Genomic DNA, 144,179 nt, shown 5'->3' with positions numbered 1-144,179 from the left:
CACGTTATGGTCCTTGAATGTTCCGAGGCAGTTTACTTGTGTGAATAGAAGTCCCGGAACTCATGAATATTGTGCTTAGTACAGTGCTAAGATGCTTCAGCTGCTGCATGCTTCAGATGCTTCTTGAGACCAAGAGCCATAGCATGAAAAGAGGACAAGCTTCTTCTAGGGCACTGATAAAATAGCTAAAGTATAAAATGTTTAGAGCTGGAGGGAATTTTTAGGATTTCTCCAGGTCTTATTCCTCTGTTTCAGTGGTTCTCAGCCTTAATGAAAAGTATGGGGGAATTTTAAAAACTCTGGGGGACTGAGTCCTACCCACAAAGATTCTCATGTAATTGACCTGGGGTGTAGCCTGGATATCAAGATTTCAAGTATCTTGTCCTAGATTGCGGATTCCAGAGCGCTGATTTTTGCGGATGGTGAAACTGGCTTCCAGAGAAGTCACACATCTTGTTCATGTTATATGGTGGGTGGACACGAACAAAGGCCTCAGCCCCCTGGCATCTGTTATAACATCCTATTCATAGCATATGAGTAGTACTAGTCATTTTTGCCTCAAACAGACACCCTCTCCGTTGAAGAGTGAGGAGCAGGCCCCAGTTCAGCAGGGTACAGCTAAGCCTGCTCACCTTTCAATTTTAGGACAAGTTATTAGAAAGCAGCTTTCATCATTCTGCTTCTCAAATAGTAATATTTTATGTGGAAAAGTAGTATCACTTTGCTCATTGACGTTTTAGTAAAGGGAGTAATCTTACTTTTTAAGACATTTACTCCTCCCGTGGGACTTAATAAAAGTAACTAAATTTCAAATGAAAACAAAATGCAGTCTGTAACCTTTTAAATTTATGACTGAATTGGCCTTTGTTTGTAAAGGATGTTTATCGGCAACCTTAGGATACAATGTAGAAGGCAGATTGTTGTGGTCTCTGCCCTAGGTGAGGGGGACCAGCATTGCACACCCACCAAATGCTTCTCCAAACCTCCTAAAACTTGACTGAGTGGTATTTTTACTGATGCCACTCTTGTAGGTCCGTCATTAGAACCATCAGGTGGATAGCAAGTAGGGGAAGCATGCTCTGAAACAGTTTATCTGTTTCTGGGTGACAGAATTTGGTAATTCTATGCTTAGTTTTTTGAGGAGCCATCAAACTGTTCTTCATAACAGCTGCACCAATTTTACATTTCTGTAAGCAGTGCGTGAGTGTTCTAATTTCTACACAGTTTCACCAACATTTTATTTTCTGCTTTAAAAAAAACCCAAGAATTATTCTAATGGGTGCAAAGTGGTGTTTCGTTGTGGTTTTGATATACATTTTCCCAGTGACTAGTGATGTTGAACATCTTTTGATATACTTATTGGCCATTTGTATATCTTCCTTGGAGAAATGTGTATTTAAGTACTTTGCCCACTTTTATTTTTTCAATGTGAAATATTTAATTTAAAGATTTTGACACTACAATATATAAAATAGCTATTATAAATGTACACAGTGTATTCTATAGCTGCCAAGTTTGCCTTTTCTTTTTTTTTTTTTAAAGGAAACCGTAAGTTACACTGTGGTTAAGACTTGTATCTTCACCCCTTGAAAAAGCCCACATTCTATCACAGTGATGTGTGGTCAGACTTCATAGCCCCAACTTTTAACACTTGAATCAAAAGTTATAACCAGTTTTACTGCAGAAGGACCTTGTACATGTTTATCATTCTAGTACCATAATAGCTACCCAACAACTCATTAACATACAGAAACATGCATCATGAGAAGCAGGAAACATCACCCATCCCTTCTGCATATCAGCAACTTGTCACTCCTGAGAAACAGTGCTCACGTCACTAAAGTCTGTGAACAAGCTCTTGTTGCATTCATCCTGAGTGAAAGATGGAATGACTTAAATACAAATGCAACATACTATAGATAATTTCTTACCAAAAGGAGCCACAAGCTAAGCCAAAGTATGTTACAGAATTCACTACAAGACACCATAAAAACTGTTTTCACTTAAAGCTCTCCCCCTACCCCAACCCCATCCATCTAAAGAGCCAACTGGATGTCTTTGGACATGATGGTGACTCTCTTAGTGAGAATGGCACACAGATCAGTATATTCCAACAAACCAAACAGTTACACTTCACTAGCCTCCTGCAGTGCACCAGTTGTTTTTACCCACTTTTAAATTGAATTATTTTGTTTTTAAGTTGTATATTTGGACTTCTTACGTGCCAAGCTCATGGTATTCAGAAAGAGGATTCCAAGAGACCAAGGTAGAAGCTGCAAGACTTATGACTTAGCTTCAGAAGGCCTAGGACTTTACTTCTACTCTATTTCATAGATCAGGTAGGCCAGCAAGGTCAGCCCAGATTCCAGGGGAGGGCTAGCAAAAATGTGTGACCATCTTTAATCCAATAGAGACAGTATTAAAATGAACTAAAAGAACTCAATTGTTTGAGTAGCTATAACAATAGTAACGAATGCTGCTACAACTTTGGATTAATATGACTTCTTTTCTCCTGAGGTCTTGAAGTGCTGTCACCCATAAAAATCTTCACCATGGGAGTTTTATACATTTTAGAGATCTTTAATTATGATAAAGAGCACAGTTACTTGCTTTTTAAAATCATTTAGCCAATCCGCTTTATAATGATGGGATGAGGCAGGGGACTTGGGTTTCAGTTTTGGCTCTCTTGTTAACTGGCTGACCAGCCTCTCTTGGGGGATGTCCTCTGACTTCTCTTCTAGCTTGAACAAAGTATTGTTTTTAAGAAGGAAGATGAATTGATCAAGAATTAGGATATAGAAAATGTCTAAGTACAAGGCAATTTGTTGCCTAGAAGTATTCCCATGTGTCATTTACTCACTGGGACAGAGAAATAACTTCAGCTTAATGACCATTATTATAATAAGATTAAAAACAGCATCAGCAAACACACAAACACAGTTATGATAGGAGCTGAAGAGGGCCTGAAGAAAAGTCTTGGAGTTTTGAGGCAGAAGGGCAAGAAGATAAGACATAGAGAAGTTCACATCTCAGCCAGATGCAAAGGAACGAGGAATATGGTTTTCTGGATCAAAGTCTTAGTCAAAGAGTTGTGTATAGCAATAGATCTGCAAACAGTGGCTAAATCCATAATACAAAATATACAGCAAAGGGGAGTGGTGGGGTGAGGAGAAAAGGCACTGAGCATTTGTAGTGTGTGTCTTTTATATGCCAAATGCAGGGCTGGTTGTTTTATATGAGACTCACTGGGCTTCCCTGGGAGCTCAGCTGGTAAAAAAACCCACCTGCAGGAGACCCCCGTTTGATTCCTAGGTCAGGAAGATCCCCCGGAGAAGGGATAGGCTATGTACTGCAGCATTCTTGGGCTTCCCTGGTGGCTCAGATGGTAAAGAATCTGCCTGCAATGTGGGACACCTGGGTTCAACCCCTGGGTTGGGAAGATCCCCTGGAGGAGGGCATGGCAACCCACTCCAGTATTCTTGCCTGGAGAATCCCCATGGACTGAGCAGCCTGGTGGGCTACAGTCCATGGGGTCACAAAGAGTTGGACACAACTGAGTGGTTAAACAGCATTTTTCAAAAATAATTTTATTGAAATATAGTTGATTTACAATGTGTTTAATTTCTGCTGTACAGCAAAGTGACTGAGTCTTATATTCTTTTCCCATATTCTTTTCCATTGTGGTTTATCACAAGATACGGAATATAGTTCCCTGTGCTATTCAGTAGGACCTAGTTGTTTATCCATCCCACATATAATAGCTTATCTGCTAATCCCAAACTCTCAGTCCTTCCCTTCCCTCTCTACTCTCACCCTTGGCAACCACAAGGGTGGTTCTCTATGTCTGTGAGTCAGTTTCTGCTTTGTAGATAAGTTCATTTGTGTTGTATTTTAAATTCCACATAGAAGTGATATCATATGGTATTTGTCTTTCTCTTTCTGACTTACTTTGCTTAACATGATAATCTTTAGGTCCATCCATGTTGCTACAAATGGCATTATTTCATTCTTTGTAATGGGTATAGACTATATTTATTTGATTTTCATAGGCAAACATGTAAGTAAGCATCACTTTCTCCTACTTCCTGTTTTACAAATGAGGAAACTGATGCTCCGCATTCTGCATGTGGTTCCATAGCCTGGGAGATACCAAAGCTCATGTTTTTCTTGCATCAAGCTGCCTGCAATAAGCCAAGACACCATATTTACAGGAGAACACTGTTTAGAAAAAATTCTTATTGGTAGAGACAGTCCTCTCAATCTTAGAACATAATCACCATCAGTTTGATAGGTCCTCTTTGAAAATGAAGACAATATGTCCTCTCAAGCTTGATTTGGAGGGTCACTCACTATTTCTGATTACTTGCAAAATTCTTTACTATCATCTGATTACTTCATATAGAGAAAAATGATTCCTAATAGAAGAGATAATTTTAGTAATTTAAGTAAATTAGCTCTTTAAAAAGTATGCAATTTATGGGTGGGTCTCAAGTACACTTGTATTGAGTCTAGAGAAGGTAAGTATCCTGTTCTTCCCAGTGCAGAAAGGACCCCTACTTTATATAACCGCAGGATCTCAGGCTCATAGGTTTTTTTTTTTCCCCCATAATTGAGATTTTTATTGGTTGTTTTGAGGATCAGTACACAGACATTTCAATTTGTACACAATTCTTCACATACATACTAAAAATCTAAAAAATCATGTAGTTGTGATTCTTCTCTTAACAGTTATTCCAGTGACTTTCTAGCTTAAAATTTGGAGGTGAAATTTCCTTAACAGGGTATCAAGTACCAATATCTTCAAATATTGATATGCTGTTACATCATAAGTCCCACTGATTCACAATTTAGTATCATATACACTACATACTCAAGCTGCAATCATTCACAGCACATCAACAAGGTTACTAGGAAAACTAGACTACCAGGACCAGATGTTATAGAGTGCACAAAATTCTAGCCAGGAGAACCAAGATCAAGGAGTGAGTGGTTTGCTGTAGGAAATAATTCTACCAAAACAATACGGAAAGAGAAGTAATTTAAAGTGTTCCAAAAAAAATATATGAAGTGTTCAAAACATTAAACGTGCAACTGACTCCAAATTGCCATTTAGTATGCTTTGTGTTATAGGATATAAAAGCTACCCCCCATCTATGGAATGTTAAGCTGACAGCCAAGACAATCAAAGCCTCTCATATTCAATATCCCACTATTTTCTGGTTGTACCAAAAAATAAACAACCAGCAAATGATTTCACCTCTTTAAAAAAGGCATTTTACACTTAAAAAATGGGAGGAGGTGGGATTCCCTCCTTTTTTAAAATGTTTCTAGAGCTACTAAAACACTTGCATTTACAAAATAATTGATAAAAATATTCCTCTGATTGTACAAGAAGGGACCCCTGACAGGACTGGGTGTGTGATATTAATCAGAATTAGCTTCTTTCACTTCTGCTTCATCAGAGGCTGGGCTCTCCTTATTTTTAGTCTCTTCATTTCCTGCAAGTGGGTCTTCTTATAGTCTCTTGGTTGGACACTGCCACCTGTTTTCCTTTTGCTTCTCTTTTCCCTTCTGTCTGAACTTTTTTGCCTGAAGATTGATCTTTTCCCGCTCTTTTTCTTGGTTTTGTCTTCACTTAAAAAAAAATTAATCAATTTATTTTAATTGGAGGCTGCTTATTTTACTGGAATTCCAGTTGAGCTATTTCAAATCCTAAAAGATGGTGCTGTGAAAGTGCTGCACTCAATATGTCAGCAAATTTGGAAAACTCAGCAGTGGCCACAGGACTGGAAAAGGTCAGTTTTCATTTTAATCCCAAAGAAAGGCAATGCCAAAGAAGGTTCAAACTACCGCACAATTGCACTCATCTCACACGCTAGCAAAGTAATGCTCAAAATTCTCCAAGCCAAAATTCTTCTTCAGCAATACGTGAACTGTGAACTTCCAGATGTTCAAGCTGGTTTTAGAAAAGGCAGAGGAACCAGAGATCAAATTGCCAACATTCGCTGGATCATCGAAAAAGCAAGAGAGTTCCAGAAAAACATCTATTTCTGCTTTATTGACTATGCCAAAGCCTTTGACTGTGTGGATCACAATAAACTGTGGAAAATTCTGAAGGAGATGGGAATACCAGACCACCTGACCTGCTTCTTGAGAAATTTGTATGCAGGTCAGGAAACAACAGTTAGAACTGGACATGGAAGGACAGACTGGTTCCAAATAGGAAAAGGAGTACGTCAAGGCTGTGTATTGTCACCCTGCTTATTTAACTTATATGCAGAGTACATCATGAGAAACGCTGGGCTGGAAGAAGCACAAGCTGGAATCAAGATTGCCAGGAGAAATATCAATAACCTCACATATGCAGATGACACCACCGTTATGGCAGAAAGTGAAGAAGAACTAAAGAGCCTCTTGATGAAAGTGAAAGAGGAGAGTGAATAAGTTGGCTTAAAACTCAACATTCAGGAAACGAAGATCATGGCATCTGGACCCATCACTTCATGGCAAATAGATGGGGAAATAGTGCAAACAGTGGCTGATTTTATTTTTGGGGGCTCCAAAATCACTGCAGATGGTGATTGCAGCCATGAAATTAAAAGACGCTTACTCCTTGGAAGGAAAGTTATGACCAACCTAGATAGCATATTAAAAAGCAGAGATATTACTTTGTCAACAAAGGTCCATCTAGTCAAGGCTATGGCTTTTCCAGTGGTCATGTATGGATGTGAGAGTTGGACTATAAAGAGGGCTGAGCACAGAAGAATTGATGCTTTTGAACTGTGGTATTGGAGAAGACTCTTGAGACTCCCTTGGACTGCAAGGAGATCCAGCCAGTCCATTCTGAAGGAGATCAGCCCTGGGATTTCTTTGGAAGGAATGATGCTAAAGCTGAAACTCCAGTACTTTGGCCACATCATGTGAAGTGTTGACTCATTGGAAAAGACTCTGATGCTGGGAGGGATTGGGGGCAAGAGGAGAAGGGGATGACAGAGGATGAGATGGCTGGATGGCATCACTGACTCGATGGACGTGAGTCTGAGTGAACTCCGGGAGTTGGTGATGGACAGGGAGGCCTGACATGCTACGGTTCATGGGGTCGCAAAGAGTCGGACAGGACTGATTGATCTGATCTAATCTGATCTGATCTGATTGTATGTTTAGATTCCTATCAGAATATGTGAAGAAATTTATATTTAATTTGATTTCATTCCAGCCTTTTATGTATTCTTAACTTATTTTGGGTTTATAGGGCCTGACATTTTCAATTCAGTAGTAGTAATATGGAAATTAAAGCTTTAGGTAGTATTTGTTCCATAGGGAATCTAAAGTCAGCATTTGGTAGGGTGGATGTGGGCTAACCTATTAGTATAATAACTTCATTTTGTTGTGTAATCTCTGGGAGTAAGCACTCATTTGAGAAAATAAACTGTCAGTTCAAATCATCTCCTCCTTCCCTTCACCCATTGTTTGTCCTTATTGATTATTTCTTATGTTATATATAGTATTGGTTAAAATTTATAAGAATCTCATTATATGAAGAAATAAAGACAATACACACAAGAACTAAACATCCCAGGCCCTCACTTGACAACAAGGCATATTTTTCAGCTCATACAACAAAAGTAAGACGGATTTTTGTATGGCTTCAGGATCTGTTGGCATTTTCTCTTTGTAAATCACACTTATATCTCAGTCTTATTTTGTTCTGCTCATGAAAACATTTTAGACAAGTTTGCAATCATTACATGTTTCATAAAACTGAAACAGGAACTTGGCATTTCTTTGAAATATTTCATTTTTTGAGACTTTCCTGGCTGTTTCCCAAATCTAAGTTGGATTTTTAATATCCCGTTACGAGGACTGACTAGCTCACCCTGGTGAGGTGAAAACAGACAGTAGGACATCAGGGTCCCAGTCCTATTTCAATAGGAATTTGGGGTGACTGCCCAAGATTTCCATGTCTCAGTTTCCTCATCCATAAAATGCTTTGTAGAGGTGCTCAGTGTTTATTGAATGAATGAATGCATGAATAGTTAACACTTACCAAATGCTCACCACAGGCTAGACACTTTATATGCATCATCACATTGAAGCTCTATGAAATAGATGCTGTTATTAACTCTCATAGAGGATAAAGGAGTATAATTAACTTGTCCAAAGTCACACAGCTAGCAACGTATGAAATTCGAATCCTGGCCACCTAAACCTAATACGTGTATTCTTAAACATGCTAAGTCTGAATCTTCACCTAGCTCCAGGGGCAGAAAATCAGTTAAAGGCAACTAACATCCCTCGCAGGAGGAGAAGGGAACGACAGAGGATGAGATGGCTGGATGGCATCACTGACTCGATGGACGTGAGTCTGAGTGAACTCCGGGAGTTGGTGATGGACAGGGAGGCCTGGCATGCTACGGTTCATGGGGTCGCAAAGAGTCGGACACGACTGAGCGACTGAACTGAACTCAACTGAATATCCCTCCAGCTATCCTTTGCCTGGTATTCCTGCCTGTGCTGTGTTGTGTTACACCACTGAAGAAGAATTTGGCAGGGCTGGAATCTCTCACCATGTGGTGTCAGTGATTTTGGGTGCAGGAAAATTCCTTTACCTTTTGTGTCTTGGAGACTGCATAATTAAGATCTTTCTAAACTAAAGAGACAGAGTAATTGACCTCAAAATAGGTACTGCCCTTTGATCCCTCTGGGAGTAAGCAGGGGTTAAGCAGGAGCTAAGTAATACTGCCATCTCATTCAGAAATCTCCGTGTAACACTCTCAAAAAGAAATTTGACACTGGCATAACAAATGGCCAATGGATGCTTCAGACACAGATGGTGGTGGAAATTTGGAGGAAGAGGCCTTCTCCTTTATCAAAGCCGCAGAATATCCTAATTACTATTTAGAAAGCGTATACATGGACATTGAGATTGAGTTTATATGACTCTGAAAACCTTCATTTCATTTTGAAAACAGTGCTACAGAGTGACCTGGCTATGTGGAGTTTGAGAGTAGATCTTTGCTCTTCCTTACGGTTTAGAAATACACTCCTTGTTTTGGAGTTTTATTGAAATATAATTTATAAAGTGAACACATTCTGGGCTATAAACTGAATATTTTACCAAGCTGAAGTTAAGAGTGACTCCAGTTACATTGTGGGTGTCAAGGGTGTGCGGAGGCAGAGCTAACCCCATACGTCTTGAACAAAATTGGAGACGCTGCTGCGCATGTGAAAGTTCAAGGGGAACTTACAACCTATTCAGTCAGGCATGAGAAACAGATATCACAACCGAATAAATTAAAAAATTTTCTTTTTGTTTTGGCTGCATTGCAAGGCATTCAGAATCTTAGTTCCCCAACCAGGGATCAAACCCCTGCCCCCTTGCAGGGGAAGCATAGAGCCCTAACCACTGGACCTCCAGGGAAGTCCACAGCCAAACAAGTTTATACCTTCCTGAATATGTTTTTAAAATATATTTTAAAAATGGCAGTTTGGCTCAGAGGAAGAGAACAGAGAGGCTACCCCAATGCACCAGGAGGAGAGAGAGGCACATAGTAGAGGAGAGAATTGCAAAGAAAACGGAAGAAATATGATCTTTGTTTCCTTAACCAGAATCACACATCTAAAGAGATTAATGATTCATAAGCTCTCAAAAGTACCTATCAAAACAAAGACATTTAAAATGCCCCCCCCTCTACAAAAACCAAAACCAAAAACAAAACCCCCAAAACTATCAAGACTGTGATACAAGCCAGTAGGCAGCAAAATACTCTGTTAATTTTGGAAGCCTACCATATGTCAATGGAACACAGCCGAATGCTGTTTTAATGACTCTCTTAGCATATCCTGCGGTGTTTGAGTATTGGATGACACAGTATCTTTCTGGTGTAATTGTGCATTTCCTTGCTTCCTTTCCTTTGTGTCTGTCAAAATAGAAATATTCTAATGTTATGCATATAAATACAAAAATTTTAATAGTTAATAATGGAACAATTTAGCCTGCTCCAAATATTTTAAAAACTCAAAGCAAAGGATACATAAAATATTTAAAAATTTTTCCATAGGAATCTCTAAAAACAGTTTTCTGTGTTAACAATTTATCTTCTAAATTGGATTCAGGGAGTGAGGTTTTAAGGTGGTTATTCATACCATGCACAATATATAATTATTAAAATGATGTAAAATATAGACGTAACTAGCTCTGAAGAAATGAGTTAAATTATGTAAGAAAAAAAAAAGCCCTGGTAAATGGCATTAAATTGTTAACTTATAAAATTAAGTACCATAAATGTTCAGTGTATATTTATGATATCTTAGCACAATAACTTATATTTACAGAGGGTACTTTTCCTTGTAGAAAATATCTGAAGAGTTGCACTTTAATCATTTAAAATAATTGCATAGGTATTTAAAATTTTGTGTTTATGGAATCAAAATATATTAAGAAAATATCTGAATGTTTGATTATACGTAATTTATTAGGAAAAACTAAAAATAAGATGAAGTTTCTTAGCATACTTTAAGGCAATATTAATACCAATGAACTCAAGAATGAGGACAGAGGTCTTACTCATAACGTGATGTAGGTTAAGATTTCTTCCCTTTTCTCCACACGTCCTCATATTTCCACATTAAACTAAGAGGAAATTCCTTTTTAAAAGAAATTGAGGATAATGAAATATTATGATTAATTTAATATTCTGAATAATAAAGACATTGCCACATACATGAAACTTTTAATCCTGGATCATACGTTTCAAGGAAATAATACGATGACTTTAATAGTGAGACTAAGTCAAGCAGTACATAATTGTAATGCTTTGTGCTTCAGAAGGCACTTTCATCCTGCAGAGTCATAGGATCATCTATAGGAACATGAATTATTGCCTATGACTACAAAGAATTCTGGTTATTTGGGTCTGGCTAAATGGGAGCTTATGGTATTTTTCTCAGTTCTCTTTTAGACTTCATATAAATAGAACCTTAAGCGAAATGTTTTTTAGAACTTCTCTTAATAGTCTTTTTACAGTACAATAGAGTATTTATGTTAGATGTTTTCTTCAAAACTACAAGTCACAAGAGACTTGCAGTAACTTATGACCTATTTGTTAATTTACTTCTGATTTAATATACTATATTATTAACTAATATTATAATACAAAATATAATATATGTTACATATATTAAGCCAGAAGTAAAAGTTTCTATCAGGAAAATTAATGTAAAATTATGTTTATAATATACATGACTGCATAGTGCCTCCAATTTAAGAAGTAAGTTTAATTGGGAGATAAGTGAGGTATTATATCATTTCAAACTTTTCAATTTTTGAAATTATGTACATATATTACTGTTTCCAAAAAAAGAAAACAAAATAATTAATATTTTTTAGGCCAGAATGGGGGCAATAATATTCTATTATTTAATATAGGTAAAGTGGATTTTTTGCCTTTAAAAACCTTTTTTTGTTTGTTTTTTGGAGTATAGTTGTTTACAATGTTGTGTTCAGGTGTACAGCAAAGCGAATCAGTTATACAGATACTTGTATACTCTCTTCCTAAAATTCCTCTCCCATATAGGTCATTTCAGAGTACTGAGCAGAGTTCCCTGTGCTATACAGGAGGTCCTTATTATCTATTTTACAAATAGTAGTGTGTATATGGCAATCCCAAGCTCCCGATTTATCCCTCACTACTTTTTCCCTTTGGTAACCATAGGTTTGTTTTCTACCATCTGTGACTCTATTTCTGTTTCATAAAAAAGTTTATTTGTACCTAAAATGGCTTATTTTTAAAAATTTTTATTGGAGTATAGTTGCTTTACAATGTTATGTTATTTTATGTTGTACAGCAAAGTTAATCAGCTATATACACACACACACACACACACACACACACACACACACACATACCCTCTTTATTTTAAAAGTAGCTTGCAGAATTAGAATTAGAATTTCACTCAGTTCTATCTCATTGCTTTTTTCTGGAATTACTGCTTGACACTCAGTTACTAAGTATGGTTATTTCTTGAAAAAGTAGCAAAAATCATTCATTTAATGATAACATTGTGACAAAGATTAGAGAACCCTGGATAAGTCCTTTAATACTTGAAAAAACATGTATCATGTTTTTAAAAAGCATGATTGTGTTGAGTTTAGAAAAATGTACTTAGAGACCAGTTTCACACCAGTTCTTTCAAAGAGAGTTGACGTTTCCCATATTGGAATATGTAGAAAACAGGTGGATGGCTGCACGGAAGTTTATTTTCCCAGTTGACCTAATAAAACCACATTTATCCACTTATGTTTTATTCAAAGGAAGACATAGGACGTGTACATTATTGTTGATATAACTTAGGGGAGTTTAGGACAAAAGGCAGAACCTAATAATCTGGTGTTTTGTGGAATTATGAAGGCAAAATAATATTAAATACTTGATTTTTGTGCCAGAAGTTGAGATTTGGAAACTAGTGACATCTCTTCAATTTTTTAAATTGATCACCAGGCAACCTAAGTAATGGCAGTCACGTAATTCTCATTTGGTTATGTCTCCAAATTTATTAGTGGTTTTAATAAAAATATTTTATGGACTCCACTAATGAGATGACTTTGTAAGATAACTTTCTATCCACCTAGAGAATTTTGCTTACTTCCAAATGTTTAGCTGAGTATATATCATAGCTGCTGCTGCTGCTGCTGCTAAGTCGCTTCAGTCGTGTCCGACTCTGTGCGACCCCACAGACGGCAGCCCACCAGGCTCCCCCGTCCCTGGGATTCTCCAGGCAAGAACACCGGAGTGGGTTGCCATTTCCTTCTCCAATGCATGAAAGTGAAAAGTGAAAGTGAAGTTGCTAGGTCTTGTCCCACTCTTAGCGACCCCATGGACTGCAGCCCACCAGGCCCCTCCATCCATGGGATTTTCCAGGCAAGAGTACTGCAGTAGGGTGCCATTGCCTTCTCCATATATCATAACAATAGTTCATTTTTACTGACTGAATACCATGTGCAAAACATTTTATGTGAATTTTCCCATTTAATCCTCACAAAATCCTTATAATGTTGGCATTATTTTTATTTATACTTTACCAATAATGAAACTGAGACTCAGAGAAGCTAAAATATTTGTCCAAGAACCTGTTCATAAATGTCAGAAGTGGTATTAATTCAACTCTGAGTCTAAAATCTGAGCTCTTCCTATTATGCTGTCATCAGACTCCAGACCTTAAGTTCATAACAAAATACATACATCATATTTTGTGAAAGACACATAAATTTATGAAAGATTAAACACCTCTAAGTGCTTTGACAAATTCTCTTTTCTTCATTGCACTATCAGGTGGGTCACCTATTTCTTTTGAGGGTTGGTTTTGTTCCTGTACGTCACTAATTGAGTTTTACGATCTATTGTTTCTTTTATATTTTTCTGGTTTTTCCAGACTAGATTCTAATCTGTACTGTGATGTTCCAGGTCTTTAACAGTGACTTACAAAAGAAGGTATTTTACATTTTTAGTTTCTTGCTGACTTTGCGGGGAGTCATTTTCTTTACATCATTATATAAGATCCCCAATTTCATCCTTATATCCTTACATAGTAAGGAACCAAATGTTAAGAAATGGCTCTATCTATAAGACACTACTCATTTAAAAAGAACGAAAATTTGAGTTTGTTTTCACAAGAAAATAACCAGTAACACAGAGAAACTGTGATGAAGAAAGTAAATAGAGATAATTAAACATCGACTAAGGTTTATGTCATCATCCCTGGGTACTTTCCCTTTAATTTCGACTCCATTATTTTCACTTATTCATCTGCTGCTCTGTCACTTTTTACAGTTTCATACATTCCTCTTTTGTCATTTCAACTACTTTACATTTTCACTGGAACAGAACCCCGTCTTCTAGTTTTTTGTTTTTGTTTTTTAGATTATGATCCTGAAGATCCTGGTATCATGACTAAATTAGCACTCAGTAAATGCCTACTAAAAGAATAATTAATCATTTATGTGTGAAGGGAAAAATTAACTCCATTAATTCAGAAATAAGCTTTACTTGTGAGTCAAAGAAATAAGATGGAATAAAATACCTTTTTATAATTCTAAAATCCCAGTGTACTTAAAAAAAACACGTGCCTCCTTAAGAGCAAACACCAAAGGATTAATTTATCAGCCCACTTAGCAATTTTTATAGAAAAATCATGAAGAAAAAAATGTTTATTAAATTTTATTAAGGTGAAGTCTTCTGCTACAAGGTGTGAATGTATCACAACTCTCTCTTATAGGTTCTTAAGATGGAAATGGTACGACCATGGAAACTTTATAGTATTTGGGCATAGGAGCATCCCACTTGCCCTGAGGAATAGCTAGAGTTTCGGCCTGTGGGAGCGTTACCCAGGCTACTAGTCCTTCATTAGCAACCCAAGAACTTTGGTTTTACTACATGGTTTGTCTTTCTGTGTTAGATGTGTTTGTGATCATTTGCCAACTATTATAGGTGCGTATTTCTTGAATCTGGTCAATCTGGACTAAACCTTTTTCCATGAGAGGAAGTGAAGGTATAGAAAGAATGAGTGACTTGCCCAGAGCATTTTTCTATTCAGATTCGATTTTTTCCCCTTCTTGGAGCCTGGTTTTGGGGTATGAGATAAAAACCAGGTGAAACTAGCAATAAAACTTACCTCTAAAGATCCCAGAAAAGATGCCTGGATTCTATTGGTAGTGTTTAATTTATAATTTTTTGTTTTGGTTGATAAGTGAAGTAAGGATTCATGCAAAGGGCCCAGGATATTCCTGACTCCTCCAGCTGCCCCCTCCCACCCCACCAAAGTACTTGCTGGATTTCCTGAAGCTGGGACAGCAATTGAACCCATAAAATGAAGTTCATTAATGAAAACTAATTGAAAATTAATTCACCACAACTCCAGGGAAGAGCTTGCATTTAAAATGTTGTGTTGTTAGCGAGCAAGTCTCTAATCATCAGAGCATGGCAAAATGCTTCAGAATGACATATAGGTTAATGAGGTGGTGAAGCATCGGAAGAACAAAGTCTTGTAATATTAAAATAGCCACCAGGCTTGAAATGACTGCCATGCCCCTCCCTCTGGCTTCCCTTCGTGCTTCATTCCACCTTCTTGTTTCATTGTCATTGGGCAGAGCAGACCCCATGTTGCTATCCCTTCCCCCAACAAGTCTTTCCTTGAGATGAAATTCCATAATAATCTCCAAGTTTTGGTTACTAAATATGAATTTGTATATGCCACTTTACTCTGCAAATCCTGAGGAATACACTTTTTCATTTTTTAAATATTTATTATGGAAGATTTCAAACCTATAGAAGAGAAGAAAATGAAAATACTTCATCTGACTCTAATAGTTATCTACCATGTATCCATTTAAAAATATATTTTAGTAAACTTGAAAGAGCAAATATTTAGATTTATAGTATTTTCTTTCTCACAAAATAGATATTGCGTTGTAATAGGCTTACTTTTCTTCTCTCTTTCTCATTCATCTAACAAATATTCATTAATTATGTGCAAGATGAAACTAAGAAAGATTGGACAGTTATTCTTTAGAAATTCCACCCATCTATCTTCTAAAAAATCATCTAGGATCCTCTTGAAGCATCTTTACATGCAAATAGTTTCTAACCTTATATTTATATTTATGGATTTTTTTTTCTCTGTTAGGTCTCAATTCTCATTAACATTTTATCATCTTTTGGGCACTCCAAGTGGGATTGTTGTCCATGAAAATACCTACATATGTATTTTCATTTTGCTCTTAACACAATTCATAGTTATACTGGTATTAAAAATATTGGTAAACTGGTATGTGAAAGAATCTGATGAATCACTGCCTTTCCTCTCTATAGTATTATTTTATTACTTTTGAAAATGATAAATTAAGGGAAGAATTTTGAAGATAAATCCTTTCTCTCCATTTGGTTGTTACTAGAGTCAATTTATATTTCCTTTATCGTTATTTCTTTCAGCAAATCTCATCTCCCAACTTGTCCAGAATTTATTATTCAAGTATTCTAGCTTCAATCTCAATCCAAAGAAGATAATAAATACAATCTCTTTGTTATATCTCTTAGAAATTTTTTAAGAAAGCTATTCAAAACTATCCAACTATTCTGGAATTCTTTCAAGGGATGGCGTTTACATGTACTTTCACAGTAGGGCACAGCCCTCTTAAAATTCCTTCTTCACATCCTCCTGTATATGAGCTTAATTTTTCATTTCTTATTATTTCAGAACAATTCTGCTTTGGTATCTTCTTTTTAGGATTTCTTTTTATTTTTGTATTTCCTCCCATATTATATCATTCTGATTTTTCCAACTAAAGGATTTAGACAAACATATATTTGTGATATGGCTGTACTGTTATAATGTTTTGAAATAGGAACATTTTAAGTGGCGAAAAGGAAACTAGACAGTAAAAAGTTAACCAGCCTATGAAAACACCTAGCACTGCCCCAGGTGGCCTAAGAGATTGGTATTGGGCTCTGTGATTTTGTTATTTATTTAATTGTGAAGAAAAAGTCTTGTGTAATTCAGTTTTTAAAAGAAGGTTTGATATAAAGCTAGCATCCACAAGCTTATTAGTACTAGAGCCAGTTTCAGTGGGAAAATGGAGACACGAACAAGACACAGATTATCTCAATTTGAATATGTCAATTTAATATATTTGGTCAGGTATTTTCCTCCTTTGACTGAATTTCTTCTGCGTTTTATAGTTATTGATTCAAAGGAGCATTACATAGTCTCTTTTGGGTTCCTTCCTTGCTCTGCTATGCGAATATACTATGCTTAGGAAGAAACAATGTGATGAGTTAACAAGAATCCTGGAACACGAAAAGAAGTAGACTATGTAACTGAAGGGATCCATTACAAGAGAGGAGCCCAAGACTGGACGCAAGAAGCAGCACATAAAGTTGTCTTCTCCTTCACAGAAATCCGAGCTTACCTACCCCACGTGTACTAAATGAAACACATGCTCACAACATTCCTTGAATTTCTGCACTAGTCTTTAGTTGCTAAAAGTCATACCCATTTTCTGTCAAGTTCTTTGGCAGTGGCCAATGAGGAGAATTTTAGGATATGAGCAAAGTTTTTGAATGACAGTATCAAAGAAAGCTTGAGTGTTTTCCTTTATTAACAACCAGTCAATTATCTCTAATTTTCCTTAGATAACTTCCAGTGGAACTTATAGCTCAGACTTGATCTTGTAAAAAAATTTTTAACTGTAAAAAACAAAATAAAAAACAGCAAAAAAAGAATCCTTGGCTTAATTTGAGTTTGAGCATTTCAAAGCTGGTATTTGCAAACTCAGAAAAAAGAGCTTTTCATTAATCCATGATTTTGGAAACAGTTACTCTAACCCACAACCACATACAAATACAAAAATCCTAATGGGACTATTTTCTTACTAAGCCTGTAACAGTTTACATTCACCTAATGGCCTGGGGTTATGAGCAAACTACTCAATTAGAGAATTTAGGCTGGTTGCCCACATATTTTAGAGCAAATTATCCTTTCACAAATGCAGAACCCCTATATAAAACGCCTAACCAGTACTTCCTGTAAAAAAATACTATTCCCTAAATTCCCACCTTGAACCTACTAAGAATTTCCCTTTTTGCTAGGGCAAAGATTTTATGGAAATATTTGTTTTTATATCACATACCTTACTGTCGGTCTTCCTGTGGGCTTGTGTTTTTGACCTTAAAGCAGTTAAGAATTTATAATCAAAACACTTCTAAATAAGATATTTCTTTTCTAAGTACTTTTGCTGAGTACTTAAGCTAAGAACCTTAAGTTGGAAGGTGTAGAATCCTGCCAATTCTTTGATAACAGATCTTCTGCTTGGGGGGTTAAATGAATTTCATGGTTATCCTTAACACTTACTATTTCTTCTTAGGCTTCTTTCATTTAAAAGCGGGTCGATGCTTCCAATCTATAAACACCTATTAAAAGTTCTCCACCCTTTTATACTTGGCTGCTGGTCTTAATTGTCTGCAGATGGGTGGATCACTGCATTTTTATTTCAAAGGTAGAGATTTGCAAAATGTAAACGAGCCTATTAAAAGTTCTAAATCAAGTCTCTCAACATCCATTAAAGGGATCCATGTGTAAATGGGGATAGAACTCAGTTTGAAAGTGTCTTTTTGTAACAAATGTTTTCACCCACATCTAAGAAAGAGTGCCCATCACCACCAGTGCGTTCCACATGTATTCAATACAAATAGTGCATCACTAGAGGGGTATTTAAAAATTTCCTGCAAAATTTGGAACTAAGGAAAATATGTCTGCAAAACATTTTTCCCTTTTATAATAGTTGGTAGATAAGAGATGCCATATAACTTATTCTACATTATAAGTTTTCACTGGGTTGAAAAGAAGCAAAAATATTTTTTACATTTTATTCAACAAAATAAAAAATCAATACCATATAGACCTATAGTCTTAAGAAATATTTTATTGCCCTTACTATGAAATCTCAAAATGTGACTATTTTCAGTTCACCTACTAAATTATTATTTCCCATCCTGGTAAAATTCCTTTTTAAAAATTGAACTTCGGTTCGCAGTGTTGCTTGTGACTGAGAACTGAAACCCGAGCTAGTTGTTCTTGGCACTGTGGTGTTCTGGCTTATCTTGCCTAAGGGACTGACAGTTTATCTCAGATTCTACGGTTTCTTCCATCCTTCTTTCACTAGCATTTCCCCTTAGTCTTGCTTTTCATTAGCCCACCCTGATGGCCAGCCACTTCTAATCTATAAATTAAACAAAACGAAAACACAAAAGTATGCTTCTTTTATCTCTGGAAATCAAACCCATCACAAATGCAATTTAGCTGGAGTTCTTTAGGTCCAAAACAAGATATCACAAGTAGCACAAAATGTTGCTAGAAAGCCTGCACTTAAAAACCAGCCTGAGATACTAACCTTGCAATGGAGGATGTAATGAAATTGCTTTGGACTACTTTATTAACTTTGGCTTTGAGCCCTACAATCTGTACCCAGTAGTCAAATCAGAGTTTGAACATCTGACAACTATATTTCCTTCATCCTTTCTCTAAATGCAAGACACAGTTTATTTAATTTTAGAAGAATGGTATTTTTCCAGTTGTAATATTCAGATTACAGTGACAATATTTCAGAGACAGTCCAATCTTTAAAACTCCATTTTCTTTTCTTATTCAATTGTTCTGTGTTACAAAAAGGGAAGCAGAAGTTGGGTATCTAAATAGAAACAAAAAGACAATTTAAGTTTTTCTCCTTCAGCTCGCAAACATACATTTACAAGCTCTCAACAAAATTTTACTTTTAAAAGCCATTTTAATATTTGTTATCTTTTTCTGAGTAAAATAAGCTGATGCTTTTACATGTGGATCTTATTATGTGAAAAGCTGTCTAAGTCTGCTATTGAACATAATCGTATGAATTACGAACTGTGACTTTATTTCTTTTATAATCTTTGTAGTTCTTGCCATTACTTTTACATGTCTATGTCTGGCATTATGTAGCTTTGAAACTATGCCAAAAATATTTATTGTCGTATATCTGGCATTCTCATACTATGTGAGTTTGGTTTCCAAGCTAGGTAAAACTTACTAGCAGATACAGTTTGGCATTTGTTTGAAAAAAATCATATGTAATTTAGTCCTGCTGCCCACCCCCAATACAACCTTTGCACTCTTCAAACATGTATGGAGTTGAAATTCCAAAGTTTGAGCTGTCTCTTTTCACAATTTTGAAAATTCTTCAGTTTTAAAGTATATAACATGGAGCAAAATAATGACAACAAAAGAAAACAGAAAATAAAAGAACAAATTTAACTGCAAACCAGGACAAGTATTTTGAAATACTTGTACGGATGATCTCTGTAAAATATTTCTCTAGTATGAAAATCCTAGGAAGCTAGGGAAGAGTCTGAATGATACAGTGCAGTGTTGGTACTTTGTTACATGAACTAACAATAGTGATAAAAAGCAAAATAGTGATAAAAAAGTTCCTTTAGTACTCTCTTTGTAGCTTGACTAATAAAATTCTTTAAAGAAGTATAGTCAGTTCCAGCTTAGGCCCAGCATACTGCTCATGTAGTTTATTCTCATATATCTTCATATACATAAATAGACTATTAGCTTTATTTAAGATGTTTTTAAGGTGTTAAAGCATACTTTCTAGAAGAAAGTAGTCATGACTCATACAAATACAAAGACCTATCAAATACTTAATGCAGTGATTAATGAAGGAAACTGTATAATGTTACATGCAATTCAAAGAAGAATTCAAAGAACCATATACATGTGGGCAATATGGAAAGCTAAAATATATTTGCAAATGATGCAAAACTGATCTATGCATAGGGCAATAATCAATGGCATTCTGTTGTATATAACTTATTTGCATTTCTAAGGACAAGAATCATTTGCATTATCCATTTTCTATAATTTATAGAGTAATGTATGAGAATTCTTATACCAGGTACTTTAGATGGTAAAGACTCTATTATTTGAAATTTAATATAAATTATTTTTATTTATATATTTATTAATTGCTTTGGATCAACAAAAAATTTTTTTGAGTACCTATTATGTGTTAGGCATTGTATTTGATGCTAGAGATACAACAATGATCAAAAGTAGCCCTCGCGGATCTATAGTTTAATGTGGAGATAGATATTAATCAAATAAGCACAATAATAGATATACAATTTTAACTATGAGTAAAACACAGAGTCTTAGAAGAGTCTGCAGGGCTCTGACAGGGTAGAACTTGTAGAATTTTACTTTTTTTGGTATATGAAAATTTATTACTATTGTGCTTTCATCATCAAAATTTATGATCTTGGTCTTTCCTTCTTGCCTTTGTATAAAACCAAAAGAGAGATATTGGCTACTTTGACAATTGGCTACTTAAAGCAGACTCCAGGAATGTCACCAACAGCATGACCTTTGTGACCAAATCCAGCAACCAGAACTTCATCATTTTCCTCAATAAAATTCAAGCAACCATCATTGGGTACAAAAGCAGTGATTTTTTGCCATTCTTGATTCGCTGAACCCTGACACACTTCCTGATGGCAGAATTTGGCTGTTTGGCTTCAACTCCTACTTTTTCCAGCACACTTCCCTTGGTGTGAGAAATGCCGCCCAAAGTGTTGGCCTTCAGGGCAATGCCCAAGTGGGCTTTCTTGTACTGTGTATCATGCCATTTCTGGTCTTGTCGGTGGCTACGGAGCTTCCCGGCAGTAGGAAGACCGCGACACTTGCCCATCCTGCTGGCGCCATGGGCCTGAGCGAAAGAGAATTTTACTTTAAGTAACATCTGTATTTCCTGATTTTTGTATTTATCAAAGGTGATGCTTTAACTTAGAAATCTATTTTTAAAAATTTTATCTTGCTGGGTTAATTACTCATACAAAACCTATTAATTCTGCAATACACAAGTCTAATATTTACATATTTTAGTATTATTATAAAACTACTGTGTAACATAAACTTCTGTGTTAATTTATTAATTAGGATCATAGAAGAGAATCATAGATGGTAACAATTAGTAAAGTCAAAACTAAATCAGCTAATCTTTTGCCAGTTGCTTCTTCTGCAGTCCTTCTTCCTCCTCACACCCAACACCCCCCACCCCCTTTTCCATATAGTTCAGCAATCATTACCCTTATTCAAAACAATGACAGGCAATATATTTGGCCCCCCAAAAGAAGTCAGTGCTTTAGAATCCATGACATTCTGTATTTGGAAAGACTCTTAAGTATCTGAGGGTTACCCAGTGCTGAAGTGTCACTGAGCACTTCTGTTGTCCATTCTAGTAATTTTATTCCCTTTATCTTCGAAGATCCACTTAGAAGATTGCTTTTATGAAGTTCAATTTGATAATACACAAGATACAGATTCATTCACTTTTTGAACAGATTGTAGATATCCACATCACAAAAGCTAAATTTATATATATGAATGTGCCCCTAGCAACAGAGATACACATTTTAGTTTTTCTTTTTTCCCATAGTAATAGTGGTAGCTGCGAGTTAAGTCATTCCCTACTTTTCCAGATACTCCTTTTTTTTAAATTTTATTTTATTTTTAAACTTTACATAATTGTATTAGTTTTGCCAAATATCAAAATGAATCCACCACAGGTATACATGTGTTGGTCTTATATGGGAAGCCACTGAAAATGACCCAGTACCTTTAGCCCTTTACCTAGTGTCTTAGATCAGGCTTCCTAGAAGCAGACCATCAGATGAGGATTCATGTGCAAGTGATTCATTAAGAAAATACTCCTGGGGGAAACCAAGAAGGGGATGTGGAAAGCAGGACAGGAAAGAGAAGACATACAAGCAAGGATGAATCTCAGGCCAACTCCGATAGAGAGTAGGTTCAGCCTGTGATTTGCAGGGGAATCTGGAATGTAAGTTAAACCTCAGGATTGTCCTAATAGCAGAGGGTAAGGGGGCTGGTCTTTCATACTGTGGCACACATCAGTGCCCCCTGGGTGAGGTAGAGTAGGGGGGAAGTAAATTCCTAAGACTTTCCAGTGTTCCTAGGACATCTTCTGAAAAACAGTCCAGTGTTCGAGTTTGAAAGCAGAAAAACATAAACAGGTAAAACAGGATCTGAGGCTATTGGGGAGAAACATCGGCAGTGCTTGCAACACCCTGTCTGGGCACTCCCCCCAAACCCATTCTCCTTTACTTCATGAGCACATAGTTAGCGGGTCTCCCTTGCCAAGCATGGCCCTGTAACTGTGTTCTCTTCAATGGAACAGAGTGCAAGTGATATGTGCCACTTCTGGGCCTAGGATAGCTTCACCCATACTATCTTTCTCCTCTCTGCTGGCTGCAACTCTGGGTGATCCAGCTTATACTATAAGAATAATGACAATGACCTAAGGTTTGGTGATGCAATATGATGGAAGGGCTGGAGTCCCTGGAAGACTTCTTAATGATCCAGAGCAGTCAGGGTGGACTGTTAGGGGAGAAACAAACCTCTTCTTCAAACCACTGAATTATTGTTGGGTCTTTATCACTGCGAGGGCTTCTCTGGTGGCTCAGTGGTAAAGAATCTGCCAATGCAGGAGTTGCGTGTTCAATCCCTGGGTTGGGAAGATCCCCTAGAAAAGGAAATGGCAACCTACTCTAGCATGCTTGCGAAGTCACACGGACAGAGGAGCCTGGCGGGCTATAGTCCATGGCGTCACGAAAGCATCAGACAGGACTTGGTGACTAAACAACAACAACAACAACAACTCATCACAGCAGCCTAGCTATTTTCTAATTAATACAAGATGCTTTATTCTTATAGTAACATTATATTATAGATTCATTTTAATTGCTTATTCTTGGTTTCTTCTGTTAATATATATTATATGAGAGCAAGAGCTTTATCTCTCTTTTTCTTGCTGTCATAAAATACTCAATAAGTATTTATTTAGTGAATAATCAAAAGCATAGTTACCTTGTCCTATAATTATTAAAAATTTTAAAACTACATTATAATTATAGAATCTTCTATAAAACTAAATTCAGAGTGATATAAAAGAAATGAAAAGAGTTTAAGGAAAAGTAATCGAAATGTTTAATGAGATAAAATAGTGATATGGAGATACACATACTGATATATTAAAAATGGATGGCAGATATATCGTGTAAACTTGAAAAAACAAGGCTGAAGGGCACCTTGATAACTGTCTTTGCGTATTGGAAAGGTGATTATAAAGAGGTTGCTGACCAACTGTTTTCCATGTCTGCAGAGGAAAAACTTCAGGAAAGAGCTTAAACTGACCTGACAGTAATAGTGATTAAACATTAGAAAAGGCTCCAGAGTAATATTGTAGAATCTCTGTCCCTGGTGAATTTTAAGGACAAACCATCTGTCTTAGACATTTCAGGCAGAGCCTTGCAGGAAGAGAGAGGTCTGGATTAAATGACTCCTTGAGCCGGCTCCCTTTCAATTCCAGGAGTCTGTGCCACTATACAAGGTATCAGGGGATCTGGCAGTGACATATTTCACTCCAGTGACCAGCCAGATTGATTAACTGGCATCTCTTATCTGTAGCTTGAGAGAACTATTTCTCTGGCTGGGGATGATGGGGTGGGTCGAAAGTAGAGAATAAGAAAACAAATTTTCCCTTCCCTTAAAAAGATATGAAAAAGTATAGTTTGCACCTACAACTCTAAGATACTAAGTGATTTCCATACTATCAATTCAAACTAGAAGAGTTCTAAGATTTTTATACCTTTTAAGTGCTAGATTTTATTTAAAAAGATTAACTTCTACAATGATTGAAAGATAATGGTTTACTACTATATATAAAATAGATAACTAATAAGGACCTACTGTATAGCACAGGGAACTCTACTCAGTACTCTGTAGTAACCTATATGGGAAAGGAATCTAAAAAAGAGTGGATATATGTATAACTGATTCACTTTGCTGTATAACAGAAACTAAGACAGCATTATAAATCAACTACATTCTAATGAAAAGTTTTAAAAATTAAAAAAGATAGTGGTTTAATACCAACAGTGAAATGACATAGAATAGAGAAAAATGTTACTATTGACATTCCATTATATTTATTTACATTGTTTTGCAACATTAGCAACAATGTAAAAATGCTATTTATGATATTGCATTGAATTTAAACTGTACTTATGTCACTCATCAATAATAATGTTAGAAGTTCCCTAAAGACAAGCTTTCATTAGAAGAGGGAATTCCTAAGTCTCAGAAGTTGACTTTTTTATTACTGAATAATATCACGGCTACAAAAGCAATTCAATAATCTTAGTGAAATTTCACATTTTTGCTACAATCCAAAGATATACTTTTGAATTCTTCCAGAAAAGGTGGGAAACCCCTTTAAATTCTAAGGTGTTTTAGTGTTTGTTTATTTATTTGTTTCTATGTATTTATTCATTTATTTTAATGGTAGCTGTTGTAAAGTTACAACTCAGTAGGAGTCTTTTCTTCATTAAAAGTAAAAAATCTAGTCATATTTGGAAAGAAATATTGACTGCTCTTAATGTAATGAGTTTTGAAAGTAAATGTTGCTCTTAAATACATAAAGTGATAATCTGCTGCTGCTGCTAAGTCGCTTCAGACGTGTCCGACTCTGTGCGACCCCATAGACGGCAGCCCACCAGGCTCCCCATCCCTGGGATTCTCCGGGCAAGAACACTGGAGTGGGTCGCCATTTCCTTACCTCCCTCATAATTAGAAAACTACAAAATTACAATGAGAAACCATTTTAAAAAATTTAAGTATATTTGACTTACAGTGTTATGAGATACCATTTTTATCACACACTGTGTTGGCCAGGGTTGGGGAGAAAGACATTTCTGGTGGGAATGTAACTTAGTACAACCTCGATGGAGGATAATTTGGCAATATCTATTGAAAGTATAGTTGTCTAGACCCTTTAGCCCAGCAGTTCTACTTCTAAATATTCTTTCTTACAGATGTACATGACATAGAAAGAAATGGCGCATATAAACGATTATGGGCTTTTTTGTATTGCTTGTAACTGTTAAAAGATCAGAAGCAACCTAAATATTGATGATGAAGAATGCTACATCCTTTTAATTGAATATAACACAGTTATTAAAAAGACTGCCATTCTTAAGATATATGCTTAATAGTGTATAGGATGAACTAATCTATGTGCCAAAAAAAAAAAAAGAGTGAGTGAAATATATCCATATATTCACAAAAGATATCTGAACTGGCAATAGTGTTTGTTTCTAGGGAAGGGACCTGTAAGTGCTGAGAACAGGATAGGAGACAATTTTCACCTTATGCCCTTTTGCAACTTTTTTTTTTTAATTTTATTTTATTTTTAAACTTTACAATATTGTATTAGTTTTGCCAAATATTGAAGTGAATCCGCCACAGGTATACCTGTGTTCCCCATCCTGAACCCTCCTCCCTCCTCCCTCCCCATACCCTCCCTCTGGGTCGTCCCAGTGTACCAGCCCCAAGCATCCAGTATCATGCATCTTTTAATTTTGTATCATATGTGTGTGCTACCTATTCAAAAAATAAACAAAATTATTAAAAAAGAAAAATATTGTGAATAATTCATTTATTCTGAGTTTGAGGATTTGTTTACATTAACACAGAATTATCTTTAATTTCAAAGTGTAGAATTATGGCAATATCAAACTTTTTTAGACTCTGCTTGTACTTTCTATGTGGGCTATATTTATGGGTTATAATTACTATTTATAATATGAAAACCCACTTTGAAACAGTTTTAATATATTGCCATATATAAAGACCAACATTATTCATTTTGCCTTCATCCTTAAAGTATGAGGTCCTTGAAGCCAAGGATCTTGTACTCTTTCACCTAGAAAGATAAAACAGGACAAAATTACTTTGTAAAAAATTATTATTTTAATTATAAAAGTAAGATATGCCAGGCATATTTCAAATTTGGTGGTTATTTTAAAACTGACCTAAGCAAGGGCCGATTTACACGTTCACCCACAGTGTATGACAGTACACATCACAGAACTTATCTCAGGTAGACTATTTGACACGTTTCACTCCATCACCTCAGCACGCGCGTGCGAGCTCGGTCGCTTCAGTCTGCGACCCCATGGACCACTGCCTGCCAGGTTCCTCTGTTCATGGAATTCTCTAGGCAAGGATATTGGAGTGGGCTGTCATGCCCTTCTCCAATCACCTCAGAGAAATAAGGACAAATAAATAAATTTGGCTAAATAATTTAGATGGAAAATAAGAACAACTTACTGGTATAAAATAGAATTCCTAAAGGAAGCATAAGATCTCTGAAATACTCTGAAATGAGCCATTTTGCAAAAGGTTGAGAGTGAAATTTAAATAGCTTCAGTGTAGGAAAAAAATGGAGTAGATAATTCTAGAGTGAATTTATCTCTAATAGAAATTGATTTCCAAAACAGTAACCTACTTTTCAATAACACAAACGATATTTCTAGGATAAAAAAAAGATAATTTGCTCATAATTTGTTATGGAGGGTCAAAGTTTAATGCCAGAGAAATTAGTACTGGAGGTGTTGAAAGATGGCATGTGCAAAAACAGCTGAATATAAAAACAATAATTTAAATTTGCTATGAATTGTTATAAAAAAGTAATATTCTAAATTCTTTCATCAAGATTTGATCACCACTACCAATGCTAATCATATTGGAGCCTAAGGCATAGGAATAATATACAATATTTATTCCATTAAATTTTTTTTGACATTTTATTAATTACAGATTTTTTTTTTTGCATTGATCTTAACAAGTATAAAGTTTGTGTTGATTACTGAGTTTTTTGACACCTCCCTATAGTTTGGACTTGATGCAAATGCCTCATTCACTTCATCTAGTTCTTTTGATCACTCAAATAATAAAATAGTGTTAAAAGAAGAGAAAAAAATAATTTAAAGCCTCTCTTATGTACCATTTCCTCAATGTTCCCAATATTCTATGGAGAGATATTAAAATGAGAAAAAATAGAATTGATGAAATCCTAAATTTAAAAAATTTTTACAAGTGAGCAAGATATGTATATTTTCTCCATATTTTATATATGAAGAAATTGAGGCTCAAAGATGTTAGTACTTTGCTTTGGGCATACAAAAAAACATGTGGCTCAGCTAAGATTGAAACCGTTTTTCTGTCATTTACCAGAGCCCGAATTCTTTCCAATACACTGAGTTCTTTCTCAGGGAATTATTGACATTTGAATTAAGCCTCAAAAGAAGAGTAGGGATTTGCTAGGAGTAGAAAAAGAGACAAGACATTGCAGGCAGTTGGGGAAATTGTGGAGAAAGCCTGGAAGTAATGTCCAGAGGCAGATTTACCAAGAAACTAAGGAGGTTGATATGTCAAGACTCCTTGGAATAAAATGTTAATAAAGCTTCTTGATAGGAACTTTAGTGATGGTGCTCTCAAAATTACATATTTTTGCAAAATTTTCCCAAGTAAGATATTTTAACTCCAACCAGTGAAGATTGCAGTGTCTTTCCTTCTGACTTTCCTCCATTCAGTTCGGTTAAGCTGCTCAGTCGTGTTCGACTCTTTGCAACTCCATGGACTGCCAGCATGCCGGGCTTCCCTGTCCATCACCAACTCCCTGAGCTTGCTCAAATTCATGTCCACTGAGTCAGTGATGGCTTCCAGCCATCTCATCCTATGTCATCCCCCTTTCCTCCTGCCTTCAATCCTTCCTAGCATCCAGGTCTTTTCTAATGAGTCAGCCCTTCATATCAGGTGGCCAAAGTATTGGAGCTTCAGCTTCAGCATCAGTCCTTCCAATGAGTATTCAGGATTGATTTCCTTTAGGGTTGACTGGCTGGATCTCCTTGAAGTGCAACAGACTCTCAAGAGTCTTCTCCAACACCACAGTTCAAAAGCATCAATTCTTTGGCACTCAGCATTCTTTAAGGTCCAACTCTCCCATCTATACATAACTATTGGAGAAACCAGAGCTTTGACTAGATAGACTTTTGTCAGTAAAGTAATGTCTCTGCTTTTTAGTATGCTGTCTAGGTTGGTCATAACTTTTCTTCCAAGGAACAAGTGTCTTTTAATTTCATGGCTGCAGTCACCATCTGCAGTGATTTTGGAGGCCCCCCCCCAAATAAAGTCTGTCACTGTTTCCATTGTTTCCCCGTCTGTTTGCCACAAAATGATCAGACAGGATGCCATGATCTTCATTTGTTGAATGTTGAGTTTTAAGCCAACTTTTTCACTCTTCTCTTTCACTTTCATCAAGACGCTCTTTAGTTTCTCTTTGTTTTCTGCCTAAGGGTCGTGTTATCTGTATATCTGAGGTTATTGATATTTCCCTCTGCTATCTTGATTCCAGCTTGTGCTTCGTCCAGTCCAGCATTTCACATGATGTACTTTGTGTATAAGTTAAATAAGCAAGGTGACAATATTCAGCCTTGACATACTCCTTTCCCAATATGGAACTAGTTCGTTGTTCCATGTCCTGTTCTAACTGTTGCTTCTTGACTTGCATACAGGTTGCTAAGGAGGCAGGTCAGGTGGTCTGGTATTCCCATCTCTTAAAAATTTTTCCACAGTTTTTTTGTGATCCACATAGTCAAAGAATTTAGGGTAGTCAGTGAAGCTGAAGTAGATGTTTTTCTGGAATTCTCTTGCTTTTTCTATGATCCATTGGATGTTGGCAATTTGATCTTTGGTTCCTCTGCCTTTCCTAAATCCAGCTTGAACATCTGGAACTTCACAGTTCACATACTGTTGAAGCCTGGCTTGGAGAATTTTGAGCATTACTTTGCTAACGTGTGAGATGACTGCAGTTGTCTGGTACTTTGAACATTCTTTGGCATTGCCTTGCTTTGGGATAGGATTGGAATGAAAACTGACTTTTTCCAGTCCTGTGGCCACTGCTGAGTTTTCCAAGTTTGCTGGCATATTGAGAGCAGCACTTTAACAGCATCATCTTTTAGGATTTGAAATAGTCCAATTGGAATTCCATCACCTCCACTAACTTTGTTCATGGTGATGCTTTCTAAGGCCCACCTGACTTCCCAGGATGTCTGGCCCTAGGTGAGTGATCACACCATCGTGGTTATCTGGGTCATGATGATTTTTTTTGTATAGTTCTTCTGTGTTTTCTGTTTGTGGGATATATTTACATGTTTCACAGCCACTCCTGTGCTTATTGCTAACCATCTCAGGATAAGAATAACCTCTCAGCATACTTCAGTTGCCCTTTCTGCCAACTCACTTGACCTGGTGATACGAAGGTGCAAAGGCCAGGGGCTTCTGCCAGATGAATGGTATCTGGATGATGGGAATGGCTTGTTAGTGGAGGAGAAACAAGGTTTGAAATGTATGGACTAGAAGACAGTTTGTGGAAAATTCTTTCAATCATCAGATGAGTAAAATTATGAGTTGAAAGTTGAATTTTCATTAAGAAAGTGTCCTTTTTAGAAGCCAAAAATTTAAACTGAAGACTCACAAAAGCGTCAAAATACCAAAAGATTTCTTATTATCTTGGAATACATGCTAAAAATGCCAAAATCATAAAGAAAAGGATGGATTCATTAGAGGCAAGAAAATATAGTGACAGTGGAAGAGATAAAGATTATGAGACTCAGGGCACTCCCAAAGAGGAAATGAAAAATCTGGAGAAACAGAAAATAATCAAGCAAAATACAGTTTGTATAGTCAGCAAATGTTGGCAGCAGCTTCATGTTTATGACTTTATTGACTTTAATAAGAACTGTGGTTTTTTTTATTATGGCCCTATCGCTAAAATGTAATAATGTCACTCAGTATTTTAATTAAAGACAAATTCTCCTTCAAAATTGTGAGTCCAATAATATTTATATAGAATCAAACAGAACATAAAATGAGCAAGAGAGATGTTTCTCAAAAAGATATTTTGAAAAAAGTTCTAAAGAGTCACACTCTTATGAGATTCTGGCTAGTTTATCCCAAGGCAAAAAGAGATGATAAATATTGTTTCATTTGTAAATTATTTTCAACAAGACAGACATTACTTACACTGGATGGTTTTTCAGACTAAATGAATTTATTGATAGCCCTCAAAAGCTGTGACTATTCTATGGAGCACAAGACAACTATCTTTTCTTAGATTACCCATAAATCAAAAACCAGCTGAGTAAGAACATTCCAAATTATTTTGAAGTGCTGAAACAGAAGTAGTTGAGGTTATTGCATTTTTAAGGGGACTTTCAGAGGTCATGATGAAATATAATCATTCATATAACAGAAATTTAATGGGAATCCTAGAAATAACTATTAAATTTAATTCATCTTTGCATGAGAACTTGGAAAAATGCCCAAAATTGGGGGGGGGGGGTGGGGAGTAACAGTTTATGAAGAATGAAAAGAAGTAATGGGAAAATATATAATAGAAGGGTTAACAGATAAATAAACCAGAAACCAAATGTTACTCCATTTTTGTAGATTCTGGGCCGGATGTGTCTGACACTGATTAGTTGGCCATTGTTGTGCTCTACTGCTGTGATTGAAAATTCTATATATGGTTTTGACATTTTTCACCAACTGAAAACCAGCCTTTGGCTTTATTCAACAATGTGAAATAACTTTTGGAAATAGTAACCTGTGGTTGAAAACATTCATGGAGTATTGTCCGTCTAGACATAGGTGAGGAAAAGGGCTCCCAGCACTCTTTAAAGATATTAATAAGTATGCAGGATGTATACCACGTGCAGTTTATTCCTTTAATCTATAAGAGAAAAAGCTGCTTCCACAGTTGTTAACCATGTTGGCATTTTACAACAGCCATTTTCATTTCAGTTTCCTCTCATAAATGGAGTATTTTACATAAACATATCAACTTGGATTTAAAAAAAAGTCTAAGGGTAATACAATGGGTTATCCACTGTAAAGTTGCTCAAGCTTTGCAACACGGGTCAAGGAAATTTTATAGGCCCTAAAATACTTTTTTCAAAGATTTGGAAGGAAACCCCCACTACAAAAGTAAACCAAAAAGTTTATTCAAAAAATTGACACCCAGCAAATACATCACTATAACTGTAATGTAGAAAGACACTTTAAAATGTTTCTATATGATATTTAAGAAATTGCAGTCACTATCTTTGAATTATATAAAGGGGACCATCTTTCTTCATCCTTAAATCTATTTATAAAAAACTGAGAAAAAATTCAGATAAAAATTAATGGAATATGAAACAAAAGTGGAAAAGGTAAGCAATTAAGCCAATAGAAATTATTCTGACATCAAGAAGTATTTGTAACAACAACAAAAAAGATTTGAAATCATCACCAAAGGCAGGAATTAACCAATGGAAGAGATATATTTCAAATAGAACTGATGAATAGGCTTTTGTATAGTTTGATCATGCACTTAATGAGAGGAAAGAATCATGTGAACACAATAGAAAAGGATTTATAACTCTTTGATTTGACACAGAATGATTACATTGCAAAAAGTAATATAAAACTCGTAATATGCTACTGCAACAAAGACATCAAGAATGAGTAATAACTGTTATTGATTCAAAGACTATTTTTAATTAATTACTGCACAAAGAAACGTGAAAACTCTGACATTTTATGGTGTCTAGATGAAAAAAACTAGCAATCTGGTAGCACTTTTCCCACACTTGATAGCCATTCTTAAAATTTACATATTAACAGAAAGCTGAAATGTTTTCCTAAACAATCAATAATGCAAACCATTTAAATCAACAAAAGACTGGATTATCTTTCCACTCTTTATAGAAAATGATATTATAAAATTATTGTCACATAAAGAGTCAATGAGAAACTAGCAGGCTGAACTGATGTGGTCAAATTATAAGCCTACTAAAGCCTATCTTTCTGCTGATTACATCTAAAAACACTAGATGAAATGCAAAAAAGCAGCTCTATTAGAACTTTGGAAAGTCAAGAAAAGCAGGCAGATTGGGGAAAGAAGTCAAAACCTGGGGAAGTGAGCTGTATGGCAGTGAATTTCCCATATTTTTGCCTTTTTCTTGCTCATGGTCTTAAGTGTAGGCTCCTGGTACAGCTGGCACATCAGTACTATAGACAGCTAAAACTCAGAGAAATCCTATCTTTCTGTCCATAAGACCAGAAAAGGGGATCCCTGTGGGCCAGAGAGTATGGGGGTAGCACTCTTTTCTCTCTCTTATTTTACTTCCTTTTTCGTTTGTGTCTTACAGAGGGCTGACCTATAGTGGAGTTGAAGCAGTGGGTTTCCTGTCTTTCTGTCCAGAAGAGTTGAGAAAGGGGAGCTGAGGGCCAGAGAAGGTAGGGAGCATTTCCATTTTTTAAAAACCTTTCTCCCCGCCCCCCAATGCCTTGCCCAGTGGGTCGCCCCAGTTGCGGGAAACTGGCAGCAAAATGGACATCTAGAAATCCAAGAGAAATCCCACCTTTCTGGCCAGAAGATCAGGAAACAAGGCTTCAGAGGGCTGGAGAATGGGAGGGAAATCCTGGAAGGGAGAAACTTAGGGAAGATGATTCCCCCAAATCTGTGATAAACCAGCATAATGCCAGCCGACATCACTGAATTGCACACGTTTGGGTGAGATGTATTATTACTCACAATACATCTGACACCAAATACGTGGTTTTCTTCCTTTCAAATGAACCAATTTTCCCACTCTCTGGACATCAACTGAGTGTCCTACGATTCAATTCAATTCTGACACTAATCATCAGAAATTAGCATCAGATGCACAGGGTTAAGGGCTAGGTCCCGGAAGACTGGACTTCCACAATGACTCAGTGGTGAAGAAGCTGCCTGCAATGTAAGAGCCATGGGAAATGTGGGTTTGGAGGACAGCATGGCAACCCACTCCAGTATTCTTGCCTGGAGACTCCCATAGAGAGAGGAGCCTGGCAGGCTACAGTCCATAGGGTCACAAGGAGCTGAACACAAGTGAAGCAACTTAGCATGCATGCACACCTGGATGATTGCCCTCCCTTCAGACCAGTCACAAAACAATTGGGTCCCCAGGATACCCATGCTTCTATCTGACAGCTACAAATCAGGGTTCCTATAACCTCCCTCCCTCAGGTTTAATAATTTGCTCAATCAACTCGTAGAACTAAGGAAAATATTTCACTCACTTGTACTAGTTTATTTCTGCTTTATGGCAGAAAGTGAAGAGGAACTAAAGAGCCTCTGGATGAAAGTGAAAGAGGAGAGTGAAAAAGCTGGCTTAAAATTCAACATTCAAAAAGCAAAGATCATGGCATCCGGTCCCATCACTTCATGGCAAATAGATGGGAAAACAGTGGAAACAGTGACAGGCTTTATTTTCTTGGGCTTCAAATCACTGCAGATGGTGACTGCAGCCATGAAATTAAAAGATACTTGCTCCTTGGAAGAAAGGATATGACAAACCTAGACAGCATATTAAAAAGCAGAGACATTGCTTTGCCAACAAAGTTCTGTATAGTCAAAGCTATGGTTTTCCAGTAGTCATGTATGGATAGGAGAGTTGGACCATAAAAAAGGCTGAGTGCCAAAGAATTGATGCTTTTGAACTGTGGTTTTGGAGAAGACTCTTGAGTCTGCAAGGAGTCTCCAAGGACTCTTGGACTGCAAGGAGATCCAGCCAGTCAATCCTAAAGGAAATCAATCCTGAATACTCATTGCAAGGACTGATGCTGAAGCTGAAACTACAATACTTTGGCCACCTGATGTGAAGGGTTGACTCATCAGAAAAGACTGATGCTGGGAAGGACTGAAGGCAGGAGGAGAAGGGGATGACAGAAGATGAGATGGCTGGATGCCATCACTGACTCAATGGACATGAGTTTGAGCAAGCTCCTGGAGATGGTGAAGGACAGGGAAACCTGGCGTGCTGCAGTCCATGGAGTCTCAAAAGAGTCGGACGTGACTGAATGACTGAACAACAACAACTGGTTTATTAGAAAGGGATAGCCAAATGAGAGAAATGCATATAAGGCAAGGTATGGGGAAGGTGGGTGGTTTGGAGCTCCCACACCCTCTCCAGGTGTGCCCTCTTCCTAGTACCTCAACATGTTTACCAATCTGGAAGATCTCTCAACTCATAGGTTAGAGATTTTTATGAAGGTTTCATTATGTAAGCATGATTGATTAAACCTTGGCCATTGGTGATTAATTCAATCTCCAGCCATTATCCCTTCCCTGGAAGTCAGGAGATGGGTCTGAAAGTTCTAAGCTTCTAATCAAGGTTTGTCTTTCTGGTGATCTGCTCCCATTCTGAAATTATCTAGAGCCCCTCAGCCAAGAATCAGCTCATCAACATATCAAATGCATTCTTATTATATACGAGATTCCAAGGTTTTAGGAGTTCTATGACAAGAACCTGGAACAAAGCCCAAATGTATATTTTATATTTTACCATAGTGGGACCATATATTTACCATGTATTTACCAAGTTATATAGCTAAGTCTTTGTAAATGGATCTACAAATCTCAAATCTCACACTAACTTTTAAGTGGTACATGAGAAAATAGAAAATAGCCTACAAATAAATTAAAAAAATTAATCAATCAATCAAAAGACCCCCCCCCCAAACTAATATTGGGACCATGACCTACAGACAGTGAAGACAGAAGAAGAGATGAAACTTGTGTTCTTGAATGTAAATATGTTGATTGTATGCTACCTAGAGTTGGTCAAACTGTGAAATTTGAGGGTTCAGCGCTCTAGACTTCTGACACCAATGTATATTCACATTCAATAATTCACTCAAAGCATTCAGAACTCATTGACGATTATTATGCCTGTGGTTACAGCTTATTATAGGATTCAAGATTTGAAAATCAATATCATTAATCATATTGACTCACTAAAGAAGAAAAACTATGTGATCATCTCAATAGATGCAGAAAAAGCATTTGACAAAATTCAATATTCAATCATACATTGAATATCAAACTATATTATCCCATCTATAACATTTGTATATATAAATAAAATTCCATACAAAAATGGAATTCCTACAAAAAATAAAGGATTGATTTGATTGGTAAACCTCTGAAATTAGGCAACTGGAAATCCTAACTATATAAACATTCAACAGCATGATAAATACTTTCTGCAAACGAAGAAGGGACTTCCTTAATATAATAAAAAGATTTACAAAATACTTACATCTAATATACTAAAATTGAAAGACTGAATGTTTCCCCTTAAGATTAGGAACAAAGCAAGGATGTCTGCTTTCACTACTTCTATTCAATATTGTACCATAGTACAAGAAAGCAAGAGAAACAAATGAAAAAAGCAGATTAGAAAGGAAGAAAAAAAAAACTCTGTCAAAACTGTGTGATTCTTCTACATGGAAAATACCAAGAAATTTATAAAAACCTCCTAGTACTAATAAACCATTTTAGAGAAGTCACAGGATAAAAGGTCAAAATATAAAAATCTTTTATTTCTACATATTGCCAACAAACATTTGGGAATCAAATTTTAAAACACAGTATCATTTAAAATAGAACCAAAGCCATAAAATACTTAGATATAAATCTAACAAAAATATGCAGGACATGTATGCTGAAAACTATAAAATAATGGTGAAAGAAATCAAAGAATATCCAAATAGAAAGAAATACTCTGTCTTTGGATTGGAAGACTCAGTATTGTTAATATGCCACTTTTCCTCAAGCTATTCTATGTATTCAATGCAATCCCAATAAAAACCAGAGCAAAGTTTTTCCTAGAAATTGATACATTTACTTAAAACTTCATATAGAACTAGGATAGCCAAAACGATTTTTAAAAAGAGCAAAGTTGGAGGACTCACACCACCTCATTTGTTTACTGTAAAGGTATGTGAAACAAGTGAAAGTATTAGTTGCTCAATGTGCTGGACTCTTTGGGACCCCATGGACTTTAGCCCGCCAGGCTCCTCTGTCCATGGAATTCTCCAGGCAAGAATACTGGAGTGGTAGCCATTCCCTTCTCCGGGAGATCTTTCCGAGGCAGGGATCAAACCCAGGTCTCCAGCATTGCAGGCAGATTCTTTACCACCAAGCCACTGTAAAGGTATAGTAAACTCATTAATAAAAAGACAAATAATGCCATTTAAAAATGGCAAATGTTTTGAACAGATAATTTCCTGAGTATGACCTATTTGGATAATAAACAGAAAACTATAGAGCTGCTGTATCTACAAAGGTAGCACAGGGAGGTGGTTTGTGCTCTGCATACACTACACAGTCGCCTTTATCTTGGAGAGAAATATTGGGTCTGATATTAGTATTGCCATAGCATTCGGACTTTTCTAGAACATATGTATATGTTAAGAAAACTAGTGCTTTTGAATATATAGTCTAACATGAAGTTTCTTGTGCATTATAGCTCAAAAATATTAATAAGTTTTGAAGTTGTTCACAATTCAGCTGCACATAGAGTTGTATGGACTTTTATTTATATATACAAATGTTACAGATGGAATAATATGGTTTGAGCAAGAAGTCTGGTTTAGTGTCTACTGTTTGGGAAATTTAGCTCTTAACCTTTCTAAGAAATGAATTGTATAGTTAGGATTTCCAGTTGTCTGTTTTCAGAGTTCTGCCAAGCAAATCAATCCTACATTTTTTTCTCATGTATTTGCTCATGCCTCACAGCAGCAAGTCTTTTCTTCTATTTTTATCTTCAGTTTTTTCTCCTTCCTCATTTCTTAGAACTTTGGCTTTAATTTCTCACATCTTTTATTCTTCCTTCAAGCTTTTTTTTTTCAAATCCCTGGCATGTCCCAATTCTCTGTTTTTATAAGACATGTTTTTTTTTTTCTTAAATATATCTAGTCTCCCATTGGTGATCACTTGTAAATCATCATGACTCAGTATTTATCCTGTTAGCTACCACCTACACGTGTTTTACTAAGCTCAAGGCAGAAAATTTGTCTTCCATATTTTATGCTTTGTAAAACCCCATGTACTCTTATGACTCCTATTAAAAATAAATCTCAGTGTGAATTAGCTAAAGCTATATCTTCCTTGTTTTATGTGTAAGCTTTACATGCATACAAGAGAAGACTCAAGTTTCACCAGATCCCTGATTTGCCATGTGTACCCTCATTTTTCAGGAAGCATTAGAATGCCATCTTTTTTGGACTTAGTGGACAGAAAGCCAATAATTTATTTTACCTTAGTTTATATATATTTTCCAGAACAAGCAAAGTTTTTTTTTTTTTTTTTTCTTTTCAAGAAGGAAATGTTCCTTTTACAATAATTAGTTTAGACTTACATGGAATTATCTACATGCCAGGATACTTTGTATTCTAATTTTAAATTATGCCTTTCAGACACATTTGGTCTCTGGAATTATGCATTACTTATGATAATAGGAATCTTTAGCGTTAGACTTGATGTCAATATTTATTTTCAGTTATTTCACAGCGATCTAGACTTTCTGTTGCCTCTCTTTTATTGAAACACAGGAAGCACATTTAGTGCTCATTTGCTTCTGGAGTGTGGGCTGGACTCATCTGAACGTAATATGAGCAAACACGCTGAGGAGCTGTGGTGCTCCTTTTGTGGCACCCTAAGCGCTTGGCTTTTGGTGCCGTGCTTTCCCTGACTTGCCGTCCCTTTCCTCCCAAGTACTGTCTATCTATCAAACATAGCTTCAGAGGCAGGTGTAAATACAGGTGCATTTTTAGTCTGAATTCTAAATGGTGAAGCAATCTCAGCTGCAGGTCTTGAGTAGTGTGACCTCTGTGGTTATCGTCCTACTTCAAGTGAAGGCTAACTTGATAAGCCACCAAGATTTCTGCTCAATAAGAAAGGTGCATATTAATTTTCTTTTGCTGCTGTAACACATTACCACAATGTTAGCATCTTGAAATAATACTCATTTATTATCTCACAGTTCTGTAGGTCAGGAATCCAGGCACGCTGCAGCTATTGTGCAGTAACAGCATGTGGTTAGCCTGGTGCAGGGCCCAGGCATGGCAGTATCTGCCACCTGTGTCCACCAAGGATGCACAGAACAGCCTCAGGCTAGTTTTAGAGTGGAGCCTGCTCACCTCCTGGTCCACACATGGGCCCTCCAACCCAAACACACCCTTCAAGGTGTAGTCCCTGGAGCCTGGATTCTCTGCTGCTGCTGCTGCTGCTAAGTCACTTCAGTTGTGTTCGACTCTGTGCGACCCCATAGACGGCAGCCCACTAGGCTCCCCCGTCCCTGGGATTCTCCAGGCAAGAACACTGGAGTGGGTAGCCATTTCCTTCTCCAACGCAGGAAAGTGAAAAGTGACAGTGAAGTGGCTCAGTCGTGTCCGACTCTTAGCGACCCCATGGACTGCAGCCTTCCAGGCTCCTCCGTCCATGGGATTTTCCAGGCAAGAGTACTGGAGTGGGATGCCATTGCCTTCTCCACTGGATTCTCTAGAGCTCAGAGTACCTCTTTTACATCTGCAGAAGTCCTTCATAGCAGTACCTAGACTATCGTTTTATTGATTGATCAGGGGATGGGAATCTCAGAGGGCCATCTTTAGAATTCTACCTACTATAAAGGTATGAAATTCATGTGATGAAAATGAAAAAATTTTTTGGAAAACACATGAGAATACCTGAACAAATGTGGAGTCATACCATAAGCCAGAAAGGGGAGGCTCATGTTGAAGGATATTATTCTCCCTGAAATTAATACCCACAATTAAAGAAATGTGAATAAAAACCTACAGCCACATGGATGAATCTTAAAGACGTAACTTTGGGTAAAAGAAATAAAGACATGAAAAAAAAATTTATGATTCAATTTACATTGAGTTAAAAACCAGGCATGAAATATACTGTTTGAGTAATTAAGCAATAAAACTATAAAGAAAAGCAAGGAAGTCAATATTTTAATAATCATGATAGTGTTTGTTAACTCTAGGTGCTTGGGGGTTATAAAGGAAGGGGCACTTTGGGGCCTTTGAGGTGTTGGTAACATTCTACTTTTTGACTCAGTGTGGGTTACATGAGTGTTTTGGGTTATAGTCTTTAAGTAGTATACATCTGTTTGCTATATTACCCATTAAAAAAATAATTCTAATCTCTTTCCCCCCCTTACTTTCTGATTCTTCCTCTACATCTACAGTGCTTCATAGAGAAAAAGAGATGTTACAGTGAGACTACACAGAGAACAAGCAATTCAGTCTTTAAAAAACAAGATGCTTACAATGTAAGTTCTTGAGAATTTGTTGAGAGTGAAACATAGCATTCGAACCTATTTCCCTCTTAACCCTGGCCAGATTAGCTAAAAGAAACCTCTGAATTGGTAGGAGTATATGGAGCATAACACCCATAACACCTTCCCCAGTGAGGGAAGGACAGGGTTTGATGCGAGTGGTAGAAAAAGAGAGCACTGGAGTAGGCTGAGCACCATTTCAGTGGACAGGACAGGAGGCCTGGGCTAGGAGCCAGGGAAGCTGTTACAGCAGCCTGTCAGGGCTGCCTGCTGCCTACATTTGCATCATTCAACAAAGGACACCAGCTTTCCTCTAAACTGCCTGATGGAGCACGTAGGACAGTTCTGTAAAGGATGGAGGGTGAAATCTTGGACTACCTGGTACTGCATCATCTTCCTTTCTCCCATCCTTCCATCCCTAGAGGGATGTGCTTTTAATAAGCACTTAGGGTAACTCTCATGCAGGTGGCTGCTGGCACTGGAGTACCACTTTCCAGAGAAACTCCCTGAGAGGAAGACTCACTGGTGGCACTTGTTAAAATTCAAAATTTGATGCCTCATACTAGAGAACTTTTTTTTTTAAATGAAGGCCCCAGGTAATTTGAAAGGAAAACAGCTTTAGAGACTTTTACTTTTTGTTTTACCACAATACTTATATTTGCATTTTGAAAAAATAAGTACTTTGTGGAAAAGAACATATTACAAACCCGAACACTTTTTCTCTAACTCAGACTTCTCAGTGCTGCAGACCCATAGATCTGTTTATGTGACATCTCTCCTTGCAGTCATGAAAATATCTGAGACTCAGCCTGTTGAAATCAATTGAAATCACCATCTCCCCCCAAATCTGACTCTTTCAGTGTTCTCCACACCTCAGTGAACATTGCTTTCCATCTACTGTGCCTGCCAGATATCCTGTCATGACTCCTTCCTCTCCTTCAATCCCCATTCGTTCCTCTACTTTACCTAAATCCATTCTCTAGACCTATTTCACCTCCTAAATTGTTCCATTTCCCCCACTTTTCTCCATCTCCTTGTGCCCATCCCAATCCACTTGAACTACTTTGGTCCAAGACTGACCTTGTTCATATCTCCACACTGCAGCGGGAATAATCTTTTCCAAACACGGATCTGATCAGGTTAAATCCCTACCCCATTTTGTTCTCAGTATGGCCAAGCAAGTCCTGCTTAGTCTGGTCTCCCTGCACAGGGCTCTAGTCACAATGACTTCCTTTCAGACCCTTGGGCTTGCACTGTTCATTCCTGACAAAAGGCTGTACATATATTGTTCCCTCTGTTTTCTTTTCTCCTTTCTTCAGTTTCTCATCCTTCAGATCTGTATTCCAGGCGACCTCCTCAAGCATGCCTTACCTAACTTTTCTGACCAGATCAGTGACTGACTCTAAGCTCTCAGAGCACCCATCTCTTGCAACTTTCATTTATCTATCTAAATAAACGTGGCTCGCTTATTTGTTGAATTAGATCTTTACAAATTCCTTTGCCTAGAACAGTTTGTTTCCTTGCTCATCGTCTCTTTGCTTTTCACTTCCTTAGTATCTATTGCAGGACAATTTTTAGTATTAGTATTTACAGCTAAAACACACCTCTGGCTGTTCTTGCCTTAGCATTTTCCGATCTTTTGAACATTTGCCTCTACCACAACACTTATTTACCTTATATTGTGTTTTTTTTTTTGTTGTTGTTGTTTTCTCAAAGGTTTCTCTCTCTAGTGTCAGTGGCTTTGCTGTTGCTGCTGCTAAGTCGCTTCAGTTGTGTCCGACTCTGTGCGACCCTATAGACAGCAGCCCACCAGGCTCCCCCATCCCTGGAATTCTCCAGGCAAGAGTACTGGAGTGGGGTGCCATTGCCTTCTCCGGTCAGTGGCTTTAGGGCAGCTATTTTACTTATCTCTGTATTCTCAGCACTTAACACATGGTCTTGTCTTCAATAAATATTTGTAATGACTGTTGGAGCCTTAGTTCAGCCATATAGTGCATATGCTGATCTTTCTGCTTCTAATATCTTCTCTCACTTTGCCTACAAACTCTTACCACTTGATACAGAGGAGGCAGTGATATAGAGGAGGATAGCATTACTTTCAACAATATATGTATAATTTTTATTCAGTTCCTTTCTCTTTTCAGTTTCATTTGAAAACTGATAATTACCTTAAAAGGTTATTGGAAAGGTTAAAAAAGTTAATGATCTAATTAGTACTCCTCTGTCTCTGCCTGTCAGGTCAAATTTCTCCTGTTCTATATCAACTACCTAAGGTATTTTGTCTCAGGATTAGGTTTTTGGAATTTCTTGTACCCAGTTAGCTCTTTTGTTTTCCCCCACCTGTTTTTGTCCTCTTTTCAGTAAGTCTTGATGGATCAATTAAAACTAGAAAACAAATCATTAGCAAATAGAAAGTATCTCTTCCTTGTTCTCTTAGAGAGATTGTCCTGAGGTGAGGAGCTGTATTTGCAAAACTGCACAGGCCTTTCATTTATTTATTTTAAATACATACACATATCCAAATTCTTTTCCCATTTAGGTTGTTATATAATATTGAGCAGAGTTCCCTGTGCTATACATAGGTCCTTTTTGGTTATACATTTTAAATATAGCAGTGTGTACATGTCAGTCCCACACTGCCTAACCGTCTCTCCCCACTACCCTTCCCCTGTGGTAACCAAAAGTTCATTCTCTAAGTTGCCTTTTTTTTAAACTTTAAAATAAGAAAGGATGAAAAACAAAATGTTTAAATTTCCATACCAAAATAAGTGAAATGTTTCATTTTCTTTTAGATATGTAATGTGTCTTACCCAGAGCATAAGAAGAAACTTTGGTTTCCTTCCCTTCACATTTACAAATCTGTAACTAAACATTTTAGCAGTTAAGCAACTCTACAGTGAACTATCTGGTAGCTTCCAGTATAATAAATTATTCTTACTAACCAAATACTTTGCTTTCTTTTCATAATTTACCTGTTTGGTTGTCAAAGTTTAAACATAGCATAATACAACGATTATACTCTTTAAAATACCATGGGCACTTAAAATGTGTATATAACTGAACAAAATAGAAATCCCATGAAAAATGTTTGAACACAGGCGTAAATCGTGACAAGAGCTTATGCTGAAGTTTCTCTATGCTTCTCCAACATTACCTTGTGTGATTCAAGTACTATTTGTTATTGAGACTTGTCACTCTCAGTTGACTAGTAAATTTAATGTGCTTTAGCCAACGTTTAAAATCTGAGGCAAATAAAACCTAGGTGATTTATTCGTGGGCCTAGTACCAAGACCTGCCAAGGAAGTGTTCTTAAGCGTTTTAAGATAGAAAACTCAGTTTATGTTGTTAAGCCACCGGTTTGAAAGCAACATCCTCGGGCAGTTGACGTTTACCACATAATGGTGAGGTAAGCGGCCCAGTCATCAAAGGACCCTTTTTGAAGTCCATGAGTCATAAGTCTCAAGCACTCCTGGAGTCCAGGCTGAATTTCGTCACTAGCTTGGTTGGGAACCCGTCTCTCCTAAGCTGTGTAGTTAACTGGCTCCGTTGCCGGCTGGATGACAGCTGATCCCGCACTCTTCAGGGCGGGCTCGTGTCCAGGTGCACCTATCTCCACCGTCAAACCCACTCCTCTCTCTCGCGGCGGTCTAGGGCCATCCAGACCAATTTCGGGGGTTTTCTTTAGCCAGTGAGACTTTGCAGAACAGGTTCCAAAAGAAAAGCAGGAGGCAGAGGAGGAGTAAGAAGTAATTATTGGTAAGAGTCAAAACAAATGACTCTCCACCTGTGAGACGCGACGACGAGCACCCCATTTGGCTGCGGAAGCCACAGGGATGCACAGACCGCCTCCCGCCAACTGTCTACCTCTTCCCCCAACTGCCCACCCTAGTCACGGTCACGTGATGAGGGAGCGGCGCGCGCCGGCCACGGCGCTGATTGGCCGGCGGAGGGAGCGCGGGGTTTGATGGGAAGGAGTTGGCCGGGCCCATATCTCTGTCACTGGCTGGTGCTGTCCGCTCTGGAGGCGGACTGCGGGGTGGTGGCTAAAACTGGCAGAGGTGGACGCCAGCGCCGGGCTTTGCCCGTTTCTACTTGAAGGTAGAGGGTTCAAAATGAGGGTCATTGGGAAGGTTCGGCAGAAGGGAGGCGCGCTGAGCTTTTCCCTGGGAAATACGCTGCCGATTATCTCGCTTGCCTCTCCCAGGCGCCTCCGCCTTATGCCGAGTGGCCTACCAGTTCCGCGGCGGCGGCTAGTCGAGCTCCTGCCCGGCTGGGTGCTGACCTCTTCTCACCGCCTGATCCCCTTGGTTTCCCGGTCCAGTGGCTGGGATGGCTCTGGAGTGTTGGAGACCCCTTTTTGTCCCCGGAGGGGAGTTGGTTCCCCAGCCTTTTTTCAGAGATTCGAGGCGGGGGTGGTGGTGCCGTGGCTGGGTTGAGCGGAGCACCATCCCTTTGGCCCACCTCTCTGTCCGAGCGAAGGGTCAGAAGGTCCTACAGTAAGCCATCGCTCTGCGTGGGTTCTACCCTTGTCATATTTTGCTGAGTTGTGCAGAGGCGCCGCGAGTGGGAGAGATCGGGAGGGACCGAAAACTGTCAGTGTCATACTGCTCGGCCCAGGCTTGTGGGCGTGGATTATGTGCTGCTTAGAGAAGCCTCTCTTCTGCCGTTGTACTTATTTGAGAGATGGTGGGGTGAAGGGAAGGGCGAGATTGCGTGGGTGTCATAGGCCTGGCAGAAGAAGAGCAACTCTAAACCGCATCAATAGTTTTAATTCCTGAATATTGTGTATGGGGATTAAGAGAAAGTTGGGATTGGTGCTCTCAGTTTTGCTGATGGTGCTCTCGCTGTACTAAGTAAAATCTATGACTCACTGAATTTTCCATTTTCCGTTTTTCCCAGTAGGCTTCTGGTTTGTGGTGCCCATTGTCGACTGTTTTCTCCTTTCTCTGTGGCCTGGGTGTCACTGTTGACAAAATTGTCACCACACAAAATTCAACAGCAGTTTGTGTGGTTGTGAGTAAGCTTCGTTTCAGGGATATGTTCAAACTGGCAAGGAATGCTAATTTCTTGTCCTCAGCAGCCCCCGTAGTTTAGTTTTAGGAGAATCAAGTTGATTTTGAACACATTTTTAAACGAGTGATGCATTTACAATTAGAATTTCAGTTTTTCTGTCATCTACTGGGATGAGCCCAATACTGTTAAAAACCTTGGTGTTCATATATTATTAACTTGAAAGAATATAAGGAAGAAATGGCTTACAACAGGTATGATTTGTTATAGAAATCTTTCCAATCAAATAGTCATTTTTTGAGTAGTATTTAGTTTAGAATGACTATTGACTTACCGTGAAGACTAGAACTTAATCATTAAATAATAAAAGTACACTTTTAGAAGTGTACTTCTTTTCAGTAATTTTATTTTTGAGCAATAAATGTGGTTTGGGATATTTCAGAATTGTCCTTTCAGTTAGGATATTTGGAAGTTAGAGTTCTAGAACAAACCCTTTTAATCTCAAGTTGAATAGTCCAGTGTGTTATAGAGGTTTCTATTGATGGTGACTGAATAGTTTTTACTTAAGTTTGGAACTTGATAAAACTAAACTTCCTTTGCTGTTAAAGGCCCTATAGGGTTATTTTAATGGAAGAGTTGTTAGAGTATTTTGCTTTATTTTTTATATTGGAGGAAACGAGAGCAATACACTTTCAGTTTAAAATGCAAACTAATTTTGTTTTCCAATTTTAAAATTATGAAACAGTTTCTTTATAAGAAAGTAGAAAGAAATGTGTTCCATATGAGAAGTACTGCTGTACTACATGTGTTTTCTGGTAATAGTAGTAATAAGTTCTATAGTTTATTATACACTTCATTATTTGTTGAACACTGTGCCAAATAATGTATGATTTCATTTAACTTATGCAACAATTATGTGAAGTGTATTTTCACGGCTAAACAAATGCTGAGCTGAGGCTTAGAGAGTTTAGTTTATCCAAGATCGCATAGCTAGTGTGTGGTTGAGTCATATTTTGAATCCAGACCTTTTTTATTGCCTTATTTCAATATGACTTGAAGTAAGCTGAAAATTTAAGAATAACATGTCTCAAGATTTTAAATTCTGACACCTAAACCTGAGTGTGAATAGCAGTTAGTAGAAAGCATTCGAATAGTATGGTGGGCATTGTTATTTATTGAAAAACACATTAGATGCACCCAGCTCTTATGGTCATGTCAGGTCCCATTATATCAAAGTGGAAGGAGACTCTTTGTACATGTTCATAGAAGAGTTCTTAGAATAGGCCAGTTGAGATTGAACCATCTGTCCACTCAAGGGCAAGCAAATCGATTTATGCTTCAGAAAAAAATGCTAGTAGTTTGATTCTCATGTATTTTCCCTGTGTTGAAAGGAAGCAGAGATGGACTGGAGAAAGGCAACACCCACAGCAGTAAAAAAACAATTTGTGTTGAGAAATTAGGATGTGTCAGACACTGTTGTAAATCCTTTAGAATGCTTTTTAACATTTGAGAGGATTCTTATCTATCACTGTTTTGCAGATGAAGATAATGAGTAACTGAGAGGTTAAGTACTTCATTTGCCCAAGGTTTCATAGTAATGTTAATGTTTCATTAATACCAAAACAATTCTCAAGCAAATAATTGATGTGAAAGTTGGTATTAATTGTAGTATTATGCATATATTTCATATGACATGTATTTTAAAAGTGATATGCAGTAAACAAGTAGAAGTAGTACTGAAGACTTCTTGTACCAGTTCTGCCCCTACCTGGAGGTACATGATTTTGCCACATCATTTAGCTTCTCTTCCGTATAGACTTAAGCATTCAAATTTAATCAAATAAAGGAATTGGGCTACATGATACACTGTACCAATCCTGGATCTTGTGTTTATAACTTTCCACTGCAGTAAGCCCGTTTACCAGATGTTTGAGAATGTCTGAGGTGCTTTTACGTACAAATAATTCAGTGTAATCTACAGAAAGATTTTATTTCTGATTTTGAGTTATTGGAAATAACTTGTTTATTTTTTTGGCCTTTTTTATTGAACTATAGATGATTTACAATATCATATAAATTGCAGGTATGTAACTTAGTGATTTACAATTTTTAAAGATTATTCTCGATTTATAGTTATAAAATGTTGGCTATATTCCCTTGCTGTACAATATATCCTTGTAACTTATTTGTTTTATACATAGTAGTTTGTACTTCTTAATCCCCTACCCCTAACTTGTTGCTTTTTAAAAAATCAAAAGTGAAATACTGTGTCTGGGTCTTCTATTAGTACTTACTGTCTTTGGGAACTTAGTAAATTATTTCACTTCTGTAGCCTCAGTTTCCTCATTTGTAAAACAGATTGATAATAGTATCTAAATGACAAAATTTATGAAAAACATTTGTTTTATGGCTTGCTAGAAGATTGAGTACTAAGCGTTTAAATATTATTGTCATTAATTTCAAATGTTAAAAAATCTAGTTTATGGTAGCTATAAACTTGGAGGCACATCACTCTTTCAAACCAGAATGTGTAGGTCAGTTGTATACAAATCACTGTCCTATACACTATGCATACGTGGGATAATGTATACTTTGAAAGTATACAAGTTAAGTGGTTCATCTGAATCTTCCCTCCCCAGTCACATGTCTTGGTGATTTTTAGCATATATGGTTTTAAGATCTATTTAATGTCTTAGCTTAGAAATTTTTAGTTTTATTCATTAAAGTTCCTGCGTTTCCTACAACCACATTTTAGAAATTTGAATACTGAGTTACTATTGAAAGATTAATAATAATATTTAGATTGCAACTTAAATGTGACTTTATAGCATTGATTACATTTATAAACTGCAGAAATTTTTAGGATAGATGATAGATATTTCTGTCCATAAAAGTCACTTTGTATGTTTTATAATTAGATTTTTTGTTACTTCTGTAACCAAGAAAGTTCAAGGTAGGCATGCCTTATGCTAATTCCAACCTAAAAATAGTATTTCAGAGTGTATGTACTTACTTGGTACTGGCATTATTTTGTGATTACATTTATGGGTTTAAAAAAATGTAAGAATTATGGCCTAACTTTTTTGCATGGAAATGAAGCAGTTTTATATTGGTAGAATATAACTGTAACCTTGTAAAAATATGTAAGTTTGAAAATATAATTCAACTATTTGAATTTAAAAGAATTAAAAATTATATAATTATTGACTGGTAAATTGATTTAGGTTATAATATTGCTGATACATTTTTTAAATGTATGGTAATATTTAATATAGCTTCCCTTGTGGCTTAGTGATAATCTACCAGCAATTCAAGAGACCGCCTGCAACACAGGAGATGCCAGTTTGATCCCTGGGTTGGGAAGATCCTCTGGAGAAGGAAATGGCAACCTACTCCAGTATTCTTGCCTGGAGAATTGCATACATTTGAGACTCATAGAAAAACAACCAAAAGATGGGGATAGGAGATACAACTGCCTGACATGACTCTTTAACTAACTTGAGGGACTCAAACAGAGTTTCAGAGAGAAATGCTTATTTGGGTGTTGACTGGTTCTGGACAGATCAGAAGTCTGAAGATAGAGTTCCTTTGGGTAATGTTTCTTCTGAGTTATTGGACAAATGACTTGATTTCTTTCTACTTAATTTTCTTATCTGTAAAATGGTAGTAATGAAGATTATCCTGTGAAAAGTGATACTACTATTAACTTTAATGTACAGAAAAGAAAATTATGGCTCAGAAACATTAAATGATATGCTCATTGTCACAGGTAGCCTTGTAACCCTTATTTTCTTACTCAGAATCCAGTTGACTTTCTATTATTGTAAAGTGATGTTATTTCTGAACATTGTAGAGCACCCCTAACTCCAAATAACTAGTTTAGTTGGGAGACAGCTAAATGATAGATATGGCTGTATTTAAGAATGTAGAATAAAAGTATAGCAGAACTTTTCTTGTAAGAACAACATAGAGGACCTACTTTAAGGAACAGAAAATTGCAAAGTGGTATAAATATACACTTTTAAAATGCCTTGCCACTTAAAAAGTCCTTCCAGCATTATTTTCACTTTTAAATATGTTCTGCCTTGAAAGAAAGATTTTTTAAAAGGTGGACTATCTGCAAGTCTATCTGAATTAAAATCTCACATAAGTGAAATCCAAGGAAATTAATATTTTATAGTATTTTATTTATTTTATAGTATTGCAACATTTAAATTTTATAGTGAGTATGCTGTATATTTAACTTAAACTTTAAAAATAATTTCTTTATTTCTAGCTGTGAATTCCTTTGGACAACTGATGATATTTATTATTGTGCCCAGTTTTTACAAATGAAAAATGGGTGGATTATTTTCTCGATGGAGGGTAAGTTAGTTTTCTTTACAACAGTTCCTAGTCTAATGTAAAAGTGTCCCATCAAGTTATTTGTAAAGATCTTTGTGGTGTAAACTTGAGTAGTAGTTTAATATTATCCCTAACTCTATTTAATTTTTTTTCTCCTTCTTGTGAATTTGTTTTTTATTTGGACTTTAATGGTTATACTTGCTTTATAGGTGTCTCATGTCTCTGTTTAACAGGATTATTTCACTTTGACTTACGAATTATTTTTATTTCTCTCTTTATACCTTCATGTACAAATGATTATCTTTTATTGTTTTCATAGCACCTAAATTTCAGTCTTACTTAAAAGATAGTTGAAATTATTCTATGCAGTACTTAATGTTTTTATAGGTTGTATCTTTTTGCTTAAAGCTTATCACAAATATTTACTGAAGTGATACTAGATGTACTTTTAGGAATTACTAGGTTAAACACAATTAAAAATAGTTTTATTTTATTGGCTAAGTCTTTAAATTTAGGGTTATAAAATATATTGGTAAATGCTCTTCTTTAAAATAAGGGAAGGTAATGTAGTCTAGGACAAACTGCTTATTTTTTTTACTCCTTTTTACCATAGTAACGGAATCTAGCAGTACTTGATATACAGTTTAGTTTTTGAACTATTGCTGGAACTGCTTTGCTTTGGATTGACGTTTTATTGATACTGTCCACCCCGCCCCCCTTTAAAATCTGATAATTGAATTTATCTGTTCTTCCTTTATCTTTCTTGTTAGGTTGAACCATATGAAATTATCAGTCTTCAACAGTTCTGACTCCATAAACAGCAATTTCATATGGTTTAATCTAATATTAACAATTCCTGTGGGTGCTGCAATGAATTGATTATCATTACCCTGTTAGATGGTTGAGTATGTAATTAGTAATTATTTTTTCAAGTGTTATGTGAGCCATTTTGGATGATTTTTATTCTAGGTGATATAAAAAATGTCTCTGAAAAACAAGCTCTGTTGTAATGAAGTATTCTTAGATGCCCTTTAAAAATCTGATCTTCAGAAAAGTACTTTAGGAATTCAGAATGAAGGTAGCTTATTGATTTTTGACCCCCAGCATCCTAAGTGAACTTATAGCAATAGTAGATCAGAACATCTTTAGTTTTGAATTTTTAAATAGAATTTATAGTTATAATAATTTAATATAATTATTTAGAATTAATAATTTATAATAATAATATAATTCTTTTGAATAATCATATCTAAGAAAAATTCCCTTAAAGGAAAATTTAAACGAATTATCTCTCAATAATTTCTAAGTATGTTTGATTGGGGTTAACGAGAGTAAAAATTGAGCTACAGAGTTGAAAGTACTTTTGGGCCTAAAAATAAGTTAAATAGGAGCATCTTATTTCTTTAGTCTTGTGTAACTTTGTTTATACTTATAATTTTTATTTAAATCTAAATCTCATTTGTAAATAAACAGGAATACATATTGCTTGATAATATTGAAAAAACTTAGTTTTGGATTAAAATGTTCTTTTATGATTAAAAAAGTCAAAGTGTTTCCAAGTTAGTGATAACAAGCTTTAATGCTGTCTCCTATTTCTGTTTATATAACAGACGAAACCTTCAACTGTAGAGGTTCTGGAAAATATAGATAAGGTATGTTCTTTGGCTCTGGGGTGTTATCTAAATATTATTTTAGTATATATTACTTTGGAGACTAGATCTGGTATGGGAATTTAGAGGTGATATACAGTAAGCCTGAGAACGTTCATGGTAAAGTCCAAAGTCTTATCAGTGACTTAAGAACTCTGTGTCAAGTAATAGTGTAAATCAATGTTACACCATCATAGATAAGTAGATTATAAAATAGTCTGAAACTATTTATATCAGCTTGCAAACTTCACAGCTTTTTACAGTTTCTATCATAAAAAATACTTATTCCTTGGGAATATTGAGAATGATGAATAGATTGAGGGAATCTAGTATGGATCACTGTTTCAATTTTTATTAATCCTTTTTATAGTCACTTTTTGTTTGGCCTTATACAAAGAGAGTTACTACTTGTTTGTTTTAACAAATACTGAATATTGATGCCAATTTTATACCTCTTGAGCTTTGCTAGTTTGATAGGTTATCAAATATTATTTTTAAATATCTTCCATAAAAAGATTTGTCAAATCATTATAGGCATTTTAATATATTTTAAACTTCATTTTTAATTGTCTTTTCATATTATGTTCTGTTTCAAATATCAAGGTATTATATTTCATTGAATTTTAAGGGTTGTTTCTCTGTAACTTCTCTATCATGTTAAATTTTTCTTAAACAGTTTACTTTCTTTATGAATTTTTCTCTTCACAGGAAATTCAAGCATTGGAAGAATTTAGGGAAAAAAATCAGAGATTACAAAAATTATGGGTTGGAAGATTAATTCTGTACTCTTCAGTCCTCTATCTATTTACATGTTTAATTGTATACTTATGGTATCTTCCGGATGAACTTACAGCAAGACTTGCCATGACACTCCCATTTTTTGCTTTCCCGTTAATGTAAGTAAAATATTCTTTTTGTTGACTTTTCTTCTTTCTGACTAGATAGTTTTAATATAGTCAGTTTCTTTTTATTATGAAATATAGTACTGTTGCAGATTGAATAAATTTCCTTTTTTTTGCAGTTTGAAAACTGTTTCTTTAAAAAAGTAGAACAGTTGTTCTAAACTTTTATTTACAGTCCAGTGTACTTGAGGAATATGACCCAGTGACATTTGTAATAATGGTTCTATATGGTAATCTTTTTGTGATTCTCTAATAGATGGTCATGCTTCCTAAGAGTATTGGGCATGGAGTGGGCATTTCTGATTGTGGGTAATGGTAAGTGAGGGAATGCTTATAAAACAAAAAGAACAATTGCTCCAGTGATTCTGAATGTATTCCATTCTCCTGCTGTTCCCCTCTTTTTAGTAACTGCTATAAAGCAATTGACTCTTATTATAGAAATATTTTGTAATATAGTACTTTACAGGAGATGAGTCATGATTGAAAATTTTGACAGAAAGTTGAGTGAAAAATTTGTTCAGTCAGCAAATGTTTATAGGTACCAATTGTGTAGATGTTGGATTATTGTGGTGTATGGTACACAAAAACACTACACCTTTGTCCATAGATCTTAGACTGCATACATTAACTTAAGTATAATGAGTATTATGAGAGTGTCAAATGGTCTGGGAGCATTTGACAGGATCCCTAACACAGTCTGGAGTGGAGGTGGGGGTCAGAGAGGTGGAGGTGGGGGTCAGTCCTTTGTTTTCTTTATTACTGCTGCCACAAATTTAGTGATTTAAAGTAATACCATTTATTATATCACAGAAGTAAGTCAGAAGTCCAGGTAGTTTGGACTTTTTGCTTAGGGTCTTACAGGTTTAAATCAGTTATCAGCTGGCCTGGAGTCTCTGGTGGGAAGAATCTGCTTCTAGGCCCAAACGAGGTGTTGCCTGACTTCTGCTCTCTCTGCCTCTGATTTCCTATTTTGCCCTTGATTGGGAGAAACTTCTGCTTAATGGCTTAGCTGGTTATATTAGATCCACCAGGATAATCCACGTTAATCTTCCTATCTTAAAATCAATTGAGTAATAATTATATCTGCAAAGCCCCTTCATCAGTTCAGTTCAGTTCAGCTCAGTCCAGTTCAGTTGCTCAGTCATGTCCGACTCTTTGCGACCCCATGAATCACAGCACGCCAGGCCTCCCTGTCCATCACCAACTCCCAGAGTTCACTCAGACTCACGTCCACTGAGTCAGTGATGCCATCCAGCCATCTCATCCTCTGTCATCCCCTTCTCCTCCTGTGCCCAATCCCTCCCAGCATCAGAGTCTTTTCCAATGAGTCAACTGTTCGCGTGAAGTTGCCAAAGTACTGGAGTTTCAGCTTTAGCATCATTCCTTCCAAAGAAATCCCAGGGCTGATCTCCTTCAGAATGGACTGGTTGGATCTCCTTGCAGTCCAAGGGACTCTCAAGAGTCTTCTCCAACACCACAGTTCAAAAGCATCAATTCTTCGGCGCTCAGCCTTCTTCACAGTCCAACTGTCACATCCATACATGACCACTGGAAAAACCGTAGCCTTGACTAGATGGACCTTTGTTGGCAAAGTAATGTCTCTGCTTTTGAATATGCTGTCTAGGTTGGTCATAGCTTTCCTTCCAAAGAGTAAGCGTCTTTTAATTTCATGGCTGCAGTCACCATCTGCAGTGATTTGGGAGCCCCCCAAAATAAAGTCTGACACTGTTTCCACTGTTTCCCCATCTATTTCCCATGAAGTGATGGGACCGGATGCCATGCTCTTCATTTTCTGAATGTTGAGCTTTAAGCCAACTTTTTCACTCTCCTCTTTCACTTTCATCAAGAGGCTTTTTAGTTCCTCTTCACTTTCTGCCATAAGGGTGATGTCATCTGCATATCTGAGGTTATTGATATTTCTCCCGGCAATCTTGATTCCAGCTTGTGCTTCTTCCAGTCCAGCGTTTCTCATGATGTACTCTGCATAGAAGTTAAATAAGCAGGATGACAATATACAGCCTTGACGTACTCCTTTTCCTATTTGGAACCAGTCTGTTGTTCCATGTCCAGTTCTAACTGTTGCTTCCTGACCTGCATACAGATTTCTCAAGAGGCAGGTCAGGCGGTCTGCCCCTTCATAGCAGTACCTAGATAACTGTTTGTATAACCAGAGAATGGAAATGTTGGAGAGAGAGGGTGGGTATCTTGGAATTCTGCCTACCATAGCCTTCCTGAGGAAGTGATGTTTGAATTTGAGATCTGAAGGTTGAATATGTGTAGCAAGGGTTGTGTGATATGGTAGGTAGTGTAGTAGGCAGAAGGAATGGCATGTGTGAAGACGCCAAGGGAAGATAGAGCATGTAGGTTTAAAGAAGTGAAAGAAAGCTGAAGACTGGATTGTGGAGAAAAATCTGGATAGTTAGGCGAAGGATATTTCTTGTGGGCCTTATAGTCCATGATAAGGATTTTAGCTTTTAATCTAAGAATAGTGGGCAGCCACTGAAGACTTTTAAGAAGTATGACATGATTGTATTGTTATCTTGAAAATACCACTGAGGCTACAGCATGGAGAGTAAATTAGAAGGGAGTAAGAAGGAAGGAATGATGCTAAAGCTGAAACTCCAGTACTTTGGCCACCTCATGCAAAGAGTTGACTCATTGGAAAAGACTGTGATGCTGGAAGGGATTGGGGGCAGGAGGAAAATGGGACGCCAGAGGATAAGATGGCTGGATGGTATCACCGACTCGATGGACATGAGTTTGAGTGAACTCTGGGAGTTGGTGATGGACAGGGAGGCCTGGCGTGCTGCGATTCATGGGGTCGCAAAGAGTCGGACACGACTGAGCCACTGAACTGAACTAAACTGAAGAATGAATCTGGAGCAGCAAGATAAAAGGTTATTGTAGCTGTCCGAGAGAGACATAGTGGTAATTTGCACTTGAATGGTGGTAGCAGCATTGAAGAGGAACAGATGGTCTGAATGAAGTGGATGGGTTGAAGAGATTTAGGAGGTAGAATTGAGGTAATATGGAGAGGTTCTTCGTGATTGGTTGGATATGGGGTTGGGGGTGAATTGCATCAAGGATAAAATTGAAGTTCATAGCTTGGGAAATTTGGCTGATGGTAGTGTCATTCATCTGAATAAGCAACAACATGAGAGCGAGCAGGTAGTTGACCCACTGAGACCGAAATACTTGTGTTCTATCCAGATAGAGCTGCCAAGTAGGATGGTTAAGTATGACTATGAAGTTCAGGAGAGAAATTTGAATAGAAGGTACAAATTTAGGATTTGGAAGTATATAAATATTAGTCAAAGCCATCATTTGTCTATTCAGTAAATATTGAGTACCTGCAGTGTATTAGGTTTGGAGCTAGCCCCCAGCAATAAGATCTTTGTCGTCATGGAGCTTGCATTCTGTTGGGGTTGGACAGACAAAAAATGAGAGACAAGTAAACAAACAAAGTTAATTTAGAGAAAGATAAGTGCAATGAGGGAAATAAACAGGTGATGTGATAGAGAGGAGTAGGATACTTCAGGATGGTCCAGAAGGCCTCTTTTGAGGACCTGGTATTTGAAGTGAGAACTAAAGTATGAGAGAGAACCAGTATGGAAACAGTTGGAGTATGTGGAAGATTATATACACAATGTAGAATAGCATGTATACCCACAGAGAGATATAGGAAAGGATTATCCTCAAAATAATAATGGTAATTTTCTCTAGGCTTTGGAATTTTAAGTAGTCATTTCTTTCCATTTGCTTTTTTGGTGTTATTTGAATTTTTAATATCAATGTATTTTTCAAATTAAAAACACAATTCCAAGAAGATCTTTCCAAAAGAAAATGCACAGGCTGTGAAGTATGAGAGAGTATTACTTAGGCGAGAATCAAAAACATAGGTATATCTGGAATGTGTGAGGAGAGGATGAGCAATGGAGAGGAAGAGCAATACAAGGTGAGCTTGCACAGTCTAGGTCATGGAGATCACAGAGAGGAGTCTGAATTTCATTTTGGGTGAAATGGTAAATGTGTAAAGGTTTTAGTAGAAAATGGCATGGTGATATCTAAGTTAAGATCATGTGTGCTGTCGTAGGGAGATGGAGTAAGAGGAGGACAAGAGTAGAAACCAGGAGATCAGCTCAGAGGCTGTTATAGAAGTTTAATTTAAAAATGAAGGTGGATTGGACTTCCCAGTGACAGTAGAGATGAACAATGATTTGGAAATATTTTGGAAGTGAAACTGAGACAACTTGATGGGAAGAAATGGAAGGTAAGGGAAAAGGAGGAATCAGGGTGATAACAAGTTTTTTGCTTTGACATTTGGTGGGTAGGATCTTTTTCTTTGGGACTTCTATAGTAAACATGTTTGGTTTAGTCTTTAGGAACTCCTGGAGCTGATACAATTTTAACTTTGTGTGTAGGTTAAAGAGCCAAAAATCGAGTGCATGCATATTACAAAATAATTGTTTCTGCCATTTAAAAGTTTTTTCTTCTCTTTTGAAATCTATTGGAATGCTTCTTAACCCCACATGTAGTCACAGATTTCATAACGCTGAGCTTCTTTCCCTTGTTTCCTTCCTATTTTTTTCCCTTTAAATGAAGAGAGAAAAATTTAGAAAGTGAGTAAGTGGAAATATTAGTTGATTTAAGTGTCTTTATATACTTAAACTTCACTTGACATCCATTTCCATATAAAAATTGATTTTCTGCTTATAAAAGATTTTTTATCTAGTTGTAAAAGAACGCCTGGCAGGGAACTCTACTGTGTTAATTCCAGTGCCTATCCATAGATTGTCATCAGCTATTTTGACTCAGAAGACTTTTTTTTTTTTTTCCCAAATAAATCATACACTGTTTTTAAAAGTAAAAAATACTTAGTTTCTTTAAAAATGTTTGTTATTTCTTCCATTTGATCTTTCCACTCTTTGAGTATGGAACTTTGTTATCCTTACTGTGTCCTTTTGCTTGTTCTGCATCAGCTACATCTAGTATTTCTTGGCATGTTACACTTCAGAGCTATTTCTCACTCTCTCATTCACATCTGTGACCTGGTTCTCTGCTGCAGTTTCTATTTCAGTGTGCTCGTCACTTTTGGAAGCATAGCCCAGTTATCCAACAAAGAATAGAATTGTCCTTCTGATTGATGACAGTCAAAAAAGCATGAAATAAAATACAGCAACCTGAGAGTGAATGTGGTAAATAGAAAGAAGACTCACCACAGGACAGTTTCTTTTGAGTGTAATGTGAGCTGTTGCCCAAGCTTACCCCTGGACTTTTTTTCTTTGGAAACTTCTTTTTTTTTTTTTGAGGTTTTTTCCTTTGGAAACTTTTTTTTTGAGGTCTTAACCAGGTTTTGCTTAAAGAAATGGAGGCAGAAGAAGCAATAAAATGCATTGCTTCACTCTCATCACTGTCTACATTGATTGTAAAGTTTAGACATCTACCTAATAACTACAAGAAGTGACTGCTGCCTCTGCATTCCAAGTTTCCCAAATGCTTTTACTGGCAGAGAAGTTATAGATTTTGGACTGAGCATATATTGCCTAATCATAACTATTCCCCAATTATCTTTTATTATAGAATATTTTATTATGTCTTCTTTTTAGGATGTAATATGGAGGGACTTGGTGAGATTCCAATCTATTGTTTTTCTGCTTTTCAGATATGATAATATATTTATATTTCTCTGATCTCTTTAACTGTTACTAAAACTGAAATTAAGGTGAACTGATTTCATAGGAATTATTAAGACTGTGTGCTCCATAGTGAGGGAAGGTTTGGGTTACAGTTAAATTTTTATATTTCTACATTTTGCTGGCTGATACATGCATTACCTTGGGAGCTGGCTCATTTTTTGAGTGAACAACCGTAAAGTTCATCTCTATCCTTATCTAACTCTTTGAGCAACCTTATAAATTTTTATTTCTGGATACCTTATTCTTACTAGTTAAACCTTTCTAGAAATTCCATTCAAAAGATCATTTCAGAGACCAATTAGCATAAAATGTTGACTTCCCCATAGGATTTAACCATGTTTTCTTTCCCTGTATGTGTGTTTTCCTCTTAAAATGAATTTATGAAGGGGAGAATTTAAGCAAAGTAACTGAGGAAGGTGGTTTTGTGCTGTTTGCTATGTTTTCTTAGTTTTCTGCTTGAAAGCTGTTTGAGGATAGAGCTTTGATCTTATACTGATACAATTTTCATGCCTCTTTCCCACTTTATCTTCTCCCAACAGCTTGTGATATATATTTCCTCAATCCATCTAGATAGCTAACAGACATAATTTGTAGCCTTTTGAGGAAAGTTAAAAGTTTGTTTCATGAACTCTAGTAATAAAGTATCGAGTATAATAAAGTTCAGTTCAGTTCAGTCGCTCAGTCGTGACTATTTGCGACCCCATGGACTGCAGTACACCAGGCCTCCCTGTCTATCACAAACTCCCAGAGCTTACTGAAACTCATGTCCATTGAGTTGGTGATGCCATCCAGCCATCTCATCCTCTTTTGTCCCCTTCTCCTCCTGCCCTCAATCTTTCCCAGCATCAGGGTCTTTTCCAATGAATCAGTTCTTCACATCAGGTGGCCAAAGTATTGGAGTTTCAGCTGCAGCATCAGTCTTTCCAATGAATATTCAGGACTGATTTCCTTTAGGATGGACTGGTTGGATCTCCTTGCAGTGAAAGGGACTCTCAAGTTTTCTCCAACACCACAGTTCAAAAGCATCAATTCTTCGGCACTCAGCTTTCATTATAGTCCAACTCTTACATCCATATATGACTACTGGAAAAACCATAGCTTTGACTAGACAGACCTTTGTTGGTAAAGTAATGTCTCTGCTTTTTAATATGCTGTCTAGGTTGGCCATAGCTTTTCTTCCAAGGAGCAAGCGTCTCTTTAATTTCATGGCTGTAGTCACCATCTGCAGTGATTTTGGAGCCCGCAGAAATAAAGTCTGTCAGTGTTTCCATTGTTTCCCCATCTATTTCCCATGAAGTGATGGGACCAGATGCCATGATCTTAGTTTTCTGAATGTTGAGTTTTAAGCCAACTTTTTCACTCTCCTGTTTCACTTTCATCAAGAGGCTCTTTAGTTCTTCTTTGCTTTCTGCCATAAGGGTGGTGTCATCTGCATATCTGAGGTTATTGATATTTCTCCCGGCAGTCTTTATTCCAGCTTGTGCTTCATCCAGTCCAGCATTTCTCATGATGTACTCTGCATAGAAGTTAAATAAGCAGGGTGACCATATATAGCATTGATGTACTCCTTTCCCGATTTGGAACCAGTCTGTTCCATATCCAGCTCTAACTATTGCTTCTTGACCTGCATACAGATTTCTCAGAGGGCAGGTCAGGTGGTCCGGTATTCCCATCTCTTTAAGAATTTTCCACAGTTTGTTATGATCCACACAGTCAAAGGCTTTGGCATAGTCAATATAATAAAGTATCTCTCATCAACTATAGTTGTAAAGAAGAAGGTATCTGAACACCTCTTGATATTTACTCAAGGAGACTACTTAGTTTTTGTAGGTAAGAAAATAATTTTGCAGGCATCCCTTTTATAATATTGATAGCTATTAAAACATAGATATTCACTTGATATAATTTTGTATTTAAAGAATTATGTACTGAGACATAATTAAGAGACAAATCCTATTCTTGGATAGGGAGATTCAGTATTGTAATGAGATTGGTTCTCCCTAAATTAATCTAAAAATGTGTAATCACAATAAAAATACTAAAAATCTTGGTACACTTATTCCATAATTTTTAATGGAAAAGTAAGCAAATAAAAATGTCTTGAAAAATCTAGAAAAGGAGCAGAGGTCTACCAGGCTTCAGATGTATTATAAAATTTCATTAAGTAAAAGTTTGGTCTAAATAGAGACACAGACCAAAGGAAGAGAGACACAAGAATCCAGAAATAAATCTCCAAAGGAATTTTTATTGCATATGGTTTTTATACATGATAAAGATAACATTTCAACTCATTGGGGGAAAATGGTATTGAGTTATATCTCCCTTTCCATTATAAAATAAAATTAAAAAAATAAAGCTTGTATATATGTATGGAATTTAGAAAGATGGTAACAATGACCCGATATATGAGATAACAAAAGAGACACAGATATAAAGAACAGACTTTTGGACTCTGGGAGAAGTCGAGGGTGGGATGATTTGAGGGAATAGCATTGAAACATGTGTGTTACCATATGTGAAGTAGATGACTAGTTCAAGTTCGATGCATGAAGCAGGGCACTCAAATCCAGGGCACTGGGACAACCCTGAGGGATGGGATGGGGAGGGAGGGGGGATACATGTACACCCATGGCTGATTCATGTCAATGTATGGCAAAAATCACCACAATATTGTAATTAGTCTCCAATTAGTTAATTAAAAAAATAATTCTACTCAACATTGTTTAATAAAAAAATTATTTTCTTAAAAAAATAAAGCTTGTTCATTATACCAATATAAATTATTTTTGTTTGAATGTGAAAAAATAACTCTTGCTAAACCCTTTGATGATTAAATAAACTGACAAAATAGTCAACATAGTTATAAATACTGAGATCTGTATTTTTTCACTTTTAGCTTTATATATTGCTAAGTCTCATCTTAAAACATTTCAATAAATTGGATGGGTTTTGTGCAGTTGTTAGAAAGAAAGCACTTAAATTTGGCAAAAAGGACCAAATAAGTAAAAACTCCTTTGTATATGATTATTGCTAAAAAATCATCAGAGATTTATGGAATGTTAATCCTTCAGTAAAAATGAGGAAGGTTTATGTTGTTTGAGTTTTAGACATTCTGCTGCATTTTAACGTTTATCATTTTTAAATTCAGTATAGTAAAAACACTTACTATGAAGGATTTAAAATGTTTACTGAATCTAAGGTGTAGTTCTGTTTTATTGAAACTCCAATTTTTCATGTTAGAGCACCTTTATAAATTTACAGTGCAAGTCACTGATAATATTCAACAGAAATTCATTCTGACTTACTTTTCAAATAACATCAGATTCATTCAGAAAGGAACAACAGAAATAATTTAATGAATATGAGTTAAGGGATTTTAGTATGTCTTAGTATTACTATCTTAGAACTGATTGTGTATATGAACTTAACTGATTTTCTGTACTAGTTTTGTATTCAACCATAATAATTGTCTTATTGTTTCTTTTTAAAATTTTACTTTTTGACCCTTTTTATTTTGTATTAGGGTGTAGCCTACTAACAATATTGTGATAGTTTCAGGTGAACAGTTTCTAATAAATATTTTAGTTGATTCTTTGAGAGTTTACAAGTATGCAATCTTATTATTTGTAAACAGCAATAATTTTACCACCTCCTTTTAGATTTTTTGACTCTTTTCAGAATATTTCCCCCTCTTTCCTAATTTTGTTGGCTAATGCTTGCAGGACAGTGTTAACTTACAGAGAAGATAGTTGTCATCCTTGACTTGTTCTTTGGGAATGCTTCTAATTTCCCCATTGGGCATTATTCTGACTTTTGGTTTGAGACATATATTTTATGTTAAGGAATTTTCTAGCTTTTTGTATTTTGTTTAGCTTTTTTAAAGAAAGATTATTGAATTTTGTTAAATGCTATTTCATCATCTATGGAGATAGCCAGATAATTTTTCATCTTACACCTTTTTATATGATAGATCATATTAAATATTGAATTCAAATGCTAAAATGTTGATTTCTAGGAAAATTTCTACTTTCTTAGTTGCAGTCATTTTGTAAAAAATTAGAAAGCTTTTCTTTCTTTTTAAATGGTCTGTAACAGTTTAAATAGTACTGGCAGTATTTGTCCTTTACAGGTTTAGTAGTATTCCATTTGAAATCTTTTGGGCTTTGTGTTTTTTAATAGCAGCTAGCTCTTAACAACTTTTAAAATTCAATAGTAGTTAATTTTTTAGGCTTTCTCTCTCTTCCAAGGTTACTTTTGTTAATCATTCTGCAGTTTTAAAATATATTTGCAGTGTTGTAATAGTAGTAATCACTGTCTCTAATTGATTTTTAAAATCTTCCTTGTAGCTATGATTGCTGCTTCCTTATTGTTTCTTATTTTGTATATTTGTAATTCTTTTTTGATTGAATTGTTTTTATTAGCTGTTTTATTCCAAAGAACCAGATTAAAAAAATGACTTCTTTTTATTAATTATTTTTTCATGCTTAGGTTTACTTTATTCTTGTTACTCAAAATTAATGCTTTAATATATTTATTTTCATTCTTATTTCTTAACACAATACACGGTGCATATATTTGAGGCCATGGTATTTTCTGACTGTTTTAGTTTTATCCCACAGGACTTAATATGTGGTGATGTGTATTTACTTTGGTTTTTTTAAGACATCATTGCATTTTTTTATAAGTTTTTATAATTTAAGGGTTATTTCTAGATGGCAGGGTGTATTTGTATGTTTGGTTTTTTGGCTTAGTTATTATTGGCAGTTTTTTTTTTTTTACAATAATAAAATATATTTATCAGTTTTCACAATCAATAGTTGAAAAATAAAAGATAGTCATAGTTGCAAGCCATAATGGGAACATGATTAATCTAACAGTATAAAATAATTACATACAATTTGGAAGATCAAGCAGAGTGATGTAAGTGAAAGTGCATACATGCACATGTTTTCATCCACCCAGCCAATCTGTGTCTTTCTGTTGATACATATAATCCATTTACAATTAAGGTAATTATTGATCTGTATGATCCTGTTACCATTTTCTTAATTGTTTTGGATTTATTTTCTGTAGGTCTTTTGCTTCTCTTGCGTTTCCTGCCTAGAGAAGTTCCTTTAGCATTTGTTGTGAAGCTGGTTTGGTGGTGCTGAATTCTCATAACTTTTGCTTGTCTGGAAAGCTTTTGATTTCTCCATCAAATCTAAAGGAGACTCTTGCTGGGTAGAGTATTCTTGGTTGTAGGTTCTTCCCTTTCATTGCTTTAAATATGTTGTGCCATTCCCTTCTGGCTTGTTTCTGTTGAGAAATCAGCTGATAGCCTGATAGGAGTTCCCTTTTATGTTATTTGTCATTTCCCCCTTGTTGCTTTTAATATTTTATCTTTGTCTTTAACTTTTGTCAGTTTGTTTACTGTATGCCTTAATGTGTTCCTGCTTGGGTTTATCCTGCCTGAACTCTGCTTCCTGAACTTGGTTGACTATTTCCTTTCACATGTTAGGGAAGTTTTCAGCTATTATCTCTTTGAATATTTTCTCAGGTCCTTTCTTTCTTTCTTCTCTTTCTGGGATCCCTATAATGTGAATGTTGATGTGTTTAATGTTGTCCCCTAGGACTTCACTGGTTGCTCAGCTGGTAAAGAATCTGCCTGCAATGTGGGAGAGCTGGGTTCGATCCCTGGGTTGGGAAGATCCCCTGGAAGAAAGCAAAGGCTACCCACTCCAGTATTTTGGCCTAGAGAATTCCATGGACATGGAGTCACAAAGAGTTGGACACAGCTGAGTGACTTTCACTTTCAGAGATCTCTTAGGCTGTCTTCATTTCTTTTCATTCTTTTTTCTATATTGTGTTCTGCAACAGTAATTTCCACCATTCTGTCCTCCAGGTCATTTATCTGTTCTTCTGCTTCAGTTATTCTGCTATTGATTCCTTGCAACCCACTCCAGTATTCTTGCCTGGAAAATCCCATGGATGGAGAAGCCTGGCAGGCTACAGTCCATGGGATTGCAAAGAGTCAGACACGACTGAGCGACTTCACTTCTCTTCAATATACTATTCATCTTTGTTTGTTTGCTCTTTAGTTCTTGTAGGTCTTTGGTAAACATTTATTGCATCTTCTCCATTGTTTTCCCACGCTCCTGGATCATTTTCACTGTCATTATTCTGAATTCTTTTTCTGGAAGGTTGCCTATCTCTACTTCATTTAATTGTTTTTCTGGGGTTTTGTCCTTTCATCTAGGATATAACTTTCTGCTTTTTCATCATGGTTAGTTTTCTATAATATGGTTTTTGTTTTAGCTGCTGTGGAACTGTGCTTCTTCCTTCTGCCCTCTGATGGATGAAGCTAAGAGGCTTATGTTAGCTTCCTGATGGGAGGGACTGGCAATGGGAAAAACTGGGTCTTGCTCTGGTGGGCAGGACCTTGCTCAGTAAAGCTTTAATTAAATTATCTACTGAGGAGTGGGGTTGCACTCCCTCCCTGGTAGTTGTTTGGCCTGAGGCGACCCAGCCCTGGTGTCTAGAGAACTTATGCCAAGAAGGACCTTCCTGGCCTGCTGCTGCCAGTGTCCCTGCGGTAAGTTCCTGCCGACCCAGGCCTCCACAGGAGACCCTTCAGCACGAGCAGGTAGTTCAGTCTCCTGTGGGATTTCTGCTCCTTTCTTCTGGGTCTTGGTACATGCAGAATTTTGTTTGTGCTTTTCAAGACTGGAGTCTCTCTTTCTCCCAGTCCAATAGAAGTCCTATAATCAAATCCCACTGGCCTTCAAGGCCAGATTTCTTGGGGATTCCCAGTCCCTTTGTCAGATCCCCAGGCTGTGCAGCCTAACATGGGGTTCAGAACCTTCACAACAGTGGGAAAGCTTCTTTGGTATTACAGTTCCCCAGTCCGTGGGTCACCCACCCAGTGGGTTTGGTTTCATTGATGGAGCTGCTCCACTCCCACTGTCTTGCTGTGGCTTCTTCGTCTTTGGACGTGGGGTATCTGTTTTTTTGGTGAGTTCCAGTGTCCTCCTGTCGATGGTTGTTCAACAGTTAGTTGCTGTTTTGGTGCTTTTGCAGGAGATGAGCACATATGCTTCTACTCCGCCATTTTGAACCAAGACCCTATTTCTAGTTTTAATGTATTTCTTTCAGAGAATGTTGTTTAATAATATTTCTACTTCTTTGATCTTATTGAGACTTTTTGGTGGCATGCTGTTTGGTTACTTGCTGTGTTTCATGAATACCTGAAGATAGTGTTTTTTTCCCACATACACAGAGTTTGATAGTATCAGTGAAAATGACCTTGCTGTGTTATATAGGTCTTCTGTATCCTAGTAACAATGTACTTTTACTTCTTGCTATATTTCCTTTAGTTTTCCTTTATATGAGTGTTGATACTTTTTTATTTGATGAGTAGATATTCCTAAACTGAAAGCACATCCTTTAAAAAATACTTTTTACTTTGAAATAATCACAGATTCATAGAAAATTGGAAAAAACAGATATACAAGCATGTCCTATTTCTCCTTCACCTAGCTTCCCCAGTGGTTACATCTTGCATGACTATAGTTAAATAACACAGCTGGATATCGTTATTGGTTCAATTCATAGAGCCTATTCAGATTTCACTAGTTTTGCATATGCTCATTTGTGTGTATGTATTTTATATTTGTTTAGTTTTATCATATGTGTAGCTTCATATAACTATCCCACAATTTAGATCCAGAATTGTGCAGAGTTCCTTTTTGCTTCCCCTTTATAGTCATAACAGCTCTCTTCCACCTGCCCCATTCCTAACCCCTGCCACCCCAATCTGTTTTCCATCTCTATAATTTTATTTCAAGAATATTATAAAATCGGATCACATACTATGTAACCTTTTGGAATTGGCTTTTTAAACTCCGCATATTCTTGAGATCCATCCAAAATGTTATATTCTTGTGATCCATTCAAAATGTTAAGTATGACAATAATTCCTTTTTATTGCTGAGTAGTATTTCATGGCATTAATGTAGCACAGTTTGTTAGTCATATTCTTATTGAAGGACATTTGGATGTTTTCCAGTTTTTGGCTCTCACAAATGAGACTTCCATGAATATATGTGTACAGGTTTTTGTCTGAATGTAAGTTTTCATTTCTCTGGTGTACATACCTGAGTGTAATGTCAGAGCCACATGTAAATACATGTTTACTTTTATAAGAAATTGCTGAACTTTTTTTCAGAGTGTGTGTGTATTCAGTCGCTCAGTTGTGTCCGACTCTCTGAGACTCCATAGACTGTAGCCTGCCAGGTTCCTCTGTCCATGGAATTCTTCAGGCAAGGATACTGAAGTGAATTGCCATTCCCTTCTCCAGGGGATCTTCCCAACCCAGGGACTGAATCTGGGTTTCCTGCACTGCAGGCAGATTCTTTTCCATCTGAGCCACAGGCTTTTTTTTTTTTTTCAGAGTAGAGGTACCTTTTTACACTCCCACTGTTATGTTTAAGTGGTCTAGTTTCTCTGCATCCTTGCCAGCGTTTACTGTTTTCTAATTTGATCATTCTGATAGGTGTGGATTGATAGATCACTGTGGTTTTAACTTACATTTCCCTGATGGCTGTGATGTTGAACATATTTTCATGAGTTTATTTTCGATTTGTATCATCTTCTCAGTGAAATTTCTATTCATGTTTGCTGTCTGATTTTCTAATTGAATTATTAGTCTTTTTGCTGTTGAGTTTTGAAAGTTCTTTATGTATTTTAGATAGAAGTTTTTTGTTGGATATATGGTTTTAAAATATTTTTTCCCAGTCTGTAGTTTGTCTTTTCATCCTTATAAACGGTTTTTCACAGAGCCAAATTTATTATTTACAATTTTCCTTTTATGGATTGTGCATTCGTTATCAAGAACCCCTCTGTAACAGATTCACACTTAGGGAACGAGCTTATGTTTGACAGGGGGAAGGACGGGGGAAGGGATACCTCAGGAGTTTGGGATGGACATGTACACATTGCTGTGTTTAAAATGGATAACCAACAAAGACCCACTGTATAGCACATGGAACTCTGCTCAGTGTTACGTGGCAGCCTGGATGGTAAGGGTGGATTTGGGGGAGAGTGGATATGTGTATGTGTATGGTAGAGTCCCTTCGCAGTTCACCTGAATGTATCACAATACTGTTAATGGCTATATCTCAATGCAAGATAAAAAGTTAAAAACAAAAAACTGCCCTGTAGCTGTAGGTCTTGAAGAATTTCTTCTTTATTTGCTGTGCTTTTTTCCTTCTAACATTTTACATTTAAGTTCATAATCCATTTTGAGCCTGTTTTTAAATATAAGATGTGAGGTTCCATTGAGATCCTGTCTGTTGCTTTCTTTCTTTGCCTGTGGATGCTCAGTTGCTTCAGCTGTATTTGTTGGAAAGAAACTTCATCCTTTTTAATGCTATAAAATACCTTTTTCTAGTTTGAAGCTTTGTTTGATTGGGGGGGGTAGTCTTGAATTTAATTTTGTGTCATATTATGATCAAACCTTATTTTGTGTGTATTTGCCTACTATATTTTTTGTCCATTGTTTAATTTTCAACCTTCAAAAAACTTAGTTTTAGGTGTCAGTTTACATTATAGGGTTGGTTTTTATTTTATGATCTGGTCTGAAAGTCTTTTTCTTTTGCTCTGGTGAGCTTAGTTCATTTACATTCATTTAAATGAAAGATGTTGGTCTAAGTTTTGAAACATAATTTTCTATTTTGATTTTGGTTTTTATAACTTACAAACAAAATCTATAGGTAGGTGGTATGTTTACTTTACTTTCGTCCAGTTATTTGTAAGAGGTTTATGTGAGAGTATAGAGGCAAGTCTTCCTACATTTTAGGCTATCTATAATTTTCCATATGATCCAGGGTTTAGTATGTTAGTTTGTTCAGCTTTTATTTGTCTCTGGCTAATAAGGTTAGGCAACTGTGTATAAAATTTTTCATAATTCAAACTTCTCTGCCATGCTGCCATAGAAACAGAATATTCTTTGTAAATAGGGCATTTATGAGTGATTTCTCTTTAAGCCCTGACTTTTCTGTTTCACTGTTGGAACCAAACTGGGGAATTTCTGCCTGTAGCATGTGTATCTTGTTCTCACTGTAATAAACATGAGTTCTAACCTTTACACTTTGAGAAGTTTATCTTCCTGTCTTTTAGTGAGATAAGCAGTTTTCCTTCTCTGCTTTTATTCTTTTGAGCCCCAGCATGATCTCTATTGTTTTGGGGAGCCCATTCACATATTTTGAGAGATGAGTTTTAGCTTATCTTAATTTTATCAGAAAATGAATTTGTGTTTTTGTTTCCCTTCTGTTTGGATGATTTCCGAGAAGGGGCAAATGGAGACTATGCCACTATTCTCAAAGTATAGGAGTCAGTAGAAATATCCTTAATATCTTGACAAACAAGTTATTGTATTGTCATAAGTTATGTTTAATTATTGGGAGTGCAACATCTTTATTGGGATAACTAGAACACATATTCCAGAAGTACTTTAGTTCTTTTCCTAAATTTTATTTTAAAGAATTAGCTATTTAAAAGAATTTCATTTAACTTCTCTTTAAAAAATAGCTAACTGTATTATAGTCTGTCTTTTTAAGTCTTAAAGACTTGACAGTTAGAAATGTGTATTGTTTGACAGCTCCTTTTCTCCACCAGTTGTTCTGATAAAAACCAAAAGAAGAATTTGTTGTCCACAAAGGGGTATTAGTAAGTTTTATTATGAAGTAAGGGACTGTATTTTCATTCTTACAACTTTTACACTTTGAAAATTACATATACTTTTACAGATATCTACCATTTAAGAAAATTAATAGATTTCCTACAGAGTTTTAGTCTTTATCTCTGCAGTTCCTTCTCCTGTGTCTTGTTTTCTTCCTCTGTACTTTTTTTTTTTCCCCACCCCCAAATCATCTCTCAGTTTGCTGCTGTTTCAGTGGATTTGCAGTGGGGAAATATTATGGGACTTTTCTACTCTTGTAGAATCTTTGAGGGTTGTGAGTTGTATGTTTAACCTTTTTTTTCATCTCCCTTCCCTGGATAAAGAAGGCCAGTGTCTTTTTTTTTTAGTACTAGGGTAGTTGTCCAAGTACTATGCAGGAATCTGCTGCTGGTTATTTTGGTGTTTTCATATCATAAAAATAAATTGTCATAATACAAAAAACATGTACTAGTTATCTGTTGCTATGTAACAAATTGCCCCAGAACTTTGTAGCTTAACAAATGTTTATTTTCTCTTTCAGTTCTTGAGGGGCAGAATGTGGGAGCAGCTTATTAGCTGGATGGTTCTGGCCCAGGGTCTTTTTTCATATAAAAATTGCAGTTAAGCTATTGGCTGGGGCTACAATCATCATCTCAAGGCTTAACTAAGGCTAGAGAATTTACTTCTGAGCTCACACATGTAGTTGTTGGCAGGACTCAGCTCCTTCCTGGCTGTTTGCCAGAGACCTCTGTTCTCATGAAATGGGCTTTTCTGTAGAGTTCCCTGAAGGTCTTCATGTCATAGCAGCTGGCTTCTCTCAGAGTGAGTAATCCAAGAGAGAAAGATAGCAAGCTGAAGAGGCCTGAGATGGAAACTGTGTATTTTTATAACCTAATCTTGAAGTGACATACTATCACTTCTGTCGTATGCTATTGGTCACACAGACCAACGCTGGTGAGAGAGGGCTACACAAAGTTCAGAGTTGTGAATACCAGGAGACAGAGTTCACTGGTGGTGACCTTGAAGGCTGATTCCAGGAATAGCAATGATGTATTTCAGAGTGAAGAACTAGTTTTCATACTTATTATTTGAATTTACATATAGATACAATGTATTTCTTTTATAAAATGATAATGTTTGTATACTTATTCTGATATGTTCTATGGAGAAAGGAATTTGGTTTATTTACATTGAATTTAAGAGATGACCTGGGCAAGTCTGTGATGAGGATCATTCTTCGATTTTCTTTTAATTCTCTTAATATCATTTGATGTCTTACTAATGTAAAGCCTAAAGAATTACTCACAAAATTTATGAAAGGAGATGTTTAGCTGAATTTACTTGTCAATTATTTATTTGATTGTAATATTTTGTTTTTTCTCAAGATAGCTTATTTGGTAAAGTTCCCTCTAATATTCAATAACAGGGAAGGAGTATCAACTTACATTTGTATAATGCTCTGGATTTGTAAAATGTGTTTTTCCTAATGTATAGAAATAGATAAAGTTTTAGAGTTCATGTTTACCTAGTAAGAAGGAATTTTATAATTTGTTCATAATCTTTTGGAGGATTCATAGATCCGTTTGAGAATGATAAGGGCAACGGTCCCTCCAGAGAAAGGCACTTAGGTGCACAAAGGCAATTTCACAATTTGGAGGGACCATCAGGAGGTCCGTGAATTTTAGATTGAGAATTCCTCCTTTGAAAGCACAGGTAGATTTCTGGTGGCTTCTGAAAGGAGTGCTTTTTTATTTTCAAAATACAAAGGGAAACGTTGTCTCTGACTGTAATTAGAAATGTGTATTTGTTTTCATTTAATGTGGCTTCTAATCCATGTCTCCTAATTATGGTTTTTGTTTCCGATTTTTGCTTCTTCTATAGCATCTGGAGCATAAGAACAGTGCTTATTTTCTTCTTTTCCAAGAGAACAGAAAGAAATAGTAAGTTTAATTTTGAAGTTTTTATAAATACATTTAAAAAACCCATCTTATATGGTGCATTGGTTTGTAATTGAATGACAGGTTATGAAATGGTATACTGAAATGACAGTGGTAAATATTGAGAAGTTGTTCACTTTAAAGCATAAGAAAGTTTATGAATGATAAAACTGGTTCTATTTTTCAGTTGTATTATTTCTGTCTTGTCCATTTAGAATTTTTTTTACTCAATACACAAAATAAGTCATTTCTTTAGGTGAAGAGAAATTATACTGGTTATCTTTATAGAAAATTTATGTTATTAGGGAGTAAAATATAGTTAAACATCTTTTGATTTATTCTATTAGTTGCGTCTATTCCTTTCAGTCTCACAGTAGTGTGGAATGTATTATTACCAAAACACAAAGCATTGTACTTTTTATGCATTGACGGTATAATTATACTAAAAGAATACACATATATATTGACTACCATGTTAACTATTCATCATGATATTCCCAACACACAGAAAAGCAATGTTAGAAAAATTAGAACATTTAAAATGGGATATCTCATCATAGAAGAATTTCTTCATAAAAATAAAAAGTGAAAATGGAACTTCAAAGTAAGTTTCTCAGTGGCTTATTTCTGAAGTAAAGATAGCTATTTACCAGTTGTGAGTTAATTAAATTATGTAATTGCAGCAGATGAAAAACACGTATTTAGGGAAAATCCTTACTTGGCTAGTAGCCTTTTTAGCAAGAACAATTGGTTGAAGAGTTAAGAACACTGGAAGCAACATAGTTCCATCATGTTCATATATTCATATGGATGAATATGTTATATAACATTATGTCCATAATTCCAATATGTTCCTAAACATAGCAACATTTAAAAACAAGACAGATGATTTCAAGTGATTGTCAGTTGGCTCTTTTTTTTCTTTTTTGGCCACACTATTTGGCTTGTGGGATCAGTTCCCTGATCAGAGATTGAACCTGGACCATTGCAGTGAAAGTGCTGAGTCCTAACCACTGGACTGCTAGGAAATTCCCTGTCATTGGTTCTTGATGAGTTGACACATGTTACTGATACAGCAAGAATTAGCCTCTGTAAACAGTCTGTGGAGAACATGCTGGGAGAGAATTTTTTTAAAGAAGTTGAAAAAGCACTAATTTAATACAACCTGAAATGGACTCTGCTGAGATTCATTTACAACTGTTGTGGTAAAAATATGTGTGAAGCAGAAAAAGGCTTAGTGGGTTAATTTACAAAGCTCATGAAACTGTGAGGTGTTTAAATTCCGTGGTTATTTACTTTGTTACTCAACAGCAGGTATCAATACTTGCAGAGCATATTTGAACCTGTCATGGGTTATTGAACTCATATAGTCAGTGGGGAACTTCATGTGCTCTCACAGACTTAATCATCATCAGTTATATGATCTTTTATCAGAAATAGAAGTGGGGGGACTTCCCTGGTAGCCCAGTGGTTAAGAATCTGCCTTGTAATGCAAGGGGTGCAGGTTCAATCCCTAGTTGGGAAACCAAGATCCCATTTGCCACGGAGCAATTAAGCCCATGCACTGCAACTACGAAGCCTGCAAGCCACAACTAGGGAGTCTGTGTGCCGCAAAAAAGGGTCCTCCATGATGCAGTGAAGATCCTGCGTGCCACAACTAAGACCTGACACAGTCAAATAAATAAAAGAAATAGAAGCAGTTGGATGGATTAGTAATAGTAGTAAAGTTTTATTATGATATTTTGAGCTCGACCAGGATCGAAATGTTTCTGAGGCAAACTGCCTTTAATCATTGTGAATGAACTGGGCTTTGGAAATTAGGTCTTGCAGACTTGATAATGGTTCTTAATGAACTCAGCCTAAGATTACAAGGTGAAACAGTCCTCATATGTGAAACCTATAGTGCTATAAAAGTGATTTAGAAAGCAAATAACAATTTAATGACAAAAAGTAATTTTTTAAAAAGTGCTATGAAAAGTTAAGAAGATCTCCATTCCCACACAGATTTGTAGCAGCTATATTATATGAGCTCAAACTGCAGTTCCAGCAGTGTTTTTCACACCTCATGCAAGTACAAAGGAAATTTCCATATTTCAAAATCCATTTAACTGAAAGTGATTAATTTGCAGTGACATAATAAAGACAAATATCAAGAGAAGAATCTAAAGAATTTTATAAATGCCCTTCACACAGTGAATATGCTCAATTAAAATCATGTGGTTATCGATTGATTTAAATATTTAGCAGCACCTATCTATGTGAAAAAATTTTCAAAAATAAAATGTTTGAAATCTCATTACAGATAAACTAACAGATTGACTTTTGCAATCATTTTTGTTGGTAGGGGATACTAATTTTGAATCTCAATTAAGTGAAATGTTATCCCCCCACCTACCTCCTAAAATTTTTCTTTTCATTGGTAGACCTATGTTATGAACAATTGACCACAATTATTATTATATTTGAATTTTGTCATTAAAAGTTTTGTGGGAATTCATTTACTCTTTTGCTTTAAAATTGCCTACTTAATTTTGCCTTTTGGTCCATAAAGCCATTTGCTGTCTGGCCCTTTATAGAAAAAGTTTGCTGATCTCTGCATTAGAGGCTAAATATTTGGCTTGGTCTTATCTAAGTAAGGGCTTCCCTGGTGGCTCAGACCGTAAAGCGTCTGTCTGGAATGCGGGAGACCCAGGTTCAATCCCTGGGTCGGGAAGATCCCCTGGAGAAGAAATGGCAATCCATTCCAGTACTATTGCCTGGAAAATCCCGTGGACAGAGGAGCCTGGTAGGCTACAGTCCATGGGGTTGCAAAGAGTTGGACACGACTGAGCAACTTCACTTTCGACTTCACTTTATCTAAGTAAAGATGATTGTTCTCTTTAAAGATGTCAGTAGTTTTTTTCTCCTTTCAGTAATAAGTCAGCTATAACATTAAAGACTACCTAATACATTTTGGAAAAAATATAGTAAAATCATCTTTTCAGAAGTTTATATTTCTTTGAATTTGTATGTAAATAATATTATTTGAATTGATATTTAGATGTTTGCTACTCCAAAACTTCAATGAAGAGATAATTTTGTAAGTAAATTTAACGAAAAATTAAGAACAATTATTTAAATTCTATTTGGTAAAATTTTTAAAAATTTATTTTTTGGTTGAAGGATAATTGCTTTACAGAATTTTGTTGTTTTCTGTCAAACCTCAACCTAAAGCAGCCATAGCTATACGTATATCCCCTCCCTTTTGAACCTCCCTCCCATCTCCCTCCCCATCCCACCCCTCTAGATTGATACAGAACCCCTGTTTGAGTTTCCTGAGCCATACAGCAAATTCCCATTGGCTATCTATTTTACATATGGTGGTAAAATGTTTAAATCAAGTTTTAAGTCTCTTCTTTCTCCCTGGGATAGTATTCCTATTTATGCTAGTTCAATATTTCTAGAGAAAAACTAGAAACCTAAAATAAATTTGTAAAGCAGATACTGATGTTCATAAATTACATAAATTATATTCTTTGAAATAATTGTTTATGTTCTACCAATGCAACCTAACTAAGCATGCAAATCTTGGAAAAGTTTAATTTTTGAAAAGTAATTAGTATCATCTTCCTTTTCAAGTCCCTCCTCAGGTATAATACTGTAGGTTTGCAAAGGTTTTCTTTTTAGTGCTCATTTTCTTGAGATCAAATAGCTTAATAAAATGTTCTTTCCTTATAAATAAAAAGAACATTTTTATAACCAATGTATAAAAAGAGAATCAGTGAGTGGGATGTTGAAAGGAAGGAGAAATTATAGAAAGTAATGTTTCTGAAAATATTTAAAAATATATATTTTTTTACATTTGGGGAAAGTGTTTTATTCTATGTAAAGTCCATTTTTTCCCAGCTGAGCTTGTAGTATATAATATAGGCAAACATATAAAATATATGTGGGTAAAGATGAGATAACTTCTGTTTGTACACATCAGTGAAAAATCCTAAAATGAGAATGTTTTCTTGCAGTTGCTTAATGTATATCATTTGACGTGATTTTTTTCTTGTATCTTGAGCATCTTAGTATCTGATTTAGTTTTGGTTTAAATCTTGTTTTCTAGATGAAGCATTGGATGATTTAAAATCCCAGAAGAAAAAAATAGTAAGTTAACTTTTATTTAAGTTAATTTGTATAAAGCTAATGAATTAAGGACTGAATAATTAATGTTTATATGCTGTAAGTAATGACTCTCCAAGGAACACGTATGCTTTTAAATAGCAATTTAATGGTGAAGCTAAATTATGAATATTTTTGCTAGTAAATAATGATTGACAGGAAAAAGTAGTTAGGTGGACTTACGAGATTCTCAGAGTCCATGTCAGTTGGAAGCTGAGAAGTTAGTAAATGAATCATTTTGGAGCACTAAATGAGGCAGAGGGGTAAAAAGGTGAATATCTAGATTTATTATTAGGGCCAAAAAAGGACCAAACATCATGTCAGTTCTCAGATTTTTTTTGACATAATAAGGCTGAGAGAGAGGGGAATCAAGAGGATTGGCTATAAAAGAAATTTAACAATGAAAAAAGAAAAATAACCCTAAAGAAAAGGTGGGGGTGGGGAAGAGAATATTTCTTATTTGATTTCTTCCATTGTCGTTCTGTGTCATTGTCCATTCTATCAGCAGTTCTAATTACATGGGCATCTATTGTGGGGCCAGTTAAATGCATCCTTCAGATGGGTTGGAAAGACAAGGACCAAGAGAGAGGAAGGACTTCAGATATTTAGAGGTTGATATTTATTAGTTTTACTAAGTAAATTGAACTTGGTGTTTGACTTGAATTTATATATACTTTTTTCGCATAATTATTTTTGAAATATAAAAATGATAGTTGACAGGAGTATCATGTTATATGGAAACTTATTTAATGATATTTAATCATATGCAAAATCAGTTTAATGTAATTTAGTCTAACGTCCCAGCTGAGCTATTTAAAATCCTAAAACCCAATGCTATTAAAGTGCTGCATTCAATATGCCAGCAAATTTGGAAAACTCAGCAGAGGCCACAGGACTGGAAAAGGTTCATTTTCATTCCAATCCCAACAAGGACAGTGCCAAAGAATGTTCAAACTACCATACAGTTGCTCTTATTTCACATGCTAGCAAGATAATGCTCAAAATCCCTCAGGCTAGACTTCAGCAGTATGTGAACTGAGAACTTGCAGTTGTACAAGCTGGATTTAGAAAAGGCAGAAGAACCAGTGATCAAATTGGCAGCATCCGTTGGATCATAGAGAAAGCAAAGGAATTCTAGAAAAACATCTATTTCTGCTTCATTGACTCTGCTGAAGCCTTTGACTGTGTGGATCACAACAAACTGTGGAAAATTCTTAAAGAGATAGGATTACCAGATCACTTTACCTGCCTCCTGAGAAACCTGTATGCAGGTCAAGAAGTGACAGTTAGAACTGACTGGTTCAGAATTGGGAAAGGAGTATGACAAGGCTGTATATTGTCACCCTCCTTATTTAACTTATATGCAGAGTACACGATGTGAAATGCTGGGCTGGATAAATCAGAAGCTGGAATCAAGATTGCTAGGAGAAATATCAGCAGCATCAGATATGCAGGTGATACCACTCTAATGGCAGAAGTTTAAGAAGAACTAAAGACCGTCTTGATGAGGATGAAAGAGGAGAGTAAAAAAGGTGGCTTGAAACTCAACATTAAAAAAAGTTAAGATCATGGCATCTGGCCGCATCACTTCATGGCAAATAAAAGGGGAGAAAGAGGAAGCAGTAACAAATTTTATATTCTTGAGCTCCAAAATCACTGCGGATGGTGACTTCAGCCATGAAATTAAAAAATACTTGCTCCTTGGAAGAAAAGTGGTGACAAACCTAGATAGCCTGTTAAGGAGCAGAGACATCACTTTGTTGACAAAGGTCAGTGTAGTCAAAGCTATGGTTTTTCCAGTAGTCACGTACTGATGTGAGAGTTGGACCAGAAAGAAGGCTAAACACTGAAGAATTGATGCTTTCAAACTGTTGCTGAAGAAGACCCTTGAGAGTCCCTGCAAGGAGAGCAAACTGCAAGGAGAGCAAACCAGTCAATTCTAAAGGATATCAACCCTAAATATTCATTGAAAGGACTGAGGCTGAAGCCGAAGCTCCAATACTTTGGCCGCCTGATACGAAGAACTGACTTATTGGAAAAGACCCTGATTGAGGGAAAGATTGAAGGCAAAAGGAGAAGAGAGAGGGTGTCAGAGGAGAACATGGTTGGATGACATCACCGGCTCAATGGACATGAATTTGAGCAAACTCAGGTAGATAGTGGATGACAGAGGAGCCTGGTGTCCTATAGTCCATGGAGTGGCAAAGAGTCAGACACTACTTAGCGACTGAACAACAACAACAATGTAATAAGTAACAATTATGGATGAAACTAATAAAAGTTATGAAGGTTAAGGTTAATGTTAAAAATTGTTCTGTGAATTGATAAGAAAAGACAACACTAGTCAAGGGATTTACGTACCTGAAAAATAAAGAAGCTTTAATTTTGAAAGGATTCCTTAATCTTTTTTTGTTTGATGTCTCTCAGTGTTCTGTGAGGTATTTATCAAAATTGCATTGACATTTTTGATGGTCCTAAATTGAGTTGTAAACATATTCCCATTGTATCTTATTATATTTCTGGCATTTTGCATGTTATGGAACAGCCAGAAGTTCAAAATGAGGAAATGCCAACGATTCTCAATAATATAGAAGTTGTGATATGATTGGTTTGCTGATGTGATGAAGAATATCTGATAGTGTTGATGAAAGCCAAGCCCTACTTGTACCAAAATGGAGAAATACTGATTAACATAGAAAAGGCAAAGAGGAAGACAAAAGAAAAAAGGAAAAAAAAAAAGTTCTAAGTGATGAGAAGCTGATTCAATGTCAGTGGAATTACATGACCAGAAAACAGAATCTTAGAGAACACATGATTGGGGAAAAATTATCAGTAGAGGAACAGAACAGACTTAGACAATTCTACGAGAGAGCAAACTAAGCTATTTACTTCTTAAATAACCCTTGATGGAATCGCAAAATAGAAAATGTGCATCTAGGTCTGCCAGTTGGGAAATTCAGTTAAAAGTTCAGTTGTTTTGTATGTATAAATGGTTTATGAGGCATCAGTATTACAGAATAGTTCAGAATGGCATTTCTCTTGCAGTATGATTAGAGAAAAATAAGTTGGCTGCACTCTAAGGGAACACAGTTTACGTTAAATTGATTGTTAGAGGTTACAGTACTGTTGCTATTGGGAACTAGTCCCTTGTCTTTAATGCTCAAGCCCTCACCAGAGCTGCTTTGTTTCAGAAGTACTTTATATTTTGTTTAGAACAATGGGTGTTAAAGGGTGAATTTGTAAGGAGCACAGTGTTAGCTAATGATTGTACTGGTAATGAGAGGAGAAAGAAGGGACATTGCTTTTCAGCAAAAACAAAATGTAACCATATGTTTTACCCTACATTTATAGCTTTAAATATACTGACATGACAAATACCTATTAGTTTAAAACTACTCAACTCTTAACTCTTTCATTAAAAAAATTAATATAAATTGTATTTACTACTTGACATTTTATTGAAGGTGGTTTTCTCAGGGATGCATCTCTTTAATCTAGATAGATCTGTAATGTAATTTGTAATATGTGAAAGTGTAATTTGTAATAGTAAACATGAATTATCAATTGATTAAAAATTACTTAGAAAGGAAAATGAGTAAGAACAATCTTTTAAAACAATGTTTTAAATCTAAGGACTTAATCTAAGTATTTACTTACTAAAATAAAGCTAGGAATTAATCTTTAGTTACCTAAAAACTCTCCCAAGTCTAGATGTGAACATTTTGCCACTCACATATTTTGTGGTCTTTTTTTTTTTTTAACTTTTAGTTTAAAAAAAAAATCACTGTTCAACAGATAATCCGTCTGTATCCATGAGCATTCCATTAAAACAGTTCAAAGTCAAAATCCAGCAAAACATGAGTCAAAATGACCTCTTTAAGTGGCTTCATGAAAATTCTGTGCTTTTTTCTGAGTAGAACAGGTATTTCTGTGTGGTAAGTCCTTCCTGGCATTTCTCAGGCAATTTATATTTTTCCAAGTCCTGAGGAGAATCGTTTGAGAAACTGGGAACATGGGAAGAAGTATTATAATTCTCTGAGAATTAAAACTTAACAATCACTACAAATGTTACTGGTTCAAAAGAATCCACTGCCAATTGAAAGCAGGAGCAAAAGCGGCTGACATGCTGAGCTGTAGGTTAATGTGGACGTTTCAGGTGACAGGACAGAGCACATAGAAGTGGCACAGTCTACTTAGTCTTGCTTTTGTGGCCATGTTACAAGTATGTTATGGGCCTTGTCTCTTATAATAGTGAGTTATTCTTACAAATAAATGTTAGTAAGTTTATTTATTATTTTTTAAGGACTTCTTTTGCTTCCAAAGTTTATTTCATGGAATGTCACTCACAGTATACTGTAGTATACTCTGCACAGAATCCTGTACAAAGTGACATTCCATGAAATAAATTTTGGAAGCAAAAGAAGTCCTTAAATTGACAATTTTAGCATATGATTCTGTGTGGGGCTATTAACCTCACTAGAAGTTTCAAATGTTACATTTTTATATTACCCAGTAATATTTGCTGGCATTTTCCAGTGTTTGAATATTCACTATAGGCTACATATCTTTGTAAATACTTTAACAGAAGAAATACAGAGAGAGAAGTTAGTGTTATTGTGAAATATGCCTATGTGAAATCAAAAAATAATTTAAAATCTGAATTATTAGAAAAAATATTGATTTCAACAGCAAAACTAAAATCAGGATAAGCAGACAATATTTTCTGGTTCAAAATTGGAAAAGAAGTATGTCAAGGCTATATATTGTCACCCTGCTTTTTTAGCTCATATGCAGAGTACATCATGTGAAATGAGGCTGGATGAAGCTCAACCTGGAATCACGATTGCCAGAAGAAATATAAATAACCTCAGATAGGCAGATGACACCCACCCTAATGGCAGAAAGCAAAGAGGAACTGAAGAGCCTCTTGATGAAGGTGACAGAGGAGAGTGAAAAAACTGGCTTAAAACTTGACATTCAAAAAATGAAGATCATGGCAACTGGTCTCATCACTTCATGGCAAATAGATCGGGAAACAATGGAAACAGTGAGAGACTTTATTTTTTGGGGCTCCAAAATCACTGTGGTTGGTGACTGCAGCCATGAAATTAAAAGATGCTTGCTCCTTGAAATATAAGCTATGACATACCTAGAAATGTATTAAAAAGCAGAGACATCAGTTTGCTGACAAAGATGCATATAGTCAAAGGTATGATTTTTCTAGTAGTCATGTATGGGTGTGAGAGTTGTACCATAAAGAAGGATGAATGTGGAAGAATTGACACTTTTGAACTGTGGTGCTGGAGAAGACTCTTTAGAGCTCCTTGGACAGCAAGGAGATCAAATCAGTTAATCCTAAAGGAAATCAACCCGGAATATTCATTGGCAGGACTGATGTTGAAGCTGAAGTTCCAATACTTTGGCCATCTGATGAGAAGAGCCGACTCATTGGAAAGGACCCTGATGCTGGGAAAGATTGAAGGCAGGAGGAGAAGAGGATGACAGAGGATGAGATAGTTGGATGGTGTCACTGATTCAGTGGCCATTAGTTTGAGCAAACTCTGGGAGATGATGAAGGACAGAATCCTGGCATGCTTCAGTCCATGGAGTTGCAAAGAGTTGGACATGCCTGAAAGACTGAACAACAACAGCAAGACATTATTTTATCATTTTAAAAATATGTGTTTAAATGTGAAACATGTACCCTAAAGCTGTGAATTGAAGATGCTTTGGGGCACACTCTTTAATAATTTGACCAAAGTCAATGCAAAACAAAAGACGTCTTTAAAGAAAATGTTATGTGTTTATTTTCTGCTGCACTGAGTCTTCCTTGCTGTGTGTGCGCTTTCTCTAGTTGCAGTGAGCAGGGGCTGCTCTTCATTGTAGTGTGTGGGCTTCTGGTTGCAGTAGCTTCTCTTGTTGTGTAGCGTGGGCTCTTGGGCATGCAGTCTTCAGTAGCTGCAGTTTGTGGGCTTCACTGGTCGTGGTGCTTCGGCTTAGTTGCTCTGTAGCATGTGGGATCGTCCCAGACCAGGGGTCAAACTGGTGTCCCCTGCATTGGCAGGAGGATTCTTAACAAATGGAGCACCAGGGAAGTCCAAAATACATTTTTCTCTTTTAAAAAATTTTATTTTTTAATATATTTTTGGCTGCGTTGGGTCTTTGTTGCTGTGCGGGCTTTTCTCTAGTTATGGCAAGCGGGGGCTGCTCTCTAGTTGCAGTATGCAGGCTTCTCATTGCAGTGGCTTCTCTTGTTATGGAGCATGGGCTGTAAGGCATGTGGGCTCAGTAGATGTGGCTCCTGGGCTCTAGAACACAGCCTCAGTAGTTGTAGTACATGGTCTTAGTTGCTCTGAGGCATGTGGGATCTTCCCGACTCAGGGATTGAATCTGTGTCTCCTGCATTGGTAGATGGATTCTTTACCACTGAGCCACCAGGGAAACCCCAAAAGACATTTTTCTACGTGTGGAATATTCATTAAGAAATAAGCATCAAGAATATTGGATAGGGCAATTAATGCTTTGTGTGTTTTAAAATTTTATTTCAAGAATTATAATTTAAATATTATAGAATTATCTCTCAAAATAAAAAAATTGACATTTTGTGTTAGTGTTCCCTTCTTTTAGTGTTCTCTGATGAAATTCTGTATCAGGTAGAAATAAATTTATATGTTCTCAAAATATATAAGCTTGGCAAAATAATGTTGATTCATAATAAATAAGCAATCTTGTGTTTATTTTTCTCTTTTTTATATTGTTTATTTAAATTTTTGGCTGTGCTGGGTCTTTGTTGCTGCACAGGCTTTTTTCTAGTTGTAGCAAATGGAGGCTACTCTCTACTTGCAGTACACAGGCTTCTCATTGCTGTGGCTTCTCTCGTTGAGGAGCACAGGCTCAGGCTTTAGTATTTGTGGTACATGGGCTCAGTAGTTGCAGCTCCCGGCTCTATAGCACAGGTTCAGTTCTTATGGTGCACGGGCTTAGCTACCCCGTGGCATGTGGAAGCTTCCTGGACCAGGAATCAAACCTGTATCTCCTGCATTGGTAGGTGGATTCTTTACCACAGAGCATCAGGGATGGGGAAACAGTTACAGACTATTCTTTGGGGCTCCAAAATCACTGCAGATGGTAACTGCAGCCACGAAATTAAAAGATGCTTGCTCCTTGGAAGAAAAACTATGACCAACCTAGACAGCATATTAAAAAGCAGAAACATTACTTTGCCAACAAAGGTCAAAGCTATGGTTTTCCCATTGGTCATGTATGAATGTGAGAGTTGGATGATAAAGAAAGCTGAGCACCAAAGAATTGATGCTTTTGAACTGCGGTGTTGGAGAAGACTCTTGAGAGTCCATTGGACAACAAGGAGATCCAACCAGTCCATCCTAAAGGAAATCAGTCCTGAATATTCATTTGAAGACTGATGCTGAAGCTGAAACTCCAATACTTTGGCTACCTGATGTGAAGAGCTGACTCATTTGAAAAGACCCTGATGCTGGGAAAGATTGAAGGCAGGAGGAGAAGGGGACAACAGAGGATGAGATGGTTGCATGGCATCACCGACTTAATGGACATGAGTTTGAGTAAACTCCTGGAGTTGGTGATGGACAGAGAGGCCTGGCGTGCTGCAGTCCATGGGGTCGCACAGAGTCGAACACGACTGAGCAACTGAACTGAACCAGGGACTCCCTCTCTATATTAAATAAAAAACTCTGAAACTTTCAATATAATCATATCACAGGAAAGCAATCCATTCTTTGTTACATCATTCATTATTATTTAAAGTATGTAAAATATTTTGAAGAATACAGAGTAATTTATAATTTTGGGTATTCTGAGAATTCAATTTCTCATTCCTGAATCCTGGTATTAATATGTCGGGACTTGAAAACGTGTTTGAAACCTTGTTTCAGATCCACTCTGAAAAATTGATGTAATCTCTGAAGATTGTGTGTTTTGTGTTAGGTGCTATTGTAGACTCTCCTATATTATTTAAATTGCACAACAGTGTTATGAGAAAATAGTATTATGTCTTCAGCTTTACAAAAGGAGAAACTGGGGCTAACAGATTTGCTTAAAGTCTTTCTATAGCTAATTAAGAATGGAAATGTACTTTGAACCTAGATCTTTTCTCATGCTGTGGTTTCAAGTTTGTATTCTTCCCACTGATCAGATGTCTCTCTATATGAAACAGATTATTTGCTTAAAATGTAGTAGGAATAAATGTGTTAATTAAGCTATTACAAGAAAAAAGATTTTTGATGTGAAGAGCTGACTCATTTGAAAAGATCCTGATGCTGGGAAAGATCGAGGGCAGGAGGAGAAGGGGACAACAGAGGATGAAATGGTTGGATGGCATCACTGACTCGATGGACACGGGTTTGGGTAAACTCTGGGAGTTGGTGATGGACAGGGAGGCCTGGTGTGCTGCAGTTCATGGGGTCGCAAAGAGTCAGACACGACTGAGCGACTGAACTGAAATGCAAAAGAGAATGGATTTGTATTTTTTGCTTTTTAGAATGATTTTAAGATACTTTAATGTACATAGGCATAAGCATGAATATTTGCTGAATGATGTACTAGGAGCGACAATCGTTTGTTAAAGTGGCATTTTAGTTTTTAGTTTTGTGTATTGTTTTAAAGATCACAGTTGTAACTAATCTTCTTTTTAAACCTAGCTGTAGTCTTACTCTAGAATTGTGCTGTGCAAATCAGCCACTAGACCCATGTAAAATTTTGTTATTTGGAGTAGGATAAAGAGGCTTCCTAGGTGGACAAGGCAATGGCACCCCATTCCAGTACTCTTGCCTGGAAAATCCCATGGACGGAGGAGCCTGGTAGGCTACAGTCCATGGGGTCGCTAAGAGTCGGACACGACTGAGCGACTTCACTTTCACTTTTTGCTTTCATGCATTGGGGAAGGAAATGGCAACCCACTCCAGTGTTCTTGCCTGGAGAATCCCAGGGGGAGCCTGGTGGGCTTCTGTCTATGGGGTTGCACAAAGTCGGACACGACTGAAGCGACTTAGCAGCAGCAGTAGCAGCAGGTGGTCCTAGTGGTGAAGAACCCACCTGCCAGTGCAGGAGATGCTGAAGATGCAGGTTCTGTCCCTGGTGAGGAAGAAGATCCCCTGGAGGAGGAAATGGCAACCCACTGCAGTACTCATGCTGGAGAATCCCATGGATAGAGGAGCCTGGCAGGCTGCAGTACAAGGGGTCCCAAAGAATTGGACATGACTGGGTGACTGAGTACAAAGTAGAATAAAAGCTACAGTTGAATTCCTTAGTTGTACAAGCAATATTTTAAGTGATCATTTATCACATATAGTATTGTAGCTATTGTATTGTGTACATATAAACCACTTTCATTATTACATATAATTCTGTTGTTATAACAGTGGTCTGGACTATCAAAACTCAATTTGTAAAGGTCAGGGATTCAGTTCTTTGCTATTTCATGTAGATTATGTTCATTTGGGGATAGATCATGTCTTGCCTTCTGTCCCCATTCCCAGTTTTTCCCCAGCCCTAAAGAAGTAATGTTCGGAGAAGGCAATGGCACCCTACTCCAGTACTTCTGCCTGGAGAATCCCATGGACGGAGGAGCCTGGTAGGCTGCAGTCCATCGGGTTGCTACGGACATGACTGAGCGACTTCATTTTCACTTTTCACTTTCATGCATTGGAGAAGGAAATGGCAACCCACTCCATTGTTCTTGCCTGAAGAATCCCAGGGACAGGGGAGCCTGGTGGGCTGCCGTCTATGGGGTCGCACAGAGTCAGACACAACTGAAGCGACTTAGCATTAGCAAAGAAGTAATGTTACAAACATTTTCTTTACATCAGAAATTTAGATGTGCTTGTTTTAAGACTTTATGATAATTTTGAAATAATTAGAAAAATGTTGTAGTTTCACTAAACCAAGATTAATAATAAATCATTCATCTAAGCACTTTTACTTCTTAAATATTATATTGAGTTTTTAATGAGAAATCTATTAACTACTATTGTGGCAGCATATTTTAGTTATAGTTTAACTTGGTAAATGTGCTCTGCTTTGCATTTTAAAATAAATGTCCTTTGTAATAAACATGACATTTAATGAATCTAAGTGGCTGTCAGTGGTCACTGAAAAGGAAAATTCCTCTTCAAGTTTTGCAAAAGAATTTTCATTCTGTATATTAGCTATCTGTCATAATTATGACTGTCTTGTATTAAAGTAAAACTTTTTCTGATATTGGGCTTTAACTGCTAAAATGATGCTTTACTAGTGATTACTTTTGAAATTAAACCCACATATTAAGCCATAAAGTGACTTGAGTGAATTGTAAATAAAATGCTGTAATAATGAAGTGCTTTAAATATAGTCACTAGTGTGAGCATAGAACTCAGTAAAATTTTTTTACTTAAATTCTTACTGTGTTCTGTTTTTTACCTCTAAAGTTGTTTGAATCTAAGTAAAAAAGGGAGAGCTTCACCTTTTAAAGTCATTTGAGGAAATTCCATGAGAGAGCATGGCTGTTCTCCCAGTTACTGAGTTTTCACTGAATTTGCAGCAAGCTAATTGCTTCTGCTAATAAATAATCTAAAATCGATGCTGACAGCAGCTAATTGGCACAGAGATTTTATTTTGTAAAGCTCTTGGCTAACGACCTTCTTTAAATTAATAGCATTAAGTGCTATGAGGAAATAAATCTGAGGAATTGCCTGTCATTTGCTTGTCATGTCTAATAACTTCCAATAATGATGGCTGATAGATTTTTGCACATTCCATTATTGAAGTTGGTGCATGTAATTATTCTCCTCATTATACGTAAACAATTAGCAATATTTGGTATTTCCTTGTAGTAAAGCTGTTGAATACAAGTAGCATATTAGAGGTCAGAAGCCATTTTAAATTCTGAATTTTATTATTTGAATGTAGGAAGTCTTTCGTGCTATCTGGATGTATTATGTGCTATTTATTTTAAGCCTTGTACTTGAATACTTTTTGAATAGGACTTATAAAAATATGTAGTGTATGAATGTTTTAAAATGTGACAATTTGTGGAAATTTTTGTTTGCAGCTTGAAGAAGTCATGGAAAAAGAAACTTATAAAACAGCTAAATTAATTCTTGAAAGGTTTGATCCAGATTCAAAGAAAGCAAAGGTAAGGCTGTGATATCACCATTTTATTATAAATTGCCCATTATAGTAGGACACTGTAATAACATTACTGTGTTTGATAGGAGTTTGAGCCACCGTCTGCTGGAGCAACTGTAACTCCAAGACCTGGACAAGGTAAATAAACTTTGTAGAAACTGCTGCTGCTGTTGGAAAGATCCCTGTTTACCCAAGTGAGTTCAAAAGTGTGATAGAGGTCTGAAAAAATGTAAAATGCTTTTATATTAATTTGTATTTGGTTATTTGAGATATGACTTAAAGTAGATGGCAGTAAGTTTATTTCATTTTTCATTAAAGATGTTATCTATTGAGATTAAATATATAATTGGTTACAGTCTTTTGAAATTTAAGTGATTTCACCAATATTTTGTAATTCCCCCCCCTTTAAATAAGAGCCTCCTGGAATGTCTGCTATTATGAAAATTCCTACATTTTTCTGATTTATTTTTGAGGAAATTAAATGAAGATTTTTGTCAAATTTGAGTTTCTTCTAAAATAACACTTTTAGTTACGAAGAGGAAAATAATTTAGAAATGAGAAGAATATTGAATTACTGCTATATAATAGCATTAACTCTTTCTTTTTGAGGTTATATTGCCAGATTACTAGTGAAACCATTACTATTATATCATTAAATATTACGCAATTTAAAAAATATTATTGTGATTATATAAAGAATTCCCATGACTAGTGTGTGAAAAGATATTTTTGAGTTTGCACTGGCTTCCCTTTTTGTTCTCGTCTCTAGAATATAATAATACATAGATATACCTCAGAGATATTGCAGGTTTGGTTTCAGACCACCCCAAAAGTAAATATCGTAATAAAGTGAGTCACATGAATTTTTTGGTTTCCTGGTATATATTAAGGTAATGTTTACACCATAATGTAGTCTGTTAAGTGTGCAATAGCAGTATGTCAAGAAAAAAATGTATATCCCTTAATTAAAAAATACTTTGTTGCTAAAAAATGCTAATCATCATCTGATAATGCAGAGTTGCCATAAACCTTCAATTTGTATAGTTTATTTTGTAAAAAAAAGAAAAGAAAAAACGAACTCAGTATACATAAAGCACAATAAAGTGAAACACTGTAAAATGAGGTATGTCTGTAGTTTGTAAGGCTTTTGTTGCAATACAGAATATACTGTATTTAATTTTTACTCTTATAAATCATCAGAATTGGAGCCTGGTTTATAAAGTTAGGGTGGTATTTAGAACTTTGAGAAGTCAGTACTTTTATTAATTTCCACAGTGACCAGGGGTATTAATAAGCCTTAATAGTTTTAGGTGTTCTAATTGGTGGAGGAATGTGGAAAGGATCTCATCTCTGCCATCTTTCATAAGTAGAATTCTGGTTAATAGAAATATTAGCCTGCTCTTTTGATGAATATAGAAGTTTATCAAAAGTTATGTTAAAGTTTAAAGATGATTAAAATAAATTAATCTTAGGGAATTCCCTGGTGGTCCAGTGGTTAGGACTCTGTACTTCCACTGCAGGGGGTATGGGTTCAGTCCCTGGCTGGGGAACTAAGATCCAGCAAGCTGCATGGCATGGCTGAAGAAAAGAAAATTATTTTACAGTGTAACACCTACTTTCATAATCAGTTTAAATATTTTTACAATTTATACTTCTTACTAGAAATTATAAAAAATATTGTGGCCTGCAGGCCAGGTTTCTATACTTTTTACTTATATAACTATTAACTAACTTTACAAAAATACTTTTGAAATAACCTTCATGAATGTATTTTTAAAATGTGATATTTTGCAGAAAGCTGATGCTGTTACTTTAAATCTATTTTCTCTCGTTATAAAAGAACATATGTATGACTTTCTTAAGCATTTATTAATAATTAGGCAGCATTAATTCATTTAAGAATCTGAACTTATCTTTCCTTAGAAACTTTTGAAACTCAAACTTTTTTTCTTATGATGTCATATTGTAACTGTAGAAAAACCGTCTCTGGTCTCTCTGATTTGGATTCCTGAAGCACTACTTTTGGATATTCTTTTAGGGAAAATTAACATTTAGCTATAATACAAATGAATTGTTCACTTAAAAAAAGGTATTAAATAACTCTTATGTGTAGACACCAGGGGGAATAAAGAGATGAATATAGTATGGCTTTTGACCTTAAGAAGCTTATAATCTATTTTTTAAAGTATTTTTTCTGGGGTACACTATTCTAGTATTTGTAACTTTATTCGTAACTTTATTAATATCTGTAGATATTAATTACTATTTGGAATTTTCCCCCCTATTTAAAAAAAATTATAAACTATATCTCAACTTTATTCCCCTTATTGAGAATTACAGTTTTCATGTTACTTTGATCTTGTTACTGTTATTTTGATAGGTGACTTAGTCATACATTTTATTTATGTTTAAGTTCTGTGTTTCTGTGAGTTTAAACTTGTCTTTATTTCTTTGCTTTAAACCATTGTTAGTCCCTCCCTCCCTTCCTTTTTTCCTCCCTCCCTCCCTCCCTGTTAGTCTTTTCTCTTCCCTCCTCCTTTTTTTCGCTTTTGTTTCTTTCACCTATTTCTGAGCTTATATAATAGGAAAGGGGAAAAACTACTAAAGGGTGTTTGTATGTACATTATGTGGCCCTTGAACAGATCTGCTCTCCAAACTGAATCTAATTGGGGTGTCCTTATTTTACTACCTTTCTTTAATGTTTACTAAACCAGAACTTAGATTCATGTATAATAGATAGCTTTCTCTCATTTTTTATTATTAGGTGTAAATGATACATATTATGGGCTTCCCAGGAGGCGCTAGTGGTAAAGAACCTGCATGCCAGTGCAGGAGATGTAAGAGACGTGGGTTCAATTCTTGGGTCGGGAGGATCCCCTGGAGGAGGGCGTGGCAACTCACTGCAGTATTCTTGCCTGGAGAAGCCCATGGATAGAGAAGCCTGGTGGGCTATAGTCCATAGGGTCGAAAAGAGTTGAACATGACTGAAATGACTTAACACAATGTATATTATACTAAGATTTATTATGAAATTTGTGAATAGTATTTTTTGATTTGTTTAGGTTTAGCACTAAAAGGAATATAGTATTTACTGACATAATACTAACCTGACTGCCAGCCTCCTACCCCCTTTTTATCTCTTGTGTTTATTTTTTAAAAAATTACTGAAGTATGGTTGACATACAGTATTGGTTTCAGGTGTACAACATAGTGATTCAACATTTATATGCATTAAAAATGCTCTCCTTGGAAACTATAGCAATCATCTGTCACCGTACAAAGTTATTATCATATTATTGACTATATTCTTCATGCTGTACATTATATTATATCCTCAAAACTTATTATGTGACTGGATGGATGTTTGTACCTTTTAATCTCCTTCACCTATTTTGACCATTTGCCAACTCCCCATTTCTCTGGCAACTACCAGTTTGTTCTCTGTATCTGAGTCTGTTTCTGTTTTGTTTGTTTTGGTTTATAGGTATGACATATAAGTGAAATCATCTGGTTTTTACCTTTCTTTGCCTGACTTACTTCACTTACCAGAATAACCCATAGGTCCATTCATGTTGTTGCATATGGCAAGATTTCATTCTGTTTTATGGCTGAGTAGTAGTCCATTGTATACATAAATGTATACCATATTTTCTTTATCTATCTATGGGTGGACACTTAGTCTGCTTCCATATCTTGCTATTTGACATAATATTGCCATGAACATAGGTGTGCATATATCTTTTCAAATTAGTGTTTTTGTTTTCTTCAAATAGAAACCCAGGAGTGGAATTGCAGGATCGTCTGGTTGTTCTTTTTATTATTTGAGCAACCTTCATATTGTTTTCTATAGTGGCTGCACCAATTTATCCCACCAACATGAGAGGGTTCCTTTTTCTCTTTGGCAATGCTTTTTATTTGTTGTCTTTTTGGTAATAGCCATTTTGACATGTGTGAGGTGATACCTCATCGTGATTTTGATTTGCATTTCCCTGATAGTGACATTAAGCAACTTTTCATGTTTCTGTTGGTCATCTGTGTGTCATCTTTGAAAAAATGTTTCTTCTGTTCCTCTGCCCATTTTTTAGTCAGATTGCTTGGTTTTTTGATATTGAGTCGTGTATATTATTTGTATATTTTGTATATTAGCCCTTTGTTGGATATATCACTTGCAAATATCTTTTCCCAATAAAAAGGTTGCCTTTTTCTTTTGTTGTTGTTTTTCTTTGCTATGCAAAAGTTTTTAGTTTTATAAGTCCTGTTTGTTTATTCTTGCTTTTGTTTCGCTTGGCTGAGGAGATAGATACAAAAAGATATACTGTTGTCAGGATTTATTGCCTATGTTTTCTTACAAGGGTTTTATATTTTTAGTCTTTAATCGATTTTGAGTTTATTTTTGTATATGGTATAAGAAAGTGGTCTAGTTTGATTCTTTTGCGTTTAACTGTCCAATTTTCCCAACACTATTTATTGAAGAGACTTTCACCACTTGATATTTTTGCCTCCTTTGTCGTAGATTAATTGACTCTAATCATGGCTTATTCCTGAGCTTTGTTCCATTCCATTGATCTATGTGACTGCTTTTGTGAGCACTGCACTATTTTGATTAGTATGTGTGCATGCATGCTCAGTCACTTCGTTGTGTCTGGCTCTTTGTGACTCCATGGACTTCAGCCTGTCAGTCTCCTCTGTCCATAGGATTTTCCAGGCAAGAATACTAGAGTGGGTTGCCATTTCCTCCTCTAAGAGATCTTCCCAACCCAGAGACTGAACCCGTGTCTCTTGCATTGGCATGCGTGCTAAGTTGCTTCAATTGTGTCTGAGTGTTTGCTACCTCATGGACTGTAGCCCATCAGGCTCCTCTGTCCATGGGATTCTGCAGGTAGGAATACTGGTGTGGGTTGCCATGCCCTCCTCCAGGGGATCGTCCTGACCCCGGGATCAAACCCATGTCTCTTATGTCTCCTGCATTGGCAGGTGGATTCTTTACCACTAGTGCCGTCTGGGAAGCTCTTTGATTATTATAGCTCTGTAGTATAATTTGAACTCTGGGAGTATGCTAACTCTCTTTGTTCTTCTTTGCCTATTTGGAGTCTTTTGTGGTTCCATATCAATTTTAGGATTATTTTTTCTAGTTTTGTGTAAAATGCCATTGATATTTTGATAGAGATTGCATTGAATTTGTAGATGGGTTTTTGTAGTATAGACATTTTGAGTGTTAATTCTTCCAACCCATGAGCATGGTATATCTTTCCTTTTATTTGTTTCATTATCAATTTTTTTCATTAGTATTTTACAGTTTTTAGAGTACAGGTCTTTCACCTTCTTACTTAAATTTATTCCTAGTTATTTTATTCTTTTTGATGCAGTTATAAATGTGATTGTTTTCTTAATTTTTTTCCTTTCTGATAGTACATTATTAGTGTATAGAAATGAAACAGACTTCCATATATTAAATTTGTATTCTTCAACTTTATTGAATTCATAAGTTGGCTTGAAAGTTTTTTTGTGATGTCTTTAGGGTTTTGTATATTTAATATCATGTTCTCTGCAAATAGTGACAGTTTTATTTCTTCTCTTCCAATTTGGATTCTTTTTCTTGTCTGATGGCTGTGGCTGGGACTTCCAATACATGTTGAGTAAATGTGGTGACAGTGGGTATTTTTGTCTCTTTCCCAATCTTAGAGGAAAAGGTTTCAGCTTTCTCTGCTGAGTCTTAGCTGTGGGTTTGTCATCAGTTCAGTTTAGTCACTCAGTAGTGTCTGACTCTTTGCAACCCCATGGACTGCAGCATGCCAGGCCTCCCTGTCCATCACCAGTTCCTGGAGTTTACTCAAACTCATGTCCATTGAGTCAGTGATGCCATCCAACCATCTCATCCCCTGTCATCCCCTTCTCCTCCCGCCTTCAATCTTTCCCAACATCAGGGTCTTTTCCATTGAGTCAGTTCTTCGCATCAGATGGCCAAAGTATTGGCATTTCAGCTTCAACATCAGTCCTTCCAGTGAATACCAGGACTGATTTCCTTTAGGATTGACTGGTTGGATCTCCTTGCAGCCCAACGGACTCTTAAGAGTCTTCTCCAACATCGCAGTTCAAAAGCATCAATTCTTCAGCACTCAGCTTTCTGTACAGTCCTACTCTCACATCCATACATGACTACTGGAAAAATCAGAGCTTTGACTAGGTGGACCTTTTTTGGCAAAGTAATGTTTCTGCTTTTTAATATGCTGTGTAGTTTGGCATAACTTTTCTTCCAAGGAGCAAGAGTCTTTTAATTTCATGGTTGCAGTCACTATCTGCAGTGATTTTGAAGCCCCCCAAAATTAAGTCATCACTGTTTCCACTATTTCCCCATCTATTTGCCATGAAGTGATGGGACCAGACCATGATGTTAGTTTTCTGAATGTTGAGTTTTAAGCTAACTTTTTCACTCTCCTCTTTCACGTTCATCAAGAGGGTCTTTAGTTCTTCTTCGCTTTCTGGCATAAGAGTGGTGTTATCTGCATATCTGAGGTTTTTGGTATTTCTCCCAGCAGTCTTGATTCCAGCTTATTCTTCATCCAGCCCAGAATTTCTCATGATGTACTCCGCATGTAAGTTAAATAAGCAGAATGTCATATATGGACTTTATTATATTGAGGTATATTTCCACCATACCCATTTTGTTGAGAGTTTTTATCATAAATGGATGTTGGATTTTGTCAAATGCTTTTTCTACATATATTGAGATAATCATGATTTTTATCTTTTTATCTTTTGTCTTGTTAACATGGTGTATAACATTGATTGATTTTTGGATATTGAACCATCCTTGCATCCTTGGGATAAACCCCACTTGATTGTGGTGTATGATCCTTTTAATGTATTCTTCAATTTGGTTTGCTAGTATTTTATTGAAGATTTTTGCATCTTTGTTTATCCAGGAGTATTGGCTTATAATATTTTTATAGTGTTTTTATCTGATTTTGGTATAAGCGTAAAGGAAACACTGTTGGAATGAATTTGGGAGTGATCCTTCTTTTTTTTGGGATAGTTTGAGAAGGATAGGTATTTACTCTTCTTTAAATGTTTGATAGAATTCTCTGTGAAGCCATTTGGTCCTGGACTTTTGTTGGGGTTTTGTTTGATTACCAATTCAATTTCATTATTGATAACTATAGTCTGTTCGTATTTGCTGTTTCTTTATGATTCAGTCTTGGAAGAGTGTATGTTTCTGGGAGTTCATCCATTTCTCCTGCTTTGTGCATTTTGTGGTGGTGGTAGTGGGTTAGTTGCTAAGTTGTGTCTGACTCTCGCAACCCCATGAACTGTAGTTTGCCATGCTCCTCTGTTCATGGGATTTTCCAAGCAAGAATACTGGAGTGGGTTGCCATTTCCTTCTCTAGGGCATATTCCCAACCTAGGGAACGAACCCGGGTCTTCTACATTCCAGGTGGTCTCCTGCATTGCAGATGGAATCTTTACCAACTGAGCCACCAGGGAAGCCTTTGTGCATTTTATTGGCTTATAATTATTCATAGTAATCTTTTATGATTCTTTCTGTGGTGTTTTGGTTGTGTTGATTGTAACTTCTTTTATTATCTGCTTTTATTTATTTGGGTCCTGTCTTTTTTTCTTGATGAGTCTGGCTAAAGTTTTATCAATTTTGTTTATCTTTTCAAAGAATCAGTTTTTAGTTTCACTGATCTTTATTATTTTTTAGTTTCTGTTTCATTTATTTCTGCTCTGATCTTTTTTAGTTTCTTCCTTCTGCTAACTTTGGGGTTTTGTTTATTGTTTTTTTCCCCCAGTTTCTTTAGGTGTAATGTTAAATGGTTTGCTTGAGGTTTTTCTTATTTCTTAAGTAGGCTTGTATCATTGTAAACTTAGCTGTTAGAACTGCTTTTGCTGTGCCCCATAGATTTGATATGTTTATCAAACATATCAAGGTATGTTTATCTCAAGGTATTTTTTAATTTCCCCTTTGATTTCTTTGTTGACCAGTTTGTTGTTTAGTAGCATATTGCTTAGCCTCCGTGTGTTTGTATTTTTCTATTTTTTTCTTGTAATTGTTTTCTAGTCTTATACTGTTGTGGTCAGAAAAGATGCTTGATATAATTTCAGTCTTCTTAATTTATTGGGACTTGTTTTGTGGCCAAGCATGTGATCTTGGAGAATGTTCAATGTGCAATTGAAAAGAATGTATTCTGCTGCTTTTGGATGGAATGCTTAGTGTATTTATATATAAAGTCTTTCTGGTATAATGTGTCATGTAAGACCAATGTTTTAAATTGATTTTTGTCTGGCTATTCTATCTATTGATGTAAATGGGGCATTAAAGTTCCCTATTATTATTGTGTTATTGTCTCTCCTTTTATGTCTGTTAATATTTGCTTTATATTTTTAGATGCTTTTATGTTGGTCACATAGATATTTACAAGCGATATGACTTGTTAGATTCATCCGTTTATCCTTGTGTAATGCCCTTTGTTTCTTGTTACAATTTTTGCTTTAAAGTCTGGTTTTTTCTCATGTATGTCTTGTTGACCCAGCTTTCTTTTTATTTCCATTTGTATGGAATATGTTTTCCTATTCCTCTGCTTTACATCTATAAGTATCTTTAAATTTGAAGTGTCTTGTAGACAGTTTATGTATGGGTCTTGATATTGTAATCCCTTCAGCCATCCATTGTCTTTTGATTACAGTATTTTTGTCCATTTATATATAAGTATTGCCATTTTGTTATTTGTTTCTGGTGTTTTTGTAGTTCTTCTCTGTTTCTTCTTCTCTTGAGATTTTATGGTTGTCTTTAGCATTATGTTTGGATTCTTTTTTTGTTCTGTGTGTGTATTTTGTACTTTTATTTGTTTCTGTATATGTATTATATATTGCTGTCTGTTTTAAGTGATGATCTTGTTTAAGTTCAAATGCTTTCTCAAAGCCCTTCATTTTTAGCCCCCACGTCATATTTTATGTTTTTGATGTCATATTTCACATTTTTAATTTTGTGTATCCCTTAACTACTTATTGTAGATAAGATGATTTTACTACTTTTGCCTTTCATCCTTTCTACTAGCTTTATAAGTGACTGATCCACTTCCTCCACTATATATTTGCCATTACGAGTGAGACTTTTCCTTCATAATTTTCTTATTTCTAGTTTTTTTTTTTCTTTTCCTCCTGAGAAGTGGCTTTAACTTTTCTTGTCAGTTCAGTCACTCAGTCGTGTCTGACTCTTTGCAGTTCCATGGACTGCAGCACGCCAGGCTTCGCTGTCCATCACAAACTCCCAGAGCTTGCTCAAACTCATATCCATTGCGTCGGTGATGCCATCCAACTGTCTCATCCTCTGTCATCCCCTTCTCCTGCTTTCGATCTCCTTCCCAGCTCAGGGTCTTTTCAAATGAGTCAGCTCTTTGCATCAGGTGGCCAAAGTATTGGAGTTTCAGCTTCAGCATCAGTCCTTCCAGTGAATATTCAGGACTGATTTCCATTAGGATAGACTGGTTGGATCTCCTTGCAGTCCAACGGACTCTCAAGAGTCTTATCCAACACCATAGTTCCAAAGTATCAGTTCTCTGGCACTCAACTTTCTTTATTGTCCAACTCTCACATCCATACATGACCACTGGAAAAACCATAGCTTTGACTGGATGGACCTTTGTTGGAAAAGTAATGTCTCTGCTTTTTAATATGCTGTCTAGGTTGGTCATAGCTTTTCTTCCAAGGGGCAAGAGTCTTTTAATTTCATGGCTGCAGTCACCATCTGCAGTGATTTTGGAGCCCAAGTAAATAAAATCTTTCACTGTTTCTCTTGTTTCCCCATCTGCTTGCCATGAAGTGATGAGACCAGATGCTGTGATCTTAGTTTTCTGAATGTTGAGCCAACTTTTCACTCTCCTCTTTCACATTCATCAAGAGACTCTTTAGTTTTTTGCTTTCTACCATAAGAGTAGTGTCATCTGTGTATCTGAGGTTATTGCTATTTCTCCTGGCAATCTTGATTCCAGCTTGTGCTTCATCCAGCCCAGCATTTCGCATGATGTACTCTGCATGTAAGTTAAATAAGCAGGGTGACAGTATACAACCTTGACGTACTCCTTCCCCGATTTGGAACCCGTCTGTTGTTCCATGTCTGGTTCTAACTGGTGCTTCTTGATCTGCATACAGGTTGCTCAGGAGACAGTTCAGGTGGTCTGGTATTCCCATTTCTTTAAGAATTTTCCCCAGTTTGTTGTGTTCCACACAGTCAAAGGCTTTGGCGTAGTCAATAAAGCAGAAGTAGATGTTTTTCTGGAATCCTCTTGCTTTTTCAATGATCCAGTGGATGTTGGGAATTTGATCTCTGGTTCCTCTGCCTTTTCTGAATCCAGCTTGAACATCTGGAAGTTCATGGTTCACGTACTGTTGAATCCTGGCTTGAAGAATTTTGAGCATTACTTTGGTAGTGTGCGAGAGGAGTGCAATTGTGTGGTAAATTGAGCATTCTTTGGCATTGCCTTTCTTTCGGATTGAAACTGACCAAATTCCTTTCACTTCTTTGAGAATGAAAACTGACCTTTTCCAGTCCTATGGCCACTGATGAGTTTTCCAAATTTGCTGGCATATTGAGTGCAACACTTTCACAGCATCATCTTTTATGATTTGAAATAGCTCAACTGGAATTCCATCACCTCCACTAGCTTTGTTGGTAGTGATGATTCCTAAGGCCCACTTGACTTTGCATTCTAGGATATTTGGCTCTAGGTGGATGATCACACCATTCTGGTTACCTGGGTCATGAGGATTTTTTTTTGTATAGTTCTTCTGTGTAATCTGTCACCTCTTCTTAATATCTTCTTTTTCTGTTAGGTCCATACCATTTCTGTCCTCTATTATACCCATCTTTGCATAAAATGTTCCCTTGGTAACTAACTCTAATTTTCTTGAAGAGATCTCTAGTCATTCCCATTCTATTGTTTTCCTCTATTTCTTTGCATTGATCACTGAGGAAGGCTTTCTTACCTTGCCTTGCTATTCTTTGGAACTCTGCCTTCAAATGTGTATATCTTTCCTTTTCTCTTTTGTTTTAGCTTCTCTTCTTTTCTCAGCTACGTTAAGGCCTCCTCAGACAACCATTTTGCCTTTTTGTGTTTCTTTTTCTTGGGGATGGTCTTGATCTCTGCCTCCTGTATAGTGTCACGAACCTCTGTCCATAGTTCTTCAGGGACTCTGTCTATCAGATCTAATCTCTTGAATCTATTTCTTACTTCCAGTGTATAGTTGTAAGGGATTTGATTTAGGTCATACGTGAATAGTATAGTGGTTTTCCCCACTTTCTTTCAGTCTGACTTTTGCAATACCTTCTTGATCTGATCCACAATCAGCTCCTGGTCTCATTTTTGCTGGCCAAATAGAGCTTCTCCATCTTTGGCTGCAAAGAATATAATCAATCTGATTTTGGTATTGACCATCTGGTGATGGTCACGTGTAGAGTCTTCTCTTGTGTTGTTGGAAGAGGGTGTTTGCTAAGACCAGTGTGTTCTCTTGGCAAAACTCTGTTAGCCTTTGCCCTGCTTCATTTTGTACTGCAAAGCCAAATTTGCCCATTACTCCAGGTATCTCTTGTCTTCCTACTTTTGCATTCCAGTCCCCTATAATGAAAAGACATCTTTTTTGGGTGTTAGTTCTAGAAGGTCTTGTAGGTCTTCATAGAACTGTTCAGCTTCAGCTTCTTCAGCATTACTGGTTGGAGCATAGAGTTGGATTACTGTAATATTGAATGGTTTGCCTTGGAAATGAACAGAGATCATTTAGTCATTTTTGAAATTGCACCCAAGGACTGCATTTCGGATTCTTGTTGACTATGAGGGTACTCCATTTCTTCTAAGGGATTCTTGCCCACAGTAGTAGATATAATGGTCATCTGAGTTAAATTCTCCCATTCCAGTCCATTTTAGTTCTCTGATTCATCAAATTTTGATGTTCACTCTTAGCATCTTCTGTTGACCACTTCCAATTTACCTTGATTCATGGACCTAACATTTCAGGTTCCTATGCAATATTGTTCTTTACAGCATTGGACTTTTTTCCATCACCAGGGACATACACAACTGGGTGTTGTTTTCTCTTTGGCTCCGTCTCTTCATTCTTTCTGGTGTTATTCTCCACTCTTCTCCAGTAGCATATTGGGCACGTACCGACTTGGGGAGTTCATCTTTCCGTGTCCTGTCCTTTTCCCTTTTCATACTGCTAATGGTGTTCTCAAGGCAAGAATACTGAAGTGGTTTGCCATTGCCTTCTCTAGTGGACCAACAAAAAGTTGGAGGAGTTCACTACCATCAAACCAGCCTTACAAGAAAAGTTCATACTGTTCATGGGGTTCTCAATACTGTAGTAGTCTTGCCTCAAGAACCCCATGAACAGTATGAACTTTTCTTATAAGGTTGGTTTAATGGTAGTGATCTCCTCCAGCTTTTTGTCGTCTGTAAAACTCTATCTCTCCTTCAATTCTGAATGATAACCTTGCTGGGTAGTTTTCTTGATTGAAGTTTCTTTTTTTCCCTCCATTACTTTGAATATATTGTGCCACTCTTCTGACCTCCCAAGTTTCTGCTGAAGAATTAGCCAATAGTCTTATGGGTAACTAGTTGTTTTTCTCCTCTTGCTTTTAAGATTTTCTCTTTATCTTTTGACATTTTATATATAATGTGTCTTGGTGTGGACCTCATTGGGTTTATTTTCTTTGGGACTGTCTGTTCTTCCAGGACCTGGATATTTGTTTCCTTCCTCACACTGGGGAAGTTTTAGGCCGTTATTTCTTCGAATAACTTCTCTACCCTTTGTCTGTCTCTCTTCTTTCTGGAATTCCTGTAATGTGAATGTTAGTGCACTTACTTGATGTTGTCCCCCAGGTCCCTTACCAGTGGTCCCCAGTGTTTTTGGCCCTTGGGATTGGTGCAGAAGACAGTTTTTTCATGGACTGGGGAGGAGAGGTGGTTTCAGGATGATTCAAACACATTACACTTATTGTACACTTTCTTTCTTTTATTATTACATCAGCTCCACCTCACATCACATTAGATCCCAAAGGTTTGAGACCCCCTGCCTTAAACTATTCTCATTTTTCTGAGTTCTTTATCTTTTTTTCTGTTCAGCATGGGTGGTTTCCACTTCTGTGTCTTTCAGATAACCAGTCTGTTCTTCTGTATCATCTAGTCTCCCATTGATTCCCTCTCGTATGTTTTCCATTTGGGTTATTGTACTTCAGCTCTGATTTTTAAGCATATTTTCTGTCTCTGTGAAGTTCTCATTGGGGTCATCCATTCTTATTCTGAGTTTGGTGAGCATCTTTATAATTATTACCTTCAATTCTTTATCAGATAGTTTATTTCCATTTCATTTAGTCATTTTTCTAAGAGTATCTTGTTCTTTCATTTGGATCATTTTCATTTAGCCTAATTCTCTGTTTGTTTCTTTGTGTTAGGTGGGCCCATTACATTTCTTGATCCTGGAGAAGTGGTCTTATGTAGGAGGTGTCCAGGTGCATGCTTGCTTCTGTCCATCAGAAGATGCTTCAGGGGTGTACCCTTGTGGACTATATGCACCTTTCTATTGTAGGACCAACCGATACGGGTTTGCTCGTATGTGGAGCTGGCCCCTGGGCCCAGGTAGCTGAGATGACCTGCTTCATGTTATTACCAGGGGTACATTGGTGGACAATGCAGCCTCTTCACATCTGGCTCAGAGGCCTGCTGCCATGCAATTTCTGTTAGCACACTGGTAGGTGGGGCAGGCCCCTGGTGTTAATAAGCTCAAGAGAGGATTCCAAAATACCTGCAACTTCTAGTGTCATCAAGGTAATATGAGATCACAAAAGTGGCTGCTGACAGTGTCTCAGTACTCAGGGGGAGTCCCAGCAGAATATTTCTTAAGATCAGCAGACAGGTCTGACCCTGGCGTCTTTCACACTGCTGCCTTGTGCTTAATTTCAGATTGTGTGTGTGTTTTTCCTGCACCTTTAAAGAGCTATGTCTCAGTTTCCTACACCCTTCTGGCTCTCCCAAATGTGAGCCCTGTTGATTTTCAAAGTCAGACATTTTGGGGGCTTATCATGGTACGGGACTCATGGGCTGGGGAGCCCAATGTGCAGATTGGACTCCTCAGTCCTTGGGGAGGACGTCTATAGTTGTGATTTTCCTCCCCATTGTGGGTTGCCACACTGGGGTTGTGGGGTGGGTCCTGAATAGACTGTGTCTCTGCCCCTCCTACCTGCTTTTTTGTGGCTTCTTTATATCTTAGTTATGGGAAATCTTTTCTTTTTGTCTTCTGGTCATTCTCAGAGATGGTTGCTCTCTAAGTAGTTGTAATTTTGGTGTGCCTGTGGGAGGAGGTGAGCTCATGCTTATCCTACTCTGTACTCTTGATATAGGCCCTCTTCCCCCTTTTTAGTAGATTGAATCTTTTTGAACATTTTTAGATTTACAGAAAATTTACAAAGCAATAGCTTTGTAAAGAGTTCCCATATACCTTTGCACTGCCTTCTCCTTATTATTAATGTCTTACATTAATGTAGTACATTTGTTAAAATTGATGGACCAGTAACAAAATTGATGAACCAGTAATTCACTATTATTAACCTAAAGTCCATGGTTTATAATAATTTCCTTAGTTTTTCCCTAATGTTCTTTCTCTGTTACAGGATCTCATCCAGGATCTCACATATATTTAGTTGTTATGTTTATTAGGTTTCATTTGGCTGTGCCAGTTTCTTGGACTTTTCTTTGGTTTTGATAATCTTAACTGTTTGACCCTGACTCTTTTTTAATAAGGAATTTTAATCAGTGAGTACTTAATCTTAGAAAATCAGTATTGTCATTTGATATGAAGTTATTGATTTGGCCAAAAACTTCCATAATATCTTATGGAAATGAACATGTTGGCCAATCCAATATAAATGACAAAAAAATAGGTATATGTGTATATATGTGTGTGTGCTCAGTTGCTCAGCTCTCTGTGGCTCATTGACTGTAACCCACTAGGCTCCTCTGTCCATGAAATTTTCCAGGCAAGAATACTGGAGTGGGTTGCCATTTCCTACTCCAAGGGATCCTCTCAACCCAGGGATTGAACCCATATCTCTTGCATCTCCTGCATTGGCAGGCGGATTCTTTACCACTGTGCCACCTGGGGAGCCCGTGTGTATATATACACATATATGTATTAAGTAGAGTTATATGGTTACTAGATGTGCAGCATTTATTTTAGTTCTATAGAAAAAATGGACTGAGAAATGGAAGAATTTTATATCCTTACTGGATTAAAAAGTAATGAAGTTTGGATTTAGTGAAAAACTGAATTCGCTATAGTGTGGATTCCTGAATAGCTTCTCTAGGATAAATTAATATAGATATTTGGGGCTAGTGAAAAATTTCTTTTTAAAGTTTTAATTGGTATAGGGGAATAAATTTGACCTGTATGTGCTAATCTGATTTTTTGTTGTTGTTGTTTTGTTTTAAAATAAATGTTTAGTGAGTATGTACTGCCAAGCATTGTTTTAGGCCCTGAGTTCATAGTAGTGAACAAAATATAGTAAAAAAAAATCACCTTTTATGCATTTGGTGGGGGTAGACAATTTTATCAATTTATTTGTATAATGTTGGAGGAAAATGATAAAAGGATAATGCATAGGTAGTGTCTTGAGTGAGAATGGGGTTTTAATGTTACATAGGGCTGTCAGGGAATGCCACATTGAGGAGGTAACATTTGATCAAAGTTATGAAAGGGTTTCCCTAGTGGCTCAGATGGTAAAGAATATGCCAGCAATGTGGGAGACCTGGGTTTAATCCCTGGGTCAGGAAGATCCCCTGGAGAAGGAACTGGCAACCCACTCTGGTATTATTGCCTAGAGAATCCCATGGACAGAGAATCCTGGCGGACTGCAGTCCATGGGGTTGCAAAGAGTCAGACATGAATGAGTAGCTAACACACATACACACATGAAAGAGGTGAGGGGATGAGTCATGCAGATACCTGAGGGAAGTTACATTCCAGACAGAGGGATCGTTAAGTGCAAAAATTGAATACAAAGCATGCCTGGATTACTCTAGAAATAGCATGGAGGCCAATATGGCTGGGACTGGGTTGAACAATTGGGACAGTAGTAAGAGAGGCAATAAAAGAGGCAGCAAAGGATCGTGTCATGTGGGATCTTGTAGAATGCAGACCATTGCAAGAACTTCAGTTTTTAGTTTTTAAAAAAGTTTTTTTTTTGTCTTTTGTTTTGAACTGAGGATTGACATGATTTAAATTATATTTTAAAAGAAAGGTGATTATGTTGGGGGTGCAAAGGAAACAAAAGTGGAGTGCAGTTACCTGGGAAAGCATTGATGTGACCTGAACCTTTTAGTATCATAGGAGTGGTTTAAGATTCTGCATATATTTTAAAGTTAGAACCCAAAAGAACTCCTGATGGATTGGGTATGGTTGGGGTCAGAGAGAAGTCAGAGATAACTTCCAGGATTTTGGCCTGAGTAACTGGTAAGGTATTTACTAAGATGGTAAGTAAGTAAGTAAGTAAGTAAGTGTTAGCGCCCAGTTGTGCCCTACTCTTTGCGACCCCATGTACTGCAGCCCACCAGGCTCTTCTGTCCATGAGATTTTCCAGGCAACGATACTGGAGTGGGTTGCCATTTCCTTCTCCAGGGGATCTTCCTGACCCAGGGATCGAACCCAGGTTTCCTGCACTGCAGGCAGATTCTTTACCAACTGAGCTACAAGGGAAGCCCCACTGAGATGGTAGAAGTTACAAAAGAAGCACTCGCAGCACTGTTTATAATAGCCAAGACATGGAAGCAACCTAGATGTCCATCAGCAGATGAATGGATAAGAAAGCTGTGGTACATATACACAATGGAGTATTACTCAGCCATTAAAAAGAATACATTTGAATCAGTTCTAATGAGGTGGATGAAACTGGAGCCTATTATACAGAGTGAAGTAAGCCAGAAGGAAAAACATAAATACAGTATACTAACGCACATATATGGAATTTAGAAAGATGGTAACAATAACCCGGTGTACGAGACAGCAAAAGAGACACTGATGTATAGAACAGTCTTATGGACTCTGTGGGAGAGGGAGAGGGTGGGAAGATTTGGGAGAATGGCAATGAAACATGTAAAATATCATGTAGGAAACGAGTTGCCAGTCCAGGTTTGATGCATGATGCTGGATGCTTGGGGCTGGTGCACTGGGACGGCCCAGAGGGATGGTATGGGGAGGGAGGAGGGAGGAGGGTTCGGGATGGGGAACACATGTATACCTGTGGCGGATTCAATTTGATATTTGGCAAAACTAATACAATTATGTAAAGTTTAAAAATAAAATAAAATCGGAAGAATTAAAAAAAAAAAAGTAGCTAAGTATGGTAAAAAAAAAAAAAAAAAAAAAGAAGCACTTTTTGAATGGGGGTTGAGATGAGGTGATGAAGAACAGGGTTTGATTTTGGATATGTATCTTTGAGATGCCTATTAGACAGGTGTCCAAGTAGGGATTCTAAGGAAGTAGTTGAATATGAGTCTGGCAAACAGAAATTATCTGGATTAGAGGTACAAATTTGGGTGTCATCAGTTTGTGGATTGTATTAAAACCATGAAACTAGATGAAGTTATCAAGGATGTAAATGTGGAGAAAGAAGAGAAAGGACCAAGGCCACCCTTGGGTACTCTAACATTAAGATATTTGGAGTAATGAAGAAGAACCAGAAAAAGAGACTGAGAAATGGTCAGTGAGATAGGAAACCCAAAAGTATGTGGTGTCCTGAACACTTATTGAAGAGTTTCTAGGTAGTGATCATTTGTGATAAATACTGCTGCCAAATAAGTTGAAGATCTAGAATTGGCCATTGATTTTAGCAATTTTGAGGAACTTGATGACCTTGAAAAGAACAGTTTTGGTGGAGGAATGGATTCATTAGAGTAGATTTAAGAAAGTAAGAGAGTAGAGAAGTTGTAAACAATGAGAAGAGACAATTCTTTTGAGTAAAGAGACTTGAAAAACATGGGTAGCTGGAGCATTTTGTATGGATGTATATATGTATGTATGGGTGAACATGATGTGTGGAAGAAATGATAGCATGTTTATGTGCTACTTGGAATGGCCTAGAAGACATAGATGATTGATTTTGGAGAGAGTGCGACGGTTGGTGGAGAACCGTCCATGAGGAGACAAGAAGGAATGGGATTTAGTGTACAAGTGTGGAGTGGGCTCTTGATAGGAGTGTGCTCACTTCATCTGTATTAGGAAGGCAGACAGAGAACTTAGGCAGTTATAGGTAGGTGATTGGAATTGTTTTCTGATTGTGTTTATTTTCTCAATGAGAGTGAGGATGAGGAAGATGTTGAGGGACCTGAAGAGAAGGAATAAAATAATTCTCAGAATGTAGGAATACCAGGGGACATTTATGTCCACTTTAAAGTTAATAGTTACGTATTTAAAGAATAGTTGTCTGAATGTTTTCCAGTTGAGTTTAGCTGTGTGAGTGCAGGCTTGGAGTAGGCAGAGAGTTGATTTTAAGCAGGGTTGGGCTTTAGTGTAATGGATTATCAAAGGGCAAGGAGATGAAGTTGTATGCAAGGAGGTAATTATAGAATCTGAGATGATCATAAAGGAAATGATATAACAGGGGGATGATGGACAGTCAAAAGCTATTGGTAGTATTATTAATAATACAGGGGTTTGCAGTCTTCAGTCTGCAAATCTGGGCCAAGATCTGTTTTCTGTGGTGCTTGAGCTTAGAGTTACACATTTTTAAGTGTTCCAAGGGACTTCCCTGGCCATTGAGTGGTTAAGACTCTGTGCTCCCAATGCAGGGTGCACGGGTTTAATCCCTGGTTGAGGAAAGGAACTAAGATCCCCATGCCATACACCAAAAAAAAAAAAAAAAAAAAGTTCCAGAAAAACCAAAACAAAACACAGAATTAAGAATATGCAACAGAATTCCATATGTTATCTACAAAGTCTTAAATATTCACTATGTGATCTTTTACCTAAAAAAGTTTGCTGACCTCTTTAATAATTAATGGATTATAGATCCCCTTATTCTGGAAGAGATGGGAACACCAGACCACCTGATCTGCTTCCTGAGAAATTTGTATGCAGGTCAGGAGGCAACAGTTAGAACAGGACATGGAACAACAGACTGGTTCCAAATTGGGAAAGGAGAACGTCAAGGCTGTATATTGTCACCCTGCTTATTTAACTTCTATGCAGAGTACATCATGAGAAATGCTGGACTGGATGAAGCACGAGCTGGAATCAAGATTGCCCGGGAGGAATATAAATAACCTCAGATATGCAGATGACACCACCCTTATGGCAGAAAGCGAAGAAGAACTAAAGAGCCTCTTGATGAAAGTGAAAAAGGAGAGTGAAAAAGTTGACTTAAAGCTCAACATTCAGAAAATTAAGATCATGGCATCCGGTTCCATCACTTCATGGCACTTTCATGGGGAAACAGTGGAAATAGTGGCTGACTTTATTTTCTTGGGCTCCAAAATCACTGCAGATTATGACTGCAACCATGAAATTAAAAGACTCTTGCTCCTTGGAAGAAAAGTTATGACCAACCTAGACAGCATATTAAAAAGCAGAGACATCACTATGCCAACAAAGGTCCATCTAGTCAAGGTTCTGGTTTTTCCAGTAGTCATGTATGGATGTGAGAGTTGGACTATAAAGAAAGCTGAGCACTGAATAATTGATGCTTTTGAACTGGTGTTCGAGAAGACTCTTGAGACTCCCTTGGACTGCAAGGAGATCCAACCAGTCAATCCTAAAAAATCAGTCCTGAATATCCATTGGAAGGACTGATGCTGAAGCTGAAACTCCAGTACTTTGGCCACCTGGTGAGAAGAACTGACTCATTTGAAAAGACCCTGATGGTTGGAAAGATTGAAGGTGGGAGGAGAAGGGGACGACAGAGGAGGAGATGGTTGTATGGCATCACTGACTTGATGAGTTTGAGTAAACTCCAGGAGTTGGTGATGGACAGGGAAGCCTGGCGTGCTGCAGTCCATGGGGTCGAAAAGAGTCTGACATGGCTGAGCGACTGAACTGAACTGAACTGAACTGAGATCCCCTTGGAATTAAAAGAGTCATAGAGGAAGGAAGTAGGAAATGTAAGTGTGATTTGAGAGTGGGATGCTTGAACTTGATGGCAAGGTTCTAGAACTAGGTTATGACCGTAACAGTGAATGACTGAAGTAGGAAGGCTGATAAGATTTTTGGAGAATGTCATCTGATAGCTGAAAATAAACCCTTAACAGATCCTCTTATATTTGTTTTAAAAGGAAGGCACTCATACATTCTCTTTTACCTTTGTATATAACCCTGCATCTCTACTAGTTAATAAATAATAACTAGTTAATAAATAAGTTAATAAAAGGAAGGTCAGTCAGAAGTCAAAATCGTGCCACAGCTAAGTTTGAAATCAAAAAGTTTTGAAAAAAAATTGAATGGTTCTGGCAAATGGATTACAACTTATTTAAATAGGTTTTTACAGTTTACTCGTGTTCCATGGCATATATGGAAGATTAAAGTAGAAATCATTAATCTTTTTTGCTTTTGTTAGCAAACCCAATGATATTTCATATTTTGAGGTTTCAGGGGACGTACATTTGATTAACAAAATCTGGGAAGACATAAAATAGCAAATTCACTTTTTTGGGTGTTCTTACATGTTATAGCTGTGCTTTTATTTATTGTATTACAAACCACTCCACAGCTTAGTGGCTTACACAATGGACATGGCTTTGCGTGGACTCCGGGAGTTGGTGATGGACAGGGAGGCCTGGTGTACTGTGGTTCATAGGGTCGCAAAGAGTCGGACACGACTGAGCGACTGGACTGAACTGAAAACAACATTTATTTGTTTTGCTCATGAATTTACAATTTTGACAGAGTTTGGTAGAAATATCTCGTCTCTACCCAACATGGGTTGGAACTACCTGATTGGGGATGGAGGAACTACTACCAGGATGGCTTACTCACATGATCGACAAGTTGGTGCTGGCCATTGGTTCCTCTCCACATGGATCTCTTTAGTGGAGCCACTTGTACTTTCCTAATATGGTGGCTGGATTCTAAGAGCAAGCTGCCCAAGAGACAGAAAGTAGTTTTGAAAACTAGAACCTGTATTCTCTTGGTCAAACAGCAGTAGTACAGATTCAAGGGAGGAGACATAGACATTCTCTTTCTTCCATTTTAATGGAGGCAACTCAAATAATTTTGGACTTTTATTTTAAAAATGCCACATATACCGTAATACAGGTAACAAAGGCATTTCTACCCCTATTCATTTTTCAGTGTTTATCTTAAATGCCACTATTACCACAAAACCTTTCTTCAGCCCATCTTTGAGTTTAATATCCTCCTTCCTGAACCCTCCATAGTACCTTGTTAGTTCCTTTTTTTGTGGCACTTACCTTGAGTTAGTGTAATTTGTAATTTTGTATTATTTTTGCTTGCCACTTTTATACACAACTCTGACTCCCATTCTGAAGTGTCTTACTCATAGTGGTTGCTTAATAAATGTGTTGTTAAAGGAAATAAAAGGAAACTTTTTTTTAAAGAACTCACAAATTTTGTTTGAATGTTATAAAAAATGTGACTAACCAAATGAGACCTTGATGAACTGTAAGGTGCAGGTTGATTAACGTTGAGAGATAAGAGAGAACTAGAAATAAATTATCAAGGTGATGAAGAAAAATAAATGTTTAGATAAATTGAAAGTACATTTTGCTTTATAGTTCTTTAAAAAGCAGAGCAACAAAAAAGTGAACTCAACTAAATGTTGGCATGTCATATGTACTATTAGAAAATAATATTTGAGAATGTTTGAAAAAGAAAGCTTTTTTGTATGGTCTCCTGAAATTAGGCTGAAATTCTCAATGTAGCAGGCAACAAATAGGACATGACTGAGCAACTAACACTTTCACTTTGACTCTGTATGTAAGTTACATAAGCAGCATGACAATATACAGCCTTGACATACTCCTTTCCTGATTTTGAACCAGTCCGTTGTTCCATGTCCAGTTGCTTCTTGACCTGCATAGAAGTTTCTCAGGAGGCAAGTAGGGTGGTCTGGAATTGCCATCTCTTTCAGAATTTTCCAGTTTGCTGTTACCAACACAAAGGCTTTAGCATAGTTAATGAGGCAGAAGTAGATGTTTTTCTGGAATTCCCTTGCTTTCTCTATGATCTAATGGATGTTAGCAATTTGGTCTCTGGTTCTTCTGCCTTTTCTAAATCTAGCCGGTATATCTTAAAGTTCTAAGTTCATGTACTGTTGAACTCTAGCTTGAAGGAATGGCACCCCACTCCAGTACTCTTGCCTGGAGAATCCCATGGACAGAGGAGCCTGGTACGCTGCAGTCCATGGGATCGCTAAGAGTCAGACAGGACTGAGGGACTTCACTTTCACTTTTCACTTTCATGCATTGGAGAAGGAAATGGCAACCCACTCCAGTGTTCTTGCCTGGAGAATCCCAGGGACGGGGAGCCTGGTGGGCTTCCATTTATGGGATCGCACAGAGTCGGACACGACTGAAGCGACTTAGCAGCAGCAGCAGCAGCAGCAGCGTGTGAAAGGAGTGCAATTGTGCAGTAGCTTGAACATTCTTTGGCATTGCCCTTCTTTGGAATTGGAATAAAAACAGGTTGTACAAGCTACCGCACAATTGATGCTTTTGAAGGCGGTGTTGGAGAAGACTCTTTTGAGAGTCCCTTGGACTGCAGGGAGATCAAGCCAGTCAATCCTAAAGGAAGTCAACCCTGAGTATTCATTTGGAAGGACTGATACTGAAGCTGAAGCTCCAGTACTTTGGCCACCTGATGAGAAGAGCTGACTCATTGGAAAGACCCTGACGCTGGGAAAGATTGAAGGCAGGAGGAGAAGGGGATGACAGGATGAAATGGTTGGATGGCATCGCTGACTTAATGGACATGAGTTTGAGCAAACTCCAGGAGATGGTGAAGGATAGGGAAGCCTGGCGTGCTGCAGTCCATGGGATCACAAAGAGTCAGACAGGACTTAGGGACTGAATAACAGCAGCAACAAAGGGGTAATTATGAAAAGATTTTGTGTGCAACATTACAGAGCTTGGGACTTTATTTTAGATGTAACATGGAAAGCCACTGGAGGCTTTGTGTTTTAGAAACAACAGCCTTTTTGTTTTTTTTTTTTTTTTTTGTAACATGGATAATGGATTCCAGAATGCCAGGCTGAACACATGGAGATGAATTAGAATACCAGCTAATATAGGTAAAAGATAAGGGCCTGCACTAGATAGATTATTGCAACAATGTTGGAAGAGATTTAAGAGAGAATTCAGACTTAAGAGTAGATTGACAGGACTTGATGGTGATTAGATTTGAAAAGTGTGGAGTGGAAGGAGGAGTAAAGGTTTTTGGCTTGGGCAGCTGTTTAGATGTTAGTATTTTAAGCAAGATAAGGAACATTAAGAATTGAAGTAGATTTGTGTCAAAGATAATGAATTTGCTTTTGTATCTGTTAAGTGGGAGTTAAATCCAGGTAATAAAAGGTATAGATAATTATTTCAAGTGGAGCTTAGAAAAAAGTTGAATTTATAGATACAGATTAGGAGTCATTGGGAAGTATAAGTGATATTTATTGAAACTATGCAATCAAGTGAAATTTTCTCTCCAGGGAGAGAAAATGGAGTAAGAAAACCTGCAAGAACATTAGCATTTAAGGGTAGATGGAGAAAGAGCATCCCAGGAAAAAAAAAAGATCAGAATTAAAAGTAGAACTAAATGGACATCTAGAAAGTTGAAGCATAAGTAGGGATGATACCCACTGCCATATTCTGTAAAGGGTCAAGTGGATAGAAGAGAAATGAGTCCATTGAATCTGACAGGATATATAACAGAGTGAGGGTATCTGCCATAAAACCTTGGATTTGAATCCTGGCTCCATCTCTTATTATACTGTAAGACTTTTGGGAAGGTACTTGACTTCTGAGCTTTGGTTTCTTTTGAAAACAGGATAGGAGTTTTCACAAAAAGTTGGTCTGAGTACTGTATGAAATTAGTAAACGCAAGTAAAATGCCTCATATAGTTCCTAGCAAATAGTAGGGATTTGATAAAATATATATATAATAACAGAAATCCCATGGACAGAGGAGCCTGGCAGACTGTAGTCAATGGGATCACAAGAGTTGGACACGACTTAGTGACGAAACCATTGCCACCATGTATAATAACAGTAATGGTGATGTTATAAGTTGGTAACCAAAGCAATAGTACTTCTAGTGGTAGGTGATACTTTGGTAGCTAAGGAGGAGGACAAAAACCATACTGCATTGGGTTGAAGAATGAACTGTTAGGAAAGTTTTTCTTCTTTTCTTTTTTCCCTTAAAGCTTTGCCTATATGGGAAGAAAAAGGTTATGGAGTCATTTTTGTTAATAAAAGGCGATTGACATATTGAGAAAACAAATCGGATAGAAAAGTAGGGCAGCAGCCGAATTTAAAGGAGCTTAGTATGAGTAGGTGGAGAAGGCAATGGCACCCTACTCCAGTACTCCTGCCTGGAAAATCCCGTGGATGGAGGAGCCTGGAAGGCTGCAGTCCATGGGGTCGCTGAGGGTCGGACACGACTGAGTGACTTCACTTTCACTTTTCACTTTCGTGCATTGGAGAAGGAAATGGCAACCCACTCCAGTGTTCTTGCCTGGAGAATCCCAGGGAGGAGGGAGCCTGGTGGGCTGTTGTCTAAGGGGTCGCACAGAGTCAGACAAGACTGTAGTGACTTAGCAGCTTAGCAGTATGGTAGGATGTGAAGAAGATGATACAGTGAATGCAGACTTTAGATCATTTAGAAAGTAAAAGGAGGAAATATCAGATGTATGATATTTGTTATTTTATTTAAAGGAATCATATCAATTTAAACAAAAGAGACCTGAATTTCTATAAATTCAAAAATAGAAACTCTCCTGAAAATATATCTCTGTGTTCCACCTAACTGCATCTCATGGTCACATTTATAAAGAACCAAATTCCCCTAAATTTGAGTGTCCACATCTGCATATGCTAATCATTCATAGACTTAAAGACCTTTTTCTGTTCATTGCTAAAATCCTAGTCAATGAAATTTCTTTGTATGACGCTTAGGACTGAACACGATAGTTCAGAAAGCCTTTAAACCAGTATTAGGGAAAATATGAGGATTGTCTTTGCAGTTCTGCCAACACTCTTTTAAAGAAATCTGAAACCCAGCGTGGATAAAAGACTTTTAGTTCACATAAGGAAATGGTGGTATCAGCTAGGATGAAAATATAGGCCCCTAACTGTTGTATGATGTTTTTGCTACTACAGCTTAATACCAAAACAAAGACAAAACCTTCTACCTGTATGTATAAGGAATCATTATTTAAAAATCTGATAAGGGATAATTATTGGTATTATAGAACATTCATCTCAAGAAGTATTTAATAGCAAGCTAGAGTAATAGATTTAAGTTTTATATAATGCATTTAAACAAGTTCACAGATAACTCTAGGAAAACATTTAATTTGCAAACTAATATCTATATTTTGTTTTAATAATTACTTTAGAAATTCTAGATTGCTCAGCTTTAGATTTATTGTACAAGCTGGAACCTTTAAATGTATACCACTTCTAATAGTTATTACTTATTAAGTACTTTTCTTATGCTCTGGCTAAGCTCTTTGTGTTGATTTATCTCATTTATTCTTTATAACAACTGTAAGAGGTAAGTATTCTCATTATGAGGAAACTGAACTGAGAGATGTCATCAACTTGGAAAAGCCTTCCTACACAGCTAATAAACAGGGTGGAGCTAAAATTTACGGAGAAGGCAATGGCACCCCACTCCAGTACTCTTGCCTGGAAAATCCCATGGGCGGAGGGGCCTGGTAGGCTGCAGGCCATGGGGTCGCTAAGAGTCAGAAACAACTGAGTGACTTCACTTTCACTTTTCACTTTCTTGCATTGGAGAAGGAGATGTCAACCCACTCCAGTGTTCTTGCCTGGAGAATCCCAGGGACAGGGGAGCCTGGTGGGCTGCCGTCTGTGGGGTTGCACAGAGTTGGACACTACTGAAGCGACTTAGCAGCAGCAGCAGCTAAAATTTAAATCCAAACAATTTGATTCCAGAATTTATGTTTTTAACAGCTATTCTGTATCATTACTTTAAACTTTGTTTTCTTCCTTTTGTTTATCATAAAATAGTAGTTTTTGATCTCATTTTGATTCTATTTGATTCATTTTGAATTTAAAATTGGGCTTTCCAAGTGGTGCTAGTGGTAAAGAACCTGCCTGCTAATGCAGGAAACATTAAGAGATGCTGGTTCAATCCCTGGTTCAGGAAGATCCCCTGGAGGAGGGCATGGCAACCCACTCCAATATTCTTACCTAGAGAATCCCATGGACAGTGGGGCCTAGCAGGCTACAGTCCATAGGGTCTCAGAGAGTCGGACATGGCTGAAGCGAATGTCCTCATACTTAGTGTGATTTTTATTGAATTATTGATTGGTCATTGATAAGGATATCCTCTAGTCAAGAGGTGACTTTATGGGATAGTCCTTGTACCTAACGAGACTTATGTAGAGTGCTTGGAAAATGTTGTTAGGGGATGGTATTTTACGTTTGAATGTGGGAAATGTTCAATATATCCAATATGACTATTTTGTTGAGTGAGAAAAACTTTTTAAGAGATTTAATAATACAAAGCATTTGTAAATGGCACATAGCTAAAAGTAGATAAATCTTAGCTATTTTTCATTGAGACTACCAGAATATTTTATAGTACTTTACCAAATATAGATTTGGTATTGTATTGCTAGCTGTTTTCAACCATAGTCATTGTAACTCTTTGTTACCTTCTTTTCCTTTGTAAATACTGAAACTGTGTTTTCTCCCTTTCCTGACTCTCTTATATCAGTTTTCCCTTTTGTCTGCCTAGTTTTAGATTTAGAAATAATATGAAGCCAAGTCTCTTTTATGGAATGCTGGATATGGTGTTCCTTTTAGTTATAGACCTTACCTTTCAGTAGCATATGAGTGACGTTAAAAGTGTGCTTTAGTTAGTTTTCGCTGGGTAAATGCACGCTCAGAGGAAACGGTCTCAAATCTTTGTTCAAAAAGTTAAAGACTAAGGTAGTCTAATAAATGTTAAGCATTTATCTGGAATAAAAATACATTTTTGAGTTGAAAGTGAAGTGAAAGTCGCATAGTCGTATCCTACTCTTTGTGATGCCATGGACTGTATCCTGCCCAGCTCCTCTGTCCATGGAATTCTCCAGGCAAGGATACCCTCCTCCAGGGAATTTTCCCGACCCAGGGATGGAAGCTGGGTCTCCTGTATTGCAGGCAGATTCTTTACCAACTGAGCCACTAGGGAAGCCCTTTGGAGTTACGTTTTACCTAAAAATCTGCTAAAGAAATAATTTAAAATGTTGATGCCTTGTTTTTTAAAATAATTCCAGTAATCAGATCCTTATATGATTTCACTGATTTCAGTACCTTTTGTAGAATTTAATGGCTTTCCTAATGTGTAACCATCTTTTAAGAAGTTCCTTGTGAATAAAAGATAATTAAGTGACCAGTTAATTTGCTGGAATTAATTAGGATATAATTAATCTAGGAAATATTCAAAATTTTCTATAAACTGTAAGGAAAATAGCCAAATATAAGGACATATCCATTTATATAGTGATGACATGCTTGTAATTTATTATCGCAGTGGCTAGGTTAGAGACTCGGAGAAGGCAATGGCACCCTACTCCAGTAGTCTTGCCTGGAAAATCCCATGGACCGAGGAGCCTGGTGGGCTTCAGTCCATGGGGTCTCTAAGAGTTGGACATGACTGAGCGACTTCCCTTTCACTTTTCACTTTCACGCATTGGAGAAGGAAATGGCAACCCACTCCAGTGTTCCTGCCTGGGGAATCCCAGGGACGGGGGAGCTTCCATCTGTGGGATCGCACAGAGTCGGACATGACTGTAGTGACTTAGCAGCTTAGCAGCAGGTTAGAGACTAAATTAACAACCAATGGAAAATTTGTTGGTCCCAGTAATTACAGCTAAATGGTGATTTGAAAATACTTAATTGTATGAAAGCACTGTCATCTGAAATCTGTATTCAATAAATGTGATCTGTCAACTTACAGACATTATCTTATTTAATTCTTTTAACAATTCTGAGTTAGGATATTATTATCCTAATTTTGCAAATAAATAGAGGCTTAACAAAGTTAACCCATCTGGGGTCATGGAGCTGTAGCTGGGATTCTAACCAAACCTTTTTGACCGCAGGACCCAGGTTCTTAATAGTTGAAGAGGTTGTAGTAAACTGAAATCTGGTGCTCAAGTTGTGATTGCAATGAGCTGTTTATGAAAATCTTTAACTGTCAAATGGAGTCCAAATCTAAAGTATTTTGCTTCTGAAACGGCATTTTTTACCAATCATGCCAATTAAAATTTATTAATAACTTCTTTAGCTTTAGCTTACCATTTCAGGATTTGTAATAATTTAAGGTGATATGTAGAATTACAAAGTTAGAGGTGCATCTTTATTTGAGATCGTACTGTCAACATTCAAGTAAGATATTGGTGAGAATGGGGAATGACAGGATTGAATTTTATGTTACTGAGTACAGAGGGGAATCATGAAACTTTCTGTAAAGGAACAGATAGTAAGTATAGTGAATGACTTTGAGAGCCATATGGTCTCTAGTGTGTTTACTCAGACTCTTCTAAAACAGCCATAGACAATATGTAAAGAACTGTGTTATTGTGTTTCAGTGAAAAACTACAAAAAGAGGCGGCAGCCTGGATTTGACTCATTTACCAACTTCATGTAATTTCTGCATCAAAAAGATAAAATTTGTTATTCTAATGTATTGTTTGTGCAGAGTGAAAGTTTTCCTCTGTTGAATGTATTGACCAAAAAAAATTTACCCCAAAAGATAGTAGTATAAAGGAGAATAGAAATGGTACCTTTCTTCAGCATTTCTATGACTACTTAGATTAATTACTTCATAAATTACATGACAATTCCATATATACTTATTAGCTCATTTCTTAGCATTACCATTTTTTATCTTGAAAAAACAATTCTGCAGTTTTCACTGATTCTGATAAACTTTATCATAACTTGGGAGGGATTGATTATAAAAAGATATGCATAATTGGGTGATTTTATTTTATTTTATTTGAATTTATTTTGAAAAATAGTATCAGTAGGTACACTTAGATCAAGACTTACGTAAATATATACATGTAGTTGAATTTTAGGTTCAGAAATGGAGTACTCTGTAGTCAGTTTTCAGTGTTACATTGTACAGATTTCTTATTTACAAGCAGTTTGACCTTGTAGATGATTTCTAGTGCTGCAAAGCTTTATTGAATGTAAAAAGTCACTTGTGATATTGACTGATGGTGGTATGCTCAATGTTAAACCTAATAAATACTTTTTATTCTTATTTTCAGAGATTCGTCAGCGAACTGCCGCTCAAAGAAACCTTTCTCCAACACCAGCAGGCTCCAGCCAAGGCCCTCCTCTGCAAATTCCAGTTTCTCCTGGACCACCAAAGGACACTTCAGCCCCTGGTGGACCCCCAGAAAGAACTGTTACTCCAGCCTTATCATCAAATGTGTTACCAAGACGTTTTGGATCCCCTGCTACTTCAGTGCCTGGAATGGGTAAACAGAGCACTTAATGTTATTTACAGTTTATATTGTTTTCTCTGGTTACCAATAAAACGGGCCATTTTCAGACAGTATGGAAATGGCATTTCATTTGGAAATAGCAGAGCAGTTATCTGATTAAGCAGGAGTTCCATATTCAATTAGCCATAACTCTTTACAGCTGGCACCTTGTGATACTGAAACCTATTTCTTGAGCTCATTTAACTGTTATGGCTTCTTTGTTTAAATGGCAATAAAACTTTGTAGTATTCTGTAGTCAACAGTGTAGCGTATCTTTATATTCAGCTTTAGAATGGCTCCAGATTTATATAAAATGAGGATAGAAGAGAACATTTTGGGAATGTATTCATGCTTTTTGCTAAACCCTTCATATATATTTTTAAACTTGACAGATTAACATTTCAGGAAGAATATTCATGTACTGTAGTGTGTAATGCTACTAATGTTAATGTGAGCTTGGTAGATTTTTTCTTTTTTTAAGCCGTAGAGCCTCAATATTTTCTGACAGGTACTTTAACATAAAGTCCTATTGAATTAACATACTGCCTTTACTACTATTTCATCTCTTTGGATTCTCCTTTTTCAGTTTTGTAGATCTCTAGGGGAAGATCCCATTTTAGGAGTGTAATAGATTATATTACCCTGCAGCTTTCTTTTGGAGTATGATTGGGACATGAAAGTCTTCTTCTTCAGCAGATCACATTATTGTATGTAGAGTCCCATGTCAGATTCTTAAATATGATAATAAATTATTTATTTTAGGATATTTAATTTTAATTTAGATTAATTTCATATTTCATGACTAATTACATATAATTTATGACTTTGAGCCTCGTCAGAAGTTGATATTAGATATTCAGGGCATTTACACAGTCTTACTAAAATCAGTAAGCAATCTAAATGTTACTAATACAGTAGATTTTTTCCCCCTCCTTTTTCTTTTTGAAAACAGCATAAGATTTTAGAAAACTAAAAAACTATTAATTTATAAATATATTATGAAAGCTAACTACAAATGAAATGAATACAAATCATAACTTTTAATTGTTGATTATTGAAAAAATACTTTTAAACTTAACATATAATGATGTCACTCAGGGCAATTGTATATTTTGTGAAATTGAGTAAATTGGTTGAAAATTTTTCGTCTTTCAGTTGTTACTGGTTGATTTGAGATACCCATGACTTGTAAAGCTCTTAATTGTTTAATGGAAGAACTAATTTTGTAAGAATGTATTTTGTATATCTATTTTTAAAGAAATTAGAGTTTATCAACTTATACAGAGTAATAAAAACTATATAATAGCACACGTAAGAACAGGGTTTCAGTAGCCTACCATTTCATGATCATGTAAACATAATATATTTTACTAAAGTTTTTAATTAGTTTCTGTGTAAAAGACTTTGTATTTAAGTTGTACATTGCCAAAAATGTGAGTGAGCTAAGTGATTTCTTATAGAGAAGATTAATAATTCATTTTTTCATTATGCCATATTTGTGAAAGAGAATCAATTTAATGTGTATTACCACAGGGCTCCCATATGTTTGAAAATTAATAACCAGCAGGTACTTGATAATTTGCCAAGCTGTGTAAAAATGACCAGTATTCCTACAATGATTGCTCTTGATGTTTGTATTAATTACTGTTACCCGTAACAGCATGAATACAAAGATGTGTTATTTTAAAAGTTATTAATATGCAAGGGAGTTAAGATATTTTTATGAAATCTGTTGTTTTATTTATCCAGATTCCCTTATGGACATTTTCATTTTAAGTAGGTAGAAGTAAAATACTCCAGCAAAAGTTAAGCTGGCTTAAATGCTTTCAGAATTTAATTTGGCGTACTTATTTAAGTTGAAAGTTTGATAATGAGGGATGACACTTAATGTCTGCATTCAAGTTTATTTTTTGATGCTAGTGATTGAATGTTAAGTATGACTGTACTTAACATTAGCCAAAGAAATACCAATAGCCAATGAGATATGAAAAATGCACTTGATTCCTAGTACTGAAAACTTATTTTAGAACCTAATTTCATTTACTAGCTATAATTCTATATCATTCCCCCCTTTTTAAGATGGTAACAGCCTTAAGATTTGTGACTATTTACAATGCAAATCTCTTATCTTTTAGAATAGTAATATCATATTGCTGCCCTAAAGTCATTTTTTAATGCTTTAAAGGTTTTGTCACAGTCATTTTGAAGACCTTTAATCCATGTATTGCAGGGCTTGTTTCAACAAGACCTCATTTTGTTTGGAAGTCTTCTACAAGGTCTCCATGTAAACGTCCATTGCTGCCTATCTTACTTTTATCTGGCCTTGATTTACAAAGGCAAACATCACATCTTGTTTATTTTATTCTCTAACTTTCTTCTCAGTGCCTTCTGTGTAGTCTCTAATTTTAGAATATCTCCTGCAAACAGTTCTGTTTCAGTTTTCAGAGATTGTGGAGTTACAATTCTTAATTTTGAATGTGTAACTTTATTTTTGTTACTGTTTTTATATAATGTAATATTAACTAAATTCTAAGTTATTCCTCTACTCCTGACTCTCCATTCATCATCTCTGATACTGGCTAATTTATTATAGGAATACAATGTATCTCTCCATTTATTTAGATCTTCTCTAGTTTCTCTTAGCAATGTTTTGCAGTGTTCATAGCTTTTGTACCTTTTTTGATTAAATGTACGTCTGATTATTTCATGTTTTTATCCTAGTTTAAATACTTTATTAACTGTTTCCATTGTTCACTGGTAATGTAACAGAAATTGATTTTTGTATAGTGATCTTATATCCTGTAATATTGCTAAAGTCACTGGTTCTTATAACTTTTATATAGATTCCATAATATATCCTAAACAGGCTTCAGATTGTTGGTGACTAAATACAATTCTACTTCTTCCTTTTAAATGTAGATTCCTTTCATTTCTTTTTCTTGCCTTATTACACTAGCTAGAATTTTCAGTGCAGTGTTAAATAGAAGTGGTGAGAGCAGACATCCTTGTCTTATTGCTGATCTTAGGAGGAAAGCATTTACCTTTTTACCATTCAACTCAGTGTAAGCTATAGGTTTTTTTTTTTTTTTAAATAGATAGCCTCTATCAGATTGAGAAATACCCTTCCATTCCTAGTTAGCTGAAGGTTTTTATCAGTAACAGATGATGAATTTTTTCGAATCTTTTTTTTACATCTATTGAGATGCTCTTATAGGGTTTTAGTTTAGTTATATATTTTTTTAATATCACTATTTCATATGGTGAAATACATTGATTTTTTTTTTTTTAACATTGACTTTTTTTTAGACATTAAACCACCGTGCTTTCCTGAAGTAAATTTGACTTGGTCATGATGTTTTAATTTTTATATATAGGGTTCAGTTTATTAAAATTTTATTAGAAATGTGTACATCAATTTTCCTTAAAGATACTGGTCTGTTTTGTTTTTGCTTTTTGTTTTTTTTCTTGTAATTTTGTTTTATCTGTTTTCTTTATTTGTTTTCTTGTAATTTTTTTGGTTTTCTTGTAATTTTTTTGGTCTGGTTTTGGTATAAGAGTATTGCTGGCCTCAGTATGAGAAAGCGTTTTCTTATCTTTAGTTTTATGGACAAGTTTGTATAGAATTGGTATTATTTCTTAGTAATAAATTTAAATGTTACAGGTTGAAGTGGCTAGGCCTGGTGTTTTCTTTGCTGAAGGTTTTTTCTTTTTTTAAAAAAAATTCAACTTTTTTAAAGAAAAAGAAACTACAGACCAATATCCTTATAAATATAGATGCAAAAATTCTTAACAAAATTTTAGCAAGTTGAAGTTTCTGTTTCTTGTTGAGTAAGTTTTGGTAGTTTGGTAGTCTTGAGGAATTTGTTTCTCCTAACTTACAGAATTTATTGGCATAAAGTTATTCATAATATACCCTTATTATTCTATGAATATCTTTACTATCTGGATTTATGTCATTTCTCTCATTGTTAATATTTTATATCTTTCCTTTTTATCCTGATTAGTCTGAGTAGAGCTTTATCAGTTTGGTCTTCTCAAAGAACTAGCTTTTCTCTATTATTCTAGTATATTTTTATTAATTTCCACTCTGATCTTTATTATTTCATTTATTCTGTTTACTTTGGGTTTCATTTGCTCTTTCCTTTTAGGTTCTTAAGGTAGAAACTGAATTCATGGATTTTAGATCTATCCTCGTTTGTAGGTGTTTAGCAGTATAGGTGTTTAGTGTTATAAATTTTCCTCAAAGTATTGTTTTAGTTGCATATCATACATTTGATATGTTGGTTTTTTGTTCTCATTCAGTTAAAAATACTTTCTAATTTCTTTATCTTTAAAGCTTGGATTATTTATATATTACTGAGTCTTCAAATATTTGAGTATTTTCCTGATGTCTTTTTGTTGCTTATTTCTAGTTTAATTCTGTTGTGGTCAGAAAACATACTTTGTATTATTGAATCTTCTTGAATGTATTGAGATTTATGTTTCAGACTATCATTTGTCTTGGTATATGCTTTGTGTTCACTTGGAAAGAATATATGTTTTGTTCCTGCTGGGTAGAATGGCTGTAAATGTTGATTGCATCAAGTTGGTTAAGTAGATAGTATTACATATCATTAATGATTTTTTGTCTGTTTATTCTGTCAGTGCTTGAGAGAATGCTGTTGAAATCTCCAGCTATAATTGTGTATTTATTTCTTTTTGTATTTCTTTTAGTTTTTGCATAATGTGTTTTGAAACTCTGTTATAATGCACATACATCATAGGTTTAGGATTATTATGTCCTCTTGATGAATTGACTCCTTGTCATTATGAAATTACACTTTTATCCCTGTTTATATTCTTTGCTCTAGAATCTACTTTGATTGCTATTAATACAGGTGCTCTAGGTTTCTTTTGAATAGTGTTAGCGTATTTATGTAGTTTTCCCTGTCATTTACCTTTGGTCTGTTTGTGTTTTTATATTTAAAATGGATTTTTTGTAAGCAACATCTGTTGGGTCTTGCTTTTTTATCCGTTCTGACAATCTTTGCCTTATAGTGAGGGTGCTCAGGCCACTTATATTTAATGTAATGATTGGTATGTTTTAGTTTGAGTTTAAATCTTTTATTGTGCTAGTTTTCTATTTGTCCCATTTGTTCTGCTACCTCTCTTGTTTTCTGCCTCTTGTGGGTTGAGTATCTTTTATGATTGCTTTTAATCATTTTTTTTGTTGTTGCCTTGTTAGCTATAGTGCTTTTTTTTTGTTATTTTAGTGGGTACTTTAGACTTTGCAGTATGTATCGTTAATTTATCACAGTTCATCTCAAATGGTATGACACCAGTTCTCATACAGATTAAGAATCAAACTACAGTATACTTAATGTTTCTCTCCCCTTGGCCTTTGTGGTATTGTTTTCATATATTTTACTTATACATGTGTTATAAACCCCACAAGGAATTGCAGATATCCTCCGCATTTTGAAAGTTCACTTTACACCACTTTGCTTTTATGAAAGACCTACATTAGTGCCTGTTTACACTAATTGAAAGAATCGGAAGAAGGTTTCGCTTTTACAAAAAAAGATGAAAAGCGAAAATAGCATTAGTGCCTGTTTACACTAATTGAAAGAATCGGAAGAAGGTTTCGCTTTTACAAAAAAAGATGAAAAGCGAAAATAGCGTTCAGCATTTGTTTTGCAGCGAGCCGTTGTAGAGGCAGCGTGCATCCTGAGCAGCAAGAGTGGCACCACCAAGCTCCTTTCCTGGGAACTACACTCAGCATCTCATCAGCAAGCCGCCATAGCTTTGAACTTTGTCTGTGAGCATCTGTGCTTTGTCTCAATTTATTTTGTGCATCCGTTAGCAAGATGTGTCCCAAGGTAATTGCTTCTTCACTTTATGCCATTTTGGCTTACGAAAGCTTTCATGGGAACTTTTGGATAGCAAGGGAAACCTGTATTACTTTTTCTTTGAGCCATCAATTGTTTTTTAAAGCGGTATAAATAATGTTTTATATATTTACCCACATGGTAACCATTTCAGGTACTCTTTCTTTTGTGTGATCCAGCTTTCTGTCTGGTGTCATTTTCCTTCTACGTGAAGGATTTCTTTTAACATTTCTTGTAGTACAGTTCTGTTAGTGGTGAATTCTTTCAGTTTTGTATGTCTGAAAAAGTCTTCATTTTGCCTTCATTTTTAAAAGATGTCTTCACTAATACAGATAATTTCGCTAATTTGATAGTTTTTCTTTCAGAACTTTAAAGATACTGTTTCATTGTCTTCTCGCTTGCTTATTTTGTAATGAATAGTCTGTCATTCTTATCGTTTCTCTGTACTAATGTATCTTTTTCTGACTGTTTTTAAGATTTTCTGTCACTGGTTTTAAGAAGGTTGATTATGCTGTATCTTGGTGCAAAATTATTTCTTGTGCTTAGGGTTTGTTGATATTCTTGGGTCTGTATGTTTTCGGTTTTCCAGGTTTTGAAAATTTTTGTGCATTATTTTTTTGAGTCAATTTTTTTTCCTCTCCTCTTCTGAACTCCAATTATACATATACTAGATGCTTGAGGTTGTTACATAGCTCACTGATTTGTTCATTTAAAAGTCTTTTTAGTCTTTGTGTTTCACTTTGCATGGCTTCTATTGCTGTCTTCAGATTTACTAATTCTTCTGTAATGTCCAAACTGCTGTTCATTTCATCTGTGAATTTTAAAATCTAAGACATTGTAGATTTCATCTGTAGAGGTTCAATTTGGATCTTTTATAAATTTTTTTCATGTCTCTGCTTAACATATTACAGTTTTTGTCTAGATTCTCAAGCCTAAGGAATATAGTCATAATAAGTGTTTTAATATGTTTGTCTCTTAATGCTATCATCTCCATCATTTCTGGGTCACTTTTGATTGATTCTTCTCATTATAGGTTTTATTTTCTTGCCAATTTGCATGACTAATAATTTTTTATCTAATGTCAGACATTGTAAATTTTGCCTTATTGGGTACAGGATATTTTAAAATTACGGTACAAGGCCTCTCTGAATATTTACCCAGTGACCTGTGAGTTATGAAGTTTTCCATCCTGGCTGGTGGGAACATGTGATATTTTTGGCCCCATGTGAGCACTGGTACCTTTAGTATTTTGGGGGCAGTTCTTTCTTTGTCCTCAGGTAGTTTTTCTCATTTGCATCCTGGGCAGATCTTTGGTGTTCTGGCTCTCGGCATTCTCTCCTCTCTGTTCCCAGTGAATTCAACCTGTCTTGGCCTCTCCAGCGTTCCAGCTTTCTCTCTTCAACTTAGGGAGACTAATGAACTTCACCGGGATTTACTCTGCCTGAATTGCTACCTGGAAAACTCTCCAGGCAATAAATTGGGGCAGTTGTAGGGCTCATCTTATTTACTTTATGTGTTTCAGGGATCTTTATCCTACATTACTTGATATCCAGTGTCTCTAAAACCATTGCATAGTATATTTTACATGGTATTTTAGTTGTTTTAAGTGGGAGATTAAATCTGACTCTGATTACTGTATTATGGTACACAGTGGAAGTCTCCTAGTTTGTTATTGCATAAACTTTTAAGAGTCTGAGCATTTAAAAAATTAATTTGTACAGAACTCAACATAGTTTTATTCCGAAATAGATTATGTTTCTGGTTCTAATATAGCACATAGATAAATATATTTTTGTAGTATAGTGTTTTTAATGAAAATTTGAATACAGAGATGATAGTATCATTTTTATTTTGTTAAAATCATTAAAAAACTCTTAACGAGCATAAGTAGTTCTTGGCAACTGAATTGAAATTTAGATGTATTTTACACATATAAATTTTGTGTATATTTATTTACTAGGTCTTCATCCTCCTGGTCCACCTTTAGCAAGACCCATTCTGCCTCGAGAACGAGGTGCTCTGGATAGAATTGTTGAATATTTAGTTGGTGATGGTCCACAGAACAGGTAATGTTTACTAGGGTGTAGCTAAATGAAAATGAAGAAAGTTTATTGGTCAGAGTGGGTGTGTATGTGTGTGTGTACACACATGTGCTGCTGCTGCTGCTGCTAAGTCACTTCAGTTGTGTCTAACTCTGCGACCCCATAGACGGCAGCCCACCAGGCTCCCCTGTCCCTGGGATTCTCCAGGCAAGAACACTTAAGTGGGTTGCCATTTCCTTCTCCAATGCATGAAAGTGAAAAGTGAAAGTGAAGTCACTCAGTCGGGTCCGACCCTCAGCAACCCCATGGACTGCAGCCTACCAGGCTCCTCTGCCCATGGGATTTTCCAGGCAAGAGTACTGGAGTGGGGTGCCATTGCCTTCTCCAACACACATGTGCACATGCACTAAATGTTCTATGATTTTGTAGTTGTTTCCTGATTTTAGAACATAATGCAGTATTTTATGGCCCTGCAAAAGAGTACATACTCAGTTATTTTTCAGTAGTAGATTATCTAGATAAAGTATTTGGATAAAATATTTTAAAACATATTATATATAACAAAAAAATATTGTAACTGGTATGTTATAACGCTGCTATAACATTATTTTTAGAGAATTTGAATCATTTTGTTGAATCTTTTGAATTTGAAGAGTTTGTAAATAGTGAAAAGTGAAAAGTTGGTAGGTTATAAGAAATGGAGTTTTATAGATGTGAGTACTGGACTTAATGATAGTGAAAATTTTAATAACAGTGAGGACAGTTTCATGTATTTGACACTTAGAGTTCCAAAATGCTTCTCCAGTTATTTTAATTGATCCTTATAATAACTCTAGGATTATAAGGATGATATGAGCAGAACAATTGTCATAGTATAGACTTTTAAGTAATTCTTAGGGTATTTTAAGAATAGATATTTGACAAGGTTATTGGTTAATATTATTGTCTTAATAAAGAGACTAGAATTTAATGTTAATGTGAAAAATTATACGTTCTTCAAAACAGATAGAATGTTGTTTGATAGGGCCAGGTATTTATTAAGTATTTACTCAGAGAACAGAAAGGGTATATAAATAGAAAATGTGGAAGATGTTTAAGTGTAATTGGGATAGCTAAGAAATCATGATATACAGAAATTAACCTTTGGACTGGACTAAACAAAATTAAATTCATTTCTTTACTACAAGACTTCACAGCGGTTTTAAGAATACTCATTTGTGAATCTGTAAGAGGCTTCATCTTTTCCACTCTTTATCTGACCACAGATTTGGGGTCTGTCATCCCCAGGAATATGTGTTAGGAAACATTAAAATTTAAGTGTTCTGTTATCAAATACATTTCTGCTTACTAAGAAAATTTTATTTGACTGCTTCTTAGTTTATTTTTAATTTGATATATAATATTTTAAAATAATTAAAAATTTGACTGTTGTCATAAAGAGTATTGTTTATTGTTTACAAAGTAATATCTATTATGGCACATCTAGCTACAGTAAATGCTATGTAATCTAACTGTGTACTTTATCTGTGATGGCTAAAGTAGCTTCTCCCACTTGTTTTGTCTGCATTTGTAACTACTCTGTTCATTTTTCCTTTTGCTGTAGGTACGCCCTTATATGTCAGCAGTGTTTTTCTCACAATGGCATGGCTTTGAAAGAAGAATTTGAGTACATTGGTAAGAATTATTTGGCAGTTAGATTTTAAATATTTTACTCTTAAATATTTCATTCTGTGCCAATTGCCATGTAATGCCATTTTGTTTTAGGTATTGCTCTGTATATGTTGTTCAGGCATATTATAGAATACACAGCAAAGCAGAAAAGACAACTCAGATTTTTTCTTCATACAGTGTACAACTTCTAGGCTAGCTGTTCTTAAACTTTCACTGTGCATCAGAATTAGCCTGAAGAGCTTTTAAACATTATGATGCCCAGGTTCCACCTACAAATAATCTGCTTTAGTTGATCTGAGGTGGGGCCTAGGCATCAGCATTTTTTTTAAGCTCTTCAGAATATTTTCATGTGCAGCTACTATTTAAAAACATTGAACTAAATTAATCATGCTTCTCAAATATATATAACATGCAACATTTTGGGGGGCAGATGAGTAAAGTTCTGGCTTTTAAGATACCTCATGGTGACTAGAAGTGTAATTTCTGTAATACATTTAGATCATTATTATTGTTTTGCTATTGGTTAACCTGCTATGTAACTTATTATCTTTTCTGCTTTAAATTGGTATTATAATTCTAATAATAATTTTTAAATATGCTTTAAAATAAACTTTGGTTAGAACACCTGCCATAATATTATTATAACCATGTGTAATTTCACAATGAATAAATGGCTTTTGAAAGATTCTTTGTAAAATTAACCTTGAGGGTTACTTGATTAGTCCTTAAAGTTTATTTGGTTTATGGTTTTATTTTTTTTTAATTCTCTACAGCTTTTCGTTGTGCCTACTGTTTTTTCTTGAATCCTGCTAGAAAAACCAGACCCCAGGCTCCAAGACTTCCAGAATTTAGTTTTGAAAAGAGGCAGGCATTGGAAGTCTCAAATACAGTTGGTTCCTTGCCCTCAGAAAGTGTAATTTCATCAGAGAACCAGATCAATGAAGGTATGAATATGTTAATTTAGAAGTTTTGTCTCTTGATAATGTTTGCTTTCAACAATAAAAGCATAATTGTTTTAGACAAGAATGGATCAGATTTTTCAGCATGCATATTATCAGGTATTGCTCTGATATTATGGCCTCCTATGCAGTTGGTTTGATGTGTTTGAGTTTTAAAATATATATTGTGTTAAGCAGGATCTAGAAATAGCTTGGTAAATATTATTTATGGAGTTATCTTTTTAATTAACTGTTGGGAGATTTAACTAGTAATACATGGAATTGCTTTTCAATTTATGTAAATGAAGCAGATTTAAGACAATTATGAAGCCACTACTCATAAGGGTCAGTTTCTTATAATAATTGTAGTTAACGCTGATAAATATAGGTTTGTGCCTTAGCATTTCTATGACTACAAGTTACTCGAAAACAGGAAACTCTGTAGTTGAAAAGTCAGCCTTACATTCTTTGGATGACTATATTGACAGGACTGGTGTTCCTTTGAAACAGACAATTTATCAAGGTCCATAGGATTTAATATTGCTGATTAATGCCTTTGTTGTAAAACAAACTTATTTTAAAGAAATGGAAGTTATCAGGATTCATTGAGTTTTAGAACTTATCTTTCAGTTCTGTTTTAGGAATTCCTGAGGAAGTTTCATGGAAAGATGAGATGGAAGATCTGACTATTAATTGCCAACTATTTCTTGTTATTAATGTTGGGTGAGGAACTATTTGTTAAGCAGCTCTGAATTATGAAGATTGCTAAAGTTATGACACAGTCCCTGATATTTTGGTGCTTCACCCCGTACAGAAAAAAAAATCCACATGGGAAGTTTCGTTCACATAGTTTAAGGTAGCAGTCAGTATTCATTCTTTTAACTTCTAGAAGTTATCATTTACATATATTTGATTTCTTTATAAAATCACTGAGTAGTGGAAAAAGTGCTTTAACTGAGAATAATATACAAGGCAGTGAATTTTCACGTATCTGAAGTTTGGTATGAGAATTTGACTATGTTTGTTTGTTTTTTTAACTTTGAAGAATGAACCTAAAATATGTGTGTTGACTTGGGCTTGGCTTTTGTCTTACTAACAAATATCAAAATGAATTTGAATACAGATAGCCATGACAAAGAGGTCTGTGTACTTGAACGCTGAATCTTTGTATTTGTCTTCTCCATGTCTGCAACGTCAACTCCAAACACAATGTCAGACTTTTATCTTTTGCTTAAGTCATGCTCTGAGCTGCATGCTGTCACAGGCAAATCATCTGCCTTGCCATTGCCGCCTCTTGGAACTGAAAATTAAAGAATTCCAACCTGAAGATGCCTAGAGGAAAAATTGGAGTCCCTGCCATGAGTAACTTTGCTTATGAAAGCTAAAGTGAATATTTGAAAGCCAATAGTTGGGACAAAAAAAGAAAAAACAGCCAGCAAAATAGATATCTTGATAATGAGTCCCATGCTTTTATCTTCTACTAAGGTCAAGATGCAAAGTTAGCAAACCACACCCAGCTATACCTTTCCTTCTCATCTAATCTAGGAGGAGCAATACCCCAGATGTCTCATTTTCTGTCAGAAACCTCCGGAATGAAGTCTAACTGGCTCAAACTCAACCCTAATAAGGTAACGTTAATAGGTGAAGACATTGAGGCAGGGTATGATAGCTCCACAATGCTAGAAACTGAAGCAACAATTCCATTTGGTTAAGATAGTCACTATAGTAGTAACTTCTTCATTCTTCTTTTTGGATTCATCAAAATGGCTATTATGAGCATCGTTTTACTTCTTTGGTTTGTCAGAAGACAAAATTTTTTCCAAGACTCCTGTCTCTCAACACTGTGATATACGGTTATCAATTTCAAGCTGGATTCCATTAGTAAATGGCAGAAAGTATTTCTGATGAAGAGATAAAGCTGCATTTATTTAAACACTGGTGGCGTACCTTTATGATTAAATTGAACTGTGAAGTAAGGAGCATATCATCTCAATCAGCTACTCCCTCTGTTGACAGCCAGAGTGATGAAGGGCTTAGATTGCTGATTTCTACACTTCTGTGTAGAAAAATTACACAAAACTTAGGGTCTGAAAGAAAAACTTTCCTGTTTCAATTTTTATATATTTTTAAAAGTATTGAACCAGCTTCTTGAGATTGTGTTACTGAATTTACAGATGGAACCAAAAGGTAACTTTCTTTCGTCTTAATGTTTTTTCAAAGAATAGTTCATAACCATTTATGTGAATCTAGAATTAATACAAGAAATCCTTTTTTCAATTTATGATGCAAGACTTTAAATTTTATCTTCATTCTACTGGAATATTTTGCATTTAGGGTGAGGCATAAGGCTTTTGAAATTTTTGGACCACTCTTGGAACAACACATGAAACCTTGGAAAGTTTTCATCAAAGAAGGAGCGCTAGAAGAAAGAAATTCTTCCTGTTAACTGCTCATTTGAATTCCTAAAATTTTTTCTAAAACTGTGTACACGGATGTTTTGGTAATAAAACATTAGAGAAAACAAAAAAATTAAAATTGTCACTTTATTCTAAGAGCATGCTAGATATGGTATGTCAAAGTAATGAGCTGGTTTTTAGTTTCTTTGGTTTCTTTTATTGTGAAATGAATAGTACAGTAATATTTGAGTGTCTGCTAAGCCATGTTAAAGTCAGTTTATCAGTTTTTCTTCTTTTTAAAATGTGTTTTTCAAAATAATTGATTCATAGTATTCTTTTTGTTAGATGTGATAATAATTAGAGTACAAGGTTACTACACTATTAATATTCCAGTATAGTGATTTGGAGTTAGCATGTTTAAAAAATGTTAATATTGTTTTTGTTGTTCAGTTATATTTAGTTAGATCTTATGTAATTCTTTTAGTAGAATATAGCTTTATTCACTGGAAATAACTTGCTAGTAATAAAACTCATGGCATCTACTTAGTACTATCAAAAATAGCAAGTACAATTTATATAAGGTGAAATTTATCTTGATAATCCGATTTTTGCTCTTCCCTTTCTTTTGTTTCAACAATAATACTGTTACCATTAGGTTATGTTGAACTAAGGAAAGTTCTGTTTTTAGTTTTGCTTATTAGGTGCTTTAGGAAATTGTACTATTTGATAATGTAGATTTTATTGAATTCTATGTATCAGATCAGAAAAACTTATGTCTTTATTTTTAGCTATGTATAGCTTACTCAAGATGTAAACTTGCCTATATTATGTTTTTTTCATGCTTGTTTTAGACATAGAGATCTTTTAGCCTGTTGGTTTCCTTTTCTGAAACACCTTCATCTAATAGTTTTACATTATTGCTTAATAATGACATTCTAATGACTCTTCTAATGGATTTGTTAACAAATGGTAAATAATTACACAATATCTTTATGTTTAAAATGAGCTATTTTCTCATAGGTGGTTATCATTTATTTGAATTTTATTCATTGAGCCAGTAAGTTGCATTTTGGGATGAAATTTGTGTCTTTGGTCCTTGAATATAAGTTGGCTGTTTTTCTTAAGGCAGAAAAATCTTTAAAAAACTTGAAAATCTGTGAGTTAAAGACAAATTGTCCATTTTAATTTAACAAATTTCCTTTGGGTGAGTTTTATAGTCTGTACATATAGTAGGTTCTGATATGTTAGCAAGGCAAAATTTTTTTAAAGTTATTGTAAAAAGGAGTAAGAAGTAAGAATCTAAATCACCAAAATATTAGGAGTTTTGGAATACATAATATAAATAGACTCATGTATTTTGCTGCAGAAATTATGTGTTTCTTTTGGAGATGTATGAAATTGTTTTGTTAACTATTCTTTAATTTTTTTAGAGAATTATCCTTTCAAGAGCTAGAATAAAAACCTAAATGGACGGTGGTCTTCTTAAATGTTTTTGCATGTTTGTGGTTTATAGGTGAGGCAGTGGCAGTGTTCATTATACAGTTACATTCAGTTTTATGAGGTTGAGCTATCTAGCTGAATTGAAGCTTTACCCAAACAACCAGAAGCCAATTGTTACAGTTTGGTGGGAAAAGCTTTTTTCTCAAGAATATTGGGGTAGGAGAATAGAAGGGGAAGGAGTCAGGTAAGGAACAAATCCCATGGATCATTTTTGTTTTATCACATTGTGATAGATTGTTTTCTTGGCATTACAGATGTCAAAGGTGATTTAAAAATTTTTCCTACAGATGGAATTAGGTCATTCGAGTAACCTTGTATTAATTTTAGTCTTAAACTGGTGCTGCACAGGGAAGAGTAGACCTGTTTAATTAGTGTGAACATGAAATATGGTTTCTCTTTTGGTATTTTATGCCCAAATATTGACATCTACTGTAATGAATTTTATACCACCAACTATTATATATAAACTACAGCTTCACAGAAGAAATTTACTGTTTTCTTCTGTGGCAAATGATACTCTCCCGCAGAAATAAAGTAAGTACTTTTGGAATATATTTAATTATCTTTTTATAAAGTTCTGTGGTTTAGTTATTAAACTGGTATGTAATTAAATTTCTGTTAATCTTGTGCATCTAGTTCACTTGAAGCTTGTAGTGATGACCTCTCACAAAAAGACACTGACATACATACACTGAATATCTATGTTGTTTAGACTAGCTGATATCTGCATTATAGGTATCATGACACGTACCAAATTTTTGTAACATTAACTGCTATTAATATTACTTTTCTACAGATTAACCTGGGGGAAGAAAAGTAGTCATTTAATACGCTTTTTGTTCTCAAACCCTTTTCATCATTTCACCATTTTTTAGTCTTCTGTATATTTTCTGAAATACAATATAGTATTGATGAGCAGGTTTTGTGTATAATGCTATTTTCTAGTTATGAAAATAATTGACTTTTGTAGAATTCACGTGTATATCTTAGAATTCACCTCTATATACGTTAACAAAATTAAGTATTATAATTTTTCTCTTTGTATTAACTGCTTCTTTAAGATTCCAGAATTTTAAAATTTGTATTGTATTTGACTGGCGATGTGTCTATTTCTGAAAATAATTACATCACAAAGCTTTAATATGATAAATCATAAACTTTGATACCTCTCCTGTTTAATACTGAGTTAATCTATCAAAACAGATAACAAACTATGTGGGCCCATGTTCACTGAAGCATGCTTATTGATGAGTTGAGTCCTGAGTTCTGAGCTTTTTGTTTTTTCATTTCGTGTAACTTTATTGGAGGTTTTACTAAATCATAACCACTTGTAAAATTCTTGGCAAGTAAGTATTGCTCTATGGCCAGAGAGTTGTAGAAAACAGTGACTCTTAAAATTCTACCCTGGATAAATTCTTTGAAGGTAGAATTACAAATGGTTATTGACTTCCCTTGTGGCTCAGCTGGTAAAGAATCCACCTGCTATGCGGGAGACCTGGGTTCAATCCCTGGGTTGGGAAGATCCCCTGGAGAAGGGAAGGGTTATCCACTCCAGTATTCTGGCCTGGAAAATTCCATGGACTGTATAGTCCACGGGGTCGCAAAGAGTTGGACATGACTGAGTGACTTTCACTTATTGACTCCTGAAGTGTTCCACTGAACAGTTTGCTTGCCCTTGTAGCAGAAATGGTCTGTACATGTCCATAGAGTTTCATTTCACTTTCTGCTTTTCCTTTGACCACTGGATATAACACAACTTTGTACAACATGACTCGACCTCCTGCTTTTCAACTTTGGATTTTTGTAAGATTCCAAGTGGTGACAGTGCCATTTTATGTTCCTTTTACAATAAAAATAGCATTTTTGTGACATGTGAACATTCCTCATCTTTTTGTGAGCATATGAAGTTTCCATACAGTAAACCTCGTTAACTTAGATGTCCCTAGCTATGCAATTTTGGCTTTTTGTTCTATATATAAAAAGAGAGAAAGAGATTGTGATTAATTCCATAAACTAGAGTCGAAAATATCTTTAAAAATAAGTTAAAAAATTATTTTCAAATCCACCTAGAGTATGTGATATAATTTATATTTATTAAAACTGATATGATAAAACCATGAATTTATAAAACCTCCATGTAAGCATATTTTCTTTAAAAAGTATTAATTTTGTTATCAAAATACTGGCATTTATTATATGCTAAGTTGCTTTGGTTGTATCCGACTCTTTGCAGCTCTATGGTCTATAGCCTGCCTGACTCCTCTGTCCATGGGATTCTCCAGCAAGAATACTGGAGTGGGTTACTATTCTACAAGGAACAAAACTAGAACTTTTTACTAGTGTAAACTGGCCTGTCCTCCAGATTTTTGAATCAGTAGCATTTGTAATATATTATAAGGGATCATCTGTGAGGGTATGAAAATGTCCTTATTTGCTTTGCTGATGTAGTTTAACCATATTTCTCCTAGCAGTAATATTAGTTGCTATTTATTATTACAGAAACAAAACACAGAAACACCTCAAAGTTAGGTGTTTATCTTTGATTTGGAAATTGAGTGGCCCAAAACTCTGCTCCTGTCATTTCCTTCCCTTTCCTATTCTTTAAACTTTGAAGAATTAAAGTTATTATTATTAAATTATTATTAAGAGATATGAGTTTAATGACACTCAAAAGAGAGTTTGAAGGGAGTAAACTTTCAGATTAGGAACCAATGCCTTTACTTGGCCTCTGCTAATGGAGACAGAGGCAAAAGACTCTTCCCTTTCGCTCCCTAGCATTCAAGGTATGTAGCATATTCTGACCCAGAGGTTTAAATCCCAAGGACTTGTCTTGCACAGGGATGAAGAAAGACTTGTCTTGTCTTTGGAAAAGGTGGATCCAGACCCCCACAGTCATGGATAATAGAGATGTAAATCAGTGTGGGAAATCACACCACCTAAACACACATATGCACCCTACAAAGGTACACATTTACTCATTGGTCACAGTGTTGCCTGGACGCAAGAGACACTAGTTCCTTCAGGACACATAATCTGGGAGTTAGTGCATTTGCTGTTTTTCCTGGGCTGTTGTCTTATAATACATAATTCTATTTTAATTTTGATATATTCAGACATTCAGCTTTCAAATCCATCTTTAGGAAAGTTCTTAAGTATTATGATAGTTCATTTATTTTGTGAACGATGGGGCTTTAGGTAAAATTATGTTTATGGGTATGTTTCCCCCAAATTGTTTTTTCCTTCATTCATACCATTTCATATATGGTATGCTCTAGGGATAGGCTTCCAAAGTGGCTCAGTGGTAAAGAATCTGCCTGCCAATGCAGGAGACATGGGTTTGATCCCTGGGTTGGGAATATCCCCTGGAGAAGGGCATGGCAACCCACTCCAGTATTCTTGCTTGGAAGATCCTGTGAACAGAAGAGCCTGGTGAGATCCAGGGATTGCAAAAGAGTCAACGTGACTTAGCAACTGAGTATGCATGCATGATGTACTTAAGTACATTAAAAAGATATATTTTAAGGATAATGTTAGACTATTCTTCTGTTTCTTAGTTTCTTTGCACATGCTTATCTTATTTAGTAGTTATTAACATTGACTATTCCTGAAGTTTTTACTCTTTATCTTTTCAGAATCTTTAGAAGAACAAGATGTTCTAGATAATAGTACAGAACAGACAGATGACAAAATACCAGATACAGAGCAGACAAACCCAGTGATTGAACAAGCATCTGGCATAGAGGAACCAGAGGAGAAACAAGAAGAGACCGAGAATGAAGAAACCTCAATGAATGAAGACAAGTCAGCAGTTCCCAGAGCTAGTGCTGTTCCTAATCCTGAACTAAGTGGAGAATCTTTGACAATGTAGTAAATACTTCCATGTGCCTTCAACTGGATATTTGTAGTCTTGCTGATGTCAGTTATTGCTTTTTTAGGTGGTACTTTCTTTTTTTCCGCCCCCCCAAAGACATGCTTGGTTTCGTTTGAATTTCAAATTGCCTAGCTATTTCAATATGTCAGACTTACGTCTACTGGCTATTAAAATTAAAAGCAAATGGTGTCAGTAAAGTAAAATCCTTTTGAATGTACAGAAACCCACACTGTTCAGACAACGTTTAGGTATTTTTTTCTGTTCTAAAAGTAAACAAATATAATAGAAGTTTTGTTTCCTTCTTGTGACGTGTAAATACATTTGGCATAGGAAGAACTTTGGTTAGGAATAAGTTCTAATGGCATTTGTTTTATTTTTTATTTTATTTTTTTTTTATGTATGGCATTTGTTTTAAGGAATGAAACTCAATTAAGATTTTTAATACTTCATTATTAAAATGGATAGAATTTTAACTCTTGTGATATTTGCCAGGGGGTAAAAATCTATTTAGGCATTTACATTAAGAGGTGTGAAAGTTATTACAGTAATAATATAGGTATTTGTGTGAATTCTCAGTAAGAATGCAGTCAAACAGTCAAGTGCAGTGTTACTTTTGATGTCTCTTATTTTGCAGCTGGGCCAGAGGTACCTGATGTATATAATTAGCTTATGTTTACATATTAACATATAGGAAATATCTCTGCACTTGACTGTACTTGAATTTTGAACATTATTTATATTTGTAAAATAATGCTATTATAAGTGAATTTTGTGCTCGTATGTGTATTTTGTTAAGGAAAATAAAGATGATCTGGAAGCAATTTCTTTTCGTTAAATATCTAGACTTCTTCAGACAATAGCTTGGTAGATGACTTAGCTGCCTGAAAAGTCTTAGTAGGAAGAGCTCACGATTCAGTAAATCTATAAATTATGCTGAGAAAAAATTATGATCTTTTTATTCAAATTTGTTACCTTTCAAGTTCAGAGAATTAGTGACATTTAGAGGTTCTAATCCGAGGTTAGATTTTTCTGATTCAGGAAAACCTTAGGCCATTTGTAGTTTTTAATTTTGAGAGACATAGTTTTGTGAGAATAGGCAGTTAATTACTAGTAGTTCATTGGATTTAATATGTGTATTAAGGACTAACTGGCAATTTTTTCGACCCAGAATAGTAATTCTTGTTATCTTTTCTATTTTCTTTTTATCTATTACTAAGAAAAAACTATCAAGTTATGCCAAAGGAAGGAATATACAGGAATGGTGTATATGGCAAGTATTTCTAAGTTATATATGGTTTGTTAAAAATTAAATAAAATAACCATTTATTATCATTTAAAAATTCATCTTTATGATTTAATACCTTATATCTGATAGGTTTTTTTAAAGGAACCCAAATCTGTTAATAGTCTGAGAGTTTTCAAGATTATAGGATTGGGCTTGAATTCTAGCTCTGCAGTCTTGGGCAAGTCACCTGACCTCACTGAGGTCATGTTTTTTCATCTTTAAAATTGGAAGAATACCTACTTTTTGGAGTATGAGGACAATAAAAAGTAATTAATGTAGTGGGCCTAGCTGACTGTCTGATAGTAGATATTAAGTGGTAGCATTTTATACTCTTGATATCTTTGTGAAATGTGGAAGAGGTCTGAATTCTCCTTCTTGCAGATAAGGAAATGAAAAAACAACATGAAATATAATTTGGCTGGTCAGAATCAAGCCAAAGTTTTCTGTATAGGTTTTCTTTATCTTATACATGTATATAAATGCATAGATTAAGGCAATAGGAACCTGAAACTGTGGCATATAATAATACTACAGAATATAGTCTCCTTTTTCCCTTTTTTGATGAAGCCCATCAGTTTTTTTGGTGTGTGTATTATTGGCCCATAACACTTTAGTAACACTTTGCTGAGTCTTCTTGTTATAAAACATTCAAATTCTGAAAAATGAGTAATCTCAGAGAAATATAATTTAGTGATAGAATTAAGTAGATATCAGAAGTATCTATGGAAGAAGGTTAAAATAGGTGAATTAATGTAACAGGTAACATGCTGTAATCATGTAGTACCTATTAAAATAGAAACGTTTCTTCTGATATTATAATAAACAGTTAATGGTTGAAGAGTGGTATAGTGTCCTATTTCTGATTATTAAGACTAGTATAAATGAGGAAAAGCAAACTAATCAGTGCTGTGAGCTAGAGTAACCTTCGCTTCCCTACTTACTAATGCTCAACAGGTCATCATGTAAACTTCTCACTATGCCCTTAGCATAATCTACAAACATGTCTTGCTTTTCTCTCTGTCTCTCTTCCATCATTATGCTGAAGCCTTAGGGTGTCTTTCAATTCTCTGACTAAGCTAAACCCTTTCCCACCTTAGGTCTCAGTTTAAATGTTCTTTCCTCAGAGAGATGCCCTCCCAAGCTCTGTATCTAAAGCTGGTCTCTGCCTTTTACTCAATCCTGTCATGTTATTATAATCTATGAGTATTTTATCTGTTTATTAGTTTACTGTATTTCTTCAAGACTTAAGAGTCTTTGTGTGCAAGGTTCTGTCTTATTTACCTTTGTATCTCCAGAGCCTGGTACAGTGTTTGACACATTTATTATTTATTAGGTGAATGAATAACTTTGTTGCTAAATTCAGCAAAAACTCAGTTCTTACCTAATTCCATTGACACTCTTGGGTGCTCCCTTTAGTTTGAAACACTTTTTTTCTTTTGGCTTTTGAGTTCTCCCACTATTGTTCTCTTACTCCTCTGCTCCTTTTCTCTCAGTGTCCTCTGCAGGTTTCCCTTCCTCTGCCCATCATTTACATGTTGGTGTTTCACCTTTCTACCTTGTCAGCATTTCTTCACTCTGTGTATTCTCTCTCTAAAGGCTCTCATCAACCCCCATGGACTTAATTACATCTGTCTCTCTCATTCTCAGATCTTCAGCCTTGATCTCTTTCCTTCACTTTAGAGTGATAGATATACCTGCCTACTGGAATGACTGTCTCTCCCAATCAATTTATTAAATAGTGAACACTATTTTCTCCTTCAAAACCTTCAAAAAGTTTCTATGTTTCAGTTTAATTTCTGTGCTTCTCATCTTATCAATAGTGCTACTGTGCAAGCTAGAAACTAGAGTTTGTCCACTCATTCCTTTCCCCTTTTTCTTGTACCTTAACTGTCATTTTCTGTTTCCTAAGCATCTTCCTGTTATATTCTCATTTCTCCATCCCATTAACCTTACATTAATGATAGTAAACATTTGCATTCTTACTATGTACCAAGCAACATGCTAACTGTTGTTTAAGTATTATTTGTGCCTTGGCAACAACCCTGTGAGGATTTTTTTCTCTGGGTTATAGATAGGAAAACATGTATAGAGAGTAAGCAACTGGATAAGTGAAAAATCTGAGACTTGAATGCAGGCAAATAACTTCAGGTGGCTCAGACCATAAAGAATCAGGCTGCAATGCAAGAAATCCAGGTTCAATCCTTGGGTCAGGAAAATTCCCTGGAGAAGAGAATGGCTACCCACTCCAGTATTCTTGTCTGGAGAATCCCATGGATGGAGCAGCCAGGTGGGCTACAGTCCATGGGGTCGCAAAGAGTCAGACACAACTGAGCAATTAACACATACACACACATATGACTTTAGAAGTCTTACTTCTTATTACTGTTGTACTGCCTTCTAATTCAGGCCTCCTTCATCTCAAAACTGTTTCTTAACTGGTTTCCTTGTCTCCAGTCTTGTCCATGGCTATCTATTCTGTCTACTTCAGCCTGAAAGAGTTTTCATAACTGGAAAACAAATCATGTCATACCATTGCTTAAACCCTTTAATTATTCCTCACTGTTCTTAGAATGAGGTCCAAAGTTACCCATACGGCTTACAAAGCCTGTGTAACTTTGCTCCTAGTTTCTTCTGGCGTTTCTCACTACAGCTGCTGCCACTGTTTCTCTGCCCCTGTACCCCCACACTTTCAGTACAGCTATACTGTTATCTCTGTTTGCAAATGCAGTGTTTTTTCCTAATCCCCCGCTCTTCCTCTGCCTGGGACATTTTCCCACTTGCACAGACAGGAGGACACTCAGTTGTTGGATTCAAGTGACATAGTTCCAGTCAGAATCCAAGTTTAGAAATCTTGCTAATTATTAAGCTATGCTCTTTATTTTTGTACTTGGTCTTTCTCACTACCAGGCAAGAATACAGGAGTGGGTAGCCATTCCCTTCTCCAGGGGATCTTCCCAAACCAGGGATCAAATCTGGGTCTCCAGCATTGCAGGCATATTCTTTATTGTCTGAGCCACTGGGGAAGCCCAGTGCATTGGACACACAATCACTATTGTTTGCTGAACATAACTGAATCTGAAGAGCTATCTTTTCATGTAGTGAGGGGAGAGGTTCTAATTATATAATGATTTTCATTAAACATTATATGCTGGGTGCTAGAAATACTAAATGTCTTACATGAAGTCATGGGGAGAGTTAGCGCCTAAGCAAGTCAGAACTCGAATCTCAGCTCTTAATGTAGGATGCTTTATATTAAACCACTGTTTTTATACTGCCAATAATTATTGGTGTTAGAGTTTATGTATTTAAAATATGTAACATGTTTATTTCTATTTCCAGCTGACAGTAACTACTTAACTATCTTAAAACTTCTTTTCTTATTTTTTCCTTTATTTTACCTTATAGTATTACTCTACAATAATGCCTGTTGGACTGCGCTCAAATCAGTTAGTGGAAGGGTCAAAGAATGAGGATAATTTGTGGAATTATAGCAATTTTGAGACAATTATGGATACAGATCTGCTTTAGAAAATTGAAAGAAAATAATGTGGTGTCATTATCTAGTATAACATCAATTCATTGTAAGAATTATAGAAGAGATATACATATAGTTTATGAACTCTTAGAGCTATTAAAATAATAAAAGTATTTACATGAAGACAGACTAAGACAGATGATTGTGAATTGATGATCTGCCAAATCTTACAGTTTGTAATTTGACTTGTTTTAGAATTATTAAAGACCTAAATATATTGACTCTACCAAATTAGTATATTGTCACCCTGGTTATTTAACTTATATGCAGAGTATATCATGTGAAACGCTGGGCTAGATGAACCACAGGCTGGAATCAAGATTTCTGGGAGAAATACCAATAACGTCAAATATGCAGATGACACCAGCCTCATGGCAGAAAATGAAGAGGAACTAAAGAGCCTCTTGATGAAAGTGAAAGAGAGTGAAAAAGCTGGCTTCAAACTCAACATTCAAAAAAGAGATCATGGCATCTGATGATGTCACTTCATGGCAAATAGAGGGGAAAAAATGGAAACTGACAGACTTCATTTTCTTGGGCTCCAAAATCACTGCAGATGGTGACTGCAGCCATGAAATTAAAAGATGCTTGCTCCTTGGAAGAATGGCCAACCTAGACAGCATATTAAAAAGCAGAGACATTACTTTGCCAACAAAGGTCCATCTGGTCCAAAGCTCTGGTTTTTCCAGAAGTCATGTATGGATGGGAGAGTTGCACTATAAAGAAGGAAGGCTGAGTGCCAGAGAGTTGATTTTTTTTTTGAACTGTGGTGTTGGAGAAGACTCATGAGAGTCAGTTGGATTGCAAGGAGATCAAACCAGTAAATTCTAAAGGAAATTGTTCCTGAATATTCATTGGAAGGACTGATGGTGAAGCTGAAACTCCAATACTTTGGCCACCCAATGCAAAGAGCCGCCTCATTGGAAAAGATCCTGATGCTGAGAAAGATTGAAGGCAGGAAGAGAAGGCGATGACAGAGGATGAGATGATTGGATAGCATCACCGACTCGATGGACATGAGTTTGAGCACACTCTGGGAGATAATGAAAGACAGGGAAGCCTGGTGTGCTGCAGTCCATGGGATTGCAGAAAGTTGGACACAACAGAGCGACTGAACACCACCACCAAATTAGTAAAGCAATAAAACAAAGAGTTTTTGTTGTGAACTGCAAACAATAAACTTAGTTTTAAATAGTTCATTGCTAGAGCTTCAGTTTCTGTCTCAGTGAAACCCAGTTGAGATAATCACACAGTAACATGGTCAGAGATAAAGAGGAACAGCTGCTAGAAAAAAGACAGGAACCCTAGTCAGTCCTCCTCATAGTCACTTGGTCAGTTGACTTTATTATGCACACACAGAAAAACAGAAGCAAATGAGACTGGTTAAGTGTGCTGGTGACCTTCTTTAAGGTGATTTATATCCACAGATTCAGGCTCTGAGTTTAGACTGATAAACTTATAGAAAAGTACATTTATTAGAATATAACCATAAGAATACAAATAAAGTGAATTAAAATTATTAATGAGTACAGAATTTTTATCAATCCATAAACTATTTGTATCAGCCTAATTTCTTTCCTCCTTGGAAACTAATCTACATTTTCTACTTTAATACTATTTTAAAATGCCTTTAAAAATTATTTATTAGATAGTAGGTGTCCCCCCAGTTACCTTTATCAGTTTACCTTTGTATGAAACTTATATTGTATTCGATTTCCTATTCTTTTTCCTCCAAAGCTCCTGTTATATGTAGTTTAATTTATACTACTCATGGGTTTTAGGAAAAGAAAATACTATCCACTTTCATACCTCTGTATTACTTGATGTTTTTTAAAACCTAGATTTTCTGTTTTATGCATTTTTCTCTTTTTTAAAAAAATATTTGTGCCTTTTTTTTTTTTTTTTTTTTGGCAGCAAAATTGATAGAATCTGGAAGCACTCTGAGAAGATTAAAAAAAGTTCTCAAAATCTCCCTCATAAATTAGTTTAAGTTCTTATTCCAGGATTATATGAGAACGGGCCAAATTTTCAACTGCCAAAGACGTTTACCAGATCCCTGGCACTTGATTTAGGAAAACTGGGAAAAATTTATTTTTGTGAAAATAAGTATTTCTATCTTAAGTCTGGTTTTGAAGGATGAAGAAAGTGGGGAATTAAATGAACATTTTTTTTTGAATACCTGTTCTTGGTCAGGCCCTGTGCCCTGGATACTTTCATATACATTCTCATATAGTCTCACACAGCCATGTGAGGGGCTGGAATCCTGTCAAGCAGGGATTAAATGAATTCCCCAAGATTACTTAATTTATGGATAGTAAATGGAATTGAAACCTAGGATCTCTAAGTTCTGTCCTTTTCACTACCTATGAGTTTTCTCCTCCTCTGTTGGCTGAAAGAAATAGACTCAGGCTCTTGGGTTTCTCATTTTTGTGATAACTCAATTGTTACTTCTTCAGGGCAGTCTTCTCTTAACCTAACACTTGTCAGACTTTCCACTCTGACGTACCCTCCTCTTGAAATTCTTTCATAATATTATCTTTTGCACCAGACTATGAACTCGTTGAAGTCAAGGCCATATCTGGTTTTGCTTATTATATTCCCAGTGCCTGGTGTATAGAAGAGACAATAAATTATCTGTTGAATAGTAGTATGCATGAACCTACCCATATGCACAATGGGAAATACTACTGTAGTCTTTAGTGCAGATTTTATAGTGTGAAGGAGTTTGCAAATCTCAAATTATTTGAATTATTGAGAAGGGAAAGGGCCAGAAAGTTTGTTCCTCGCAACTTAGGAAAATTTCAACTGATGCTTTTGTCTTTTTTTTTTTCTTTTTTTAATGTCCATTGTCCACATTGCTGTTGGAGTGTTCTAAAACACAAATTTCAAAAATTATTGTCAGGCTCACTTGTGTCTGGCTACCTCCTTGGGTGGCTTGTAAGCATGCCCTTCTTTTCTGGCCTTGTCTCCTACTGTTCTCCCTCGCCTTCTGACCACACTTCTGAGAGATGCCTCGCACTGATCTTCCATGATGCTACTCCTGTCAACTCTCATTTCCTGAAGAGCTAACTCTGTAATCCGAGTGACTTCCTCAACCTCCCTAAGCAGTTACTTGCTTTTTGTTCCTATTGTTCTTTATATACCATGTAGAACTTGTAATCTCCTGACCTCTTGTTTATTGTCTGCCTCCCTCGTTTGATTGTTAACACAGAAAAAAGGCCATGTTGCTCAGTCTTGTATTTCTCACTTTTGCATTCCTCCAACAGAACAGCACAGATTAAAACAAAACTGAAAGCTGGCATGGTGTCAGCTACCTGTCCGTTTAGAGAATGGATTCCTGTGATAGACCTGAGTGGATCAGCACTAGTGGTTGGTATGCTACTTCTATCTGTAACTCCTACAAATACAGGAATTGGGGATACAAAGTGAGAAGGAGTAGCTCAAGATATGAGAAAATGGGAACTGTATGAGCACCTTGAGGATGGGGAGGATTCATTTGTTTTGAATTCTTAATGTCTGAGATAGATGCTTAATAACTGTGAATGAACCAAGCTGAAGATGGCCTAAGAGCTGGTGTGCTGAGGGGCACCACAGGGTCAGAGCTCTTCCTTGATTCACGTGAGTCTGTTATTTGGGTATGATTTCTAAATTGTATCTGTAATTTGGGTTTTTTAGAAAATTTCCATTCTTGAAGATCCCTACTCTCCCCACCCTCGATCCCATATTTTAATTACCTATGGAATGGTGTTTTTAAAAAATCTCATTTTTATGTTTATTTTCTCATTTCTGACCATTTAATGTTGCAACTGACATTAAGTTAGAATTTTCTGGATTAAGCTGCTGGTTTTGGACATTGTATCTGTTGGAGCCCAGACACAAAAACATCTTAAAATTGAGTACTTTTCCTCAAAAAATCATTAAACATGAGGTATACTGTACATGGCAAATGTAATTCAAACTTGCTTAGTGTGTTATAGTTTATGAATTATAGTCAGCTATTTTTTTTCTGAAAATGAGAAAGGCTACTTGTGCCTTAATGTCTATAGCAAGAATTATAAAGGCTTTGCCTACCTGCCAAGAGTTGACGTATTTTATTAAATTATAAGTAGTAGGGTTTAAAAAAAAACCTTTCCTAGGAATAGATGAAATCAAATTTTGGAATGAATTTGTATTCTCAATTATGAGTCTTCATACAGCCAAAGAATACATGACTTTTCAGAATAGGATGTTGTGAATTTTATAAAATGAACTGAGTATTGACTGAAATAAAATTTATACGCTTGAAACATGTTTTGGGTGGATGTTGTAGACTCTTTTCAACATGATTTTTTTCTTTTGGTTTTTAAAGACCTGGATTCTTTTTGATGTTTGTATGATCTTTCTTCAACAGGGCAATCTCCTGTAGTTGGGCTTGATGAAAGTAAATGGTATTTTATTTGTTTAATACAGCCACAGTCCTTACTGAAGAGTGGGGATTTTTCCTTTCCTGCTGCCATTTCCCCCCTACCCCCACCCTCCACCCTGCCACACCTCCTCCCCTCCCCCAACCAGCAAATGCAGGGGCAGCAGCTGTTCAGGTTTTAATAGATTCTGATAAGACCAATTTATCCTAGCAAACAATTGTTAGCAATAGTTTGAAGCAAGCATGAATGTTCAGCACTCCTTTTAGAATAGGATGGCACAAGACTACTAAATTGTGAGTCAGGACAGTAGTGCTGTGAGCTTCGAGTGGGCAGAGGAAAAGGGGAGCAGATGACTTCCCTTCTAAGGAAGAAGCAGAATTCTGGACTGCCTTGTGCAGATGAGTAACAAGAGGTATGTGGCTGACACTTCTGTTTTCAACAGTGCCTCCTCCAGTAGACATGTAAACAATTCAATTTGTGCATTATAGGTTTTATTGCCTTTAAAGTGATTTATGTCCTTATCTCTGCATTATTGCCCACAAGATACTGCCCTCTGTCAGAAGGGCTGTGCTATCTAATTTTTTAGACCTTTGTCTTCATTAGTACAGCAATTTTAGCTTGTGATCATTGTACTAGCCCTCACTGATAAGCTAAGACACTGCAAGATTCATGGTACTGACATCTAACCTTGCCACTGGCTTCTTGACCCTTCTACTTCCGAAACATAGGTTCATTTTTTTTTTTTTTAAACCCAAGGTAGAACTCCATCTATTTTTCACACACATTGTGGGCAGTTTAAAGGTTGGTCAGAATCAAATATTGTGCTTTCAAATTTGATAATGTATGAGTACAGAAGGATGACCTTTGATACATGGTTATACATCAACATGACATGAGCAGTAAATGCAGCAATTACCTTTACCTCATTGAAATGGTACTTTAGTTTTCATCTTCAGAGCAATTACTGCAAAAACAAAAAAATGCATTTAAGTTCTCATAACAGTTGCAAAATAAGTATCTTTGGAAACAGTCCTAATTTATGAACGTATTTTCAATATGAGTTTGGTGTTCATAGGATGAAATATCGTTCACTTATCAAAAGATCTTGACATGATAATGTTAGGCAGGTTTCTGTAAATCTACTTCGTGTTTTATAAATATGTGATTTTTCAAAAGGATTAAATGCAAGTGGTGTATACAAGAGGTGTACCATTTGTGTTTTGAAACATTGAAGTCTGTGCCCGGTGGTCATCTAAAGGAGTATTTAATGGTGATAAGGATCTTTATGATATGATCATACACAGCTGCATGTAGCTTCTACCACTATTTATGGGATTGTTGCCCCAGTGTGTTAATTTAAATATTTATTTCTCCATTAATGAGTGCCTCCTGTGTGTCAGGCACTGGAGATGTAGAATGAGTGTGACATGGACCCTACTCTCAGGGAGTTCATTGTCTACTCAGTGGTTAATCTAATAGGTCAGTTCTATCTTAAGTCCCAAGATAAAGAAGCAGTAAGTTGACTTAGTAAGTCCTAAGTGAAGTATTCATAGGACTTAAAAAGTTAGGAGACCAGGTTTGCATTTTGACTCAGCCAATTTCCAGTAGTATGACCTTGTGGGGAAGTTAGGTAATCTCTCTCAACCTTGGTTTCCTTGACTATTGAGAAATGATATGTAATGCATGGAACTGCTGTGAGAATTAAATAGGGAACGTGGACTAGAATGGGAAACTTCCTTGTCTACTTCCCATCCTTTCTTTATCTCCT

The 144,179-nt window shown here is 36.1% G+C and overlaps 1 protein-coding gene and 1 pseudogene across 5 annotated transcripts; one reads left to right on the top strand and one right to left on the bottom strand.

Moving 5' to 3' along the window:
- Nucleotides 1-20,840: 20,840 nt before the first annotated feature.
- LOC102284117 (small ribosomal subunit protein uS12-like) lies at nucleotides 20,841-21,277 on the bottom strand (annotated as a pseudogene).
- Nucleotides 21,278-43,403: 22,126 nt separating this feature from the next.
- Nucleotides 43,404-142,298, top strand: LNPK (lunapark, ER junction formation factor). 5 transcript variants are annotated; one of them, XM_070358768.1, is made up of 16 exons: nucleotides 43,404-43,766; nucleotides 48,955-49,043; nucleotides 50,633-50,674; nucleotides 51,380-51,567; nucleotides 69,847-69,905; nucleotides 73,996-74,036; nucleotides 85,117-85,200; nucleotides 85,280-85,331; nucleotides 114,685-114,897; nucleotides 122,731-122,836; nucleotides 124,416-124,486; nucleotides 125,257-125,427; nucleotides 126,063-126,144; nucleotides 126,236-126,277; nucleotides 126,967-127,049; nucleotides 132,950-133,087. In XM_070358768.1, exons 2-15 carry the CDS (start codon nucleotides 49,017-49,019, stop codon nucleotides 127,022-127,024), a joined length of 1,236 nt encoding a protein of 411 aa, XP_070214869.1. In that variant the 5' UTR covers nucleotides 43,404-43,766; nucleotides 48,955-49,016; the 3' UTR covers nucleotides 127,025-127,049; nucleotides 132,950-133,087. The 5 variants fall into 5 exon arrangements, 4 of the variants coding, with proteins under 4 accessions (XP_070214869.1, XP_070214876.1, XP_005910467.2 ...); XR_011461726.1 differs by lacking the exons at nucleotides 126,063-126,144; nucleotides 126,236-126,277; nucleotides 126,967-127,049 and adding an exon at nucleotides 137,879-142,298 and having other exon boundaries at nucleotides 43,617-43,766; nucleotides 132,950-134,458; XM_070358775.1 differs by lacking the exons at nucleotides 126,063-126,144; nucleotides 126,236-126,277 and having other exon boundaries at nucleotides 43,617-43,766; nucleotides 132,950-133,093.
- The last annotated feature ends 1,881 nt before the right edge of the window (nucleotides 142,299-144,179 follow it).

The sequence above is a fragment of the Bos mutus genome, chromosome 2 (genome assembly GCF_027580195.1).
Source record: "Bos mutus isolate GX-2022 chromosome 2, NWIPB_WYAK_1.1, whole genome shotgun sequence".
NCBI lineage: Eukaryota > Metazoa > Chordata > Mammalia > Artiodactyla > Bovidae > Bos > Bos mutus.
Note: the sequence above shows the minus strand (reverse complement) of the source record. Positions and strands in the feature narration are given on the sequence as shown.

Bases quoted from the DNA above. Each gene is read 5' to 3' on its own strand.
- LNPK (XM_005910405.2), top strand. From the start codon at position 49,017: ATGGGTGGATTATTTTCTCGATGGAGG. The intron at 50,675-51,379 runs GTATGTTCTTTG...TTCTCTTCACAG, and splicing joins TTCTGGAAAATATAGATAAG to GAAATTCAAGCATTGGAAGA. The intron at 124,487-125,256 runs GTAAGAATTATT...AATTCTCTACAG, and splicing joins AGAAGAATTTGAGTACATTG to CTTTTCGTTGTGCCTACTGT.